The 144,179-nt window shown below is 48.0% G+C and overlaps 3 protein-coding genes across 3 annotated transcripts in view; 1 reads left to right on the plus strand and 2 right to left on the minus strand.

Moving 5' to 3' along the window:
- Window positions 1–13,565: 13,565 nt before the first annotated feature.
- LOC119406705 (uncharacterized) lies at window positions 13,566–15,029 on the minus strand. Its single transcript, XM_037673436.1, has one exon. The coding sequence runs from the start codon at window positions 15,027–15,029 to the stop codon at window positions 13,566–13,568; it is 1,464 nt and encodes a 487-aa protein (XP_037529364.1).
- Window positions 15,030–22,391: 7,362 nt separating this feature from the next.
- Window positions 22,392–66,804, minus strand: LOC125760304 (uncharacterized). The gene is made up of 3 exons (XM_049420185.1): window positions 65,603–66,804; window positions 26,543–26,666; window positions 22,392–22,472 (listed from the first exon to the last, which is right to left on the minus strand). Exons 1-3 carry the CDS (start codon window positions 66,802–66,804, stop codon window positions 22,392–22,394), a joined length of 1,407 nt encoding a protein of 468 aa, XP_049276142.1.
- Window positions 66,805–131,751: 64,947 nt separating this feature from the next.
- The window catches only part of LOC119406709 (atlastin-2), a 210,661-nt gene continuing 198,233 nt past the window's right edge, over window positions 131,752–144,179 (plus strand). The window contains exon 1 of the mRNA XM_037673439.2: window positions 131,752–132,040. The gene's annotated coding sequence lies outside the window, so the exon portion shown is untranslated. The remainder of the gene's footprint in view (window positions 132,041–144,179) is intronic.

Here is a 144,179-nt window from a genome sequence, read left to right on the forward strand (position 1 = left end):
TGCCTGAACGCGTGGTCCACCACCACTCACCCTGCTGCTCACCTAGCCGCGCCGCTACGTCTCGTCTATCTGCTGAGACGGTCGACCGTCGGCCTGCTGTGCTGCAGACGTTTACCCGGGACGTGAGCAGGACGTCAACGAATGTGAGCGCATCACTCTAGGACATTCCACGCGTATTGACATTTGCGTTTGAAGTGTATTTGGGGGATATCTGTTATGCGTGTATTGTCTTCGAAGCTTGTTGCTGCTTGATAATATATGTTGCTTACCAGCCTTATCGTGCACGGCTCCTTCTTTCATTGCACCGTACATGAATCAAAGTGACGGTCCACACCTCACTCTTTACAATAACACACACACACACACACACACACATATATATATATATATATATATATATATATATATATATACCCCACCAATTGGTACGGCACTGGTCGTTGGTTATCAGCAAGGTTGCGAGCAAGAAATCGGCGTTGTTCGTGGGCGAGAAATTGTGATTGATGCAAATAAGCGAAACAATTATTGGGGATCCCACGCATAGTGGGAATCGATTTCATGCGAAGTCGGAGAGTTGCCGCCTATGCCCAATTTTTGCCTTTGAGTCAAGCGTTACCAGATGGACCGACGTCTTTTGGTAAACTTAGTAGTGCGCAGATCATGGGCTTGCCAGACACAGCGATTGCACTTGCTTGTTAAGGGTAGATGATGGCCCGCCGCAACGTGAGCACTCAACTTAAAGCGACGTTAATTTCATCTGAACGAAGTGCGTGCTACGGTGCGATGATGTGCATATCACAACTAGCGGTCGTCGGCGGATTCGAGCAACGCTTGACTATATGTTGCGGAGTGAATGTTTATTACATTGTATAAAAGCGGATAGCTAAAATTGCAACCACAATTGGCCTTGCCCTGACATGACACTTGCATAGGGTGTTTTTCCTAAGCAATTTGAAGCGCTGGCATAGCTCTTTGTTAAAATACTTGACTGCAATGCAGAATGCCTGGATTGGATTCTGGCTCGAGCCATGATTTTTGTACTTTGCTTTCATCCGGATTTTTCACTCATGGACAACGCCGTCGACACCGGCCCCGGACTTCATGCAACGTGGGCTCCTGAACGCTATCGCTCAGGATAGCGTTAACTATTTCTGTCCCGATAGCTATTCTTTTCCCTGGGTTGATATAGACCAGCGGTCCGCAGTGACCGCTGGTCTATATCTAGGCAGCGGCCCGCAGTGACGCAATTTAGTCCCGCAAGGGCCGGGGCAGTAAAAAATGTAGCAGCAGGGGAGGTAGTTTGCAAATATTTGGCAGTTGAAGTATGCAAGGAGGCCCTGGAATGTGACTCCACTCTTGCCGAGAGAACGCCTATTGACTTGTCAGATCTGGTGAGACTTCTCCACTTCTGTCTGTCCAACACTTACTTTGTTTTTAAGGGCGAATTTTACAAACAACTACATGGCACAGCCATGGGGGCTTCAATCTCGGTCATTGCCGACAATTTGACAGTGGAGTCTGCGGAACGCCGAGCGCTCTCATCGTTCACTCCAGCCCCGAAGATTTTCCTTCGCTACGTCAATGACTGCTTTTGTGTTATCAGGAAAGAAGATTTGGATCCGTTTGTGCACCGCGTGAATTTCATTGAAAAGTCCCTTCAGCTTACCATTCAAGAAGAAAATAATGGAGAATTGCCTTTTCTCGATGTTCTGGTGAAACGCGACGGTATTGGGCTCTCTTTCGCTGTCTTTAGAAAGAGCACGCACACCAACCGTTATTTACATTTTAATTAGGTACACCCTGCAGCGCACAAGAGGTCCGTCGTGTCATCTTTAGTGCAGCGTGCCCACAAGATTTGCAGCAAGTCTGTTGATCTATCCTCTGACATAGAACGTGTGCGCCGTGACCTATCGGGAAGTGGTTATCCGGATTCCTTCGTGTTTTCCGTCGAACGCAAGTTGGAGCGTCCTTCCACAGCCCCGTCACATTGCTCGAAACGGTGCAGTATTGCACATTGCTCGAAACGGCGCATAAAAGTAAAATAAAAAGTATACCCTATGTGTCTGGCGTGAGTGAGACTTTGGCCCGTGTTCTGCGCAAGTACGACGTACACGTAGCTCATGTACCCACGCGCAAGCTGAAACACACTCTAGTGAACGTGAAAGACAAATTACGGAAAACGTGCTTTCCTGGTGTTGTGTAAGAAGTCCCGTGCGCGAACTGCGATAGTGTGTACATAGGTGAATCCGGGAACTTCGAGCGACGGCTGAAACAGCACAGCAATGATGTGAAAAACGAGATGGTGTCATCAAACGACCTCGCCGAGCATGCGCAAGCCTCAAATCATGAGATAGACTGGAGCAAAGCACGTGTCGTCGCTACCGAGAAGGACTTGACTTCTAGATTGTATCTAGAATCTTTGACGATACAAACGAGAAACAACACGCTCAACCGCACGGACGGTAATCGGCCCCCCGCATACGCAAGATGTTTAGGTCACGTGCTGTAGAATATTTAAACGCTTAGCTTCCGCCTTTCGCTCCCATTGTGAACAAGGCTCCCGTTCTGGGTGCCGAAACGTCATTACATTTTTATTCTCTTGTGGTCGGCGTCTTCGTCTTTTTTATTCAATGATTCTTCCCGACCAGACGGGCGTCCGTCGAAGCCTTGATTTCATGTACTTACTCTGGACTGTCGGCATCGTTTTCTTGTTCTTGGCGTTTATTGAAGGCCTTGAAAAGCGCGCCAGCTCTTCTTCTTCTTCTTGTTCTGAACTCGTTTTATGCCGTGCCGTTTGGGATCGCATCTTCTTCATCAAGAATAGATCGGTGCCCAATATCTTAATTTCATATATCTTTTATTTCATATATACCGTATTGGAGCGAAAGAAGGACATCATACTGTGGCGCTAAACTCGAAAAGAAACACTAAGAGGCAAAAAGAAGTAGGAAAGTCGGCCTTTTACTGTTTATATTTGAGTTTTCCCTTAGATCATCATGTCCTTCAGTAAGTGCCAACGCGCCCTAAAAAATAATTGTGGAACACGATAGCAAAACAATGAGGACACAAATGGAACAGATTGGATGAGACCACGTTGTTTGTTTTGGTCACGATTGTTGACGCAGCGCTGGTTTAATGAATGTGGCTCAGTTTGATTGAAAGAGATGCAGCATTTGGCTCATTTTTTATTAGAAACTGCCTTTGTGAGTTCACGTTAAAATAAGGAATAGCCCCATTTTCATTCGAACTGTTTTAGAAGTTAAAGATACTTAGGCGCGCTTTACGCTCCCGTGAAATTCAGCAAAGTTTCGGTTTCTGCATTTGGCTCTTTTAAAAAAAAACGCCACAAATGCACAATGAATATCCTTCTTGAAAACATTGAGCCAGCCATGCGCTGGCGCATTCGTTGCCTAGCCTAACGATTTCGTGAGACTCTGTGATCTCACATGCTTTCTCCATCTAATTACACTACTGGATTGGACTGGAATTTGGTAAGCTATCTTCTTTAGAGTAGAATGCTCGGAAGCCCAGACACTCTTGAAGCACATTCCTTGTATGCTCCTTCCATTTAGGCATCTTCCCGTTTTTTCTTGTAGGCATCTTCCTACAAGACAGGGGGAATGTCACGCCGTCGGTGCACAAAAATAATTCTGTTTTAGCGGCGGAGCTGTTCTACGGCTCGGCATGACGAAAGATGAGTGTCCGCGCCGGATGTCACGCTCCGGTTCACAGATACACCCACGAATGACGTAACTTCCTTGGTCGTGGAAGAAGCGGTAGCCGCTCACTGAAACGGGCAAGCGTCGCTCGAGCGTGAATAGGACCTAAGGGTCATCACGCAAAAACAGGTACCCATATACGCCCATAGATGGCGTAAATGCCCAGGTCGCAGACGAAGCGGCAATCAGAACGGAAACACATCAGAACCCAATCTCCTCTGTTTCTACATATTTCACACCAGATGGAACTGTGATAAGCTTTTATGCTTAGCATAGCATTCTGCTTCTTTCACAAGGCGACATTTTGTATTTGACAGGCATGGCACGTTTTCACACTAAAACCGCGACCTTACTACCTTCTTTGTCACGGGGTTTCCGCATTTCCGCTAGAATATAGGGCATGACGGTGACTTTTCTTCTTTTTGCCATCTTCTGTCCATGGTTCAGCTCTGCTTTCTCGGCTTCAGTTTTTTACAAGTTCTCTAAATGTAAATTAGGATGGACATTTTCGTGCTCTGCAAAGCTCTCCAGCAACGCGCATCGAATTCGGCTGTCACAAATCGAGTACTCTGAACGCATTCGACTGTTTCTTTCAGAGCACCACACTTCAGTCAATAGCGCAGGTTTCTCTGCTGAGATATGCGGGCGAGATCGAGACCTGCTCATATTGATCTTGGAGCTTTTCGTTTCGGCATGGCTGCGCGCATGGTGTTTCCTGGGCGCCTGAGCGCCTTGTCTGTGCGCAACACAAGACGCGGCGGAGTGCTTCCCCTTCCGGCCTCCGATGGTTCTAGATAGGACCTTCACGTACAGCTCGGCCATAGTTGTTAAGCCGAAGTGCATATGTGCCTTGCGAGTGAAAAAATTGACGAGCCCTTCTGCTATAGGGAAAATGAGGGCAGGCAAAGTTTGACGAGCGCGTGCCGGACTTAGTACTTTTCATTCCTTCTGTCTTTTTTTGTTTCTTTTTTCTTCTTTTTAATAAATTGCGCAATGCTTCCTCTAAACTATTTTCTTTCTTCATGCCAGGAATTGGACCATCATGCACGTTCTTAGTAGCAGAACACTTCAGTTGCTACAGGCCACAACGACGGCCATGCGTTCATATCCAGGGGAACAATGAAATGCGGTAACGTGAAATGACAAATCACCTCGACAAAAGATCAGACTACCATATCAGAAACAGCTGATCGCCCACAAGACCGCGATCGAGAGGGCATCAATTAATGGAAAACAGCGCATACAAATATGTATGCGACTAGCTCACCTTGGAAGTAAAGTAGCCAATTGGGCTAGTTTGAATATACTCGTGCAGGTCAGCGCAAACAAGACAATAAACATAAGTACCTGTGTCGTCCACTATCTAGTGTCTCTTGTCTTGCTTGCAATGGCCCTCATAAGCCCCTTCGAAGGCTCTGTACGCTTGCGGGCCCCGAGTTCTTCGCGCACGTGCCGCCACTAGCTTCGCTTAAAAAAAGGAAGCAATTTAGAGTAGCGCTTACTTTAATGTGGTTGAGCTGTTCGCAGCCGTTTAAGCTGCACAGGAGATAGATTACAGAAACGTGCATTTTTAACCAGTTTCTCTGTTTAGAAAAAAACCATTACCGTCGTTGAACGTGGTCAAACTAAGTTTGTTGAGTGATAGGTTGTGAGCCGCAAGGGTCGACGGACTCGCTCGTCCTTTTAACAGCGAGGCTGTTACAGCTGGCCACAGTTTTTCCGGTGTTCAAATGATGATGATGATGATGATGTCCTATTCTTGATGGCGCTCACCCACAAAGGGGGATGGGCCAAGAACCGGGCGGCAGGATGCTTAAGGTAATCACCAATTATACAAAACAAACCTTTAAATTTAGGTTAAAAATGTAATTGTTGAAGGAGCAAGCGGACAGACTATCGTTTCGGTAGTGTCTAAGATAAATAACAGATTTCGAATCAAAATTATGGACAGAGATAAATAGACTAACACGGTAATCTTTTTGTTTCATTGATGTAATCGAACACAGCAGAGCAGACATCCCTGTGGCGTTACCCTAACAAAGTGCCGCCAAATGATAAAATTTCTGGAACATTCATTGCTAATCCTAACTTCTTAAATGACACTACAAGGTATCTTTTTCTCTGATTAGAGTAGCGGCGACAAAATAAAAAGAAATGATCTGTTGTTTGAATTTGATTGCAAAACATGCATAACGAGGACGCCTTGAGGCCAGCTTTATGTAGGTAATAATTCAATTGCGGAATCCTACATCGTAATCTGGTGTATGAAACTTCTAATTGGCGAGATAAACACCATTGTTCATTCCAGCCATATCTTAGATGTGCGAAGTCTAAACTGTCCTCATGATACCGGCGCGCGCTCTCTTTGTCTTCTTCTTCATCTCCCCCGACACATGCGCCCGGCGCGCGCTCTCCCGCTGCGGCGATTTCTCCTGCGTGGTATGCAATAACTCGGATGGCCCAGACAACGTGCACAGAGAGATAGAGAGACGGAAGTAAAGAGATAAAAAGAGAGAGAAAGGCAGGCATAGAAATTTGGAAGAAAGGAAAGATATCAAGAGATAGAAGGTCAAAAAAAAGAGAGAGAGAAAGAGATAAACAGATAGAAAAAAACAGGAAGCGAGAAGTACAGAGAGACAGAAAGAGAGAGATGAAAATAAAGGGATAGAAAGAAACAGAAAGACAGCCCTATCGAAAAAGAACAGCGTTTCCAGTGATTCCCAGTGCGTTTCGGTGCACTGGGCGTCACTGGAGACGCTGTACAGTGCGTCCCAATATCTCACAGCGTCACGGGAGTAGTGTGTGCTGGTACACAGTGTACAGCGTGACCAGTGCCGTCCGCTGCGCTGAAAGTCACTGCGAGTACTGTACAGTGTAGCCCGGTGTCTTGCAGCGCACTGGGAGAAATTGTGGACACTGTACAGTGTCTGCCCTCGCACTGGGAACACTGGCGGCGACATCCACCTCCGGGTTATCGAGTTTTTTTTTCTTTCGAGCCTTTTAAAGAAAGTGATCTCTCTTTTGCTTGGTTTTGAACTGCACAACGACATTGCTTTTTTCGGGATTTCTTGACGGAACATGGTGGAATGTGTATATTTCTTGTGGTAATATCCTATGAACTACAGCGTTACCTTTTTTAACGAAAAGATCGGTCACGCCTTCATTCTCTCTTTGCACCAGACCCTACCCTGCTAGTTTACACCAGCGCGAATACTGCTCCATTCGAACGGTTCTCTTTTTATGTTGGTGAATGAAAATTTCGTTGCTTTTTCATGTTTCGCGAATACTTGCGTTTTCTTTAATTAAAGGAGCACCGACATCAAATTTACGCATGTCAGGATTTTTGCATCCGCGAGTAGTTATCGACCGACCCCCTAGTAGTGATTCGCGACCCAAAATGCAACTGAGGGACAAATAACTATCTGTTTTATTGATTTATATCACCGGTATCTAGCACGATTCAAGACGGCCGGCAAGCCCACCATGTTATAGCGTTTTAGCGCTGGCAGCGCTTCCTCGCGGTCACCTCCAGACCGCTCCCCAGCTGACCGCATGCCTACATAAAGGAGTGACGTGAGGCGTTGCGCTCAGCTAACATTTCGTCTGCTAGGCGGGCACGTTCAGTCGCCGTCAAACGTGTCGATTAGTGTTGAAGACGACATTCTGGAACTTGGAATCGCCAAGATACGCGACGTGGCGAATGATTTTCACTTCAACCCTTTGCAATACAGCGATTCAAAAATGGACGCCGTTCCCAGCAGCAACGAGGAGGTGCCCGGGGACGCTTGCTTGGGCATGCTCGCTGGTGTGTCTCAATTAGCTATATCAGAGCATTTTAGCATGCACGGCGTTCCGCTATACTCAAGAGGGTCTATGGAATATCGGTATAGCGACTGCACACCAGCGGCGAAATATTCTTCTTTGCGCCGCCAGATGGCCCTACCTATCCGGCCTCTCACGGTTACGGCTGCAGTAACCCGGTATTACGCTAGCGCAAAAAAGTCTACGGACAAACTAAAAGTCACTATTAACGCTACCTGCGTGTTACTTCTTAGCGATTATATTTATATCTATACGCTACTCCACTTTGATAATGTGTGGTCGTGTTGGCGTGTACCGTACGTGTAATAAAACGACACACTCATGCCGCTTTTTCCGCGCTTCCAACAAAACAATTTTAACTGCAGCTCACAACGGTTTCCCGACATGCTGACTGACCAACACACGTCGAATAATGCTCTTTCCTTTCGCCTGTCTTGGTGGTTTGCTTCGTGTAATTTCATGAAATCATTCAAAGTGGCGCGACGAAGATCAGGCATGAAGAGTGAGTGTTTCCAGGCGTCGGCGCCACGATAAAAACACTCGGATCGTTGATGTCATCGCTACTAGCGCATCGTCACTCGGGATGGTATGCACCACACCGAACACGTCACAGTAGTGTCGATGTCGCAGGATGCTGACAGCCCCTTGGAGCTTTCGCACGCTCTTTGCCCTCAAAATAAAATAACTTCCAGGTCTCTCTGTCTGTAGATGCGGCAACAAATTTCTCCCTAATCTCCTCAAATTCTGAGTTTATGAACTGCATACTTTCTTTTTGATCTTCAATACAGTTGCGAAGCTCGCGAATCTCATTACAGAAATCCCTTTTTGGCGACGTTTGTCACGTGGTCGTGACGTCGACGAAGGCAGCAGTCGGCGTTTGCAGGATGAAACTGTTTATTTGGCCGAACTTGTGGCCGGAAAATGAGAACTAGAACTACAACAATACACGCTGTACAAAGATAGCGGCGAACAGGGCGTCGTCTGTCGATCAACTGACAAGTGGTGAAGCGCGTCGGCTTTTATACAGGCGCTATCGAACTTTCCAGCGATATCGCTGCTTGTTGCGCATGTTCTAGAATAAGTTCGGGAGTTCGCGTCTTGCGCGCAATCTTAACAAAACGATCTACTAATCTCGCGAAGCTTCTCGAACACTGAGGCGCGGTTCGCGCTGAGCGTTGCTGGCAGTCTTTGTGGGCGAAAACGGAATACAACAAAAGTGATAATAAGGAACGCACGTGGCAATGCCCCCCTCTGAAGAAGCATCGTCCCGATGCTTAAAACAGAACATGGGGGGGGGGGATGGTCAATGCATGCAAAAATAACTATAAAAAAAGAAAGTACAATAAACAATAATCGCAAGCAAGAAAGTACAATAAAGGAAAAGTACAGCCTTCAGATCACTAACGCGCGTAATAGGGCTTGAGGCGCACGACATGGACGACGTCAGGTCGTGCACGGCGCCGCTGAGAGTTCGTAATGCCGTCAGGGACAACCTCGTAGTCGAGTGCGCCGAGGCGTCGAAGTACCCTGTACGGTCCGAAGTATCGTCGAAGAAGCTTCTCACTAAGTCCCCGTCGGCGTATTGGCGTCCATACCCACACACGGTCACCGGGTTGGTATTCCATGTGGCGTCGTCGAAGGTTGTAGCGGCGGCTGTCAGTCGTCTGCTGGTTCTTAATCCGCAGGCGGGCGAGCTGTCGTGCTTCTTCGGCGCGCTGTAGGTAGGTGGTCACGTCGATGTTTTCCTCGTCGGTCACGTTTGGTAACATGGCGTCGAGCGTCGTTGCCCGGCTCCGTCCGTAAACCAACTTGTATGGCGTCATCTGCGTCGTTTCCTGTACGGCCGTGTTGTACGCGAAGGTCACGTACGGAAGGATGGCATCCCACGTCTTGTGTTCGACGTCGACGTACATGGCCAGCATGTCGGCGATGGTCTTATTTAGACGCTCGGTGAGGCCGTTGGTCTGTGGGTGGTACGCGGTGGTCCGGCGGTGGCTTGTGTTGCTGTATTCCAAGATCGCCTGAGTTAGGTCAGCCGTAAACGCCGTACCTCTGTCGGTGATGAGAACCTCTGGGGCGCCGTGTCGAAGGACGATGCTCTCAACGAAGAACTTGGCTACCTCAGCGGCATTGCCTTTGGGCAGGGCTTTTGTTTCGGCGTAGCGGGTGAGGTAGTCGGTGGCCACGACGATCCATTTATTTCGGCAAGTCGACGTTGGGAACGGCCCCAAGAGGTCCATCCCGATCTGCTGGAATGGTCGCTGAGGAGGCTCGATCGGCTGAAGGAAGCCTGCTGGTCTTGTGGGCGGTGTCTTTCGTCGCTGACAGTCTCGGCACGTCCTTACGTAGCGAGTGACGTCGGCGGCAAGGCGCGGCCAGTAGTACTTTTCCTGTACTCGTGCGAGCGTGCGGGAAAGTCCGAGGTGTCCAGCCGTCGGGTCGTCGTGCAGGGCATGCAGAATTTCTGGTCGCAGTCCTGAAGGTACAACGACAAGGTAGCTGGCTCGGGCAGGAGAGAAGTTCTTCTTTACGAGGACGTTGTTTTTCAAGGAAAATGATGCCAACCCTCGCCTGAATACTTTTGGGACAACGATGGTCCTGCCCTCCAGGTATTCAACTAGACTCTTCAGCTCCGGGTCGGCTCGCTGTTGTTCGGCGAAGACGTCGGTACTTATGGCTCCCAAGAAGCTGTCATCATCGTGGTCGTCGGGCGGTGGTGGGTCGACGGGAGCACGAGACAAGCAGTCGGCGTCGGAGTGTTTCTTTCCGGACTTGTAAACGACGGTAATGTCGAATTCTTGAAGTCGTAGGCTCCACCGTGCGAGCCGACCTGAAGGGTCCTTCAAGTTAGCTAGCCAACACAATGCGTGGTGGTCGCTCACAACTTTGAAGGGCCTGCCGTAGAGGTAGGGGCGAAACTTGGATGTAGCCCAGATGATCGCTAGGCACTCCTTTTCCGTTGTGGAATAGTTCGTTTCTGCCTTTGATAGCGACCGGCTAGCATAACTGTTATGTTGGGGGTTCGGAGCCCCGCAGCACAGGAACCACACGAGACAGCGGCTAGCAGGAGACTGTTTTACTGCTTTCTTTTAGAAGCGGATGAGAGGAGGCAGAGGAAGTTACAGCGCGGGCAGAAGACGTAACACGATATGCAGGAGCTGGGGACGAGAGTCTGAGGAAGGCGCCGTGCGCGTGAGCGCGTCGGGCAGCACGGGCAAGCGAGGCACAACCTCTGGAGTGACCGTGTGTCGGTTGATGTGCGCGTACACGACATCCCTTACCCCTTAGATGGGGCCACCGTATCGGTCAGGTGGACGCCGATCACGTTGGGGCCTAGGCGCACTTTGGTGCAGCGCGGACCCGCTGGGTTGGTCATCGCGAGCTTGCGTCGCACAAGTGTCCAGCCCGGCCTCAGCTTCGCTATGCTCGGAGTCGGGCGTTGTGGGCAGATCATGCGGCGGCGGCGCTTCCGCTGGGAGCGAGATCACGTACGGAGCCGGCACTGTGTCTTGTTGATCACTTGCTACTGGTCCGTTCGTTTGATCGTTCCGCGGCGAATCTTCTGTCGGGTAGGCCTCTGCACCTGGCTTTATGTGATCAAGGTGCCGACGAACCGTTCCGCTTCTTGACTTGATTAGCCAAGATCGATGTCCGAGTCTCTTTAACACGGTTCCGCCAACCCAAGCAGGACTTCCTGCAAAGTTGCGGAAAAAGACTGGTTGCCCGATTTCTATCTTTCTTGGCAACTCAGCAACGCTGTGGTCAGTGGTCACCCTCTCAGCTGGTCGCGGCTGAATGCGTGTCAGTGCCGTTGAGAGCTCGCGGCCGAACATGAGTGCAGCTGGCGTTTTGCCCGTCGTTACTGAAACGGTGGTGTGCTGTTTCAGCTGAAAACGAGCCAGCCTGCACGCAAATGTACCTGACTGATCCTTTGCAAGTGCCTGTTTCGTTTCATACACCATTCTTTCGGCTTGCCCATTCGTGGCCGGATGATAGGGCGCACTTGTGATGTGCGTCACCCGATTCTTCTTCAGAAATTCTTCCATTTCCGCAGAAACAAAGGACGGGCCGTTATCCGTGACCACCCTTTCGGGAATGCCGAAAGTTGCGAACAGGTTTCGCAGTTCCTCGATCAGTGTCGGCGACTGTATGTTCCGCATGGTGCGCACTTCGAGCCACTTGCTGTATGCGTCGACTACAATTAGGAGCATCCTTCCCTCCACAGGCCCAGCGAAGTCAGCGTGGATTGTGTGCCATGGTGTTGTCGCACGTTTCCACTCGGGAGCTGGTGCTTTAGTTGGCGTTTTCTGGTACTGGCAGCAAGTTGCACAACTTTTGACCACCCGCTCTATGTCGTTGTCGACACCGGGCCACCAAAAATAGCCTCGAGCGCACGCCTTCATAGCTACCACGCCCCTGTGACCTGCATGTGCTAAGTCGAGCACGTCTTTCCTTGCTTTCTCTGGAACGACCAGTCTGGCACCACGGATAACGCAGCCTTCCTGTAGCGAAAGCTCGTGTCCAAGCTTTGTGAACGCCGAAAATTCCTGCTTGGGCAACCGGCGTAGCTCTCCGTTTGATGTTAAGGCAGGTAGCGCAAAGAGACACGGACACAAGCGAAGAATAAGTGCACAGGACAAGCGCCAACTTCAAACTGGCCTTAACATGAGTTCCCACAAACTAGCCCAGTTATCCGTTCTTGTAAGCTCCGTTTGAGACGGCTGTCATCACGCGGGATAACAGTGGGTCATTCCGGGTCAGCTCAGCCAGTTGACGCGGTGACAGCTCGAAACGTGGCGCGGATGCAAGCATAAGCACATCTCCCGGGGAGCATGGCTCATCTACCTGCGCGGGCAGTGGCAGCCTGCTGAGTGCGTCAGCATTTTGGTGCAGGCGTCCAGGCCTGTACACCAAGTCGTAGTCGTATGTGGCCAATTTCAGACACCATCGAGTCATCCTCGGTGACAATATCTGAGGGATTTGCTTCTTTTCCCCCATGATGCCTAGGAGCGGTTGGTGATCCGTTAATACGGTCACGCGCCGGCCAGCGACATACTGGTGAAAGTGGCTGACGCCATAAACCACCGCAAGGCCCTCTTTATCGAGCTGCGAGTAGTTTTTCTCAGCGGTTCCCAAAGTTCGTGACGCGAATGCAATGGGAGCCTCTCGGCCGAACGCATCCTTTTGAGCGAGAATTGCGCCGATGCCGTATGGCGACGCATCCACGGACAGAATGAGAGGCCTTTTTTCGTCATAATGCGCAAGGACTGTCGAAGACCGAATCATCTTCTTAAGCATCTCGAACGCATCCTGGTGTTTTTTCTCCCACTTCCAGGGCGTGTTCTTCTCGAGAAGCCCATACAACTCTGCAGCTACCGTCGCTCTGTTCTCCAAAAAACGATCGTAAAAGGCGAGAAGCCCTAAGAAAGCCTGCAGAGATGTCTTGTCAGTCGGTTTTGGCGCCTCGAGGATCGCCTTTACCTTTTCTTCGGTCGTATGGACACCCTGAGCATCGATTTTATGACCGAGAAATTGGACTGAGCTGATGCCGAAGCGGCATTTCTCTTGCTTGAGTCGCAGACCTTTGTCGCTTAGCCTCGTTAGGACTTCCTCTAGACGTTGCGCATGCTCTTTAACGTCCTTCCCGCTGACAATAATGTCGTCAAGGTGGACACTCACCCCCTGAATTCCGGCCAGTGTAGTCTCCATCATCCGCTGGAAGATGGCTGGCGCAGCGGATACTCCAAAAGGGAGACGATTCACCTTGAACAGTCCTTTGGTGGTGTTGACGGTGAGCAATGCGGCTGTCTCGTCGTCCACTCTTAGCTGCTGATAGGCTTGGTACAGGTCTAGCGTCGAAAATGTCGTCCCACCGCGCAACTTTGCGAACACCTCCGCAGTTGTCGGCAGTGGGTACGCCGTCTTCTTGACCACCGCGTTAACTGTGCTCCTGTAATCTCCACAAACGCGAAATGTTCCATCCTTTTTGCGCACCCACACCAAGGGTGTGGCCATTTCGGCGTGTTACGTCGGCTCCAGGATGCCTTGTTTTTGCAGGCGGTCGAGCTCTTCCTCCATAGGCTCTTGGTAAGCTAGGGGTACTGGACGTGCTTTGGAAAACTTGGGTGTGGCACCTTCTTCCAAGTCCAAGTGAACCAATGGACCCACGTAGCCGTCGATACCTTCCTTAAATACATCAGGATGGCGTGCGAGAACCTCCTGGATCTCTTGGCTTGGTTCGGCGACCTGGTTTATTCCGTGCACACGGATGTTCAGTGCTGAGAACCAGTCACGTCCGAGCAGGTTGCACCCAGTCCCTTTCATTACCAGCAGGGGCAGCACGTAGTCCTTTGATTTGAAACGCACACGAACTTGTGCCGAACCGACGGTGTCCAGTTCTTCCCCTGACCAGGTGCGTAAGTCTAGGGGTTCTCTCGAAAGCTTTGGGGCGTTCGATGGCCACGTTTGGTGGTAGGTAGCCTCACTGATGAGAGAACATGCGGCGCCCGTGTCCACTTCGAATTTCAGGGGCCTTCCCTCGACTTTCACGTCAACGAAGAACTTAGGGCAGGGTTGTCGCCCACTCACGGCATGTAGGTCGTAGCATCTATCGGTGTCTTCGAGGTCGTAGCACACAGGTTGGGCGTTAACCATGTGAGTTCCTTGCCGGGCGTTGAGGTTGCCTTCTTTGTTTTTCTTCTTTTTGGAGATGCAGGCGCTCTCGATGTGACCCTTTTTGGAACAAAAACGGCATTGCGCTGTCCTGAACTTGCAGGTGTCAGCCTCGTGCCAGCCGTCGCATCGATAGCAGCGCCGTTGCTGAGCCGAATGTTTGCTTTCTTTTTTAGACTGCGAAGTCTTGTGCACCTCCGCGGAGCTCGTCGCTCCCTTAAGCCCTCGTTGCTGCTTCGACGCACTTTCGGACGACAGTGCCAAGTCCAACGCGCGTTGAAAAGTCAAGTCTTTCTCCGCGAACAGTCGCTGCTGCAGATACTCGTCGCGGATGCCGCACACGAACCTGTCGCGAAGCATCACATCTTGGGGCAGCATGGTGGGGTTCGCCAGAACGGCTGCGTGGCCTTCTGCCGGTGGCGTCGATGTAGCAGACGTTCTCGCAGGCACTCCGAAGTTACAGTCAGCTGACAAGCTTCTGAGGGCTGCAACGTAGTTGCTGATCGACTCTTCCGGCCGCTGGTCGCGTCGCTGGAACACGTACCGGCTGTACAACTCAGACGGTCGTGGATCGAAGTGTTTCTGCAGAAGGGCAACTATGTCGGTATAGCCCACCTCTCCAGGCGTCTTCGGTGCGACCAGAGCGCAGGCAGTCTCAAAGGTGTCGGCTCCGCATAGCGTCAGGAGGAGCGCGCGCTTCTTTTGCTCGTCGCAGACGTCATTCGCCACGAAGTAGAAGGTCAGGCGCTGGATCCAGGATGACCAGTTCTTGCCGCTAAAAAGCTCGATGGCGGCCTGCATTCCTCCAGTAGCCATGGGCGTAACCTAGAGAGCTGCGCACTTATAAAATTTCACTTCTCGTCGCCAGTGTTATGTTGGGGGTTCGGAGCCCCGCAGCACAGGAACCACACGAGACAGCGGCTAGCAGGAGACTGTTTTATTGCTTTCTTTTAGAAGCGGATGAGAGGAGGCAGAGGAAGTTACAGCGCGGGCAGAAGACGTAACACGATATGCAGGAGCTGGGGACGAGAGTCTGAGGAAGGCGCCATGCGCGTGAGCGCGTCGGGCAGCACCGGCAAGCGAGGCACAACCTCTGGAGTGGCCGTGTGTCGATTGATGTGCGCGTACACGACAATAACTGATGACCCTTTCCTGCCCGGCAGTCTTCTGCACAAGGACGGCGCCGAATCCTACGCTGCTTGCGTCGGTGTGGATTTCCGTGTCGGCGTATTCATCGAAATGCGCTAGTATCGGAGGCATCTGAAGGCGTCGTTTCAGTTCTTCAAATGCTTCGATTTGCGCCGTTTCCCACTTGAATGGCACGTCGGTCTTCGTGAGGTGAGTTAGCGGCTCGGCGATTCCTGAAAATCCCTTGACGAAGCGCCTGTAGTAGGCGCACAAGCCGAGAAAACGGCGCACGGATTTGGTGTCGCTGGGTGGCGGGAAGGCAGCGATGGCAGCTGTTTTCCGCGGGTCTGGGTGAACACCATCCCTGCTGATAACGTGACCCAAAAACAAGAGCTCCTCGTACGCGAAGCGGCACTTTTGAGGCTTCAAAGTGAGGCCGGAGGTCTTGATTGTTTCAAGTACAGCTTCAAGGCGCCGGAGGTGTTCGTCGAAGCTTGAGGCAAACACAACGACGTCGTCCAAGTACACGAGGCACGTCTGCCACTTCAAGCCAGCCAGCACTGTGTCCATAACACGTTGGAATGTCGCAGGTGCCGAACAAAGACCGAAGGGCATGACCTTGAACTCGAAGAGGCCGTCTGGTGTTATAAAGGCCGTCTTTTCTCGGTCTATCTCGTCGACTTCGATTTCCCAGTAGCCGGTCTTGAGGTCCATCGACGAAAAGTACTTCGCGTTGTGGAGTCGATCCAGGGCGTCGTCTATCCGTGGAAGAGGGTACACGTCCTTCTTTGTGATTTTGTTCAGGCGACGATAATCGACGCAGAAACGTAGGGTTCCATCCTTCTTCCTCACTAACACTACGGGAGACGCCCACGGACTCTTGGACGGCTGGATGATGTCGTCGCGTAGCATTTCGTCGACTTGCTTCTTAACGGCGTCCCTTTCTCGCGTCGAAACCCGATGGGGACTCTGACGGAGTGGTCGAGCATTTTCTTCCGTTATGATACGGTGTTTAGCAAGGGGCGTTTGCCGGACCCGTGATGACGACGAGAAACAGTCCTTGTATTTCTTCAGAAGGCATCGGAGCTGTTGGTGTTGGCGGGCAGGAAGGCTTGGGTTTACGTCGAAAGATGGCTCAGGCATTGCGGTTGTCGTTGTAGCTTCGTCAGAATCTGAAAAGGCAAACGCATCGCTGACAGCCAAGATTTCTTCGATGTATGCAATCGTCGTGCCCCTGCTCAGGTGTCTGTATTCTTGGCTGAAATTCGTTAGGATCACGCTTCCTTTCCCTTCATACAGCCGAGCAATGCCACTTGCGACGCAAATGTCACGGTCTAGCAGCAAACCCTGATCGCTCTCGATGACACCTTCGATGCATTCAGCCGTTTCGGTGCCGACGGGAATTATGATGCTGGATCTAGGAGGAATGGTGACTTGATCCTCGAGCACGTTCAGGGCATGTTGACATGCGTTCGTATCCGGCGGTGTCGCTTTCTCCGACGATAGGGTTATCGACTTGGTTCTTAAGTCGATGACGGCGCCGTGGTCACTTAGGAAGTCCATTCCAAGTATCACATCCCTGGAGCAGTTTTGTAGGATTACAAAGCTCGCAGGATAAGTCCGGTTGTTGATAGTGACTCTCGCCGTGCAGACACCAATCGGTGTTATTAGATGGCCTCCAGCGGTCCGGATCTCGGGGCCTTCCCAAGCAGTCCTAATTTTCCTCAACTTTGCTGCGAACGGCCCACTGATGACGGAATAGTCGGCTCCAGTATCGACGAGAGCGGTGACGTTGTGGCCGTCGATCAGAACGTCGAGGTCGCTAGTCCGCCGTCTTGCGTTGCAGTTACGTCGCGGCGTCGGGTCACGGCTACGTCGGTTTGCACCGCTGCTTCCGCGTTGCGTCGTCAGGTCTGCTTCCGGTCGCAAAGTTTCGTCTTCAGGACGTCGACGTCGTTCGGCGTGCGGCGGGGGCTCGGAACTTCGTCGCGGTGTCGTCGTCGACGGCGGAGGATCTTCAGCATTTCGTCGTTCAGCAACCGCACCTCCACCGGTTGCTGCCCTTAGTTTTCCGGATATGGGCTAGGCGTCCGGCCCCGGTTTGGGCCAGTGTACTGCCGGCGGTGCGGTGACATGTAGCGGCCGGGCGACGGTGAGCGGGAAGGTCGTCGTTCTTGCCACTGTGTGCCTGTGAGGTAGTCGTCGATGTCGCGAGGCCGTTCGCCTGGCTGCGGGCGCGGCGCGTTGACGGGGAATCCGCGTAGCCCCATCTGACGGTACTGGCAGCGGCGGTACGTGTGGCCGGCCTCCCCGCAGTGGTAGCAGAGCGGGCGGTTGTCAGGGGAGCGCCAAACGTCGGTCTTCCTTGGCGCGTAGCGCGGGGCATAGCGCTGGGCGACAGGAGGACTGTAGGGTGTCGGTGGTGGTGGCGGCGGCGGCGTCTGGCGGCAACGTGGCGTCTTGACGTGGACGAGGAGCGGGGGCGTTGCGTCGGGCTGCGGCAGCGTAGCTCATTGCTTGTGGCTCAGGCTGCGCTGGTTCAGGTGCTCCCAGAAATTGCTGGATTTCCTGGCGTACGACGTCGGCGATCGGGTCCACTTGAGGCTGGGAGGAGGGCAACAATTTACGCAGCTCCTCCCGCACGATAGTTCTGATGGTGTCACGCAGGTCATCAGATTGTAGCGCGTGAACCTCTCCGAAGGTCGTCGTAGGAATGCGGCGGTTGTACTGTCTCGTACGCATTTCCAGCGTCTTCTCGATCGCCGTTGCTTCCGTGAGGAATTCTTGGACGGTCTTGGGTGGGTTACGCATCAGTCCAGCGAAGAGTTCTTGCTTGACCCCTCGCATGAGGAAGCGGACTTTCTTTTCCTCGAGCATGTCGGGGTCAGCGTGGCGGAAAAGTCGGTTCATTTCTTCCGTGAAGATGGTCACGTTTTCGTTCGGATGTTGCGCCCGTGTCTCCAACAAGGCCGCGGCCCTTTCTTTTCGGACGACGCTCGTAAACGTCGCCAAAAAATTGCGACAACCGGCACAACACAACAAGTGCAGCACACTGAACATTTGTCAACACGATAAAAAGAAATAGTTGTTAAAGTCTGCAACAGCGACAGCTGTTGGAATTAATGGCAAGTTGGTGAACTAAAGCATGTTTTACAAACCTCCAGAAAAAATTGGAGAGTAGGCATGCCAAGATGACGTCCAACGTCCAACGTTGTTTCCGACGATGCTGCGATTTCCGTGCCTCCAGTGCAAGTGCACATGTCCGCTCTCCGCGCTCGCTGCATGTCCGTTAATCTTGAGGGCTGCAGAACAAAATGACGGCGATTAGCCATGCCCACTGGCTGTCGCTGCTGCCGAGTGGTCGACTTTACTTGTCCCTCTGCTTATATTGGCTCCGGCAATAAGACGTCCAACGTCCAACGTTGTTTCCGGTGATGCTGCGATTTCCGTGCCTCCAGTGCAAGTGCACATGTCCGCTCTCCGCGCTCGCTGCATGTCCGTTAATCTTGAGGGCTGCAGGACAAAATGACGGCGATTAGCCATGCCGACTGGCTGTCGCTGCTGCCGAGTGGTCAACTTTACTTGTCCCTCTGCTTATATTGGCTCCGCCAATATGACGTCCAACGTCCAACGTTGTTTCCGGTGATGCTGCGATTTCCGTGCCTCCAGTGCAAGTGCACATGTCCGCTCTCCGCGCTCGCTGCATGTCCGTTTATCTTGAGGGCTGCAGAACAAAATGACGGCGATTAGCCATGCCGACTAGCTGTCACTGCTGCCAAGTGGTCGACTTTGCTTGCCCCTCTGCTTATATTGGCTCCGCCAATATGACGTCCAACGTCCAACGTTGTTTCCGACGATGCTGCGATTTCCGCGCCTCTGGTGCAAGCGCACATGTCTGCTCTCCACGCTTGCTGCATGTCCGACAAACTTGAGGGCTGCAGAACAAAATGACGGCGATTAGCCATGCCGACTGGCTGTCGCTGCTGCCGAGTGGTCGACTACTTGTCCCCCTGCTTATATTGGCTCCGCCAATATGACGTCCAACTTGTTTCCGGTGATGCTGTGATTTCCGTGCCTCTGGTGCAAGCGCACATGCCTGCTCTCCACGCTTGCTGCATGTCCGACAATATAGACGTCTGCAGAACAAAATGACGGCGATTAGTCATGCCGGCTATCTGTCGCTGCTGCCGAGCGGTCGGCTTTGCTTGTGTGCTCATTTTAGTTAAGGCTTTCACAGAAGTTAACATTCTCTACAAGGCCTCGTTAATTTTTTGAAAGTGGAATAAGAAGCCTCTGAAGATCAACGTGCAAAGCTGACGAGCGGGACGGAGCACGTCAGGAAAATTCGAATTTTGCTAAATTCTGATTCCACGCAGGCGTTTCAGGGGTGCCCACCCGTTTCACAGGCGTGTCACCTACGATAAAACGCCACGCTTACTCATCAATTTTAAACAATTTCGCAGCTCCTAAACAAGAATCTGCGTGGATCTTTTTTTTTCTGTGGCTTGGACCAAGAGTGAGTCCTGCACTGTTTTTGTTATCCGATGTCTGGATAGCAGATGCGCTAAGCAGAACGTACTTTTAGAAGGTATTCATACATGGCTGTGATTTCGTGGTTCAAGCACCTACCACTCTTTAGGCGAGTTGCTTGTGCCACGAAACTGCGTGGCATGATGAGATGCTCGCGAGGCCTTCTGTCTAGGATTCGCTGTCTAGGCTTCGTTTTAAACTCCCCTTGAATGCATGCCAACTGCAAGGGCAGTTGCGAAGTGCTCCCTACACCAAAATTAATCATGTCGGGCATCAGAGCAGTATCATCTATGAGTCCGTAAGCCAATACACACAGCTGCACGTTTTGTTCATGCTGTTGCTGATAATGGTGATTAATTATAATGCCGGGGCGCCCTTTGATTGGTGGACCTTTAAGCGACCCACGTATATGCGCGATTCACATGGTGCCACGCTTGGTGCAATTATACCCTCCTGACACGCTATATTACGCCTGTTAACGGGACTCCTCCCGCTACCTCACACCTATAAAGGATTTTTTTTTGTCGAAGCGGTGTTTGTCCCTGGCATGGCTCTGTAGTAAAACACCTGACTGCCATGCTTAAGGCCTTGGTTCAAATCCCGCTCGAGCCGATGTTTTCTATTTTCATTTTGTTTGCACCTATTTCTATTTCTTGCTCAAGGAAAACGTCCATTTTTTTTACACCGACAACGGAATATCTGCGTAACGAGCTCTTTAAGACTATTGCATTAATGAGATGACATTGATACCTGTTCTGTCATCTAACCTTATTTGTCATCTCATTTTGTCATGGCACTAAAGATGGACCAATATCAATTCGCATACTCGAAAGAGAAAGCGCTTAACAGCTCGAGCCCCAGGAGCCGCGAGGGCTGATTTCGCAACACGCTGAATGGCGCGAGGCAATGGGACCGTATGATGATCAGTTATCCTGTTATAAACGGCTGCTTGTTTCTCTGGCGCACTTTCTATTCTCGAGCAATTGTGGCCGGAGGGGTATTCGTGAATAACTTGAGCCAATACGCCACCTCGCAGAGAGAGCGCGAAACAGGCTATTGAGGGCCATGTGGCAGACTACATTCACTTTCGCACGTGCAGTAACGGTTCTGGTGGATGGATCCCTCGTCAGGAAAGCAAAAAAAAAAGAACACTACATTCCAAATAAGTTTTTGTGCGTTTTACTGTGCACGTGGCGAGTATAAGTGAATAGTATCTCTTCACAAATTTCCTTTTTCTGGCTGGAGGGCGAATAACGGCGTAAATAACCGACCTCCGCTTCGGCAAAGTTACTCCGACGACGTTTGGTTGTTCTCGGCACTTCAGGAACAATACGCCGCTGTGCGGAAAATGTGTGGCACTCTTCGAATGAAATCAACGAATCCTAAGGATAACACAGGTGGAATGAATCAGGATCAATTTATGGGAACGTCACGAAACGATACAAGCTGGAGACGCCGTAATGGAGGGCTCCGGATTATCTCGACCAGCTGGGATTCTGGAATTGCACATTACGCGTGCATCTAGCATTTCACCCCCATCGAACTGAATCCGCCGCAACTGGGATCGACCCCGCGTCTTTCGGGTCAGCATCCAAGCACCTCAGCCACTGTGCCACAGCGGCAGGCAAAAACGAAGTTTTCGTAGTGATGATGTAAGCGTGCTTGCTGCGTGGCATGAAGCAGGCCTGAGATGCGTGTTATACAGGGTGTTCAAAGTTAAGCTTTATGGTTTCCTTAAAATACAGGACTGGGAGGTACGTGAAAAGCATCTTTGCAGATAAGTTCTTTATACAGGGGTACACAAAGTGAGATAATAATTATCGCTGGCAGCCGTCCAATAAACTAATATTGAATAATGAACATTTTATTGAGTGTAGCAGGCTGGCATGTGTGCATTGAAAAATGGAGGCAGCCGTATTTCTACGCAGTTTCATTTGGAAGAATTCTTGCACGTCTGTGCCCCGAGATATCCTTTAGCAAAGTTTAAATGCGGTTTGCATGATTTCGCATGCAAGACAGTGAGCACTGGCGCAAAGGTCCTCACTGATATGCCGCGGCAGTTACGTGCACATTACGTGCACATTACGTGCGGCGTTTAATATGACAACGGGTCGAAGGCATAGGCAAAGATGATAACGATTACCCTTTTGCTATCGGCTGGCGATAGCAAGCAATGACTGCTCGTCGCATCGGGTAGGGGTTTTGCGCAAATGCTCCCTGTCTTGCATGCGGAATCACGCAAACTGCAATTAAACTTTTTCAGCCGGATATCTCGGAGCACAGGAATGCTAGAAGAGTTCTTCCAAGTGGAACAGTGTAGAAACGCGACTGCCTCCAACTTTTCAATACAAACTTGTCCGCTTGCTGCGCTCATAAAAATTTCATTGTTCAATCTTAGTTTATTGGACAGCTGACAGCGATAATTATTATATCACTTTGCGTACCCCTGTATAAAAAACTTACCTGCAAAGATGCTTTTCACGTACCTCCCAGTGCTGTATTTTAAGAAAACCATAAACCTCAACTTTGAACACCCAGTGTTGTGACGTACAGTAGCTTTGAGCCTTTCTGCTTAGGTGTTGCGCGCTCGAGTTCCTTGATCTGTGGGCACGCGTAAGAGTTATAGGCCAACATAATTTAGTAACGTTGATTTAGCAAGCCTGATTTCTCATCACAGGGTTCATGTAGTTAGGAAAGGGCCAATTCATACCTGCCTATAACGGTACATTGCTGTAGCAGCAGGTGAGCGGAAGAATTTGCGGGAACCACAATTCCGCTCACGTATGTGGATCAGCTGACACACACACGCACAGACAAATGAAAAAGGCTCCGCGCATTGCAAAAAACGTTTCCAGCGATCATGTACGCAGCAGTTAGTAGACTTTTTTTTCTCTCCTCCTCTTTTACATGAAACCTTATTTCGCTTGGTGTACCATCCCCGCCTCATCGTTTGGGTTTGAACACCTATTTATACAAGAACGCGATGAAGTAACCAGCCGACAAAGTCGCTGCAAAATACTGACGTGTCGCCGTGATGCTCTAGGCAATCAGGATCTGGTAAACGATAATCGCCGGCAACTACCGAGTGCGTTAGCCCACTTACTTTCCAAACACTGCCTAACAGTCTGCCTGCCTTGCCGATCAACACGGCCCGCGACAGCGCAGCAGCACTTAACTAGCAGTAGATGAGAACGGCTGATATGCGTTTTCACTTCGCTAATAAGCCAGCAGTGCAAGAGGATTGGCCATCGGGGATCACAGGCTGAACAAAAACACTTCGCAGCCGCACTTTGATTTCTTGTGCGTCAAAATTCATGCCATACGTTTACACGAACAGTGCAAAAACGTTTATTTTATCGTCGATCTTGCCCTTTGCGGCAACCAAAATTAGGTACTCGGCAGCAGATGCACTCTCACCTTCAACAAAACACCGCGTTTTCACATCGCAATCTAGGAAGCACAGCAATATTTCCAGCAGGAACAATTCGCACATGGACCTCCTGACCATCGCCATCTTTGCCAGTGTTGCCTAACTTCGCAGCACCCCATGGATTTCATTTTAGGTGCGAATACTACTTAATGGACCGATCTCACCAGATGACCTGCGCATGCGCGAGTTTCCGATAGCAGCACTGCCACCATCTTAGTTGGAGTACTCTGAGCGCTGCTGGTTCGGCTGCTTGCTGCGTGCTGCAGGTATATTGTCGTTTGGCATGAATCCTCACCACAGAAGACAATTGAACGCTGTGTTAAACTGTGCCCGGACCTCTCATGTATGTTATTTTACTTCAGGTTACACTGCATATCCTAGCTTTAAGAGAAAAAAAGAACTGTAGAAAAAGTTTACATGTGACCAGGCCGCGGTCTCGTCGTGTTGATGGGCGCGCGTCGCTACGCTGAATAAGTATTAGTTAAAAAAAATTAAGACGAGAAATCATGTTCCTGTCGTCATGAGAGCAAAAATCTTTAGTGAATGTCAGCACGCGAGCGATACAAGTTACAGTGTACGGAAAATAACTTGCCCAAACGTAGAGCTCCCCGCGACTACGAAGGCGGAAAAAAAAAAACAAACCGATGGGACGAAAAAAAAAGAAGACAGCTTTTCGCGCTTCTTTTTTGTCCAAGCAGTACTTTCAATGTACGTAAACTGTGTTGTCAGCGCAGGACTTCGAGCAGAGTGATGCGTTAAACGTGAATGAATATGAGACGGTCGCCGTGAAGCAGGTTAGAAGCGCGCCCGCGGGGCGACGACTGGCTGCATGCCGTTTGCAAAAGTTTAACGTCACGGAAATCTTGTGAACGGCAAAATATTTCCTGCTTCACAAGGGATGGATGAGTCAGTAAGTGGTTTTGGTGACACAGACAATGTGGCGGATGAGCAGTAGCCCGCTTAGGCCGGCGGCGGCAGCCTCACCTGATTGCTCGGAGCCGATATCGTCGCTAGGCCTATACTGCTTCGAAGATGCAGTGTATACGTACGTACGTATGTATACGTACGTTAAGAGCCGCCTACGCTTATATAAGAAGCTAAGCTCTGCTACCGCTGTTGCTGCTTTACGCTGCGTTCGCGATATTATCACATTTTGAAAAGAATAGGAAAATCCCGGCGGTGAAGTTGGCTGCGATGCCGGCACGATCGAATTTTCGCCGTGCACTCCGTGGCGCGAGCTGTACACATAAATTTGCCTTCTATCACAGGTATCGTTCACGCTAGACACTTCACAGTCGTGATCGCTTTTGATGAGAGGTCGGTTTAGGTGTCGCTATATATTTAAGCGATCTCTGTTTTGCCCGGAAAACACGTTGTATCCAACCTGTCGCCGCTGGCGGCGATCGCCCCGACGAGGGGATCGAGCGCACCTCAAGGAATTATACCCAGCCGAAAACAGACGAACACAGGAAACGGTGAAGGAGACAGGAAAGCGGCTAGACTACGAACTCTTTGCACACGTTGTATGAAGTTTTGCAGTCGCTGATCGGCACATTAGTAGCGCAGAAAGCTTGTTATGACGCAACAGATTGTTGCTAAATTACCATGCATTAATAATAATAATATCTGGGGTTTAACGTCCCAAAACCACCATATGATTATGAGAGACGCCGTAGTGGAGGGCTCCGGAAATTTCGACCACCAGGGGTTCTTTAACGTGCACCTAAATCTAAGTACACGGGCCTCAAACATTTTCGCCTCCATCGAAAATGCAGCCGCCGCGGCCGGGATTCGATCCCGCGATCTGCGGGTCAGCAGTCGAGCGCCATAACCACTAGACCACCGTGGCGGGGCAGCTCGTGCAGAGGGAATGGAGGAAGACAAGTTTCAGCGCAGTCGCATTTTCAGCCCAGCTTAAAAAACTAGGGTCTTTAGAATTACGTATGTATGCATTTTCTATTAAATGAACACACCACCTAATACTTACGTAGTGATGTTGCGCCTCAGATATGCGTGATATTTACTTTTTGATCGACAAGGTTCACAAGTATGAACAGCCGTACCAGTTCAAGTTGGCTGGCCCTTGGGCAAATGGTTCAACTTTGGCCGAGTGGCTGAATCGAGTGACGTGCCGACAAACAGAAAGACAGACAGACCAAAATTTCTCCGTTTAAGTATCCCAAGAAACACTATCGTCTTTAATAAGGCTCATAAAGCTCGATAATGCAGCTCGCCGATGCACCAGCTATGTGCAGCTGAACGTACCGAGTACTCTAAGTACCGGCATGCACTGCGGAAGCGGTGGCGTAGAGCAACTCACGGTGAGATCGGTCTATTGGATTTATGACATGCACTGATTCCAGTAAAGTTATGGCATAATGTGGTATTATGCGCTTTCGTTGTTCTAACTGACACAACAATTATATTTTTATTGTTGAGTGCGTTCTGTCGAATCTTACAGTGAACCCTACTATCACTTTTTTCCGGGGTGCAAGGGTGGAAAGAACTGCTCTAGTATGCACCAAAGAAATCCAATGCGTGCGTGAAACAGTAGATCGCCAATGATTTCCTTTAAGCGTTGAAACAATGACGGTGGAGGTTGCCCCTCCATCTGGTGCACATCTTGATCTGCAAAGGAAGCCTCCGCGAGACCTCCTTGATTGTCTTGTCGCTCGATGCCATCACGATCCTCGCTACCGCAGGTCTCTTTCTGAGGCTCTCCGTCGGTCTTTAGTATAGCGCTTGACGAACCATCCCTGTTTCCAGTGGAAGAAAGGCCTTTCGGATAATTCAACAGGTTGGTCACCGCATTATCCGGCACTTCGCACTCGCGCTTCTTTTTTCCTATTGTGCTCTCCTCGTTTGTGGTTGCTTCTTGTTCTGCTGCTATTCTGAACATGATAGTCTGGACGCTGTTTGGCCTAACAGAGCGGACCGTTTTTTCGGCTGTAGACATTGATGATGTCTTTATCCCTCCCCTGAAAAGTTCTTGGCCACTGCGCTCCGTCGCCGAGGAAGTTGTGCATAAGCAAGGACATATAGCCGCTCGCTGCTGACTGTCTGCCACGTTGATGACAGCCGCACTTTGGGGCGGAAGATCGCTAGCTGTGTCCTTGTTACGTCCTTCACCAATTTTTATAGCTTTCAGCGGTTTTACACAGTTGTGCCTCAAAGCTTTGGTTCTTCTTTTATGCAAGGCATTGCTGTCATGGCTTGACGTGTCGCTGCTAGACTTGTTTACCTTCTTGGTCTTGCGCTTGGGCGTAGACTCGCTGGACGTGCTCTTCCTGCGGCGTCGTTTCTTGGACTTGTTTTTGCCACTGCTGGTCGAGGAATAAGTATCACTTCCTCGGTCATGCTTCTTTCTAATAGAACAGAAAACAAAACAAATTAAACAAGTGTTGGAGTGGCGTAGGACAATTAAGGAATGCATCTGCCTTCTTTTACTATTACAAGAGTTGGTTATTGAAAAGACCGGACTAGAGGTTAGTAGAGGGATCGACTTAGCAAGAGATTCACGAAACGCAATGCATATGGCTCTGCTGTATACTAACGCAAGGGGTAGATTTATTCATCACCGTAATTATTTGTTTGTTGCTTAAAGGCACCGACAACTGATTTTTGTCGACCCATTTTTTTGCGGCGCAACAGAGAGGAAATTGACTCAAGTGGCGATGCGGGCTTGTTGGTTCGTCATACTTGAAAGAGATAGCGCACATAAGAACACGGGCAAAAGAAAGAAACGTACACACACAGCGCCTGTGTGTGTACGTTTCTTTCTTTTGTCCGTGTTCTTATGTGCGCTATTTCTTTCAAGTGACAGAAAGCTCAGCCTTCGCAGTGTTTGTAGCTGCAGTAGTTAATCCCAAAAGCGCGTAGTTATTTTACAAGCAGTATCTTTCGATCTGAAAAGCTCTAAACGCGGACGTACCTTTCCTCCAGGAACGCCGATAATTGATAGCGATACCGCCAGCCCTTCTGGTGATTTGTGAAAGCTATCGTTGTTTTGCTTTCGCAGGAGTTCCTGCAATTATGCTTAACGACCCTTATTTAGAGGTTTTCAACTATTTTTGAAAATAACAAGCTGTTACAATGAGATGATGTGTCATTATACACTTTCCCTGAATTTGTACCGCGTTGTGTTCGCATGCGTCCAAGGTTGCCTGCGCCTGTGTCATGGGCGGCTTCTCCCGGCGTCATTACTCTCTCAATGCACAAGCCAAGCCAAGTCATCGAAAACGTCACTACGCATATGCGCGGCCGCGCCGAGTAGTAGCAGCGCGCGTCATTTTTGAGACGAAGTGTAGGTAGCAGTACTATGTCGCTCCGACATCTTAGTGACCAGGAGACTGCGTGCATGGTTGCATGAGCACGCTGAAAAGTTGCTCATGACGCACTGACAAGCATGGGATGATTACGTCATGCGAAGGCAGCGCCACTTCAAAGGCCTATATGTACATATTTATGGAGTAAAATCTTTCATATAAAGAAACGAACAATATTTCAATACTAACAAAAAAAAAGTCACAGTTTCGCCGCAAGGGCGAAGCAATGAATGCGATAGCAAGAAAAGCGGCCCGTGATGGACGCGCTGCGACTACCGTGCGTCCATCACTACCCGGCAGCTACTAGACAGTTTTAATTTCACGTACGTAGGGACTTCTCATACGCAAACGTGAAAAGTACACGTACGTTACGTGCACGACATCTGAAACGCTTTTAGCTACACGCACGCGACGCGCGGTGAGAGCTACCACGTAGCTCGATCTGCTGAGAATCATGAACACTGCGGTAGTTTGTTCGAGCGCCCGCGCGAGCAGACAGCGGAAGGGCAAGGTTCTCGCTGAAGAAGCGAGAGAGCTGGCCGACGCCTTTAAGTGCGCCCGTGCGCTCCTAGCGCCATCTCGCTGGTAATGAAGAAACGCTTATAAGCGCCTCCGTCTCGGAGGACTGCAAACGGTAAAGGGTGTGTATATAACGCTCGCCGTTAGCTGCCAGAGGGATGTGCGCTTTGTGGAGTAGTGCTTAGCGCACCGCGCTGCGAATTCAGAGGTCGCTAGTTCGATTCCGCGCTTCGGAAGCATTTTTCTGGTTTATTTTTCTTTGGGATATTGATGTATATATACATACTTATACATATACGCAGCATGACGGCGGCGACGGCGACGGCAAAAATCAGCCGAGACTGTCCATAAAATTGCTATCGCAATAAAAATCGTCGACCGCGTACAGCAGTCAACGGTCACGCGGCACCGGATCGTTCATGTTTTTCCCGCCAGAGGCGCCACAGGTCATTTTCGTGGCTGTCTTCGTGGGTTCTGCTAGAGGACGGACGTGTTTTTCGTGGGCTCCGGAATGACAGCGTCAGATAAGTTGTTTTTTTTTTGCATGATTCGAGCTTGTTTTTTTAGTTTTATGAGTACATAATCCACTAGATTGAAGCTTAATAGGGCTTGCAACTTCGTACTCTTTCCTGTGTGACAGTTGCCTGGGTTGTTTTTTTTTATTATTATTATTTGTTTGTTCGGACACCACGTGGCTGAAAGGTACACATGTGCTTTGCAGTGTAGCATACTTGCGGAGTTTAGTGATATCATTTGGCTTTAAGTGTATCTAATCCGCCGTGTGAACGATCTAGCCATGGTCAAAAAGACCGTAAAGTGTTCAGGGTGCGGAATGGGATGGAAAATAGAGGTTTGTACGGATGAGAAGACAGAGGGAGCGGACGCCAAGTGTAAGCAATGCGAGTTAGAGGCGAAAATGGAAATAATGATGGCTGCCCAGAATGAGCTCATGGTAAGAATCGCCGAGCTGGAGAATGCGTTGGCGACAGAGCGGGAAAAAACGATGGCTATGGGGGAAAGGCTTAAGTCAGCCGAGGAGGGGTTAGCAAAGGTAGTCATGGCAAACAAGGAAGCAAGCGACAGCGGGAACAGAGGGGCATAGACCCCCACAGTGGTAGACGCGAAGGGGGAAACAGGTTTGGAAAAGACAGTTGCAAGGGTCACAGGACCCAGCTTCCGCGAAGTCGTTTTGGGAAGGGGAGGGGACAATACAGCAGCAGTGGCACGCGCTAGTAACCGAGGCAGTGGGCAGGTGCGAGACAGTCCAGAAGAAAAGTCGGAGCACGTAATAATCGCCGGGGACTCGAATTTAGTTAGATGCGCAGAAGCAGTCAAGGAAAGGGTGAGAGGCGACAAACGAGTTTTAATAGGGAAGTTCCCGGGACATGGGCTGGGATCAGTGATGAGACAAGCTAGCGCAAAACTCGCAACTAAGGTGATAATCGCGGGAGGTCTAAACGACGTCTTGAATGAAGAATCAACCGAACTAGCGACCACATTAGCAAAAGGGGTAGATGACATGCGCGCCATTTCCCCTCAGGTGCAGATAGGGGTATGCACAATACCGGAGGTACCGGTGCGTGACGGCAACCTTGAAAGAGCGGTTGTCAACGCAAACAAAGAGATATGGCAGATGAGTCGAGAGAAAGGCATCGAGGTACTGGAAATGAACAGAGAGGTGCACAGGAGGGGTGGTTTTCGAAGGGACGGAATACACTTCGATAGGAGGCTTGGTCATGAGGTGGGTTGGCGACTTGCGGGACGCGCAGTAGCTTTTTTGGGGGCCACGCGGGCCCTTCGGTGCCCAGGGTAGCTTGTAATGAGGAAAACAACCAGGGGGACTCTTTGACAGGCAGTATAGCGAAAAACCAGAGAAAAGGTAAAAGAAGGGAGAAGGCGCGTGTTGCAATTAGTTACATTAACATGCAGGGTGGCAGAAAAAAGGCAAAATGGTTAGAGATTGAGGGACAGTTAAACAAGGAACAGATGGGTGTTTATGCGCTTACAGAAACACACCTTAGAGACTTGGAAGAGCCACCACATATTGACAATTATATTTGGGAAGGATGTAACAGGATCACATCAGAAAGGAGAGGTGGGGGTGTTGGAATGCTAATTCATAGCAGAACAAAATGGGATAGAGTGAAACAGACGTGTTCAGAACACCTCTGGGTTTCGGGCACAGTGGGTGGAAAGAAAACGTGGCTAGGTGTAGCTTACTTGTGGACGGGGAATAACTACAGAGAAAAGAATCTGGAGATAGTGAAATGCATAAGCACCGATATTAAAGAATTTGGTCATGATGCCGAAATAATCCTTCTAGGGGACATGAACGCTCACATTCATGACCTTGACGGATATTCAGACACCAATGGCAAGTTATTGCTAGATCTCTGCGAGCAACATAGTCTTGAGATAGTTAACGTTGGGCCTAAGTGTGAGAGGCAGATCACGTGGGAAGTCGGAAACAGGCAATCGAGCATTGATTATTGTCTTATGACAGAAGGAATATATGACAAACTTAGAGATGAGAATAGACGAGGAAGGCATTAACAGCTTGGGTAGTGATCATAAACGCATAATATTAAAAATGGGATATAAAACTGAAAATAAGAACATAGAATCAAAGTTTGGCAGCTTGTATCTAAATGACAAACAAATAACAAATATAGCCGCAAAAGTCGAGGAAAAAGTAGACGAACTACCAGGCAAAGACTGGAAGTATAGTGAGCTGCTACATGTAATCACGAAAGAAATGGAAAAAGAGAAGAAAACTATTTGTTGGAAAGGAAAGAGAAAGCCAAAAAGTTGGTGGAACAAAGAAATCCGGGAGGCGATCGAGAGGCGACGTGAGGCATCACGGGAGCACAGACAGGCAAAAAAGGAGAAGCGGCCACAGGACGAATTCAACCAAATATGGGAAATATATTTAGAGCAAAAAACCATTGTGCAGAAATTAGTCGAGGCAAAAATTAAAGGTGAAAGTGAACGCTGGATGACAGAGATTCGCGAAAAGAAGAAGTCCGCGCCTAGGATATTTTGGAGCCACCTAAAAGCGCTAGGTAGGAAGTCTGTCACAATGCAGCAACGTTTGGTAGATGAAGGAGGAAATCAATTGGCAGGACATGAAGCGCTAGGTTACATCCGAAAGATAACAGCCGATTCGTTTAAAAAGGTCACCCAGGGGATTCCCCCGGTGAGTAAAAGTACGCAAAGGAGTGCAACTGACGAAGATGTAGTACTAGAGAATTTCAAATGGAAGAAGGCCGAAGGAAAAATTCTTAAGCGCACTACTCCGGGCTTGGATGGGGTTCCCATCAGCCTCATTAACGAACTCGGACATAACACCAAAGAAGCACTGCTGAAAGCCGTAGAAAAGTGCTTACAGGAGAGGGAAATACCAGACAGTTGGCGAAAAAGTAGAATGAACTTAATCTATGAAGGCAGGGGAGAAAAGGATAACATTCGCTCGTATAGACCGCTAACCATTGCATCGGTGCTATACAGGTTGGCGATGCAGGCAGTAAAATTAAAAATAGAAGCATGGGTAGAACAAAATGATATTTTGGGAGAACTTCAGAATGGATTTCGAATCGACAGCCGGTTAGACGATAATCTGTTTGTTCTTACCCAGTGTATAGAAATATCGAAAATAGAAAACAGGCCCTTATACGTAGCTTATCTAGATATCACCGGGGCGTATGACAACGTTAATCAGGAAATTTTGTGGGATATATTGAAAGAAGTGGGCATAGGGGACGACTGTATACAGCTTTTGAGGGAAATATACCGAGAAAATACAGTTTGTATTGAATGGGAAGGAATAAGTAGCAAGGGGCTGAGACAGGGATGTCCTTTGTCCCCGCTGTTATTCATGCTGTACATGGTGAGGATGGAAAAAGCGCTAGAAGGTAGCAAAATTGGATTTAATTTGTCGCACATACAGGTCGGCACGATGGTTGAGCAGAAGCTTCCAGGTCTATTTTATGCTGATGATATTGTCTTATTTGCGGACAGTCAAGATGATATACAGCGACTGGCAGATATATGCGGAAGGGAATGTGAGGCTCTAGGACTAGGATTTAGTGCAACAAAATGTGGATTGATGGTATTCAATGATCACGAAGACCATGCGGTCTTCATACAGGGCCAAAAAATACCGAGGGTAAGCGACTACAAGTACCTCGGAGTATGGGTAAATGAGGGGGATAGATATATGGAGGTACAAGAGAAAGCATCGGTAGCAAAGGGAAAGAGGAATGCTGCAATTATGAAGCACAGAGCTTTATGGGGATACAATGGGTATGAGGTGCTTCGAGGGCTGTGGAATGGTGTGACGGCCCCGGGGCTTACATTTGGGAACTCATTGGTGTGCATGAAGTCAGAGGTACAATCAGGAATGGATGTAAATCAAAGGACGGTGGGCCGCCTCGCGTTGGGCGCTCACGGGAAGACGACAAATGAGGCTGTAAAGGGAGATATGGGATGGACAGGCTTTGAAGTGAGGGAAGCTCAGAGCAAAATGAGATTCGAAGAGAGGCTGAGGAAAATGAAGAAGAGTAGATGGGCAGAGAAGGTTTTCCGGTATTTGAATAGAAAAAGCGTTGACACGCAGTGGAGAAAAAGAACTAGGAGGCTCACCAGTAAATATGCGGCTAGCAGTGCGGGCGATATGGCAACAAGGAGCATTAAGCGGAAGGTCAGAGAGGCGGAGAGGAGTTATTGGATGACCGCGATGGAAAAGAAGCCGGCTCTGAGTAACTACCGAAAGGAAAAAGCGAAATAAGGAGGGAAAGGTTTTATGATAATTCAAGGGGAAGCGCTTTACTGTTTGAAGCAAGGTCGGGCTGCCTTAGAACGCGTAGTTATAAAGCGAGATTCAGTAACGAAGAAGAACAATGTACATGCTGCGGGGGAACTAAGGAAACGATGGAACATGTACTGATTGAATGTGGCAATATTCACCCAGGTATACGTGTGGGCACGAGTCTAGAGGAAGCCTTGGGTTTTAGGGACAAAAGTGGAAAGCTGAACACGTCCGCGATAGAAATAAGTAAGAGACGGTTAGAGTATTGGTGGCAGAAAGGTAGAGATAAAGTACAAAAATAAATAATGGGGAAAAATAAGGTCATTCTGCCTTAAGAGGCAGGGAGATGGACCGTGAATTTATATATTTTTTATAATAACATAGATTTAATCAATGTGCATAAATTAGGCCAACATAAAACAAGGAAGGTTTTTTTTTTCTTCGAGCCTGGTGGCAGACATGTCACCGCCCCGTTATAAAGGTGACGATCATAGCATCCATCCATCCATCCATCCCAACTTTCAACTAAGAAATAAAAATATAAATCCACCTTTCCCGAAAAAAAAAGACAGGGTTGGTTTGAGTTAATGCGACAGACAATCTTTCCAGCTGTGGGGTCATCTCATTTCATGTTCTGGGCAGTTGTCGGTCGCCTTAATCCTTAAAGGCTAATATTAGCGTGGTATCTGTCTTCTGTGGAGTACTAGAGAAGAGGACGCAGGGGAGATTCATACAAAGGTAAACATCACAAATGATGAAGGCAGAAGATATTCGCAAACGCATGACCAGTGCTGACCCTGAAAGTGCTGAAACATGACCAGTGCTGACCCCATCATTACTCATTACCTCCAATGAGTAATGATGGCAATAGCCAAACGTGAGGGCAATCATCAGGAATTAACCAAGGTTGCTCATCCAAAACCTTTCCTGAACAATTTCTATGGGGCAGTAGAACATTCCTCTGACAAAACATACTAAGAAGCATGAAACCAAGGATCGCTGGAATTTCAGATCAGTGGTGATTGGAGTATTGATAGCAAAATGGAAAAAAGGTATTCAGAGGAAGTGGTTGACACGGGCGATAATATGTTAAACTAGAAAAACTCGTCGGTCACGTGGATTAATCGTATGTACACTGACGTAGTACAGTCCCCAATAGGATATGCTGCAAAGCTGACGATAATATTACATTTTAGTTGCTGAGGGAAAATTGACATCCGTGTAGAAATCAGTCCTAGACAGCAATGTCAAAAGATTTAAGTGCGGTACAGTGGGTACAGTGTAGAGAGTCAATTGAGGCATCCATGTACTTTAACATATCATGCTCTAGACGTATTTTCATAGTGGCTAGGTTGGCATACCGAGGTTAGCAGAAGGTGGTATATACCTGCACTTTCCCTGACTTTGCCAGCTGTTGGCCGTATCCCTGCTAGAGGACAGACGTGTTCGTTTTGGCTTGCATCTCTTCGAGTCATGGTCACTGTCCGATGTGCTGCTGCTGCTGCTGCTGCTGCTGCTGCTGCTGCTGCTGCTGCTGCTGCTGCTGCTGCTGCTGCTGCTCATAGTGTGGCCTCGTCGCTTAGCCATGCCGCTGCGCCGCTTGCCCGTTCGACTTGTCCCTGGCGTCGGAGGATGCATGTCGAGGGAACCGCTACCGGCGAGGACGCTTTCTCATGGCCACTCCTCCACAGAAGCGATTGATTGCCTCTCGCCGACCTCCATCGTCCCCTTGTTCCGTCAGTTGTTGATGCTGGCTCAATTATTGGCCCATACCCACGGCGTGTATTGACCGCAATGTGCTTAATACTGGCCAGAAGCAGGGAAGTAAGGGACAGAAAACTAAGCAATAAAAAGGAAGGGTGAAAAGTGATGCTCATGAATCATATATGGCAAGTTCTCGTCCAGATAAGAAACGCATGGAATTTCATCGGCTTCACTAAAAGTTACCATCAACGACTGATAAAAAAAATTCAAGTTCTTCAGAAGTCGGTCATACGTTGAATGATCGTGACATAGTTTGGAAGCTACCAAAACACAAATAACGTTACCTGTTTTCTTGAGATTGGGTACAGCTCCCATCAGAGAAAAGAATGTATGAAAATATAACATGAAACTTTCTGAGCTCTATTAATGACTGGATTTATAAAATATCGGCTGGCGGGGCTACAAATCAGCGCGAGTGCACATTTGTGGCATATGGTTCTTTAATACGTGTCTTTAATCACTTTTGTTTTGCGAACTATGTTACGGAATGCGTCGAGTGTTGCATTTAAAGATGGTTGCCACAACGTGCGACATCTCTGCGAAATTTCAGCAAGAACAGAGCAGCTGTAAGGGCGAAGTCTGTTTTCTAAGAGTTTAAGCGGAATATGCTCTGCCGTGTAACTTCGAGTGCAGCGAACTTTCCTCCGATGCTTGATGACGCTGCGCGCATGGTTGAAGCTACATGGCTAGAAAATGTTATCTTTTGTGAGGCTACCATCACTGCATGAAAGAGCAGCATCCATATCGGAAAAACTACCCTGGTGAATGTTGGACATAGTGGAAATAATGGATATGCTGAAAATCATGATATGTATAGAGGGTAGTGGGTAGTGGTGGGTATGTGGTTGGTGGCGGTTAGAGTATCGTACTTGGTTTCTGCGGCAGCATACCCGCTTACCGCAAGCCACGTTCTAGGTTCCCCTGAACGCGTTTAGCACGCGGTACCTTCTAGCGCGAAGCTATAAAAGGGAGTCAAATAAAGAGATCAGCGTTAATCGTTGCCCAACCGCTCGATGTGTTGTTTGATTCAGACGCTCGTGCAGACGCTCGAGTAGACACTCATGTTACATGGTGTTAGAAGTGGTCGCAGCAGCCAGACATGGACAGCTTAAAGATATCTTCTCCGCTACATTTGTCGTGCAACGTCAGGAAGAACTGGGAGCTCATCAAGCAAAGACTGGATCTATTCCTAATAGCCATCTTGACAGATAATCCCCAAACAGGAGCGCTAAAGGCGGCCATCCTACTGAGCGCTGTCGGGTGGCGAAGGAAATAAGGTCTACAACAACTTCATATTCACCGAAGGTGAGCTCAAAGATGGCTCAACGAGTCTAGTTTAGAAGTTTGATGAATATTGCAGTAAGCAGGGCAACGAGGTTTACGAATGTCATGCGTACCATGTGGTAGTTTAAGATGAAAAGGGGCCATTCGAGCGTTGTCCTCGTGATCTGAGGACGCAAGCCAAACTTTGCGAATTCGGGACCCTTGAAGAATCCCTGATTAGGAACCAGAATGTCTTCGGGGCTAATAACAAATCTGACAGAGAAAAGATGCTACGGGAAAAAACCTTGGCCCTTCAAAGGGGTGAAAGCGTGTGCAAAGCAGCTGAAGGAGCGCCTCAATAAAATACGACCTGGGCCAACGAACGCACGGATGATGATGTCTCGAACGACCTGCCTTGGTGGTCTAGTGGTTATGGCACTTGACTGCTGACCCGAAGGTGGCGGGATCAAATCCCGGCCGCGGCGGCGGTTGCATTTTTGATGGAGGCGAATATGATTGAGGCCAGTACAGGTTAAAGAAACCCAGGCGGTCGAAATATCCGGAGCCCTCCACTACGGCGTCCCTCATAATCATATCGTGGTCTTGGAGCGTTAAACCGCAGATATTATTATTATTATTATGTCTCGAACCGGAATGAAGTCGGCGAGGAGAACAAAATCAGATGCAAGTACTTTAGTCACGTGCATGCACCGCGCCGATGGCTAGCCTATGGAAAAACGTGCTATGGGCATAACAAGAAGAACCACTTTTCATCATGTTGCATGTGCCCGCAAGTCGACGACATTCAAGAAAATTATGAAGCAAGCTTCCATGTCCTTCTCGTCAGCATCTATGGAGTAAGCAGAAATGCTCGTCAAGACTGGAAAGTGCGCGGTATCATCTGTGGTCGTCGCATAAATTTCAAAATCGATACGGGTTCTGAAGACAACTGCATTCTTTTCAGAATTTTTCAACGCATCTCGGCAACCGCGTTATGCAAGAGCGCGGCAGCACTGACTGCCTACAGCGGGTCCAAGATCAAGCACCTAGGTGCTAGAGATAAACGCTAGAGATAAACGCTAGAGATAAACGGCACAACGAGAGACGCTTCTTTCTTTATTGACAAGAAGGGACGCCAAGTGCTCATTGGCTTGAATGCATGCATCGACTTCGGCATCTTCTCCGTAAACATCGACTCAGTCAGACGAAGGGGAAACGCAGAACGCGAAGAGGAATTGGCGCACCTCTTTTGTGGAACAGGCTTTGTACAAAGGTAGTACAAGATGGTTCTCCGATCAGATGCTATTCCGTTTGTACAACCAGCTCGCAGGGTACCTTCGGCACCGAGCAAACCACTGCGCGACGAACTGGCAGGCATGGAGAAAGCGTCATAATCGCCAAAGAAGAAATCACCGAATGGGTAAGTCCCTGGGTCCTCGTACGAAAAAAAAATGGTGCTCTACGGCAGTGCATGAACCCTAAAATTGTAAACAAAAATATATTACGTGAGAACTATCTGATGCCTACCCGCGAAGACACACAAAGCGACAGAGTCAGGTGCTCGATATTTTTGCCGTGTGATACCAACTGCGGTTTTCATCAGATACCCCTTGACGAAGCTAAATCGCGGATCTGCACGTTTGCCACTTCCTTTGGACGATATCGATTTTTAAGACTGCCGATCGGTATATCTTCTGCTAGTGAGGACTTTCAAAATACACTGACGGCGATTTTTGAACGCATCTCAGACGTACGCGTTTACATTGACGACGTCCTCGTGTGGGGTGCAGACAAAGCACACCATCACGAACGTTTGCGTAGCGGGCTTAAAAAATATGGTTGATTCCTCCGTCATAGAAATCGGTATAACACAAATGTAAAACGTGTCCTTGCAGAAGTAGTTGAATGTTTACTGTACATTCATATGAGAAATGAGTGCTTTCTCAATGTCTATTGGTGTTTAGTAGCTGTAGCACCGTTTAACATGGATGCACCCAAGTTGGCGCTTGGTGGCACAACTCCATCCCGACGACTAACGTCCATGATCAACGATTAGACAAATTTTTGGGGTAGATGTTGTACTTCACGGTGAGAGCGTAATCAGAAAAAGTGGTGTGACAGCCAGAGGTGCATTTCGTTGCCACTCCGCGGCATGTGAAAGAACAAACAGAACACCACTGCCGGACTAGACGGAAACACAACGCGCGTCGGGTCTGCCTTCTAGCCCGGCAGCGATTTCTCTCGGGGCGAGCGTAAGCGGGGAACGCGGTGTTACAGCCAGGCTTGCCAGGCGAGGCAGGCGCGCGCCGCAGACCTATTTTTAGTATTGATGGATGCTATGAGCGAGGCCGAGGCTTGGGCTAAGTCGCCACCTCGTGGTGTGGTAAGGCATTGACAAAATTGCACATCTGACATTGGAAACGCACCGAATGGGACGGACGCGTAGGAACGACGCGTTGCAAGAGCTAATCTCGAAGGCCGCGGTCATGATGCTTTACTTCACTTTACTGCTACCGGATGGCGACACCACACCATTATGATATAAAGATTTGAGCGCGAAAGGCGACGCACGACGCAGAAGCCTATTTTCGCTCAAAGTTTCGTAATGCGATAAGAACGAGCCCACTTAACTATCCTGACACCACGCAGTCTACCAAGAGCACTGCGAGAGGAAAGTGCGGTATATAAAAGGAGCGTTTGTAAAGCCTCCGGTATGTATGACGGTGGCGCAGTGGACAGCATGTCGGGTATGTGTTGTCGGGAAACGAGAGGTCGTGGGTTCGACTCCCACTTATAGAACACTTTTCTTTTAAGTTTTTATTTGCCATCTGATCATATGCATTTTTTCGACGTCATCTCCGCGACGGAAATGCGTCACTGAAGTCTTGGTGGACGCCGCCATAAAACACTTTCGTGTTAAAAAGCGTAGGAGGCAGGACTCACATTTATTCCTGAAAAGTGTGTGTGTTTGGTGGGAAGGAGATACCATTTCTAGCTAACATAATCAGTGAAGGTGGCGTGCGCACAAACTCCGAATTGGCTGAAAGAGTCCGATCCATGCCCGCGCCGAAAGACCGAAATGCAGTGAGAGCAATGCTGGGTGTCGTTAACTATTTCCGAAAGTATGTACCTAGACTAGATGATAAAACGGTGCTGCTTCGAAACCTCATTAAGGAAAACACTGTTTTTGAGTGGACCGATGCCCATGGGAGGGAGTGTCAAGGCGTCTGGTCTGCGAGGCTTTGTCATCTCCTCCGCTGCTGGAGTTTTTTAAAGACGATAGTCTTTCTTGGGATACTTGAAAGCGGAAACTTTGGTCTGTCTGTCTGTCTGTCTGTCTGTCTGTCACACGATTCAGCCACCCGGCCAAAGTTTAAGCACTTGCTGAACGCCCAGCCGTCTTGAACTGGTAGCTGCGTTCATACTTGTGAACATTGTCGATCAAAAAGCAAATATTACGCGTATCTGAGGCGCAACATCAATAGGTAAGTATTAAGTGCTGTTTTCCCCTAGTAGAAAATACATAGATACGTAATCCTAAAGACCCTATTGTTTCTTAGGCTTCACTGAAAATGCGACACTATGCACGAAAAAGCACTCTGCCGACGATATGGTGCTGCCACCTGGCAGTGGCCCTGGGAACGGCATCACGGGTGGCCGCAGATGAGACCAGGACTCATGTAGTACGGCCGGCAGAAGACTATCGTCTTTCGACGGCATTTGCAGCGAAGCACGTAAATGCGCGGCCAATTTTTTCCTTTTGTTTCCTCAGTAAACGTTTTGATACTTATCTGACGAAAAGAAAGAAAGAAAAGGCGTTGGTCACCGGCGTAAGCGCATCGTTACTGCAAGAACACTAGAACGAATGGTGTCCAGTCATGAACGTATAGCGAACGCTCACTGACAGCGAAACGCGGTACTCTCAAAAGGAGAAAGAGACGAAAGATGTCACCAATTTACTTTTGGCCGCGAGATACATATAAAGACAACCACCGACGTTCGTTGGCCATCGCCAAAAGAAAAAAAACATGGTTGATCCCTCCGTCAAAGGAATCGGAATAACACGAAAGTAAAGCGTGCCCTTACAGAATTTACTGAATGTTTACCGTACATTGAAAGAAGAGAGTTTGCACAAAATATATTGATGTCTGGCAGCTATAGCACCGTATAACGTGGATATACCCACTTTGATAATTGGTGGTACATATCCATCCCGACGACTAACGTCCATGCTAAATGATTAAACAAACCCTTGTGGAAGCTGTAGTAGTTAATGGTGCAAGCATAATCAGAGAACGAGGTGTTATAGCCAGAAGAGCGTCGCATATTGGACGCAGCACTTGGTCTCCATCCCGCGGCATGTTAAAATGTGATTGAACACCACGGCCGGCCTAGATGGAAACGCAAAGCGCGTCGTGCCGCCACTGTAGCCCGGCCGCGATTTTTGTCGGGGCGAGCGCGTGAGCGGGGAACGCGGTGTTACAGCCAGGTGAGGCAGGCGCGCGTCGCAGAACTATTTTTGGTTCGTATTAGCGTGATGCAATGAGCGAGGCCGACGCTTTTACGACGCTTGCGCTAATGTCGCCTCCTCGCGGTGCGTTAAGGCATTCACAAGACTGAACTTCTATTGAAAACGCGCCGTATGGGACGGATGTGTAACGCGTTGCAGGTGCATCGCGCAGGCCACAGTAATGACGAACTACTTTACTTTACCGCTCCCACCTCGCCGACTAGGAGAGTGGTAGATATAAAAGGCGCCTTTGTAAAGCCTCTAGAGTCTGTGGTCGTGGCGCAGTGGATAGCGTGCCCGGCATCTGTTGTCGCGACCGAGTGGTCGTGGGTTCGATACCCGTTGTCGGAGCTTTTTCTTTGTCACCTGATCGTGTACATTTTTTTCGACGTCATTTCCGTGACGGAAATACGTCACTGAAGTCCTGGTGGACCCGGCATAAAACACTTTCGTGTTAAAACATGGTTGATCCCTCCACCATAGGAATCGGTATAACAGAACAGTAAAACCTGTCTTTACAGAAGTAGTTGAAGGTTTACTGCACCACGGCCGGACTTTAAAGGCGCGCGAGCGTTCCGTCTTACGGCCTTCGCAATCGAGTTCAACGCAATGGTAGCGTTTCTCCGCTGTTAGAGCCCCTGCTCAACGCGAAGGGCGCAGCGACCCTGCCGTAATTAGGGTGCCTCGATTCTCGGGCATCGGGGCACTGTAGCCGTAGGAATAGGCGTTTTCGATTGCTGCTTGGGGCCTCATGTTCTTCTTTTTCGCTTTTACGCGTCTACTTTTGCGTGGACCACAGTCGCAAACGCAACAGCTAGCGACGGCTAGCGACGGCAGGGTTGCAGCGACAACACGGTGGTGAGGCAGGAGGTGGAAGCAGACGCATTGCGAGGACCGTAAAGCCCCAACCACTGGCACGCGTATGCACGCGTATGCACGCGCCTAGGCGTCAAATGCGCCTCTCGGCGTCGGTCGCGGAGGGCTGTACGCGTCCATACGCCTCGAGGCGCGCGGGGTCAAGACGACTTTGATATTTTCGCCTACGTCACCACGCGTACGGCGCGCCAACCAATCAGAGGCCGGCTTAGGCCGGCGGCGCCAACCAATCAGAGGCCGCGATACTTCTGAGTGCTATGCCTAATGGCCGCCGCTTCGAAGGCACCTCCGAGTGCAGGGTAAGCACGGAAACTACGGTCGCAAACGCTCCTGAGTGACCGCGTCGTCATCCAGTACGTCGACGACACGGCGAACGACCGCGAGTGCTACCAGTGGGACGCTGTTTCGTGCCGAATTCGAGCGACACCGACAAATCCAGCGAATGCTTCCCGGCGTCCCTTGCCCCGGTTTTGAGTGCCATCGTCGACCGAGTGAAAACATCGTACCTACTACTGCGGCATGTCGCTGCTCCTGTGCTCTGATCTGTGTGTATCTGCGCTCGGAACGGGTGTAAACATGCTTCGGAGGGTTGAAGTCCTCAGCGTGAGCCCTCGCCTACCGCGAAGTCAATTCAGAGCGGTGTCGTCTGCATTCAGCGTAGGCCTCTACCGTCGAGTTCGTGTGAACCAGTTCATGTGAGGAAGTTTGGTTGAAGGAAATTGATGGTAGTTGTTTCCGTCGAAACATAAACGCTATATATGACGCTAGAGACTTCGCGTGGCGCTTACGCAGGAGTTTTTAACCGCAGTGTGTTTGTTTTCAACATCGCCATTCGCCTCATCATTGCCGAAAGCGAACATCGCACTTGCCAATGCATTTCGGTGATGTGACAACGTACATGAGGAGGATTTGCGGATTTTACGACGCTGAAACATTGGTTGACTTCGGCGCAAATCGTTTGCGTGTGTTGCCAAGCTAACAACAAGCGTGCGCTTGTTGGTAGCAGTGTGACGTGTTTTCGTGCCGGGTGCCAGCGACGCCGACACATTAAGCTGTCAGCGGTCTCATTTACATTCATGTATAAAATAGAAGCTCGAACGTGAGCGAGTGTGGTGATCGAAAAAGAAAGTTGCATGATTAAGTGCTGCTTGTGTTGCCTGCTATTTCACATCTTGACTCTTGGTCTGCTTCTCTGCCGTGCAACTACCCCTTAGCACATGCCCAGTTGCACATGCCTTGTTTTGCAGGTTGTCTATTCTGACACACATTCTCCCTAGTCTTTTCTGATACTCATAGACGGGAGAATGTGAACAGTGGCGCTTCTCCATCGTTTTACAGTTTACTTAAATATAACACATGTTTTGTTTACAGCTGGACAGCTAATTTGCTAAAAAGCTTGTAAGTGACAAGCACCTCCATTGAAATCTGAGGTGCACAATGACACGATAGTTAGAAGAGAAGAGCATGACATCACACGTATGTGCAGAAGGAATGAAAGTGCAATATTACTGTGCTGCTCTTTGTTTAGAAGGAATTCAAACGGTGCCTCACTGGAACCTCAGACACTTGTGAGACCATTCTAAACTGCGCACATATTTATCTCTTCCTCCAGACTGAATCCAGCTGAAATAATTATTTGATGGTTTCAAATGCCAAATCCTTGGATGTATTGCAAGGACTATTTCATTTCTGTTCAGTTCTTTGTAAATACACTAACTTAGACTATGCATGCACTTAAGCATAATTGAAATATGAAGACATTCATTCACTTTAGCTATGTTAGACAACTTGCCAAAGACTTTTATACAGTGCTCTGGTGCAATCCTATGAGCGAAATCTGTCGCATCGTGAAGTTTCAGGCATGATTTATTATATTAGAGGGTATTTTGACTACTGACGACGTCCAAAGGCCTTCTACACAGTGCTTGGTTCCAATCTTATTACCGATATCTGTCGCATCATGAAGTTTCAGGCACGGTTTATTATGTTAGAGGGTATTTTGACTACTGACGACGTCCAAAGGCCTTCTACACAGTGCTTGGTTCCAATCTTATGACCGATATCTGTCGCATCATGAAGTTTCAGGCACAATTTATTATATTAGAGGGTATTTCGACTACTGACGACGTCCAAAGGCCTTCTACACAGTGCTTGGTTCCAATCTTATGACCGATATCTGTCACATCATGAAGTACCAGGTGTGGTTTGTTGCGCTAGAGGATATTTCGACTACACACAACGTGCAAAAACCAGTGCTCGGTTCCAATCTTATGACCGATATTTGTCGCATCGTGAAGTTTCAGGCATGATTTATTATATTAGAGGGTATTTTGACTACTGACGACGTCCAAAGGCCTTCTACACAGTGCTTGGTTCCAATCTTATGACCAATATTTGTCGCATCATGAAGTACCAGGTGTGGTTTGTTGCGCTAGAGGATATTTCGACTACACACAACGTGCAAAAACCAGTGCTCAGTTCCAATCTTATGGCCGATATCTGTCGCATCGTGAAGTTTCAGGCATGATTTATTATATTAGAGGGTATTTTGACTACTGACGACGTCCAAAGGCCTTCTACACAGTGCTTGGTTCCAATCTTATTACCGATATCTGTCGCATCATGGAGTTTCAGGCACGATTTATTATGTTAGAGGGTATTTTGACTACTGACGACGTCCAAAGGCCTTCTACACAGTGCTTGGTTCCAATCTTATGGCCGATATCTGTCGCATCGTGAAGTTTCAGGCACGATTTATTATGTTAGAGGGTATTTTGACTACTGACGACGTCCAAAGGCCTTCTACATAGTGCTTGGTTCCAATCTTATGACCGATATTTGTCGCATCATGAAGTACCAGGTGTGGTTTGTTGTGCTAGAGGATATTTCGACTACACACAACGTGCAAAAACCAGTGCTCGGTTCCAATCTTATGGCCGATATCTGTCGCATCATGAAATGTCAGGTGTGGTTTGTTGCGATATTTAGACTACAGACAACGTCCAAAAGCCTTCGACACAGTGCACAGCTGCAATCACAATCTTGACATAACCCATTTTTTTGTGCACACTAACATGTTCAAATACAGTTTTTTCTGATATTTACGAACACTGGAATGATGTACCTGGTTCCGTTCGTGAAATGAATGTATCTGATTTTTGGAGGCACTTGTATGATATTAGTGTTCTATTTCTCTCATTTTTTACCCAGTTGCACTCAACAGGTGGCGATATCTGCTTTTGTTGAAGCAGTTATTGCGATATTACTGTATACATTCTTTCCTTTGTATTCATGTACACCACTCCTGCAGTAGCCCTGCATTGGCCTGCAATATTTGAAAATAAATAAATAGACTGTTTAATTATGAACTCGATGCGTATTTTGTGGTGAACAGTGCATATTCATTTATTAGAAAACAAGAAAGTCACTCCATACTTGCAGTGCTACAGTTTACCTGCATTTTGTTGCTAGACGGGACATAAGTAACTGTTAGTTTCCAGTAATGTTGGTTTCTTGTTTCCATGCTACTGAAAAAAATTTGAGTTAGTATGTATGCTTGCTCCAGGATTCGAACTTCTCAATGTTGGTCCATGTAATAAACTGTAACTCATATTAGGCAGCTAGAATATTAGTCACGGTGACACCCGTGGTACGCGGCAGGGGCGTAGCCAAGGGGGGGGGGGGGGGTTGGGTGGGTTCAACCCCCCCCCCCTCCGAAATTTTTGAATTTTGCTTGCGCATATATACACGCACACACACAAACGCACGCACGAACATACATAATGTATGGTTGAACCCCCCCCCCCCCCCCCCCGAAAAAAACTTCTGGCTACGCCCCTGGTACGCGGGAAAGCCGTCTTTTTGTTAATGTGAAAAGTATTAGTCGTTATGCGGCGAATTTTTAGGGCACCTCGTTTGGACTTTGCAGCAAACGTCTATTCCCTTTTTTTTTCGTAACTAAAGTACGTGCCAAGGAACGACGCCAAGCCCACCGATGGTGCGGGCGACGCCGCTCCCGTCCGCTTCTTGGAGCAGAACCATTTTCATGAACAGGATGATTATATTCTTGTTGGGCACTAATAGCATGGCCGTGAACAGGCGTCAACAAGGCGATCGCACAAGCGTTGGCAAGGCGATCGCACAAGCGTTGGCGATCTCGCAAACATCGTTGGCTGTGTCCCGTGATGCAGACGTGAACTTAGCAGCGCACGCGCCGATGTCGATTACTTGTGCATACCGTGGTTGTTACTTTGGTCATTGCGATGTTAATTACTTCTTAAATAGTCAAAACAGTGGTGGGTGAAGCACAATCAATATTTTAACGACAGTCTAATTCGCTTCGCACCGTTCTAGGCTGTACATGGACAGTTTTAAACAAAAAGATCAGGCAACACTGTGCCTCTGCCGAAAGCGAGCGTCGGCGCTAGAGTGACCTAGAATAGGGGGAGTGTCCAAAGCGCCGCGCGAATACATGGGAGGAGCGAGGGCCTTTTGCAGTGAACTTCCGCGCCGCGGCGCTGCCGTGCCGGACCCGTGGGCTTTTTCCGCGGCGGACGCCGCGTCAAAGCGGTGAGCGTCTGCTACGCGCGTGATATTTTGGCCGCTATTAGCTAAAATTGCGGAAATTTGGGCAACATTTAATACTGCGTCACTGCAACATAATACTGCAGCGACTCATCACACAGAGAACACGTTTGTGTGTTGTGAAACGGGGTTTTTGTATATATCCTTGCAGCTGGTTTGTCACCGCATTGGTCCACACTTCCGCGGCTGTTTGAGGAACGCATCCTGCGCGCACTTCATCGTGAGAAAAGGCGCTTAGCTTACTTTCGTGTGGAATGACGAACGTAAACTTGCTGCAGGAGAGAATAAACTGGAGATAACCAGGAGAACGTAGCACATATGCACGTAGTAACTAGCTCATGCATGCTATAACGCGTACGTTTGCACCCTTGATATCCTATCTTTTATTTCGTGCATTCGATTTGTTTTACAAGGCTGCCTCCGGCGCTCTGTTGTTTCAAGCCATTTCATGCGAAGCCGAATGTGTCAGTCGGCGTGGCCGCGGTACCAAAAGTAAAATATTACTCGCGTAACTCGCGTCTCGTTCACTTGGTATACACAAAAATTGGCGCGGAGGGGCACGAATGTACGTATGCCCAACACGACCGATAGGTCATGGTATCACTAACTTAACATGCTTGCCATTTGCGTAACGACTAACAATAATAATATGTTGTGTGGCGGGCAAACCCGCTTTCTGTAGCCAGAAATAATTCTGACGATGTGTGGTCTGACGATTTGTTTCCGTCAGGTTCTAAAAAACGTTGTGGTCACCAATATCGATGTCAACATGTTAGACTTACCCATACATTTCGAAGAACTGACCGCATAGGTAAAATGTATGCGAAAAAATTACACGAAAAAAAAAACATGGTCCCTTTTGCATTCGCCGGAGATGACTCGAAAACGAAAGCCATCTTTTTCGTCAGTCGATGCATTGATCCTCCCTCGCCCCTCTCCGAAAGCTTTCTGCACATAACGTGGTTTCGGACTGCCGACAGGATCGAAGGCATTGCAAGCTTTCTGCACCTCACCTGCTTTTACATTGCCTCCGTGATTGGCCCCCGATCACGGAGGCAATAGAAAGCGATCATGTCATATGATGGCGTCATCATTAGACGTCACGTTGAATGACGTCATAGTGACGTCACAAGTCCTGTCGACGTCATCGCGTGATGATTTTGTGCATCACTCGTGTTGGCTACGCGGGACGCCGACGGTCAATTTTCGTATTTGATGAGGCATCTAAGGCTTTAGCGTTAAAAAAAAGACAAACCAAAAAGAATGAAACGATAACAGTGCAACACTGTGTATGCCTCACTTCATGCTACAAGCGATCGCCCGAAAACAAACTTGATTCTCAGTTCAGAGCAGCTGATTGCACGCGTGTGCGGGACAAAGGAGGCTTGCTTTACCCGTCTGGTCATCTCTTTATATTTATTCAAGAGATGAGCAGACTCGCTATTTAAGTACTCCGGAGCTTCAGCACGAAATTATGGTGGACGCTATATTGAGGTCACCAGGAAAAAGCGGGAAATTGCGGTCGGGTGCCCTGTTGGTGCGCACTCAACTGCCGCAGGAACAATTGTATTTTATGTAACTAGTCGTCCACATCTTTTTGTAAAGTCTCTGAACCGGGCGAACGCTAACCTCCGAGAACCGTGAAAACATAAGTTAATTGAGAATGAGCTTTTTGACACTGTTTTCATTTCCTGTGGTGAAGGCTTGAAGCAATGCACGCATCTCGCGCGAACGTTGCATACTGACGTTCAGCGATCCAATGCAACATATGCGAATATATATATATATATATATATATATATATATATATATATATATATATATATATATATATATATATATATATATATATATATATATATATATATATATATATATATATATATATATAATCGCATGTTGCATTTTTTCAGGCTAGGTACATAAGCGATCTCTGCATTTTAAGAATTTTCTGAAGTGATTGATATATTACACTTATTCTATTTGTCCATTTCTTACCGTATTTTCGTTCAGGCAGCCTGTACAGCAAGAATGGGGGCATTTGTAACTTTGTTTCATGATATCTGGATATTTGTATAGCATTTTCTATATTACGCCTTTTATGCAAAAACTTGTCGAATAAGGTTAGTTTACCTGGCATTGCTTTTCTTTCAAATGTTTGCGCACGGTGAGCCTTGTTGTACGCTACCTCAGAAACAAAAATAAGCCAACAGCATCGCGGTGATATGGCCGTCTCTACTCTTTTTTTCTTTTTTTTTGTTTCCCTTGCGTCTTCCCGGTGTGCTCCGTACATAATAGAGAGCTTGTGGAAGCTAATGAATTGTCAAATAAAGCGGTGTGCATATGGAGCAAACCAGTGGCGACTATGAGTAAAAAGCTCGTGAAACGGTCACTGCGCGCAAGTATTTCAGCTGACTGCGAGTGCAACTTACTTTTTTTATTACTCTTAATTCGTGCATGCGTGATGCTATTGCCCGATTACTCGTGCGAACAGGGTTTTTGTTTTTCGTTATTTGCTTGTGCGTGTCCGTTTTACCCGTTTTTACACGCGCACCAACGTTCTCGAACTCTGTGACCGGAACTAGGCCACGCTGATGCCGCTTGACACGTGATTTTTTTGCATTCTGTTGTTGCCCCAGCACTAACACAACGCTTAAAGATGGATAAGCTCCATTCCGTGCCGAATTATAAAAGTTAAGTAGACTTCAAGTGCCCTGTATGGAAACGCGGCGCAAGAAACTACAGCGCGTAGCAGACGCCCCTCGCTTTCCGCGCGCTTCTTGAGCGCGGAAAGCCCACGGGTCCGGCGCAGCAGCGGTGCGGCGCGGGAGTTCACGGCAAAAGGCCCACGCGGGAGCCGGCGCTTTGGACACTCCCCCTATTCTAGGTCACTCTATCGGCGCGGTCGACGCTTGCCAGTGGTTGCGCGCCCTTTTCCTCCACGGGGCGCGCCGCGACGCATTTGACGCGTAGGCGCGTGGAACGCGTGCCGGCGCTTGCCAGTGGTTGGTACTTAAGGCGGAACGCGCGCGCGTCTTTCCAGTCCGGCCGTGACCGTACATTGATATAAGTGAGCTTGCACAATATCTATTGGTGTTTGGCAGCTATAGCATCGTTTAACCTGGATACACCCACGCTGACTCTTGGTGGCACATCTCCATCCCGAAGACTAACGTCTTTGATCAATGAATAAAAAAAAGCGTTGTGGTAGCTGTAGTAGTTAACAATGAGAGCCTAATCAGAGAGATTGATGTGACACCCAGAAGAGCGTCGCTGACTATACGCAGAACCTGGGCATGCGGCATCCTGCCGCATGGCAAAGAGTTATTGAACAGCACGGCGGCACTTGAGAGAAACGCAACGCGCGTCGTGTCTACCCCCTGGCCCGACCGCGATTTTTCTCGGGGCGAGCCAATGCCTCCTTGACTAGATGCCCGCCGCGTCGCTCGCTTTCCCATTGCGGCGGCGGTTCCCTTAGTTCCCCACAAAATCCGTGAGGCAGCGCTCGTAGCCTGACCGACTTCCGGGCGGCAGCGGAAATACGCTTACACCTTCGAGACTGTAACAGCGTGATGGCAATCTCGGAGGCAGCAGCATGTAATCTTCTCTAGTAAGTAAGTAAAAGTAAGTAAGTAAGTAAGGTGTTACTATTCACTTTTAACACACCACAGGCGTTTTAAGTGCCGCAGGAAGAAAAACTCGTTGCATCCGTTGCAGGTGTGCGCTATAGGGGGCGCTCGTGGCCTGACCGCGGAGAAAAAAAGAGGGAGAGGGTACGGAACCGGGTTACCGGACCACGCGGCGGGCATCTAGTCAAGGAGGCATTGGGCGAGCGTAAATGGGGAACGCACAGTTAGAGCCAGGCGGCGCAGGCGCGCGTCGCAGAGCTACATTTGGTATGGATGGATGCAATGAGCGAGGCCGAGGCTTTGGCTAATTTCGCCACCTGGCCGTCTGTTAAGGCGCTGACAAAATTCCATTTCTATTGGCAACGCGCCGAATGAGACGCACGTACGCGTGGCAGCGACGTGGTGCAGGAGCTAACCGCGTAAGCCAGGTTCATAATGCATTACATTACTTTACCGCTCCTAGACGAGGACACCACCCCGCCAACCAAGAGACAGGAAGGTGTGAGATATAAAAGCCGCGTTTGTGAAGCCTCCCCAGTGTGTGACCGTGGCGCAGTGCAATAAAGAAAAAAAATTGCAGGTCGATTAGCTTACTGTCTGTCTACACGCTATTTATAAAAATAATACATAATCGAATTAAGACCACCTTAGAATACCATCAACCAAAGTACCCGGCAGGCTGTCGTACAGGGCACTCTAATATAGAGAGTATTCCCAATATCAATCAGTATTAATGAGCACTAACAGACAATAATGCTAAGGAAAGTATAGGGGACGTAATTAGTAGTAAATGTAATGTATATGTGAAGAAAGAAAAGTGGACGAAAAGATAGCTTGCCGCGGGCAGGGACCGAACCTGCGACCTTCGAATAACGCGTCCGATGCTCTACCAACTGAGCTACCGCGGCGGCCATCCCCCCGTCCACTTTATGGGGTATATATGTGTATTTAAACGTGGGAGTGTCAGTCAGCGCCGCCAGTAGCCATGACGGCGAGTGTGGAACACTCTTTTTTTCCGCCTGTTGGCGTCACGTAGCACGTGAACTTATTACGAGCTGGCAGCTGACCAATAATCCCTCGCATACTACTTGGAAGCATCAAGTCTGCCAGAACGAGACCCTCGCTATGAATGAAGGAAAGTGGAAATTTTAAGGGCTCGTCTTTCTTTGTTATACACACTAATAATGAGCACTAACAGACAATAATGCTAAGGAAAGTACAGGGGACGTTATTAGTAGTAAATGTAATGTATATGTGAAGGAGCAAAAGTGGACGAAAAGTTAGCTTGCCGCGGGCAGGGACCGAACCCGCGACCTTCGAATAACGCGTCCGGTGCTCTACCAACTGAGCTACCGCGGCGGCCACCCCCCCGTCCACTTTATGGGGTATATATGTGGGGGATGGCCGCCGCGGTATCTCAGTTGGTAGAGCATCGGACGCATTATTCGAAGGTCGCAGGTTCGGTCCCTGTCCGCGGCAAGCTATCTTTTCGTCCACTTTTCTTTCTTCACATATACATTACATTTACTACTAATAACGTCCCCTATACTTTCCTTAGCATTATTGTCTATTAGTGGTCATTAATAGTGTGGATAACAAAGAAAAAGAAACGCCAGGCCTGCGCTGAAATCGCAGCACAGTCACAGCGAAAGCTGGAAGAGCGGCGTTTCTAGAACCCGTTGTAAGCTCTCTTGGGGCTACAATACAAATACACTAGAGACAGTGCTGGGCAGTATCGAAGATACATGTATCTTAGATACTATCTTAGATACTCTATGGGTATCTTGTATCTGTATCGCGATACGTCTCGAAAGACGAGTATCTGTATCTGTATTTCCGATACATTCGATAATGTATCGTGTATCTTAAGATACAAGATACTTCTATCGCAACACAACCGTGCGAAACCATAATCACTGGCCAAGCTCCGCTTCTCAAGCTGGTACTGGTGCCACTAAGCCATCTGAACAAGTCTAAGGGCTGTGACGCAATTTTATTTTTCCGCCAGAGTCCTCCAGCGAGGGCAGAAGATGAGGAAGACAAGCACGCGGACGTCTACACCCAGCCCACGTACCTTTCGTTTTGTCGATTTCTTTTCTTTTTAGTTGCGCCAGTGCCGCGACACTTGCTCTTAGCCACTGTCCTGCGCCGCGTACTCCACTGCGTGCAGCGTCTATCGCGCAAATGCTGATGTTGCTACAGTGTCGTTATTGAAGATTCTCTTGCCGAAATGTGATGCGTCCAGGAATGGGGTCGCTTTGTGTCTCGTGGATTTTACATATCAGCGATTTGAAGGATCTCGTGGATGACTTACATGCAATGAATTAACCTATATGTAAATAAGATATGCAAACAACTATAGCACCACTAGTACTGATGCTAGATCTAATAGATCAAGCGTTTACCTAACAGAAAATATCTTGGCGTACTGTATTTTTCACTTCCTGCTACATTTATTCAAAAAATTTATGAAATCATAACTTGATGATTAGCACAAGTGCTTTGTTGCTGTCATTTTGCATCCAATACGTTACCTAGGTCTCTGTGCTGTTTTTCTGGTCAGGTAACTGCAGTATGTCTTTTATAACGCATTCCCAAAATAAGATCTCTGCTTTATTCTTCTAACTGTCTGCTTTATATTTCTACTACTGTTTACCCATTTACAAGTTGCCAAGGCGATTTTGAAAACAAACATATAATTATGTAGGCGTCCCTTGAGCTACAGTACAAAGCATTCTGCTTATCGCTTAGGAAAATAGCGAAACTGAGTTTGCATTATAATAATGGAAATAATTAGGAGCCATCTTAAAGGTGTTAGGAAGGGGATTCGAGAAATGTTGTTTTACTGAATGCTCCGTTTTACTCATGAGCGTCCCAACGAGCCGTTTCAGGCAATTTTCCATAGGCACTGAATTTTCTATTGTCTTAATAGGTAAGTTGACGATACTTCATGCTCATTGCTATTAAGGGCGCCCTCTGTATTGTGTTTCTGTACTCATTCAATGTGAATGTTTGATACAAAACCACCTCCCTATTTTACTTATATTAGTTTTCCTGTTTTAGGCCTTCTTAAATATTTTTCGTATTACTAATCGCCACCTAATGGGATCTATAAGCGGCAATAGCGCGAATAACGGCGGTGTCCTCCGACGCTTTGTGCAACTATACAATACGTCTGAGACGTCTCTGTGTTGCACATGTTTTCTCGTTGAAGAAAAATTGCTAAAAGATTACACTTTAGTGAGGATATCAACAAAGAATCCTTTACGCCAGCAGATAAGTAGAATATGAAAGTTCATTGCTCCTTTACGTCATCTACGTATACACCAGGGGCCTCAAACTCAGCCTATAGCCAGCGGGCCACAGTCGCGAAATTTAGTTCGAAGCGCCGAGACAGTGATGATGGTGGGAGATAGTTTGAACAAAATGACGTTGCCATTCGAAAGGAAGCCTTTCCCATGTCTCGCATATAGGTCATTTCTGAAGGGAATTTGGAGTCAGGATTGGAGAAACATCGATACCGATGTGCACAACGAGTAAATTCTGGACGCGGATTCTGAAATAGAGTCTTTGTTCCATGGTTATGTTTCAGCACATGGTGACCACATGTTCGTGCATAGGCGTTCGCTGCTACATTATATGGATCTATAATAACAAATTAGAGAATGTATCGAAGTATCTTAAGATACAATTGCCAAGTATCGTATCGGATACAATTATTGCGGCAGTATCTTGTATCTGTATCTCCAATACTTCTTGCCTGAGTATCTTGTATCGTATCGCGATACAATTTCAAAGTATCTTTGCCCAGCCCTGACTAGAAAGGTACCCCCTACGCCATAAATCACAATTTTTGTGAAGTTAGGAAACACCTACTAAGCCATTATTCGTCATTCTGCGGAGAAGCGAGGTACCAGCTACAAGTCTGTAAGGCATTATGTGCACTTTGTTGACGCGACGACTGATGACGATGAAGAATTATGGCTCAGCCCTTTGTAAGGGGTTGGAAGCTTTGAACAGCCCACCAGTTATGAACTTTGCATTGGGTGACGCCCGGTCGCTATTTCCCTCTCCCGTCATGCTGTATAACATACGTTGACGTGGGAGAAAGACGAGGGGGGAGGGCGAAGAACTTTATTGAGACCCCGAGGAAATGGATCATGCGCTTATGCGCTTCCTTGGCAACCAATACAAGTGCGCTTGCGAGGAACCCACTACGCTATAAATCATTGTAATTTTACTGAGACCCCGGGAAAATGAATCATGCGTTTATGGGCTTCCTTGGCAACCAATACAAGTGCACTTGCGAGGAACCCAGTACGCTCTAAATCATTGTAATTTTACTGAGACCCCGAGGAAATGGATCATGCGCTTATGGGCTTCCTTGGCAACCAATACAAGTGCACTTGCGAGGAACCCACTTCGCTATAAATCATTGTAATTTTTGAGAAGTAGGGCAGCAGGCACTGTGCCATTTTTCGTCATTCTACGGAGAGCCGTGGTACATGCTAAACGCATGTAAGGTATTATGCGCACTTTGTTGATGCTGTGCCTGATGACGACGAAGAATTATGACAGAGCCTTTGTAATGGGTTGGAAGCATTCGACAACCTACTCGTTGCGAAATTAGCACTGTGTGACGCCTGGTTACAGAATTCGCGTTGTGCGACGCTTGGTGCTTATTTCACTCTTCTACCACGCTATATTGCGTATGCTAATGTGGTTCCTTCCCGACATGAAGCCTGTATAGGACCTTTCTGCAAAGCAGTTTCAAGCACTGGCATGGCTCAGAGGTTGAATACTGGGATCCCACGCAGAGGGCCCAAGTTCGAACCTCGTTCCATCCTGGAATTTTTTCTTATTTCGCTTTTTTTATTTCGAGCGATACTGGTTACGGACACCGGCGGCGGCGACGGACAACTACGGCGCCAAAAACGGCCGGTGAAATGATCTCATAACAGCTTTCGCTGTAAAACGAGCCCTTGAAATTTCCACTTCTTTCCTTCATTCATAGCGAGGGTCTCGTTCTGGCAGAGTTGATGCTTTCAGGTACTATGCGAGGGATTATTGGTCAGCTGCCAGCTCGTAATAAGTTCACGTGCTACGTGACGCCAACAGGCAGAAAAAAAGAGTGTTCCACACTCGCCGTCATGGCTACTGGTGGCGCTGACTGGCACTCCCACGTTTAAATACACATATATACCACATAAAGTGGACGGGGGGATGGCCGCCGTGGTATCTCAGTTGGTAGAGCATCGGACGCGTTATTCGAAGGTCGCAGGTTCGGTCCCTGCCCGCGGCAAGCTATCTTTTCGTCCACTTTTCTTTCTTCACATATACATTACATTTACCACTAATAACATCCCCTATACTTTACTTAGCATTATTGTCTGTTAGTACTCATTAATAGTGTGTATAACAAAGAAAAACGAGCCCTTAAAATTTCCACTTCTTTGCTTCAGTATCAATCAGGTCATAGAGAAATTCGCGAAATATAACCAATCACTATACGTACCCTTCACAGATTACGAAAAGGCATTTGATTCGGTCGAAATATCAGCAGTCGTGCAGGTACTGCGGCATCGACAAACCATATATAAAAATTCTGGAAGAAACCTACAACAGCTCTACAGCCACCATAGTCCTCTATAACAAAAGAGAGCAAATTCAAATAATGAAGGCATAAGGCAAGGAGACACGATCTCCCCAATACTATTCACCGCGTGCTAAGAGGAGGCTTTTAGTAACCTAGATTGGGAAGGGTTAAAATGGAGAGTACTTTAGTAACCTGCGATTTCGTTATGACATTGCATTGATGAGTAACACAGGGGACGGATTGCAACTTACGATTACTCAAATGGACAAGGAAAGCAGAACGGTAGGTCTGAAAATAATATGCAGAAAACTGAAGTAACATGCATGAGTCTCGGAAGTGAACGGCGCTTTGCGATACGCAGCGACGAACTGGAAATGTTACAGGAATACCTCTATTTAGAACAGCTCGTGAGCAGCTGCACCTTACCTGTACTTACCTACGTAGGAGAATCCTGGCGGCTTACAAAGAGAGTTCAACTGATTGCGGACGATACAGCGAGCAATGGAAAGCAAAATTAAAAAAAAATCAGCAGAACCCACGCCTTGTGGTAATCGCTTTCCTGCGAAGCAGTGAGCGAGTGTTTATATAGTCACATCGTCGTGACGGTGAAGATGACTCCAGAAGAACTCGGAAATGCGTAACCCTTTATTTGGCCGAAATTGTGGCCCGGAAATGGAAAACTCAAGCTACACCACTACACGCTGTATACTGAGAGCAGCGAACAGAGCGTCTGCCATCGATAGTCTGAACATCACTGGGATGCGCCGTCTTTTATACATGACGCATCGAACTTTCCAGCCTTATCATTGGTGGTCAGGCAAGCTCTGGAATAATCTTGACTATTCGCATCATCAGTGCAACCTTAACAACATGATCTACTACAATCTGGAATCTTGTGAGACATTCTGGTGCGCTTTGCGCAAGGCAGCAGCTATACATGCAATGGGCCGGTAACAGAAAACAGAAAAAAAGAGCGTGTGTGGCATTGCCCACTCTGAAAATGCATCGTCTCGATGCTTGTAACAGAACATGGAAGGGGAAGACAAATGCATACAGAAGGGAAGCACAATAATAAAGCAAGAAAGTACATCAAGCAATAAGTACAAGGAAAATTACAATAATAAAGCAAAAAGTACAGTCCTCAGGTTTACCAGCGCACATAAAACGGCTTAAGGCGCACGACATGAGCGACTTCAGGTCGTGCACGGCGCCGTTCAGAGTTCCTAATGCCGTCCGGGATAACCTCGTAATCAAGAGTGCCGAGACGTCGAAGCACCTTGTATAGTCCGAAGTATCGCCAAAAAGTTTTTCACTAAGTCCACGTCGGCTTATCGGTCTCCAGACCCAAACACGACTGCCGGGTTGGTATTCCGCGAAGCGTCGTCGAAGATTGTAACGGCGGCTGTTGGTCTCTGCTGATTCTTGTTGCGTAGGCGGGCGAGTTGTCGGGCTTCTTCGGCGCGCTGAAGGTAGACAGTCACGTCGAGGTTTTCTTCGTCGGTGACGTTAGGTAGCATGGCGTCGAGCGTCGTTGCCGGGTTCCTTCGTATACCAACTTGTATGGCGTCATCTGTGTCGTTTCTTGCACGGCCGTGTTGTATGCGAAGGTCACGTAGGGAAGGGTGGCGTGCCACGTCTTGTGTTCGACGTCGACGTACATGGCCAGCATGTCGGCGATGGTCTTATTTAGACGCTCGGTGTGGCCATTGGTCTGTGGGTAGTAGGCTGTGGTCTGGCGGTGGCTTGTTTCGCTGTATTTCAAGATCGCTTGAGTAACGTCAGCAGTAAAGGCCGTACCTCTGTCGCTGATGAGGACCTCTGGGGCATCATGACGCAGGACGATGTTCTCAGCGAAAAACTTGGCTACCTCGGCGGCCCTGCCTTTGGGCAGGGCCCTTGTTTGGGCGTAGTGGGTGAGGTAGACGGTAGCTACGACGATCCACTTATTTCCGACAGTCGACGTCAGGAGCGGCTCCAGTAAGTTCATACCTATTTGCTGGATAGGTCGGCGAGGTGCTTCGATGGGCTGCAGAAGTCCTGCTGGCCTTCTCGGCGGTGTCGTGCGTTCCTGACAGTCCCGGCATGTCCTCACGTAGCCAGCGACGTCGGCGGTAAGGCGTGGCCGTAGTACGTTTCTTGTATCCTCGCGAGCGTGCGGGAAAAACTGAATCAAAACGGCAAGTTGGGCGAGTTGGTAGTTGACCATCGTTGCTTTCCGCAAACCACCCTTATCTCAGTATGCGAACAGCTTGTAAAAAAAATTAAGAAAGTAGTAATTCATCAGCCACAGAATCAAACAGAAAATAAGTTTGCAGTAATCCCCTACGTTCATCAGGTCGCCCATGGGATAAAAAAGGCAGCAGGGCGATACGGCGTGCGGGTGGTCTTTTCCGCAAACAACTCGTTGAATAAGATGTGCAATCTAGTAAATAAACCTAGATCGGCGGGCAAAGATACATGCACTATGAAGCACAAAATGCAGTTCGTGCCATGCACGATGGGGGTGGTTTATGCAATCACACTGTCATGTGGAAAGAAGTATTTTGGGCAGACGGGACGGTGCATTAATGTTCGTCTCAGGGAGCACCAGACAGCCGTCAAAAATCACGCCAGCACGAACTTAGCTATACATTGTAGAACGTGCCATTGTGAGCCAATGCTTTATGAAACACGGGTAATATACAGAAATTTTAACCAAACCTTTCGCGAAATTGTGGAAGCATACCACATACATATAAACCAGAGCGCATGCGTCAGCCAAACTTCGGTTGCTCTGCATAATAAAGAAGTGCAGTTTTTGAAACATGTAATCAAATGAATCCCTATCACGACAGACACGCGCCACGTGATCATTTTTTTGTGTGTACTTTTTTACTGCATGTGTGATGAAATAAATCAGTTGTCAGTCAGCGCTTGTTTGTGTACGTGTCTCTCAGTCCTCAGTCCGGGTCGCGCTGCTCTCAGCAAACGATGGTGCGGGAAAAGCCGAGATGGCCAGCCGTCGGGTCGTCGTGCAGGGCCTGCAGAATTTCTGGTCGTAGTGCTGAAGGTACAACAATAACGTAGTTGCCCTGGGCCGGCCAGAAGTTCTTTACAAGGATGTCGTTTTTCAAGAAAAATGACACCAATCCTCATCGGAATACTTTCGGAACAACGGCGGTCCTGCCCTTGAGGTATTTCACAAGACCCCCGAGTTCCGGGTCGGCTTGCTGTCGTTCAGCGAAGTCGTCGGTACCTATGATTCCTAAGAAGCAGTTATCATCGTGGTCATCCTGCCGCTGTGCATCGACGGGGGCACGAGACAGGCAGTCGGCGTCAGAGCTTTTTCTTCCGGACTTGTAAACGACGGTAATGTCGAATTCTTGAAGCCTTAGGCTCCACCGTGCAAGGCGGCCTGAAGGATCCTTAAAGTTAGCTAGCCAACACAAGGCGTGATGGCCGCTCACAACTTTGAATGTCCTACCGTAGAAGTAAGGCCGACACTTAGATTTAGCCCAGATGATGGCAAGGAACTCCTTTTCTGTAGTAGAATAGTTCGCTTCCGCCTTAGATAGCGACCGGCTAGCATAACTGATAACCCTTTCCTGTCCGTCGGTCCTCCGCACATGGACGGCGCCGAGACGTACGCTGCTTGCGTCGGTGTGGATTTCCGTATCGGCGTATTCGTCGAAACGCTCAAGTATCGGAGCTGTCTGCCGACGTCGTTTCAGTTCTTGAAATGCTTCGACTTGCGCCGTTCCCCACTTGAACTCTACGTCGCTCTTCCTGAGGTGCGTTAGTGGCTCGGCGATCCGTGAAAATTCATTGACGAAGCGTCTGTAATAGGCGCACAAGCCGAGAAATTGGCATACGCCCTTCTTGTCGGCGGGCGGCGGGAAGGCAGCGATGGCAGCTGTTTTTCGCGGCTTGGAGCAAACTCCAGAGCTGTTAATGACGTGGCCCAAGAAAGGAGCCCGTAATACACGAAACGGCACTCTTCTGGCTTCAGGGTGAGTCCGGAGGTCTTGATTGCTTGAAGTACAGCTTCCAGCCGCCGGAGGTGTCCGTCGAACTTTGAAGCAAACACAACGAAGTCGTCCAAGTACGCAAGGCATGTCTGCTACTTCAAGCCAGCCAGCACTATATCCATAACGCGTTGGAAAGTCGCAGCTGCCGAGCAAAGAACAAAAGGCGTGACCTTGAACAAAAGACGTCAGGCCTGCGCAGAAAGCGCAGCAGAGTCACAGCGAAAGCTGGAAGAGCGGCATTTCTAGAGCCTGTTATAAACTCTCTTGTGTCAACTAATAGAAGTACATTAGCAACGTACTCACTACGCCACAAGTCATAATTTTTGGAAAGTTGGGAAGCACCCACCACCACATTATTCGTTATTCTGCGGAGAAGCGAGGCACCATCTGTGAGGCATTATGTGTACTTTGTTACTGCGGTAGTTGATGACGATGAAGAATTACGGCTGAGCCCTTTGTAATGGGTTGGAAGCTTTAAACGACTTACTAGTTACTTAATTCATATTTTGTGACGCCCGGTCGTTATTTAGCTGTCCCACCACGCTTTATAACATACGTTAACCGGAGAAACGGAGAGCGAGAGAGAGAAGGAATTAAATTTATTGAGAGCCTGACGAAATGGATCATGGGAGCCTTATGGGCTTCCTTGGCAACCAATAGAAGTGCACTTGCCAGGAACCCACTACGCTATAAATCATCATAATGTTTGTGAAGTAGGAAAGCAGCCACTATGCAATTTTTCGTCATTCTTCGGAGAACCGTGGTACTCTCTAAACACCTGTAAGGCATTATGTGCACTTTGTTGATGCTGTGGCTGATTACAATGAATTATGGCGGAGGCCTTTGTAATGGGTTGGAAGTCAACAACCCACTCGTTGCACAATTTGCTTGTGTGACGCCCGGTTACAGAATTCCCGTTTGTGTGACGCCTGGTTGTTATTTTACTCTTCTACCACACTAAATTACTTATGTTTATGTCGTTCCTTCCCGACATGAAGCCAGTATAGGGTCTTTTTGCAACGCAGTTTCAAGCATGCAAATTCAGCCGAGCGCAAAAACCTTTTTCTTTAAGTTACATTCGGGCACCCTGCCGGTTCGGACCTTTTTAGGAAATTGAGGTGTTTATATGCCGTCGGGTTCCGATTGTTATATCTGCAGAAAGCCAGAAACAATAGATCATGTATTTTTGCATTGTTGGGAAGGGGTTTATTTCTGGGGCGTTTTACAGAGAACGCTCAAAAAAGAACTTCCCTTGCACTCACTTGAAATAAGATTTTACCAATAGAAAATGAGGATGGACTGCCTTTCGATCTAATAATGGTTCTTGGCCTCCATTGTCTATGGCCGGCTAGAATGGCCGGTTTCCACTGCGACCCTGACAGGAGACCTGCACGCGTGCTTTTTCGCGAAAGCATTTGTCAATATCTTGATGTACTCAAACAACAAGACTTTGTTCCTCACTGGCGTTCCAGGGTTGAGCTCCTGGCTCACCCAAAGGAATGTTAGGAATGTAACTAATCATAGGTGTGCACTGCTTTGACATTGCTTCAGTTGTGTCTATTGTTGTATTGTCTGCTGCTATTCCTGTGCCGTGTTATGAGACCGGTAATAAAGAAAAAAAAAACCGGCATGGCCCTGAGGTAGAACAATGGGCTCCATGCAGAGGGCCCAGGTTCGAACCTCGTTCCATCCTGGAAATTTTTTCTTATTTCCTTTTTTTTCTTATTTCGTGCGATAGTGGTTACGGACACCGGCGGCGGCGGCGGCGGACAATTACGGCGCCAAAAATGGCCGTTGAAATGATCTCATAGCAGCTTTCGCTGTAAAAAAAAGGCCGTCCGCTGTTATAAAGGCAGTCTTCTTTCGGTCTCTCTCGTCGACTTCGATTTGCCAGTAGCCGGTTGAGGTCCATCGACGAAAAATACTTCGCGTTCTGCAGTCGATCCAAGGCGTCGTCTATCCGTGGGAGAAGGTACACGTCCTTCTTTCTGATTTTATTCAGGCGATGATAATCGACGCAGAAACGTAGAGACCCATCCGTCTTCTACACTAACACCACGGGAGACGCCCGCGGGCTCTTCGACGGCTGGATGATGTCGTCGCGTAGCATTTCGTCGACTTCTTTCTTAATGGCCTCCCGTTCCCGCGTCGAAACCAAGTAGGGACTCTGACGGAGAGGTCAAGCGTTTTCTTCTGTTATAATGCGGTGCTTAGCAAGGGGCGTTTGTTGGACCCGCGATGATGACGCGGAACAGTCCTTGTATTCCTGCAGAAGGCATCGAAGCTGTTGCAGTTGGCGAGCGGGAAGGATTGGGTTAACGTCGAAGGGCGGGTCAGGTATTGCGGTCGTCGTCGTAGCTTCGTCAGAATCTGAAAAGGAAAACGCATCGCTGACGCCCAAATTTCTTCGATGTACGTAATCGTCGTATCCCTGCTCACGTGTCTGTATTCTTGGCTGAAGTTCGCTAGAATCACGCTTCCTTTTTCTTCAGGCAACCGAGCAATGCCTCTTGCGACGCAAATACCACGCTATAGCAGCAAACGCTGATCGCTCTCGATGACAGCTTCGATGTCTTCAGCTTTTTCGGTGCTGACGGAAATTATGACGCTGGAGAATGGTAACTTTATCCTCGAGCACGTTCAGGGCATGTTGACAGGGATTCGTATCCGGTGGTGTCGTTTTGTTCGACTATAGGGTTATCGAATTGGTTCTTAAGTCGATGACGGCGCCGTGATGGTTTAAGAAGTCCATGCCAAGTATGACGTGCCTGGAGAAGTGCTGCAAGATTACGAAACCCGCTGGATACGTGCGATTATTGATTGTGATTCTTGTTTTCCAGACTCCAGACGGCCTTATTAGATGGCCTCCAGCGGTACGGATTTCGGGGCCTTCCCAAGCAGTCTTGACTTTCTTCACGTTCACGAAGAAGGGCCCACTGATGACGGAATAGTCGGCTCCAGTATCGACGAGAGCGGTGACGTTGTGACCGTCTATGAGAACGTCGATGTCGCTAGTTCGTCGCCTAGCGTTGCGGTTAGGCCACGGCGTCGGATCACGGCTACGTCGGTTCGTCCCGCTGCTTCGACATTGCGTCGTCAGGTCTTTTTCGGGCCGCGACATTTGGATATCAGGGCTCCGTGCGGCTTGCGGCGTGTTCTGAAGGTTTCGCCGCGGCGTCGTCGTCGTCGGCGGAGGATCTTCGGTAGTTCGTCGTACAGCAACCGCACCTCCATCGGTTGCTGCCCTTAGTTTTCCGGATATGGGCTCGCGGAACGGCCCCGGTTAGGGCCGCTGTACTGCTGTCGTCGTTGAGGGGACCGGTAGCGCCCAGGCGACGGCGAACGCGACGTACGTCGAGGTGCCCATTCAGTGGCGGCCAAGTAGTCGGCGATGTCGTGTGGCAGCTCACCACGCTGTGGAGGCGGTGAGTTGACGGCGAAGCCACGTAGTCCCATCTGGCGGTACTGGCAGCGGTGGTAGGTGTGGCCGGCTTCCCCGCAATGGTAGCAGAGTGGGTTGTGGTCCGGGGCGTGCCAAACGTTGGTCTTCCTCGGCGTGTATCGCTGGACGTTAGGCGGGTGGTATGACGTCGGTGGTGGCGTCGGTCGTGCCTGGCAGCGGAACTTCTGCGGTGGCGCGGCGTCTTGACGTGGGCGAGGAGGGGGGGGGAGGGGCGTTGCGTCGGGCTGCACCAGCATAGCTCATGGCTTCCGGCTGAGCCTGTGGTGGTTCGGCAATTCCAAGCGATTGCCGGACTTCCTCGCGGACAGCGTCGGCGATTGAATCCACTTGAACCTGCGGTGAAGGTAACAGTTTGCGCAGCTCCTCCCGCACAATAGATCTGATGGTTTCGAGCAAGTCGTCAGTGGCCAGCGAGTGCACTTCGGAATAGGCTGCAGACAGCGGATTGTAGCGTCTTTTCGAATGTTGTAGCCTTGGTGAGCAATTCGGCGACCGCTCTGGGCGTGTGGCGGAGAAGTCCCGCGAACAGTTCTTGTTTAAATCCCTGCATATGGAGGCGAACGTTTTTGTCTTCGGGCATCGCAGCGTCGGCCTGGCCGAAAAGTCGAGTCATCTCTTCCGTGAAGATGGTGACGTTTTCATTTGGTAGCTGCACCAGTGTCTCCAGCAAAGAAGCGTTCCTTTCCTTGCGGACGACGCTTGTGAACGTCTGCAGGATTGCGCTGCGGAAAAGGTTCCAGGTTTGAAGTGAGGACTCCCGATTTTCAAACCAGGTTCTTGCCCAGTCCTCTAGGTAGAAGTAGACGTGACGCAACTTGTCTTCGGTGCTCCAATTGTTAAAGGCGGCAACACGGTCGTATGTTTCAATCCAGGTTTCCGGCTCCTTGAACGATGAACCGCGGGACGTCGGTGACTCCCTGAGTTGCCGGAGCAGAATTGGTGCAGGCGGCACAGTGGCTGTCATCGTCGCTGTGGTCGAGGTCAGGGTCTTGGTTTGCCGGATCTTTTCAGGTAGAGGCCCGTACTCTGGCGGTAGACCTTGTTACCAGCGACTTGGTCGCTGCTCGGTGTTGGCGTCGTTGTATTCTTTGCGACTTGGGCTGGGTTCACGGCTTGAAGGGGGCGTCCGGAACACGGACGAACAGCACATCCACCAGATTTCACGGGGCCGTGACGGTTAAGAAGATTCCGGTAGAACTGGACTGCGTAACTATTTATTTGGCCGAACTTGTGGCCCGGAAACGGAAAACTCAAGCTACAGCAATACATGCTGTATACTGATAGCGGCGAACAGAGCGTCGGCCGTCGATAATCTGAACATCGCTGGGATGCGCCGTCTTTGATACATCACGCATCGAACTTTGCAGCCTTATCACTGGTGGTCGCGCAAGCTCTGGAATAAACTTGACTATTCGCGCCATGTTCGCAATCTTAACAAAATGATATACTACAATCTGGAATTTCCTGAGACATTCTGGCGCGCTTTGCGCAAGGCAGCAGCTACACGTGCAATGGGCCGCTAACAGAAAACATGCAAAGAAAGGAGCGTGTGTGGCAATATGCTGCATTTCTTGGCTTTCAGCCAAGCGTTACGAGGTGGATGGACGTGTTTTTGTAAGCGCAATAGTTGTGTGCACATCACGGGCTTACCACTTAAGGTCTGACGTTACATCAGCACTCAGGTTAGAGCACATACTCCAGTATTATCGAAACGAAGTGCACTTTACGGTGCGATGACGTCAATATTGTACGCAACTTTTGTTAGCGTATTCCTCCGGGGTCGAGCAACGCTTGATTGTAGCTTGCTGAATCATAGTAAGAAAAACGTACGGTTTATTAGACTGCTATAAAAGCGGAGCTAACACTGAAACCCCAATTGATGTTAACCTGGCATGACGCCTATATCGTAGGAGTACATATGTAGTGTATCTTGCTTTGCTTTTATAAAATCAGATAGCCAGCACCACAAGCACTATCGACGTTGCACCGACATTACACCTGCATAGGATATCATTGAAAAAGTTACACCAACCAACGAATTATAAAAGTAAAAACTTCTTTTACTTTAAAAAACCCGACGTTTCGGATCCAACTCGGATCCTTCCTCAGGGGTGACTGTGGGGGCCAGAGAGCAACAGTTTAAAAAGGAAGGGAAGAGCCTTCCTCTCTTTAGGTCGGGGGGTCACGCTTGGTTTGAATGACGTGCCGTAGTCCATTGAAATACACACTCGGCAGCGCACCTGCAGACCGGTTCACGTTGCCGGGTGTTGCCTGAATGTGCCAGGATTCCACAAAAAGTCGTTTGAGATAATTTGCCTCGAAGTCGACGACGCGGGAGTTGTCAAAGGCTATGCGGTGGTCGTTCACCTCGCTATGCTCAGCTAGCGCAATCCTTTGTCTGTCGAAATTGCGGACGTCGTTTCTGTGTTGTCGCAGCCTTTCTGGGAAGTTCTTCGTTTCCCCCACGTATGAAGCGCCACAATCGGCACAAGGAATAGAATAAATCACTCTTTGCGCTTTTTCCTTGGGCTGTCTGTCTTTTGGGCGCGGGAAGAACCGGCCGAGTGTGGAAGTTGGCTTGTGCGCAACTTTTATGCCCTGCTCCGACAAAACGCGTGTGAGCGCTTCGCTGGTGCCCTTAACGTAGGGAATGCAGACGCGGACAGGCCTGGGAAGCGACGAGTCAGAGTCCTCTTGAAGGGGTCTGCGGGGGCGGGCGTGGCGGCGTGCAACCCTCTCAATGAAAACTTTGGAGTAGCCGTTCTTTAGAAGGTCGCATCTGATCTTCCGTTCTTCATCCGTCCGCTTATCATCCGACGAACAAACCCTCCGTGCACGTGTGAGTAGTGACGATACCACCACTGATTTATGGTGGAAAGGGTGGTTGGAGCCAGCGTCGAGGTAGCGACCGGTGTGGGTTGGCTTTCGGTATACCGAGAATTGCAGCAAACCACCCACCCTTTCCACGAGGACATCGAGGAATGGCAAGCAGTTGTTTTTTTCCGTTCCACGGTGAACTGGATGGCCGGCTCAATAGAGTTGAGATGGGCTGTGAAGGCGTCTACGGCAGAAGTTTTTAGGATACAGAAACAGTCGTCGACATACCGCAAAAATATTTTTGGGGTGATGCCGGCCGTCTGCAGTGCTCTTCCCTCCACTGCCTCCATCACGAGGTCTGCTGCCGTTACAGACACAGATGCCCCCATTGCAGTACCAGTTAGCTGTTTGTAGTATTCTCCGTTGACGGAGAAGTACGTGCTGCTGAGACAAAAGTTCAAAAGGCGGCTCAACTCGTCGACGCTCAGGCCTGTTCTTGCCTCGAGGTTTTCGTCACACTCCAGCACTTCACGCGCTGTGGTCACTGCTAATTGGACAGGTATGCTTGTGAAGAGGGAGACTACGTCGAATGACACGAGGCACTCATCTTCGCAAATCGGTATCGGGGAGAGAATCTCAACAAAATGGCTGCTATTTCTCACGTGCGTCGGCGTGTTTCCCACGAGAGGGGCCAGAATCCTGTGTAAGAAGCTCGACAGGGCTCGAAGTGGCGAAGATGTGAAATCCACAATCGGCCTCAAGGGAACACCGGGCTTGTGGGTCTTGGGAAGCCCGTAGAATCCGGGAGCACTACCGTTTCTGCACATCAAACGAAGGTGCAGAGCTCTGGTATCAGGGTGTTTCACGAATACGTCTCCTAGGAGCTTGAGGTCTCTCTGTACCTGCGCTGTAGGGTCCTTCTTAAGTTTGCTGTAAGTGCCACTAACAAGGTGGTCTTGGTCCTTGCGGTCGTAGTCTCGCCGGTCAAGGACGACAGTAGCGTTCCCTTTGTCCGCAGGCAAGATTACAATTGTGGGGTCCTCGCGCAGCTCTCGCAGGGCTCGGTTTTCCTCCGGGGACAGATTGGACGGCTGTTTCTTCATTAGGCCATGTGCCAGGATGCCAATCGCTTTCAGCCTCACTGATTCCCGGACGCTGGATTCAAGATGACGGATCCCGTCCTCCACGGCTGCCGCGATCCTCGCCAAGGGAGGTCGACCACCCGACATATTGAAGCTGTGGCCTTTAGCAAGGACGCTAACCCCAGGTGGCGACAACTTCCTGGACGAGAGGTTGGAAACAAACTCCGAGGCTTTGGAGCTCGGTGACCGCTTCGGCCGCATCAGAGCTGAGAGCTTCTTACTCTGGGAGATGCGCTGTTCCTGCGCTGCGCTTGAGGCGACCGAGCTCGCGAAGTTGCGCACAAGCCAACTTCCACACTCGGCCGCCTCTTCCCGCGCCCAAAAGACAGACAGCCCAAGAAAAAAGCGCAAGGAGTGATTTATTCTATTCCTTGTGCCGATTGTGGCGCTTCATACGTGGGGGAAACGAAGAACTTCCCAGAAAGGCTGCGACAACACAGAAACGACGTCCGCAATTTCGACAGACAAAGGAGTGCGCTAGCTGAGCATAGCGAGGTGAACGACCACCGCATAGCCTTTGACAACTCCCGCGTCGTCGACTTCGAGGCAAATTATCTCAAACGACTTTTTGTTGAATCCTGGCACATTCAGGCAACACCCGGCAACGTGAACCGGTCTGCAGGTGCGCTGTCGAGTGTGTATTTCAATGGACTACGGCACGTCATTCAAACCAAGCGTGACCCCCCGACCTAAAGAGAGGAAGGCTCTTCCCTTCCTTTTTAAACTGTTGCTCTCTGGCCCCCACAGTCACCCCTGAGGGAGGATCCGAGTTGGATCCGAAACGTCGGGTTTTTTAAAGTAAAAGAAGTTTTTACTTTTATATTTCGTTGGTAGGTGTAACTTTTTCAATGATATTTTCTTCCCAACCAGACAGAACGCTGTCAAATGTTCACCTTTAACCTGCATAGGATGCTTTTCCAAAGCAATTTTTAGACCTGGCATTGCTCTGTGTTAGAATACCTGACTGCCACGCAGAATGCTTGGGTTCGATTCCTGCTGGGATGCTAACTTTTATTATTTGCATTCATCGCGTCAACGCTGTCGATGTCGGTTTTTCTCAACGCTCTGGCTTTTGAATTGCCAATGTCTGTTCTCGCCGTTCCTGGGTAGATTTAAAGTGTCAGTCACCTCTAGCGCACACCCGTACTCCGAGGCCTGTAGTTAACGGGCATGTGCCACACGTGTCTGGAGAAAAGGGTTTGACGACGGACACGACATGATTTTCGCGTTATTCATGCTATGACCAGACAGTCATATTCGTCAAATACTCTTAGCCTCCCATGCCAATTTTGGTCTGAACCAAGTTAAGGAGGTGATCATGAGAGCAGCCAGATGTAGGCGGCTAGATAGATAGATAGATAGAAACGCTCAAAGTTGCAAAGGTTCGCTATGAAATGCTTCGCATTTTGAAAGTGACCGTCGCGCAGTAGATAGCGTGCCCGGTATCTGTTGTCGCGGACTGAGCGGTCGTAGGTTCGACTCCCGCTGATGGAACTTTTTTCTTTCCCATCTGACCGTGTGCATTTGTTCGACGACGTTTCCGTGACGGAAATACTTCCCTAAAGTCTTGGTGGAACCCGGAATAAAACAGTTTCGTGTTAAAAAAACGCTGGAGAAGTGCCACCGAGACTACAGCGTTTTTTTGTGGGTCTGCTAAGGAATGGTTATGACCTGCAGTTCATTCCTGGCAAAGATCTGCTCATGGTTGACATGCTCTCTCGTGCACCAGCATGTTTCCCCTACTCGGAAATCGAGGTTAATGCAGTTTGTGGCTTTTCGTGCATGATAACACCATCAATAAAACGCCAGGGAACCTGCCTCTTGAGTAGGCATTTTAGGTCCCTGCCGGCGGCAAGTTATCTTTTCGTCCACTTTACTTTGTTCCCACTTTATCCTATTTACAACGAATAACATACCCTGTGCTTTCTTTGGCATTATTGTCTGTTCGTTCTCATTAATATTGTGTCTAACTAAGAAACGAGCCCTTAAAAAGTCATCGTCTTTCCTTAATTCATAGCGACGGTCTCGTTCTGGCAGACTTGATGTCTTTAGGTAGTATACAAGGGATTATTGGTCAGCTGCCAGCTAGTAAAAAGATCACGTGCTATGTGACGCCAACAGGCAGAAAAAAGAGTGTTCCACACTCGCCACCATGGCTGCGACTGGCGCTGACTAACACTACTAGGTTTAAATGCACATATATACCCCATAAAATGGACCGGAGGATGACCGCCGCCGTAGCTCAGTGGTAGAGCATCGGGCGCGTTATTCGAAGGTCGCACGTTCGGTCTCTGCCGGCGGCAAGTTATCTTTTCGTGCACTTTACTTTCTTCACACTTTATCCTAACTACAACGAATAACATTTCCTATACTTTCTTTGGCATTATTGTCTGTTCTTTCTCATTAATATTGTGTATAACTAAGAAACGAGCCCCTAAAAAGTCATCGTCTTTCCAGTATCAATCAGGGCATAGAGAAACTCGCGAAATACATCTCTATTTAGTAGGGGTGTGCGAATATTCGAAAGTTTCGAATATTCGTCGAATATTACATTCGAGATATTCTTATTTGATTCGAAAATCGTGTATTAGTAAAATTCCGAATATTCGATAACTTCGAATATTCGAAAAATTCGAATATGCGATTCGATTATCATGCATAAAATAACTCGTCTTCCACATTTCTGCTGCGTTCGTATGGCTAAAAACGTTGCCGAGAGGAGCGATACACATCGTACGTACACGGAGGCACGATATCTGCCTACGACGAGCGCCCCAATACGTATGATTTATTGCTGGTGCATCTCCGACGTGCAGCGCTGTTGGCGATCATGTAACCGTACATTTTCAATATTATGCGGCCGTAACGTGCCGCACTACCACTCGTTCACTATGTGGGACCACTTCTGAAGAGACAGTGACCCATGTGACTGGTGGCGGACTGTAGGCACCTTCAGATACCCCAGTCTGGCAAAGCTTTGCCCCATGTACCTCCCTATACCAGCCACTTCTGTTCCAAGCGAGCGTGCCTTTTCAGTGACAGGGGGGGTGGGTTGTCTCTGTTAGAAGGGAGCGCCTGCTGCCTGATTATGTGGAGCAACTCATATTTCTTCATGATAACATCTAGTCATTACTTTCATTGTGCCGTGATATTTGCTTGTGTTGTGATGTGCATTGTGTTAGCCTGGACATTGTGTTCTGGAGATAGCATTGTATGTTACGTTGCCAGTCAGGCTGTTAATGTTTTTTTTTCAAATAGCTACATGTTAAATAAAATATTGTTACTGTGGAGGCAATTTTTCTTTGATATTCGATATTCGATTCGATATTCGAAGGTGGATATTCGTATTCGTTTCGTATTCGAAAAATTTGATATTCGCACACCCCTACTATTTAGCCTTCATAGATTACGAGAAGGCATTTGGTTCGGTCGAAATACCAGCAGTTAAGGAGGCACTGCGGCATCAGAGCATCGACGAAACACACACGCACACACACACACACACACACACACACACATATATATATATATATATATATATTGTAGAGAAGAATTGGAACGTTGTAATGGGCCGTCCTCTCCAGCGCCTTCTAGTGGGTCGCCCTCTTCGCCTCTTCTCGGAGAGCACGCCCCTATATATATATATATATATATATATATATATATATATATATATATATATATATATATATATATATATATTGTAGAGAAGAATTGGAACGTTGTAATGGGCCGTCCTCTCCAGCGCCTTCTCGTGCTCGTGCTCGTGCTCGTGAGAGTCTGCGAGACTGCGCTCTGTCGTTGTGCATCGTCGCCGTCAATCCCGCCGTCAATAAACGCCTTAACAAAGTGGTGGAGAGTGCTGTACCGTCACCGCAACTTCGGTCTCCATTCGATGCCCCTGGAGCTTCGATCCCGTACCGTGCCATCTACCATGCCGCAAGACGCCGCCTCCTGCTCCGACCGCTTGTCCCGGTGTCCCTCGCATCCGCGACCCCCCTGTCTCCACCGGCGCGGATGGCACTGACGTGGAGGACCGGCTCGCGATTTACGAACGGGTGAGTGTTCCCAATAAATGGGACGAAGCAGGCAAGCTGACAAACTTGGTTTTCTACCTCGCGGCTGTGGCAGGCATGTGGTACAACAACCATGCATCCGATTTCCCCACGTGGTCCGATTTCAAGACCGCCATCGTCAACGTGTTTGGCCGCCCTGCCTTTCGTAAGCTTCAAGCCGAACAGCGCTTACGTGAACGAGCTCAGCAGGCAGGGGAATCGTTCACGAGCTACATCGAAGACATCCTTGACCTGTGCAAGAAAGCCGACGCGAGCATGTCGGAGTCTGACAGAATCAGGAATGTTCTGAAAGGCATCGACGACGATGCCTTCACTATGCTGCTGGCCAAAAACCCTCGCACAGTGGCAGAGGTCATTACCCTGTGCCGAAGCTACGAAGAGCTGCGCCGGCAGCGCTTGATGACCCGTCGACCGCCATAACGCGATGCTGATCTCGCAGGCTTGTCGGCAATTCCTGACCACTCCACCTTGCTCGCCGAAATGAAGTCGTTCGTGCGTGAGGAAAGTGCTCGCCAGGTCTCTCTATTGGCTTTCACTCCACCGCAGCATGTTGACCAGCCACCAACTACACTTCTGCCTCCTCTCCGCCGAGCGATTCAGCAAGAAATCGCGGAGGTCATTCCCGAATACCACCAGCCGCCTCTAGTGCCTGCACCACTGAGCTACGCGCAAGCTGTAGCCAGGCCGCCCCCAGCGATTCCTGTGGCTGGCCCGCGGAGTTACGCCGAAGCCGTCGTCGGACCACAGGCCTTCGACGTGGCTGTGCCGCCTACATATGTCGACGTCGCCCCCACGCCCCGACAGCTGCCCACAATGCACTCATTTCAGCAGCCGCCTCGTCCATCCCGTTCTGCGACATGGATGGGACCCGCGAACCGCTGGCGCACTTCCGACAACCGCCCCATTTGCTTTGCGTGCGGTTGCGTCGGTCACGTCGCACGCTACTGCAATCGCGTGCAGCCGCCTCGGGTCGCATCAACCCTGACCAGCTCATCAAGCAGCCCTTATTATGACCAAGCGCCGCCAATGTCACCGACGTCCCGCCCCGCACCATCTACCCGCCGTTCACCGTCTCCACGACGTCGCTCACTGTCGCCGATGCGGCCACGTCCGGGCTCACGCGACCAGGAAAACTAGTCGTCGCAGTCCACGAGGCAAGGGCTGCGACGCTATCGAACTGCGAAAGCCCTCAGCGAAGCCCCTCGAACGTGATTGACGTGTTTGTGGACAGTGTTCGCGCATCCGCCCTTATCGACACTGGAGCCGCCGTATCCGTTATGGACGCCAAGTTTAGCCGACTACTGCGAAAAGTGACGACGCCGCTTTCGGGGCTCTCCCTCCGTACAGCCAGCGCCCAAAGTATCCACCCAACAGCGGTCTGCACAGCTCGCGTCATTATTCAGGATGCTCTGTACGCCGTCGAATTGATCATAATTCCTGCCTGCTCTCACGACGTCATCCTAGGATGGGATTTTCTCTCCCGCCACGACGCCGTCATTCATTGCGCACCAGCCGAAATAGAGCTCTCACCATTCTCTGAATTGGCGCCGGCAGACAGTCCATCGGCTGCGGGCAAGGTACTGGTCAAAGACGACACCAAGGTGCCTGCAAACTCGTCGACGGCGGTGTCAGTGTACTGCGCCAGTCTCTCCGACACCGTTGCACTTCACTCGCCATCTGACCGTGTTTGCACGAGGAAAGGCATGCTGGTGCCTTTCGCGACCGTGCAAGTCACTCAGGGCAGTACGTCAATTTTTGTTATCAACCCATCTCCGTACAGTGTTATGTTGGTCCGAGGGGAATGTCTCGGCAGCGTGGAACCCCTCGAAAACGCACAAGTTATGGACGAACCAGATGAAATGCACTGCCACAGTTCCAGTACGCTCAGCGCTGTTTCGACATCTGGTTCATCACCCGCTGATGTCTTTGGTTCCTCCATTGCTGACGACCTTACACCGGTCCAGTGTTCCCAGCTTCTGTGCCTGTTGGACGAATTTCGCTCTTCTTTCGATGTCGCTCAAACTTCTCTCGGCCGCACTTCCGCCGTTACGCATCGCATCGGCACTGGCGCCCAGCCCCCACTGCGGCAACGTCCATATCGCGTATCTCCCACAGAACGCCGTGTAATCAACGAGCAAGTCGACGACATGCTGCGACGCGATGTTATTCGACCATCTAACCGCCCCTGGGCGTCTCCTGTCGTACTTGTCGCGAAGAAGGACGGTTCTGTGCGGTTCTGTGTAGACTACCGACGACTCAACAAGATCACTCGTAAGGACGTGTATCCACTACCGCGAATAGACGACGCGATTGACAGCCTGCAAGGAGCAGAAATCTTTTGATCTCTCGATTTGCGCTCAGGGTACTGGCAAGTACCCATGGCTGATGACGCTCGACCGAAGACCGCCTTTGTCACGCCCGACGGCTTGTACGAATTCAACGTCATGCCGTTTGGGCTGTGTAATGCGCCCGCCACCTTTGAGCGCATGATGGATACCGTTCTGCGCAACCTGAAATGGCACACATGCTTGTGCTACCTCGACGACGTCGTTGTTTTCGCTCCGGACTTCTCCACACATCTTCAACGCCTGCGGCATGTTTTGACGCGTTTGAGCGACGCCGGTCTACAACTGAATCTAAAGAAGTGTCGATTTGCAGCACGGCAGCTGACAATACTCGGTGACGTCGTGTCCAAGGACGGTATTCTTCCCGATCCAGCCAAGCTTCGGGCCGTGACCGAGTTCCCCAAACCTACGTCCGTCAAAGAACTGCGCAGTTTCGTAGGACTGTGTTCCTACTTTCGGCGCTTCATTCGAAACTTCGCGACCGTCATATCGCCGCTGACGAAGCTCCTCGGAAGTAACGGGTCCCTCAATTCATGGTCGTCAGAGTGCGAGGACGCTTTCGCGAAGCTCCGTCGTCTGTTGACGTCGCCTCCCATACTACGCCACTACGACCCTATGGCCCCAACAGAGGTACACACAGACGACAGCGGTGTTGGCCTTGGCGCTGTCCTTGCGCAGCGCAAACCAGGGTTCCCTGAATATGTCATGGCGTATGCAAGTCGTACGCTCACCAAAGCCGAGAACAATTACACCGTCACCGAAAAGGAATGCCTAGCGATCATCTGGGCCCTTACGAAGTTCCGACCTTATTTGTATGGTCGCCCATTTGATGTCATCACCGACCACCATGCCCTCTGCTGGTTGTCATCATTGAAGGATCCATCAGGCCGCCTCGCCCGCAGGGCACTTCGCCTACAGGACTACGATATCCGCGTGCTGTACCGCAACGGACGCCAGCATGCTGACGCCGACGCACTCTCGCGCTCCCCCTTGCCTGACGACAACACCCACAGCTCAATGTCTCACAATGCCGTTTCTGCCATCGACGTTCACACTATCGCTACCGAACAGCGCAAGGATCAATGGATCGCTTCACTGCTAGACTTGCTCACTGATCCTTCGGCAACACCATCCACTCGCGCGTCGCGTCGTCAAGCCCACCATTTCGCCATTCGCGACGACCTCCTCCACCGACGCAATTACACCGCCGACGGCCACCAGTGGCTACTAGTAATACCCCGCAGTCTGCGTTCTGAAATATGCGAATCGTTCCACGCTGATCCGCAGTGTGCGCACTCTGGGGTATCGAAAACATACCACCGCATTCGCCAAAGGTACTTTTGGCGAGGCATGTACCGCTACGTGCAGAAGTTCGTTCGCTCCTGCATCGATTGTCAGCGCCGCAAAACTTCAACGCACCAGTCACCAGCAGGTCTGCAACCTTTACCTTGCCCTGATCGGCCGTTTGTGCGCGTTGGCATCGATTTGTATGGGCCACTCCCTCTGACTTCGGCTGGTAACCGTTGGGCCATCGTCGCTGTAGACCACCTTACGCGATACGCCGAAACTGCCGCCCTCCCAGCGGCTACAGCGCGCGATGTAGCCTCCTTTCTGCTCCGCCGGTTCATGCTGCGCCACGGTCCACCCCAGGAGCTGGTCAGCGATCGAGGCCGTGTCTTCCTGTCGGAAGTCGTCGAAGCCATCCTCAAAGAGTTCAACGTTGTTCACCGGAAAACTACTGCTTACCACCCGCAGACGAATGGACTCACGGAACGCTTTAACCGCACGCTCGGCGACATGCTCTCGATGTATGTCGCCGCCGATCACACAAATTGGGATTCCATTCTACCTTTCGTCACCTACGCCTACAATACCGCCCCTCAAAGCACCACTGGTTTCTCACCATTTTTCCTATTGTACGGCAGGCACCCGTCGCACACAATCGACACAATCCTTCCATACATGCCGGATCGATCTGAGTGTGCGCCTATTTCTGCCACAGCCAGACTTGCTGAGGAGTGTCGCGAGCTTGCGAAGACCTTTACTACGCAGGACCAAGAGCGGCAGAAAAGCATCCGCGGTGAGACCAACACTTCTGCACCCACGTTCCTACCCGGAGCACTCGTATGGCTCTCGATCCCTACCACTGCAATTGGCCTCTCTTCCAAACTGCTGCCCAAATACGAAGGCCCCTACCGTGTCGTCGAACGCACATCCCCGGTCAACTACCTGATTGAACCCATCGACCCATCTTCCGACATGCGCCGTCGAGGGCGCGACATTGTCAACGTGGAGCGCCTCAAGCCCTACCATGACCCGCTCGTAGTGACCAGCTGCTAGGTCGCCAGACGGCTCCCTTTTCGTACCCGGGGCAATTGTAGAGAAGAACTGGAACGTTGTAATGGGCCGTCCTCTCCAGCGCCTTCTAGTGGGTCGCCCTCTTCGCCTCTTCTCGGAGAGCACGCCCCTCGTGCTCGTGCTCGTGAGAGTCTGCGAGTCTGCGCTCTGTCGTTGTGCATCGTCGCCGTCAATCCCGCCGTCAATAAACGCCTTAACAATATATATATATATATATATATATATATATATATATATATATATATATATATATATATATATATATATATATATATATATATATATATATATATGTATGTATATACATATATATATATATATATTATAAAGACGTTTATTAGCGGGCACTCGGCGACGATAAACGACTGCGACAGTCAAGACGGGGTGCCGACTCTGAGCGCGAGGAGCGTGCTGTCCCAGAAGAGCGGAAGAGGACGACCCACTAGTAAGCGCTCGAGAGGGCGACCCATTAGAGGCTTCCAACGCTTCACTACAATTACCCCGGGTACGAAAAGGGAGCCGCCTGGCGACCTAACTGCTTGTCACTATGAGCGGGTCATGGTAGGGTTTCAGGCGCTCCACGTTGACAATGTCGCGCCTCGACGGCACATGTCCGAAGATGGTTCAAGGGGTTCGATCACGTAGTTGACCGGGGACGTGCGTTCGACGACACGGTAGGGGCCGTCGTATTTCGGCAGTAGTTTTGAAGAGAGGCCAGGTGCAGTGGTAGGGACCGAGAGCCATACGAGTGCTCCAGGGAGGAACGTGGGCGCAGAAGTGGTGGTGTCACCGCGAATGCTCTTCTGCCGCTCTTGGTCATTCGTAGTAAATGTCTTGGCAAGCTCCCGACACTCCTCAGCGAGTCTTGCTGTGGCAGAAATAGGCGCACACTCAGACGGGTCCGGCTTGTAGGGAAGGATTGTGTCGATCGTGTGCGACGGGTGCCTGCCGTACAATAAGAAAAAGGGCGAGAAACCAGTAGTGCTCTGCGGGGCGGTATTATAGGCGTAGGTGACAAAAGGCAGAATGGCATCCCAATTTGTGTGATCGGCAGCGACGTACATCGAGAGCATGTCGCCGAGCGTGCGGTTAAAGCGTTCGGTGAGGCCATTCGTCTGCGGGTGGTAAGCAGTAGTTTTCCGGTGAACAACGTTGCACTCTTTGAGAATGGCTTCGACGACTTCGGACAAGAAGACACGACCTCGATCGCTGAGCAGCTCCTGGGGTGGACCGTGGCGCAGCATGAATCGGTGCAGCAGGAAGGAGGCAACATCGCGCGCTGTAGCCGCTGGGAGGGCGGCAGTTTCGGCGTATCGCGTAAGGTGGTCAACAGCGACGATGGCCCAGCGGTTACCAGCCGACGTTAGAGGAAGTGGTCCATACAAATCGATGCCAACGCGCCCAAACGGCCGGTCAGGGCAAGGTAGAGGTTGCAGACCTGCCGGCGACAGGTGCGTTGAAGTTTTGCGGCGCTGACAATCGATGCAGGAGCGAACGAACTTCTGCACGTAGCGGTACATCCCTCGCCAAAAGTACCGTTGGCGAATGCGGTGGTAGGTTTTCGATACCCCAGAGTGTGCACACTGCGGGTCAGAGTGGAACGACTCGCATATGTCAGAACGCAGACTGCGGGGTATTACGAGTAGCCACTGGCGGCCGTCGCCGTAATTGCGTCGGTGGAGGAGGTTGTCGCGAACGGCGAAATGGTGCGCTTGACGACGCAATGCGCGAGTGGATGGTGTCGCCGATGGATCACTCAGTAAGGCTATCAGTGAGGCAATCCAGTGATCCTTGCGCTGTTCAGTGGCGATGGTTTGAATGTCGATAGACGAAACGGCATTGGGAGACACTGTGCTGGAAGTATTGTCGTCAGGCAAGGGGGAGCGCGAGAGTGCGTCGGCGTCAGCATGCTGGCGTCCGTTGCGGTACAGCACGCGGATATCGTAGTCCTGCAGGCGAAGTGCCCAGCGGGCGAGGCGGCCTGAGGGATCCTTCAATGACGACAACCAGCATAGTGCATGATGGTCGGTGATGACATCAAATGGGCGACCATACAAATAAGGTCGGAATTTCGTAAGGGCCCAGATGATCGCCAGGCATTCCTTTTCGGTGACGGTGTAATTGGTCTCGGCTTTAGTAAGCGTACGACTTGCATATGCCACGACATATTCAGGGAACCCTGGTTTGCGCTGCGCAAGGACAGCGCCAAGGCCAACACCGCTAGCGTCTGTGTGTACCTCTGTAGGGGCCGCAGGGTCGTAGTGGCGTAGTATGGGAGGCGACGTCAACAAACGACGGAGCTTTGCGAAAGCGTCGTCGCACTCCGACGACCACGAATGGAGGGGCCCGTTACTTCCGAGAAGCTTCGTCAGTGGCGATATGATAGTCGCGAAATTTCGAATGAAGCGCCGAAAGTAGGAACACAGTCCTACGAAACTGCGCAGTTCTTTGAAGGACGTAGGTTTGGGGAACTCAGTCACGGCCCGAAGCTTGGCGGGATCAGGAAGAATTCCGTCCTTGGACACGACGTAGCCGAGGATTGTCAGCTGCCGTGCTGCAAACCGGCACTTCTTTAGATTCAGTTGCAGACCGGCGTCGCTCAAACGCGTCAAAACATGCCGTAGGCGTTGAAGGTGCGTGGAGAAGTCCGGAGCAAACACGACGACGTCGTCGAGGTAGCACAAGCACGTGTGCCATTTCAGGTTGCGCAGAACGGTATCCATCATGCGCTCAAAGGTGGCGGGCGCATTACACAGCCCAAACGGCATGACGTTAAATTCGTACAGGCCGTCGGGCGTGACAAAGGCGGTCTTCGGTCGAGCGTCATCAGCCATAGGTACTTGCCAGTACCCTGAGCGCAAATCGAGAGATGAAAAGAATTCGGCGCCTTGCAAGCTGTCAATCGCGTCGTCTATTCGCGGCAGTGGATACACGTCCTTACGAGTGATCTTGTTGAGTCGTCTGTAGTCCACACAGAACCGCACAGAACCGTCCTTCTTCGCAACAAGAACGACAGGAGACGCCCAGGGGCTGTTAGAGGGTCGAATGACATCACGTCGAAGCATGTCGTCGACTTGCTCGGTGATTACACGGCGTTCGGCAGGAGATACGCGATATGGACGTTGCCGCAGTGGCAGGTGGTCGCCAGTGTCGATACCATGCGTAACGGCCGACGTGCGGCCGAGAGAAGTTTGAGCGACATCGAAAGAAGGGCGAAATTCTTCCAACAGGTCCAAAAGCTGGGAACGCTGGACCTGCGTAAGGTTGTCAGCTATGGAGGAACCAAATACGTCAGCGTGTGATGAACCAGACGTCGAAACAGCACTGAGCGTGCTCGAACTTCGGCCGTGCGAATCATCGGGCTCGTCCATAACTTGTGCGTCTTCGAGGGGTTCTACGCTGCCCAGACATTCCCCTCGCACCAACGTAACACTGTACGGGGAGGGGTTGATTACATAAATAGAGGTGCTGCCCTGGGTGACTTGAACGGTCGCGAAAGGCACCAGCAAGCCTTTCCTCGTGCAAACACGGTCATATGGCGAGAGGAGTGCAACGGTGTCAGATAGGCTGGCGCAGTAGACTGACACCGCCGTTGACGAGTTTGCAGGCACTTTTATGTCGTCTTTGACGAGTATCTTGCTCGCAGCCGATGGACTGTCTGCCGGCGTCAAATTAGAGAATGGTGAGAGCTCTATTTCGGCGGGTGCGCAATGAATTACGGCGTCGTGGCGGGAGAGAAAATCCCATCCGAGGATGACGTCGTGAGAGCATGCAGGAATTATGATCAATTCGACGGCGTACATAGCGTCCTTAATCATGACGCGGGCTGTGCATACCGCTGTAGGCTGAATGCTTTGGGCGCTGGCTGTACGCAGGGAGAGCCCGGAAAGTGGCGTCGTCACTTTTCGCAGTATTCGGCTGAGCTTTGCGTCCATAACGGATACGGCGGCTCCAGTGTCGATAAGGGCAGATGCACGAACACCGTCCACAAACACGTCTATCACGTTCGATGGGCTTCGCTGAGGGCTTTCGCAGTTCGACAGCATCGCAGCCCTTGCCTCGTGGACTGCGACGACTAGTTTTCCTGGTCTCGTGGGACCAGACGTGGCCGCATCGGTGACAGCGAGCGGCGTCGTGGTGACGGGGAACGGCGGGTAGATGGAGCGGGGCGAGACGTCGGCGACAGTGGCGTAGGTGGGTCGTAATATGGGCGGTTCGCCGGGCTGGTGGCAGGCGACGCGACTCTAGGCGGCTGCACGCGATTGCAATACCGCGCCACGTGGCCGGCGTAACCGCATGCGAAGCATATGGGGCGGTTGTCAGGTGTGCGCCATCGGTTCGCTGGGGCAGGGCCCGCCCATGGTGCAGGACGGGATTGACGGGGCGGCAACTGATAGGACTGGACGGTGGGCTGCAGTCGTCGCCTGTGCGTGACGTCGGCGCAGGTTACCGGCACATCCGCTTCGAAAGAATGAGGTCGAGCGGAGGCTTCGGCGTAAATGTGTGGGGCAGCCGTAGGGATTGCTGGGGGCGTTCTTGCGACCACTTGGGCGTAACTCAAGGGTGCAGGAGCCGTATGGTGCTGGTGGTACTCGGGCATGACCTCTGCGATTTCTTGCTCAATTGCTCGACGGAGCGGAGGCAGAAGGGTGGTCGACGGCTGTTGGACGTACTGCGGGCGAGCAAAGTCCAGCAGAGAGAATTGGCGCGCGATTTCCTCGCGCACGAATGTCTTCATCTCTGCGAGCAACGCGGAGTGGTCGGATATGGTCGACAAGCCAGCGAGCTCGGCGTCGCGTGATGGAGAGCGACGGGTCATCGATCGCTGCCGGCGCAGCTCCTCATAGCTTTGGCAGAGCGTTATGACCTCAGCCACTGTGCTGGGGTTCTTGGTGAGCAGCATGGTGAAGGCGTCGTCGTCGATGCCTTTCATGATGTGCCGGATCTTGTCTGATTCGGACATGGTGGCGTCGGCTTTCTTACAGAAATCGAGGACGTCTTCAATGTAACTGGTGAATGATTCACCGGCCTGCTGAGCGCGTTCACGTAAGCGCTGTTCGGCCTGCAGCTTACGAACGGCAGGGCGGCCAAACACATTGATAATGGCGGTCTTGAAGTCGGACCACGTTGTAAAATCTGATGCGTGGTTGTTGTACCACAAGCCCGCCACACCCGCGACGTAGAAAACGAGGTTAGTCAGCTTTCCTGCCTCGTCCCATTTATTGGGGACACTCACGCGCTCGTAAATCGCGAGCCAGTCCTCCACGTCGGTGCCATCTGCGCCAGTGAAGACCGGAGGGTCGCGGATACGAGGCACACCTGGGCAGGAGGTCGGTGTAGGCGGGGCCGTTTGCTGGGAGGCGTCTTGAGGCATCGTAGGCGGCAGGGTACGGGATCGAAGAGCCAGGGGCATCGAATGAGGGCCGAAGTTGTTGTGAAAGCCCAGCACCCTCCACCAAATTATAAAGACGTTTATTAGCGGGCACTCGGCGACGATAAACGACTGCGACAGTCAAGACGGGGTGCCGACTCTGAGCGCGAGGAGCGTGCTGTCCCAGAAGAGCGGAAGAGGACGACCCACTAGTAAGCGCTCGAGAGGGCGACCCATTAGAGGCTTCCAACGCTTCGCTACAATATATATATATATATATATATATATATATATATATATATATATATATATATATATATATATATATATATATATATATAGTATAAGAGTTAAGGGATAGTGCCTTAGTAACCTGCGATTGGCTGATGACATTGCATTGATGAATCTCTCAGGGGCCGCATTGCAACTCATGGTTGCTCAATTGGACAAGGAAAGCAGAACGATAGGCCAGAAAATTAATATGCAGAAAACTGAAGTATCGTGCATGAGTCTCAGAAGTGAACAGTGCTTTGCGATATGTAACGACGCACTGGAAATGTTACAGGAATAGCTCTATTTAGAACAGCTCGTGAACAGCTGCATCTTACCCGTACTTACCTACGTAGGAGGATCCTGGCGGCTTACAAGAGAGTTCAACTGATTGAGGACGATGTAGCGAGCAATGGAAAGGAAAATAATTGGAGTTACCATAAGCAGGGAAATCTGGGCTAGTTGGTTATAGTTCGTTTTCGATCAGCTTACAGCGCAAAAACGACGAGGACACAGACCAAGAATGCGGCGACACGAGCGCTGACTCTCAACTAAGGTTTATTGGAAGGAAGGGCACGAATAAATACATACAGAGGTCAACCGGCTATCAACCGTGCAAAAGTGCGTGTGCATCAGAGTCATCCCGGTGATAACCAAATTACTCAGGGCACGTGGAACACCTACGTGCGTCAAAAAATATACATAAACAAGACGCACTTACAAACAAATGTGTGACGTCATCTAATCCGGCGCCAGTGAAGACAAATTTCGATTAAGAAATTGCACTTCCTTTTCGCTGAGGGCAACCAACGGATGACTTACACACCTTTCACCTTCTCTGGCAATGAACAAAGCTTCCATAATCTCCCTCGTCTTCTGATTCTTATGGAGGAACAAACAATCTGTTTTCCCAGCCACCGGTTCGCAACCACATTCTCTTCAGTGTGAAGGCAGGTGCAAACCGCCTGCAGCCCTCAACGATGACAAGTGCTCTTTCAATCTGATATTCACACATCGTCCAGTTTGGCCAATATAAACACGCCCGCATGACAACGGTAAACAGTACACAACACCTGACTTGCATCTAAGGTATATATCTTTCAGCTTCTTGGAACATAAATTACAATCCTTACCCAACCCCCGATAGTTCCTTATGCAAACGTGAACAGATAGTCGCAAGCTTACTAGGGGCGGACAAAGCCACGCGCACGCCATATCTGTTTCCTACATTCTTCAGGCAGTGCGAAAACCTGTGTACATAAGGTACAACCACCAGCCTATTTTCCTTGCGCAGTTATTCTGTTGTCTTTTTAGCCTGATTGGCACCCTTAACCCACTTGACCAGATTATGGCAGGCTCTCACGATTTCCGTGTCCGGATAGCCGGCCATCTCCAATTTCTCTATCTGGCTCACGAAACTCTCCTTTAGAGAATGACTGCACGTTTTCTGGAGCACGGCGCGCATTGCTGCGCACACGATACCGGATTTCACCGTCTTCGAATGGCCAGACCAAAAGTTCAAGATCGCCTATAAAGAGCGTGGCTTATATAACCAGCACAAGTGGTCCTTCTCAAATCTAAGTCTAATGTCCAGGAATTGGAGTTCCGCGTGAGCGGGTAGCTCACAAGTAAATTTCAACACCATACCGCATGGCGTAAAAATTCTTAGAATACTATATACCCTGTTATGCTGACTGTCACATTCAGTGATGACCAAGAAATCGTCAACATATCGGAAGACCCGTACGGCCAAACTACCTAAGCTGTGGGCTATTACTTTGTCAACGCGGCTAAGGAAAATATGGCTTAGGATCGGGGCCACCCTCGACCCAATACAGATTCCTGACTTCTGAGCAAAGAAGTTCCCTCTCCATTCAACCAACATGAATCGCAAACAAAACGACAGCATTTCCAGAAAACTTTCCACAGAAGTACCACATTTGTCAATAAAGATAAGCTCGTCATTATCGTCAACAATACAAGACTTAACCCCCTGCATGATTTCACTGTGAGGTATCGAATAAAACATATCTTCAATATCTATGCTAAAAGCGGTGCAGGAACCAGGGTTATGATCCTTGAGAAATTCAAGGACACCTTCTGAACCCTTCACCGAAAATGGATCACGGACATTCAATGACTCAAGTTGTGTTTGTAGGAAACCCGACACTTCGTGCTGCCATGTTCCTCTTTCTGAAATAATAGCCCTGAACGGGGAGTCTTGTTTGTGGCTTTTCACTGAGAAAAAAATATGTAAATTTAAGCCTTTCGCCTTCTTAACTCGAGAGTACAGACGGGCAAGACTTTCTTGCAGCAAAGTGAGCGCCTGTTGTTTCACTTTTGCTGTCTTAACTTCAACGCGGTTAAAATTTTTCAAGACCGCCGCTTCCGACTTCCCAGTGAATACACCTTCCGGCATAACCACAACCATCTCCTCCTTGTCCGACACACACACTCTCAGTCCCTCTCGTTCCAAAAATCCTAGTGCAAAATTAACAGGCGAGGGCTTATTCCTGGTGGAAGACTGTGCACAAACATCGATACAATCTGACACACACCTTGTTTGCTCCCCCTCAGGGACGAACCGTGAGATCGACCTAGAATAGGCACTTTTTCCGCCGGCGATACATTGGGTTCAAAGGCGAACTTAGGTCCCAGGCACAGTACCTTTCGTACTTTCTCCGGCACCGAACAGTCCCCGAGGACGCGAATTTCACCTTGGGGCGGCCTTTTCTTCCTAGTTGGTAGAGTCGGCCGCACCACGTTCCACAGAAACTCGATGATCCTCGTAGTTGTCACTCTACATTCCTGTATACTTCGTTGCTGTCGGTACGTTGCCTCTGTGGTACAAGCCACCACCAAGCAATCGTGGAAAAAACGCACTTGACGCCACCACTCCGAGCGCATAATGCGGCCATATGCAGCTTTTCTGGACACCAGCGGCCTAGTTCGCGTGAACGACACCACGTGGCGTATCGACCTTAAAGAATTCAAAAGTCCCGCCATGACGTATGCAGTGACGCGGCACTAAATAAAAGAATCAAAAGAAACAGTACACACGCCCCGAGACTGTCGCTTCACCTATGTGCGCAGAAAAGAGAGCGCGGTGTGTCGGCGTTATCTCGACGGCGACGACTGGCAATGAATCGGCAGTTTTTCTAGACGTGCCGTGCCAAATGTCTGGCCGTTATAGACGCGCCCGCGATGCATCAAGAGAATCGTGCTTTTATTTGTTTGTTTAGTTTCTTGCGCTGCCGTACCGGTGGGATATTGGAGCTGGATGCTGCTTTCCGAGTTTCTTTTTTCAGCTATCGGGAACCATTATGTTTGGGTACGAACAGGATATTGTGGTTGCATAATAAAGTGAATTTCCTTTGGTGTACCACTTGGCCGATGCTTGTTTGCTCCTTGCGTTACCTCAAATTAAAACTGGATAAGTTTGAGAACGCTAGGAATGAGAGTAAAAAAAAAAGTCACAGTTTCGCCGCAAGGGCGAAGCAATAAATGCGATAGCAAGAAACTAAATGCTATATCAAGCGAGGCTCGCCAATGAATACTCTCAGTTTGAACAGCGCTCCTGTTGCAAAGGCGGCCGAAGCAGCGAAGGAAACTAGCGTGCTTCAAGTGTCGAGCTGTGACACTTGATAGTTCGCGCTCATCTTCTGCTTGTTCGTTTAGCGGCGTCCCTTGAGCTCGAGTGGCTTTCGTACGCTGCGTAACATGAGTGCGGACATCACGGTGAAAGCGTGAAACACTCCTCTTCCCCTCAGCACAAGAAAACCGCGCGAGCAGACAGCGGAAGGGCAAGGTTCTCCCTGCGCAAGTATAAGAAGAAGCGAGCGCGCAAGCTGACGACTTTTAAATGCGCCCGTCGTGCTCCTAACGCCATCTCGCTGGTAATGAAGAAACGCTTATAAGCGCAGCCGTCTCTGAGTCCGTCCAGCGCTAAAGGGTGTGTATATAACGCTCGCCGTTACCTACGTGGAGGATCTGCGTTTCGTGGCGTAGTGGCTAGCGCCACTCGCTGCGGAGGAAGAGGTCCCTGGTTCGATTCCGCGCCTCGGAAGCATTTTTCTGAATTATTTTTCTTTGGGGCTTTTATATATATATATATATATATACATACTTATACATATACGGTGCATGACGGCGACGGCAAAATTCAGCCGAGACTGTCCATAAAATTGCTATCGCAATAAAAGGAAGTTAAAGATAGTTTTTATTTGTTTTCATTTAGTTCTTATTGAAATGTGGCTGCCACCGCAAGCTTGGCGCCGTCAAAGCGGCTGTGCAAAAATGATACAGTCGTTGAAAGATGATCTTGTACACCGGAAAATGTGAACTTGGTTAGTTCTTTTTGTTAGGAATGAACGTATAGTAGAACATATACGAGTGACGTGCTGTGTAATAATCTCTAGATCAGCCGTCTATCCCGCTAAAAAAGGCACTTATGTATCATAATTGCTTTTCTTCTTTCTCTTTCTTTTTTTTCCCTTTTTTTCTCACGGTCGACTGACTCATATGCTCGAGGTGATTGTCTTGAATCCTGTTGGCGCAGATACACCAATAGGTTACTTTAATGTGCTGGAAGTTCTCCTGAAGCTCTCCTTTTATATTCTGTAGACGCAGTCTCTTTCAACTTTGCACTACAGCAAGCACAAAGTCGATCATGAATCACCTACTGGCCCAATCGTCCACTTTGATCAGCACCAAGAAATTCAGAAGAGCGAATTTTGGCGTTTTTGCGCTGACAAAAACAATTGTTAATGCAACATAATATAGTAACTATTCCTACAATCACTCAAAATCACTTCTTTATTCTGTATCACTCCTGATGTAGAATACAAAATGCATTTGATTTGCTCAACAACGGGTCACAAGACACATCAGAGAAAAGCGAACCCTTTAATTCCCCCTTCTTTCGTTCACCCAGCATATGAAAATTTCTTCAGTTGCGAGTGGAGCTCCTTCTGTTGCCACGAAGATGTGCAGGCGTTCCAAAGGAAATCTTAAGCCTTTCTTTCCAGGAGGTTCCCTTAAGAGAACAATGGTGTTTATGCGCACAGGAATTTTGATTAGTAGTTTTTCGCTCGTAGCAATGACTGAAAAATATCAGTCATCAGCCAGATAAAGCCTAGCGAACTCTGCTTTGTCCCTTAATATATACTGCTTTTCAAGCAGTTGTCTTCTTCCTCTGAAAGCCCAACGGAAAATGACCATGTCGAATAGAATGATTACAGCTCCGCTCGAGGGTCTTCAAAACCGGAGCTTTTTTTTGTACTTCATGATGCAAAATATCAGCCGCGTATTGAATCCTGAAATCTTCTGGCTTTATTGGAATGTCCAAGCTGCGAAGACATTCCTAGTTGGGATTCTTTTTTGGCTCAAACGTGTAGGCCCACCTTGAAAGTGCCTTCCACTGTATCGGGTAGTTTTGTCTCTATTGTAGATAAGGAAACCATAGTAAAATAGATAGCATGAAATATATAATTCAATATTAAATTTTGCTGCAACATAAAAGTTGCAATAGAAATACGCGCGAAAGCGTCTAAGAAAAATTAATGATATTTCAGAAGACACGATAACTGGAATGTAGCCTCGACTTTAATAATAGGGATATCTGCACACAGGTGTGAAGTCTGGTTAATGCGCATCAATAGCACAGTGCTATCATAGATGCATGCGTTTTAGAAAACACCCTCTAGACATGGTATTCCCTCTCAGCTTTGTCTGAGTGGAAATAGCTCAAAGAATTGAATTCCTGTCAATCTGATAACATGTTATTTTTTTTCTTAAATTAGGCCCTAAATCTGCCCTAAATGGTGGCTCAGCGCTGTACAGCGGACACGGTGCTGTACAGCGCAGAGCCACCATTTAGAGCAGATTTCGTAGTGACGCGGAAATTACATCCTTGATAGTGAGAAAGTTCAAATATGTATACACAATAACCTTCTCAATATTTACTTATAGACAAATATTTGGGATCGTGGAACATGAGGTGAGCATTAGTGAGGTCACGCCTTTTTAGAGTAAATACTTACTCACTATATCACTATATATATATCACTATATATATCACTATATCACTATATATATTCGCGATGTGCTTTCTTAAAGGGACTGACAACCGATCGAAATGTGTCACAAGATCCTGGCTTCGAACTACAGTGACATAAACGAGCTTTTTTTTCACCATATGATTAGGACTTGTATTGTTGAATTGCGCTTCGAAAGTCACAACGGCATGTCGCGTTGCCTGACGGGCAAGCCTTCATAGTGCACGAATGAGATGTGCAGAATGCTGTACGCAGTCCGCTGCTATTTACTAAAGAAAAAAATGCGTTTAAAATTAATCCGCACGTTATTAAGCATTCTCGATTTATTCTGTGCTTATAAAAGAGTAAAAGGAGTTGACGTTGAGAGGTGGCGTTGCCTTCGCGACTACTAGTGAACGCATGTCGAGCAACGGTGCATGCGCGCGGCGCTTTCTACATTGAATGAACTTCCATGTAGCACACATCGAAAACCGGAAAAAAGGCATTCCATACCGCTGGGCTGTGGCATGGGCTTCGCAAGACACTGACCTACGTAAGCGGTGTCACGGCTGAAACGTTAGTAAAGGCATCTTTTCTTTTTTCAGTGAGTACTACCCGCAAGGCATTCTCTACACACACACACACACACACACACATTATATATACGTTAGTCACAAACCTGAGGCGAACAAGCAAGACGAGCTTGATCTGTTCATTAGTTTGATGAACCGTAATTAGGTTTGGCTCGGGAACACAGTGCGGAGGGCAATCTAGTGAGCGTCGAATGCTTGGCTCATTGAATCGGTAAGCAGAACTGTAAAGCGAGAAGTGCTTGTTAGTTTTGAAGTCTTCTTCCTCGCTGTTTTCATTCACTCTGTTGTACATTGCTGCTAACATGGGTACCTGTTAAGGCAAAGTCATCAGTAAAGACAACATGCATGTGTCCATGCCTGGACTTCCCTCTTAGTTACTCCCTCTTATTACTCTTTCAACGGCGTGAAGTGGCGTTGCGGCAACAAAGGCCAGTGTGTAATCGGCTAATATTCCCTATGAAATTACCTATGCTTTTCAGGAAAGCAGCGCACACTAAAAAAACGTGTTGAAAGGGTGTCGTTTCGCCTCACAAAAACAGTCATGATATCGTGCATGCCTCTCGATTGCATTATCGCCGCGCGCCCGGCACTTCCAGGTCACAAATGGCATGCACGTTATGAGCGTGAGACAGCATTCTTCATAGGAAAGTGGCGAGTGCCGAGAATTCAAGAAAGGAAACGCAAGCCAGCAGCAAAGCAGCCGGTTGAAGATCTCTCCGTCGTTGCTATGGCAACGGCGCGCGCGGCCGGGCTCGCTTCCGAGTCTGCTTGCCTACCGTTTCGCCGACTGTTCTGTGCACACCGCTCCCCGCCGCCGGCCTGCGCCGGTCAGCGAGCGCGGGGGGGGGGGGGGGGGGGGTGAGAGAGGGGGCACTTGCTGAAGGCCTTGACAGAGAGAAACACCTATTCTCATTATTCTTGTCAGTAAAACACCGCCTCCGTCAAACTTTTGGGAGGGGAGGCGGGCCCTTAGGACATACCCCCTAGATACGGGCCTGGCCTGTGGATAGGGTTGCCACCTGCCCGGTTTTGGACCGGCCGGGCCGGTTTTTTAGACAAGGGGCCGGTCGCCGGTCCGCACCTAAGACCGGCCGTCATTGGCCGGTTTTTTTGCTCATCGTATCCCGAGTATTTTTTTTTTTTTACTCTTCTCCGTGTTGAACGCACGTATTGACTGAGGAATTCCACCTGCGCGGTCGGGGACTGACCGCGCAGGTGGAAAGAAAAGACGGGAGAAAAGACGGGGGAAACGTGACACCTGCGTCGCCGCAACGACACCGCGTGTCGATCCCCTACATCGCCGGTGCCAGAGAAGCAATAGCCCGTATACTGAGAAAGGCAGGGGTCGACGTCGCCCACAAGCCATCCACCACCATCGGCAGCTTCATCCCTCGGCCCAAAGATCGCGCACCTTCGGAAAAAGCTCAGGGTGTCGTGTACCGGATCGCGTGAGCCGACTGCCCCGCTTCCTACATTGGGGAAACCAATAACTTCTACGAAAGAATGCGGCAGCGCAAGAATGACCCGCAGTAGCAGAACACTGCGAGCGGTTTGACCAATATCCGTCCCGACGACGCGGTGATTCTGGCATAATAAAGGAACCCTCTCCGGCGACTCCTCCTCGAATCCTGGCACATTCAGCAGACAACAGGAAATACCAACCGCTCTACGGGGACATTGCCCTCCCTCTCCTGCCACCGATCGTTGGAACATAGCGAAAATCAGTATCAGCAGTAGTTAGTTACGTGCTTCCTTTGCTTGCTCTTGAGCACGGATTCTCCGCCTTTGAAAAAGCGAAAAATACGTCAATGCACGTTCCGGAAAGAGTTGAGATCTCAACCCGAGTACGAGAGCTGGCTCCTGCCCACTGTGTGCTGCTTTTGTTTGTGTATTGGGCTTATTTGGCTCAATGAAAGCAATGTTACATTAAATGTCACTGAATGCCGAAGAATTGACATAGCGTCTATTGTTCAACATTATTTTAATCTCCTGTTAACCCTCCCCCCACCCCCCCCCCCTGTCGAAGGGCCGGTTTTTTTTTCGGTAAAAGGTGGCAACCCTACCTGTGGACTCCTAGGTGGCCCCGGTCGGTTGAGTTTAACTAAAATATGGGTTCCTTTTCTTCGTTATTAAGTAATGGGTTGTGTGGTAATAAAAAATAAAGCATTACAAGTTTATTTGCTCCATTTCCAAAAGCGAAACCAAAACTGCAGCAAATATCTTGGTTGCAATGCTCCAGCGAAAAAAACAAGCAACTAAATCTTCAACAGCGTTGTACTAGTAATAATAATTGCTGGAGTTCTACGTGCCCAAACCATAATATGTTTATGAGGCATGCCGTAGAGGAGGGCTGCGGAAATTTCGACCACTTCAGGTTCGTAACGTGCATCTAAAACCAAGTACACGAGCCTCTAGCATTGTCGCCTTGTTCAAAAATGCTGGAGCCGCCGTCAAACCTGTGCCCTTTGGGTCAGCAGCCGAGCACCGTAACCGCTGTACCACCGCGGCAAACATAAGCAATTCTGAGAGAGACAAAAAAAGAAGTGAAAACCGCATTGCGATTCGAACCCAGACCCCAGCGATTGCGCGCAAAGAGCCAGCACGGATGATCAACCCATTCAGCCACAGTGCGCGGCGGCTAGCCCGTGATACGATAGCTAATATAAAGATACTATGGTCAAACTCTCCTTGCAAGGCTCCTTGCAACTGTCCCCACCTTCCAAAGAGCAGGAACGGAATGCAAAAGTGAAAACAGCTGCTTTCTGTTTGCAAAAATGCGCTGTAGACCATAATTCGATGTTTCACAGCGCAAGGAATGAGGTCGACATTGGAAAACACACACAACGCTGAACTTACAACTGACTATATTTTCAAACTTACAGCAATATAGTATATGTGCTCTTCACCAGGAAATAAAAAATATAGCAAATGAAGCATACAAAAAAATTCCTGAAAATATCGTAGAAGCCCAAACAATTTTGAAACGTGATAAAAAGTGCTCGAGTGGAGCTTCGCTTGCTCTTTCGAGCAACGAAAGTGAATTTCTCGTGATCGCAAAATACTATATGTGATATCGATGTTGGGTTGTTGTTTCCTGCGACTGCAATTTTTTGTACACCAGGCCTGCAATTCTCGCGTAACCAAAGTCACGTATCATCGCACATCTGCTTATGTGACTACAATCACGTAACAACTAGCCACGTGACTAGAGATCACGTGAAATCGCGTAATTAGTCTCGCCACTAAATTCCCGTAACGTAACTATTAACGTGACGTGTTGGCGCCAAAAACTTCGGAACAACCGGGTGGCGCGGGGCAACCTCAGCGTCTGCACTGGGCTCTAATAAAGATGTACTTTCTCTCTCACGTGACTAAAATCCCATCACGTAACTACTAGTGACGCGACATTTCCCCTTCAGAACCACGCAACAAGTGCGTAGTCTGGGGAACCGACCGAAACCTGAGAAGAATAGATTATCCAAGCCTAGCCATATCCTATAATAATATACTAGCAAAAACTTTGCACCTCTAGCAATAGCTTGGTATTACTAGCAAAACCTTAGAAGAAGCTAGGTCGAACGCTAGCTCCGCTTTCGGTTCCAGCCTTGCGCAACCAGTACATGCTGCGCACATTTTCATTTACAGATGTTTAAAATGGCATCTTATTGCGGTACGTTGAGGTGGGCTGTGAGTGCGTGCGTAAAGCTGCTGAATCACAGGATTTCCGTTTTGTAACTGGGAGCACCAGTCCCTGGACTTCCCGAAAGCTTTGATCCACACACGTCATATCACACGGACCTATCCGATGCAGCGCACAGTGCTATGTGATGTTCAAGGAGAAGGCATGCTGGTTTTTTTCTGTTCACGTAGGGCGATAGATATGACAAGAGATGAATAAAAATCCCAGTTTCACCGCAAGGAGGATACAATGAGTGCGATAGCAACAAATGAAGTAAAGCTGCAGGCAGCTAACTCAGATGCAGTCTCGCGTAACTCTACAAAATGGTGCTGTAAGAGAACACAGCCACTCCAGGTAGGAAAGGGGATTTCGCACAGTCCCTTCGAGTTCAGAGCGCAGCATATAGAAGGGTATATGAGCCGTCCGCTGATGCTTGTCGAGATAGCGATTTTGATTTCATTTAAGTTAGGGTGAAATCATTGCACTGCTGTTTGAAAAATAACAAATAACTTTTCCTATTCTTTGATTGGCTTAACTATCTGTTGGTTTCATTAGTAGTGTCTAACAAAAAAAAAGAACCCCTCGAAAAATTCCCCTTCGTTCGTTAAATTAGGACAAACACTTGCGTTAGCCCTAAAGTAAAAAGCAACTGCAAAAACGTCTAACTTTGTCATTTAATTACTATGCCTCGCTTGTCTAAGCTTAGTTCGCTTCTTTTACGTTGCTGTATTCTAGGTAACTGAGAAGGTCGTAACGACATCATTGAGAAGGGAGAAATAAGTTTCCACCACAACACGCGTACAAAAGTTCGAAAGAGGTTTGTTCACCATAACTTGATCGGGCGTTCTATTCCTTATGACGTTTATGAAAGAGTAAAGTAAGAATTACAAATGTAGATCTGAACGATGTGATACGCGTGGAGTGTTTAAACATACACTAAAAAAGTCATATAATAAAGAGAAAAAGTAACGGCAGCTCAAGATTACAGTCAAGAATCGAAACCGAAACGAAAGCTCTTTTTTGTTTCGGCGGCGACATCCTGTGCGAAGCTGTGGAACTAATTCACGGGCTGAAAAAAAAAATGCTGATCCGTCGCCAGGAATCGAACCGGTGACGGCGCGGTGAAGCCGCGCTCTGAACTTGCAGCGATTAGCTCGCTCGGCCACGGTGGACGCCTTGCCGCCTGTGGTAAGCAAGTGTTTATCAATTTACCACAAACATTTGAACGACCGCGCTTCAAAAAACGCGTTAGGGAACAATGTTACGCCAACTACGGCAAGTTGAGAATGGCTTCAAACGAAAGCTGATTGTCAGGACTATATGTGATTTCCTGACCATAACTTGCTTAGTTTTACGACAGTGACCGTTTTTGTCTCGAAAAACAGGCCACATTTTTCGCCGTTTCCATAGACTCCCATTGTACAATCTTTAACTGCTCTGGGAACAAAATTGAAGCTTACTGTAACATGATCGCTGCAGTCTTCTCGTCCGTTTAGGTTCCCAGAAGCGCTCTCTGGTCTGCGTTTTTCAACATTCACCCTCTACACTTAATTATTCGGGAAAAACTCGCCAGTTCCATTGAAAACGCGCTAGCTTCGCGCCGGGGCCGCCAGGGGCGCTGGCTGTGATGTGTCCACAAAAGCTGGATATGAAATTCTTCTGGCGTGTCCCACCGAAGGCTTCAGAAAACCGCATATCCCCTCCAAGTACGGTGGGCACAGGCCTTGTTTCACGTACCAGGAACACACTCTAGCTCTGCACACACACACCGCTATGGTAGAAGCCAAGGCGGCCGGGTAATTTTGAAGGAAGGAAGGATACAAAGAAGAGCCCGATGCACTAGAAATACACTGAACAAGAACGGAAATCTGGGCTAGTTGGTTATAGTTCATTTTCGATCAGCTTACAGCGCAAAAACGACGAGGACACAGACCAAGAATGCGACGACACGAGTGCTGACTCTCAACTAAGGTTTATTGGACGGAAGGGCACGAATAAATACATACAGAGGTCAACCGGCTATCAACCGTGGAAATGTGCGTGTGCATCAGAGTCATCAGGGCGTGTTTATATTGGCCAAACTGGACGATGTGTGAATATCAGATTGAAAGAGAATTTGTCATCGTTGAGGGCTGCAGGCGGTTTGCACCTGCCTTCACACTGCAGAGAATGTGGTTGCGAACCGGTGGCGGGGGAAACAGACTGTTTGTTCCGCCATAAGAATCAGAACACAAGGGAGATTATGGAAGCTTTGTTCATTGCCAGAGAAGGTGAAAGGCGTGTAAGTCATCCCTCGGTTGCCCTCAGCGTAAAGGAAGTGCAATTTCTTAATCGAAATTTGTCTTCACTGGCGCCGGATTAGATGACGTCACACATTTGTTTGTAAGTGCGTCTTGTTTATGTATATTTTTTGACGCACGTAGGTGTTCCACGTGCCCTGAGTAATTTGGTTATCACCGGGATGACTCTGATGCACACGCACTTTTGCACGGTTGATAGCTGGTTGACCTCTGTATGTATTTATTCGTGCCCTTCCTTCCAATAAACCTCAGCTGAGAGTCAGCGCTCGTGTCGCCGCATTCTTGGTCTGTGTCCTCGTCGTTTTTGCGCTGTAAGCTGATCGAAAACGAACTATAACCAACTAGCCCAGATTTCCCTTCTTGTTCAGTTTATTTCTAGTGCATCGGGCTCTTCTTTGTATCCTTCCTTCCTTCAAAATGACCCGGCCGCCTTGGCTTCTACCATAGCGGTGTGTGTGTGCAGAGCTAGAGTGTGTTCCTGGTACGTGAAACAAGGCCTGTGCCCACCGGACTTGGAGGGGATATGCGGTTTTCTGAAGCCTTCGGTGGGACACGCCAGAAGAATTTGCCGCATTATGCGCTCGGAGTGGTGGCGTCAAGTGCGTTTTTTTCACGATTGCTTGGTGGTGGCTTGTACCACAGAGGCAACGTACCGACAGCAACGAAGTATACAGGAATGGAGAGTGACAACTACGAGGATCGTCGAGTTTCTGTGGAACGTGGTGCGGCCGACTCTAACAACTAGGAAGAAAAGGCCGCCCCAAGGTGAAATTCGCGTCCTCGGGGACTGTTCGGTGCCGGAGAAAGTACGAAAGGTACTGTGCCTGGGACCTAAGTTCGCCTTTGAACCCAATGTATCGCCGGCGGAAAAAGTGCCTATTCTAGGTCCATCTCACGGTTCGTCCCTGAGGGGGAGCAAACAAGGTGTGTGTCAGATTGTATCGATGTTTGTGCACAGTCTTCCACCAGGAATAAGCCCTCGCCTGTTAATTTTGCACTAGGATTTTTGGAACGAGAGGGACTGAGAGTGTGTGTGTCGGACAAGGAGGAGATGGTTGTGGTTATGCCGGAAGGTGTATTCACTGGGAAGTCGGAAGCGGCGGTCTTGAAAAATTTTAACCGCGTTGAAGTTAAGACAGCAAAAGTGAAACAACAGGCGCTCACTTTGCTGCAAGAAAGTAATCATGCCCGTCTGTACTCTCGAATTAAGAAGGCGAATAGCTTAAATTTACATATTTTTTTCTCAGTGAAAACCCACAAACAAGACTCCCTGTTCAGGGCTATTATTTCAGAAAGAGGAACACAGCAGCACGAAGTGTCGGGTTTCCTACAAACACAACTTGAGTCATTGAATGTCCGTGATCCATTTTCGGTGAAGAGTTCAGAAGGTGTCGTTGAATTTCTCAAGGATCATAACCCTGGCTCCTGCACCGCTTTTAGCATAGATATTGAAGATATGTTTTATTCGATACCTCACAGTGAAATCATGCAGGGGGTTAAGTCTTGTATTGTTGACGATAATGACGAGCTTATCTTTATTGACAAATGTGGTACTTCTGTGGAAAGTTTTCTGGAAATGCTGTCGTTTTATTTGCGATCCATGTTGGTTGAATGGAGAGAGAACTTCTTTGCTCAGAAGTCAGGAATCTGTATTGGGTCGAGCGTGGCCCCGATCCTAAGCCATATTTTCCTTAGCCGCGTTGACAAAGTAATAGCCCACAGCTTAGGTAGTTTGGCCGTACGGGTCTTCCGATATGTTGACGATTTCTTGGTCATCACTGAATGTGACAGTCAGCATAACAGGGTAGATAGTATTCTAAGAATTTTTACGGCATGCGGTATGGGGTTGAAATTTACTTGTGAGCTACCCGCTGACGCGGAACTCCAATTCCTGGAATTAGACTTAGATTTGAGAAGGACCACTTGTGCTGGTTATATAAGCCACGCTCTTTAAAGGCGATCTTGAACTTTTCGTCTGGCCATTCGAAGACGGTGAAATCCGGTATCGTGTACGCAGCAATGCGCGCCGTGCTCCAGAAAACGTGCAGTCATTCTCTAAAGGAGAGTTTCGTGAGCCATAGAGAAATTGTAGATGGCCGGCTATCCGGACACGGAAATCGTGAGAGCCTGCCATAATCTGGTCAAGTGGGTTAAGGGTGCCAATAAGGCTAAAAAGACAACAGAACAACTGCGCAAGGAAAATAGGCTGGTGGTTGTACCTTATGTACATAGGTTTTCGCACTGCCTGAAGAATGTAGGAAACAGATATGGCGTGCGCGTGGCTTTGTCCGCCCCTCGTAAGCTTGCGACTATCTGTTCACGTTTGCATAAGAAACTATCGGGGGTTGGTAAGGATTGTAATTCATGTTCCAAGAAGCTGAAAGATAGATACATTAGATGCAAGTCAGGTGTTGTGTACTGTTTACCGTTGTCATGCGGGCGTGTTTATATTGGCCAAACTGGACGATGTGTGAATATCAGATTGAAAGAGCACTTGTCATCGTTGAGGGCTGCAGGCGGTTTGCACCTGCCTTCACATTGCAGTGAATGTGGTTGCGAACCGGTGGCGGGGAAAAGAGATTGTTTGTTCCGCCATAAGAATCAGAACACGAGGGAGATTATGGAGGCTTTGTTCATTGCCAGAGAAGGTGAAAGGTGTGTAAGTCATCCGTCGGTTTCCCTCAGCGGAAAGGAAGTGCAATTTCTTAATCGAAATTTGTCTTCACTGGCGCCGGATTAGATGACGTCACACATTTGTTTGTAAGTGCTTCTTGTTTATGTATATTTTTTGACGCACGTAGGTGTTCCACGTGCCCTGAGTAATTTGGTTATCACCGGGATGACTCTGATGCACACGCACTTTTGCACGGTTGATAGCCGGTTGACCTCTGTATGTATTTATTCGTGCCCTTCCTTCCAATAAACCTTAGTTGAGAGTCAGCGCTCGTGTCGCCGCATTCTTGGTCTGTGTCCTCGTCGTTTTTGCGCTGTAAGCTGATCGAAAATGTTACCATAAGCGACAAGAAGAGAGCAGACTGGGTCGGGAACAAACACGTGTTTAGTCAAAATTAAGAAAAAGAAATGGGCATGGGCAAGGCAAAAAGGAAATGGTCATGGGCAAGGCATGTAGCGAGTAGGCAAGATACCCGCTGGTCATTAAGAGCAAGACACTGAATTGCAAGAGAAGGGAAACGCACTAGAGGGCGATAGGAAAGGTGGGCAGATGAGATTAAGAATTTCATACTTGGAAGGGTCATGAATGCCCAACTCGCCCCAGAAACAGCACTCCTGAGATTGAGAAGCTTGGGTATAAGGTGGCCGCAGCAAGCACAGGACCGGGTTGCTTGGTAGAACAAGGGAGAGGTCTTCGCCCTGCAGTGGACACCTTCAGGCAGATGATCATGATGACAATGAACATTAAAGCGTAATCGAGCAATGTTGAGTGCACCATGTCGGGCTAGTTGGTTTAAATTCATAATGACGACTAAAACTGCGCTAAAGTCACAAAGACATTGACACAAAGACAAAGTCCTGTTTTCCTGTCTTTGTCTTTTTGTTTTTAGCGCAGTTTTAGTCGTCATTATGACTGTTAAGTGAAACAGACAGGATGCAATTTGTGCTGTAGTTACCGTAATGAGCTCTCTCTGTGTAAATAACTTTTGGGCTTCCCGAGACGACGTACTGCACCACAACCATCGCGGTAAAATTGCAGCTCCGTCACTTTTCTGGTAAGGATCAAGTAAGCACCATATACGCTACAGATGTAAAAGTTGAGCGAAATGCGTGACAGAACCACTCCACTTCGTCTGAACAGCTTGACAATGTGCTCATCCATATTGGCATAACGAATCAATGTGCGGCTTTAGCCGAGGAGCTTCTTCCCAGCTCTCTCCTCCTCTCTCCATAAATTTTTAGAGTGAGGGGTGTCCGCAGCCTACTCCAAGTTGTCTATGCTGCGGAAGCACAGTGTATTCTGGGAGCACTCTGCTTTGCCTCAATGTACTATCAGCGTCAAATGAAAGCCGAACAGCGGAGCGCGTGCCACCAGCACTGTTAACAATGTAGTGCGCGCCGTCCTGTCATCCCCACTGACAGGCGAGCACATCCGGTGTGGTAGCACTGCACGATCCCCCTATAGTGCGCTATCTTCTGTTCCAGTTTTCGTATGGTAATAGCGGTGGCCGGCGTGAGCGTGCCAAGCGCGTTTCGTCGTATCGCTCGCAGTTCTTCGCTTTTACTCCAGCGCTGCATTGCAATCAGCGTCGGGGCCCGATAAAAAGAAAAGATAAATCTAATCGCTTTGTGGTTGATTTCAAGCTATCGTTTTTTTCTTGTTCAGCAGCACTGCTTTTCCTTTAACTGCACCATTTCTCTTGTTTTTGGAGATCAAGCAGGAAACGATTAATTTACCCTGAAAATGCCGAGTGTTTCCTTCGAAGAGAGAACACGCATTGTTTCTCTTTACCGGCACGACGTGAACCAGCGTCAAATTGCCGCCATTATGAATCGTCCTTTGTGTGCTGTTATTAGAATTTTCCAGGCATTCCGGGAAGAAGGACGCCTCTGCAACCTTCCCCGTGGACACAGGCAGCGCGTGCCGGACAGTGCGAAGGACGTGCTTATGAAACAAGCAGCAAAATAGGCACCGTTCATCGCGGCTCGAGAGATCAAAGACAACTGAAACCTGTCCGCCAGCACGTCAACGATCAGACGTCGACTGCACGAGAATGGCCTTCGAAGCCGTGTGGCACTCCAGAAGCCTGCCCTTTCGGAAGCCCATAAACGCGCAAGACTTGTGTTTGCTCAAGAACACGCAACGTGGGCTGTGGAAGACTGGCGCTGTGTCATGTTCACCGACGAGTCAACGTTTTGCACTCGCTGAGACCAGCGTCAGAGAATTTGGAGAACTCACAACGCCAGGTATTATGTTCACACAATTTAGCATGTGGACTCTTGCTTTTTGCATGATTGCTTTAATGCAATGCAGATTAATATTTTGCTATTGCAACTGGAAATGAGCCCGCACTTTGGTATAATAAATACAACGTGATATATTTTAAAGGGCACCGTTATTAATCAACCGTTTCCGCCATCTTTGATGGTGACAAAAGTTACCACAAGGCTTGAAATAATGGTTTACATTCCTTTTTCAGATTTGAGCCCAGGAACGTACAGCACGTGGCAAACAGCGGCCGTTGCTCCTTCCGCGTTTGGGGCGCGCCGTCTAAGGAGGGCCTTGGACCACTCGTTCGCTTGAGAGGGAAGTTCAACGCAGAGGCGTATTACGATTTAATCGAAAGCGTCGTTGTGCCTTATGCTCTCCACGCGCCGTTCCCTAACGGCCTATATTTCTTCCAGCAGGACCGCAGCCCTATCCATATGGAAAAATCAACAACGCTCGTGCTGGAAGAGCTGGGAATGATGCTCTTAGATTGGCCTCCACAAGGCGCCGACATGAACATTATCGAAAATGTGTGGGCGCCATAAAGAAGGCATTCTCGCGGCGGCCAATTGCGTGCGCCTCTCAAGACGCGCTGTGGGCTGCAGTAAAAGAGGAACGGCAATGCCTGTGAGCGAGCGATTTTGTGTATCGACTCTTAACAGTCTTCCGCGAAGAACGAGAGCCGTCTGGGCAGCTGAAGGTGGTTTCACCAAGTATTAGATTTCAGTTAGCAGTTATATTCTCGCGAAAACCATCGCGCCTTCACTCCGTCAAAGTCTCGCTGAACACCGATACTTATTTTCAAGAAAGGCTTCAATAAAGGCCTCGTGCTGTTTGTTCAGCACTCTTTCATTCGTTTGTTTACAGTGATTTGAGCCTTTCTATTTAAAGGAGCATTGACACAAAATTTCTAAGGCGAGATATTCAGTGGAATAGATTTGTGAGGACAAACATGCATCATCTAAGGAATATCAGCAGATAATATAGCCTAGAACATATATAAAATCAATTTTTAAAGTGCGTACGTGTAACGCTATTGCATGCTTTCCACATCCTCGGTTTCCATGTAAACAATCCCGCCACAAGCGTCACGTCTTTGTGTTGGCTGTCGCTATCCTTCCTAGCAGAGACCTTTTCAACGGAAAGAGGCGGAAGGCATGCACGGGAGTACAAGGACAGACGTCCTTGTCTCGGCAGATGCTCACGTAGCCAGCTATGTTTACACAGAAACCACAGGCTCTCTCAAACAGAAACTGCGACTGGGCACTACAAAACCACCTCCAAAAAATCAGCCGTCGCGCGCTCGAGCAAACTAACTTTGCAGTCATGGTGAGTGGGTAGGTAACTACTTATTTCAATAAAAAAAAACAAGATGCAATTTTTTTGTGTCAGTGCTTCTTTAAGTGGAGCTTTGTTTCGAAGTGTAGTTATAGTGTGCACGACCTCCGTGTCACGACTTCACGCAGCATTTAATTTTAATGTCGAGATCTTCACCAGACATATCGATTCTTTTTGTCGTGTCGTGCCCAGACGCCGACAGCACGACAATGCTGAAGCGCAGCGCCGCAACTAAACCAACCACAAGCGATCGGCGCACGCCCATGCCGGCAACCGTAGCAGCTGCGAGCGATATACCGCGATGCGCAGGTTTGCTCATCGAATGCATGAATGTTACAGAATTTTCGCTTCTCTTTTCTCTTCTTTTTCCTTTCAAAAATCCTAGTGGGAACACAGGCAAAAAAAAAAAAAAATTCGCGCTTCCATGGGGTGGCGCTGTGCTACCAAACCAGATGTGTGGGCCTGTCTGCGCTGCTGACTGGACGGCGCGCACAATGCTGTTTCTAATGCTTGTGGCACGCGCTCCGCTGTTCAGCTTTCATTTGACGCCGGTGGTACATTATGCCGAACATCTCGCAGCATTTGTGCGAAGACTAGGATTGATGCAGTGTTATGCATAACAACGCATGAAGCTTCCGAAAGCATGTGAATTTGAAATTTTCGCAGTGTTTAAAAAGATGCTGAGTGGAACCGGCTTTATTCAGGCAAATGAATCCTAGCAGAGACAGTTCGGCGAGTTGGTGTAGATGGGGACGCGCTACTAGCAAGTGAAGTTTAATCGAAACCACAGGAACATAGGCAGAGAATATACGAAAACATTACAAGATGAAAGAATCATGCAGCCGGAGAAAGAGTTCGGACATGAGTCACATGACTAAAGCAGCCAAAGACTCGTTAAAATTCAGTTGCTAGTAAAACGTCGTCCTATCCCTTTTGTTTCTGTGTGTACTGTTTCTTGTTTTCGCGCTTTCTTTAACTATGAGCTTAAGTTCTGACTGTTTTACAGCCTCTATACATGCGTGGTCAATTTTTATTCAACCTCATGGCACATCAAGTTCCAGGATCCAATGTGCCAAGCTACCAGTCACTAATTATAAGAAATCTTTATTTTAAAAGCATGCGATTTCCCAATTCTAAGTGTACATTGAAGCCATGGAATTTGGATAAATTTTTAATGCGGCACTAATGCATAAACCATACAGTGAGGAATCAAATAATAACTTTTCGAGTTGCAGATGGCCTAGCTGAGATGGAAATAGTGTAAACATAGCTGTACTAATTATCCATTATAGGTGTGATAATGCCGACAAGTTCTCAAACATAATTCCAGAAGTTTACGTTAGTTTTCAGATATCTGTGAGCAAGTATGTACAGCGGTATATGAAGGCAACCTTGGCATTTTTTAGGTCTTGCTGAAAGTTGTACGAATTTTGGTAAATGGATCAACGTTGAACACCACATGTCTATTTTAAAGCTTATTTCAGAAACTTGAACTGCACAATCACATGTGGCATGTTTTGATGCGATTGGGCAAACTAATGCAATACAAAAACTGTGCGACATGCCTAACGGCATGGTTGCTTATTTCTCAAAAGTGGTGCTCGCCTTATTGTACTCAACTAACCCGCCATTTGCTGTAGCATTGTGCGCCTACCATACCTCGTGTTAACCGATGCTACATTTGTTTGTTCTCTTTATTTTGTTTGATTTGTTACCAATTACTTTTATTTTATTGTTCCGAAACCTGTGTATGGCCCCTTATGTAATGCCTTCGGGCCTTTAAGGTGCAATAAATGAAATGGAATGAAATTAGTTGCTTTCATAAGTTGCCTTGGGTGACATAAAGCTCCTTAGGAATCCCATTTTTACAGCGAAGCTCCATACGTCTCGTTGGTCGCAAGATGTCGAGGTGTAAGCATAAAACATCTATAGCGCGTATGTGCCACTGAAATTGGGCAAATCCCACTACTCACCACATTGGTCCACTAAAGACTAACAAGGCAACACATGCACGGCGAACACCCACAAGGGGCCGCACGTTGCAGCTTCTGTTGTTAACCCAGTGTTTGGGCGGTGATTGAGGGCGTGCCGGTTCATGATGATGGTCATTTTACCTCTCGTTGTTCGGAAACTTTCAAGGCGTAAACATCAAACTCCAGGTTAAAGGGCCCCTGAACCACGAGTCGCTCAAGTGCTCCTCTACTAGCACAGTTAAAAACAGCGCGAAGAGGACGCGGACAAGAAAGAACACAGGACTAGCGCACAGAACACAGAACTCTACTAGCAGATGCGCGCGCGCCTTGCGTTTTCCATTCGGATGCTGAAGAAGGGCATTCGGAGAGGTGGACAGATGAGCCGACGAACGCAGCGTAGCGAAGGAAAGAACGAAACGAGCAAGCGCATGTAAATCCGTTAGCATTTAATGTGCGCTGTAAGAAATATGTGTAAAAGCACAGACATCTTTACAGAAGAAGTCTGTGGTCACACAGAAAATTACTCCTATTCGTCGTTAACAGAAATATGTACCTGAAAAAAAAAAAAAAAACAGAGAATTTCGAATTTCTGCCTTTAAGGTAGGCGCTTTACAGACGATTGATCACGTGTCTCTTAGTAATTGAAAAAAAATCACAGCATATCGACGGAGTGAATGATGATGAGTGGGCGAAGCTGCGGAGGTTCATCGGTAAACCGTGAATCTTCCGTGAATTCTGCCCAGTACATCATCACCGACGTGAGATCGGGCGCGTTTATACTAAAGGTTCGATGAGTTATGACGACTTGCAGCTCACTTTAATTTTACAGGTACGCTCTGAATTTTCATTGTTTAGAAAACCATTGCTTTAGAAAACATCTGGCGTCTTTCGTTAAGCAGCTGGCGTCTTTTCGTTTTGCTTTAGAAACATATGGCGTTCTTTCGTTTTGCTTCTAGAAAACATCTGACGTCTTTCGTTGGTTTATTTCATCAATCAACGGCGTTTTGAACAAAATTTTTATCGTTTAATCACGCACAGGAAAAATCTCACCAGGCACTACCTTGGAGGTAAACAATGGCTGCTAATGGGAATGAGAGACAGAAGAAGTCGGCTTTTAGCTAACACTTACACTTCTACTTCTACTAACGTTTCCTACTGGAACATGCCAATGGCTGCTAATGGGAATGAGAGACAGAAGAAGTCGGCTTTTAGCTAACACTTACACTTCTACTTCTACTAACGTTTCCTACTGGAACATGCCAATGGCTGCTAATGGGGAATGAGAGACAGAAGAATTCGGCTTTTAGTTAACGCGCACGCTGCGAATTTTTTATTGTTCAACAACGCACAGGAAAAATCTCCCACCGGCACCACCTTGGAGGTCAAGATCTGGTACTAGCGTTACGACTGGTTACGCACTACTACGACTACGAGGGACGAACGGGTGCCGCCTTAAGGAGCTTCGCCCCAGAAGAACTATAAAAAATACACTCCTCCAAGTAATAAATTGCTTATATTTTTGGAAGCAAGCCAACGGTAGCAATTAATTTTGTTTCAAGTAATACGCGTATTTGTATATGTTGCGGTTCTTGCTTTGGGCGCGCTTCAATGCACAGACTCAAATTTCATGCTGCATCGGCCTAGTTTCTTCTTTGTGGACTGGACCGACTGACGCTCCTCGTTGTTTGCTCGTCGACGGTCTGCTGCCATTGAACCACTGCTCTTTGTCACAGTTCGTTCATCAGGTGAGTGAGAGTTCCCTTGCTGCTTTATGTGATTACTGAACTCTATTCTGTATTACTGAAGTGCTATTACGTGATTATGCTGTTGCTATAGCACTCCATGACAGCGGCTCGTGTAGCCATACACAGTTCAACGTTTTTTGAACGAATGGTTCTAGAAACGGTTGCTAGTGCACGTCGTATTTAGCTGTGCTGCTGTGCTTAGCCGTACGGCAGGTGGCCTAAATATTGGCAGGAGGTGTAAGCAGAGCAGTACTGCATTTGAAATGTGCCAAGCGGCTGCCGCGGTCTGCGCAGTGTGCTTCGTTGTTACCGCGCAGAGCGTACAATCGTGCACGCCCAGTTCAGGCATTGAGTGCGCGAGATTGCGCCACACTGCAATGTGTTCGACCGTTGTCGTTTCTGTGAGGAGCTAGTTTAGGCGCACCGAAGCAGCTGCTCCGCTAATGTTGCGATCAAAGAATGTGTTCGTGTCATGTGTGATGTTGGCGGAATGAGTCCCATTTATGCGTATCGCGTGCGTCCTTAGCTTGCTATGATGCGTGATTTCTTGTTCTGTTTTGCCAGCGTAATCGCCTCGTTATGAAGGGCCCTTTATAGTCTAGCGTAGCGTTCGCGTCAACCAGCGTCAGCAGAAGTTCGCAACGCCAGGTTCGTTGGTTCGTCACGTTACGTTGACGCGAAAACCGAGCACTCATACTCCCACTTGCGCGCCTCGCCTGCCGCGCTGCGTCGACCTGACGCATGCGCAGTTGAGCACGCCCGGCGTCCCTTCGTCACGAAGAACGAAAAAAACGCAGACACCGTGAAGTCAGGGTCTTTGGGTACACTGTTCCTTGGGTAACGTCGCCGGCGCGGAATGCAGCCTGTCGCATCTCGTGCCGCTGCAGCAAGGGCGCGGCGCGCCCACGGACGCCGGGCGCGCCGGCCTTTGTGCTGTACACGTTTGAATAGCGTAGCGTCGCTGTGCCGAGCGTGCGCACGCATCGACGTTACGTCGAACTACAGATGTTCTTTGACACCGGAGGGCTAATGTCTGCCTTAGTGAATTGTATCGTGCGAGATTCTGTTCGATAATATACTATATATAATATAAATAATATATAATATAATATAGTATAATCTAATATAATATAATATAAAAAAGTGACGCGACGCAGTTACCCTTTCAAGCAACGCCTCAACCCGTTTCATATACCGCAACGATTTTGTGCCCTCTACATGAACAGCACTTATCGAAAAAATGAAGTCGAAGACGCATACATCGAACCACACGAATTGTTGTGCATGTCAAACAGTTGTAAAATTTAACGCAAGTATGTTGGGCTAGTGCACGCAAATATAGTGCTCTTCTTCACTGCAAATTCGATATATCGAACGCGACGCCTCGCCCAAGGCCTCAAAGTGCACTGCACCACACGTGGAGGAAGTCCGCGCACGCGTAGTGTAGTGAGTGTAGCGCCTGTCTTATGTTCCTCTCCTTTTTTCTGTTTCCTTCTTTTTAACTTTGCGTTACTACAAGATATGTATGCGTGGCGACAGATAAGTCACTTTCGGTACCACCGTCTGATAAAGTGTCTTTACTCACTTCTGGCTCCCTGGCTTCTTCGTTGACTGGCCGACCCACACGCTTCTGGCCGCTCGTTGGTTCGCGTCTGGTTTCGGGAGAGTTGGACATGACTCATCTGTTCATAGTACAGCAGCGGCTCGGTAAAGATGTTGAGCCAGTTCGGCGTCGTCGGCAGACGCGCCGGTGAAAGCAGTGTTGTTTGAGACGGCGTCAGGCCTTAGGTTCTTTGTTCGAAGTCCGCTGGCTGTTCTTGTACCCGTTTCTCCGGCGTGGGGGAAGGGGGGTGCTTTGAAGGAGTGGCGGCCTTTGATGAATGCGCGCTCCGTCGAAGGTATCGGCGCCGTGATTTGACGCTGCATTTCGAATTTGGTGTACGCACTTACTTGTTCGAAACACGCTGGCTGTTCTTGCACCCGTTTCTCCGGCGTGGGGGAAGGGGGGTGCTTTGAAGGAGTGGCGGCCTTTGATGAATGCGCGCTCCGTCGAAGGTATCGGCGCCGTGATTTGACGCTGCATTTCGAATTTGGTGTACGCACTTACTTGTTCGAAACACGCTGGCTGTTCTTGCACCCGTTTCTCCGGCGTGGGGGAAGGGGGGTGCTTTGAAGGAGTGGCGGCCTTTGATGAATGCGTGCTCCGTCGAAGGTATCGGCGCCGTGATTTGACGCTGCATTTCGAATTTGGTGTACGCACTTACTTGTTCGAAACACGCTGGCTGTTCTTGTACCCGTTTCTCCGGCGTGGGGGGAGGGGGGTGCTTTGAAGAAGTGGCGGCCTTTGATGAATGCGCGCTCCGTCGAAGGTATCGGCGCCGTGATTTGACGCTGCATTTCGAATTTGGTGTACGCACTTACTTGTTCGAAACACGCTGGCTGCTCTTGTACCCCTTTCTCCAGCGTGGGGAAGGGGGGTGCTTTGAAGGAGTGGCGGCCTTTGAAGAATGCGCGCTCCGTCGAAGGTATCGGCGCCGTGATTTGACGCTGCATTTCGAATTTCGTGTACGCACTTACTTGTGCGAAACACGCTGGCTGTTCTTGCACGCGTTTCTCTGGCGTGGGGGGAGGGGGGTGCTTTGAAGAAGTGGCGGCCTTTGATGAATGCGCGCTCCGTCGAAGGTATCGGCACCGTGATTTGACGCTGCATTTTTATTTTCTAGTTACAGATTAGAAACGTCCTCCGGCGCTAAAAGCTGCCGTGAGCAGCTTGACTGGACCCAGGAGGCGTTGTACATGACAGCGCGATAACAGTAAACGTTTCGGTACAAACCTAAAACGAAAATTTGACACTTAGGTACATGCTTTACGACAGGATGTTTAACATTCAACAAGAGACATTGTTGTGCAAATAAAGAGGCAATAAAACAAAACATGGTCATTTAATATGCATCATTATACAATAATATATATGCTTACATGTTAACAAAATACATCTTCAATTCTTTGCGAGATAGATTAGTAGCGTTCACATGATTATTTAGAATTTTCGGCAAATTGTGTTTAATGGATTGCAACTTATATTCGGTGCGAAAGCGTGGTACATACCAAAGTTCAGGGTTTCTGAGGTGCACAGGTATCTCATGGTGTTGCACGCTCACTATGGATGTAAGAAAATCGCTATATTGTTTATTTGCAAAATAAAATACTTGTAAAACACGGTATTCGTAGTATCGATCTACCCGAATTTGGTGTACGCACTTACTTGATCGAAACACGCTGGCTGTTCTTGCACGCGTTTCTCTAGCGTGGGGGAAGGGGGGTGCTTTGAAGGAGTGGCGGCCTTTGATGAATGCGCGCTCCGTCGAAGGTATCGGCACCGTGATGTGACGCTGCATTTTTATTTTCTAGTTACAGACTAGAAACATCCTCCGGCGCTAAAAGCTGCCGTGAGCAGCTTGACTGGAGCCAGGAGGCGTTGTACATGACAGCGCGATAACAGTAAACGTTTCGGTACAAACCTAAAACGAAAATTTGACACTTAGGTACATGCTTTACGACAGGATGTTTAACATTCAACAAGAGACATTGTTGTGCAAATAAAGAGGCAATAAAACAAAACATGGTCATTTAATATGCATCATTATACAATAATATATATGCTTACATGTTAACAAAATACATCTTCAATTCTTTGCGAGATAGATTAGTAGCGCTCACATGATTATTTAGAATTTTCGGCAAATTGTGTTTAATGGATTGCAACTTATATTCGGTGCGAAAGCGTGGTACATACAAAAGTTGAGGGTTTCTGAGGTCGCCACTTGGTGTTGCAAGCTCGCTATGGATGTAAGAAAATCGCTATATTGTTTATTTGCAAAATAAAATACTTGTAAAACACGGTATTCGTAGTATCGATCTACCCGAATTCGGTGTACGCACTTACTTGTTCGAAACATGCTGGCTGTTCTTGCACGCGTTTCTCTGGCGTGGGGGGAGGGGGGTGCTTTGAAGAAGTGGCGGCCTTTGATGAATGCGCGCTCCGTCGAAGGTATCGGCGCCGTGATTTGACGCTGCATTTCGAATTTGGTGTACGCACTTGTCGAAACACGCTGGCTGTTCTTGCACGCGTTTCTCCGGCGTGGGGGAAGGATGGTGCTTTGAAGGAGTGGCGGCCTTTGATTAATGCGCGCTCCGTCGAAGGTATCGGCGCCGTGATTTGACGCTGCATTTCGAATTTGGTGTACGCACTTACTTGTTCGAAACACGCTGGCTGTTCTTGCACCCGTTTCTCCGGCGTGGGGGAAGGGGGGTGCTTTGAAGGAGTGGCGGCCTTTGATGAATGCGCGCTCCGTCGAAGGTATCGGCGCCGTGATTTGACGCTGCATTTCGAATTTGGCGTACGCACTTACTTGTTCGAAACACGCTGGCTGTTCTTGTACCCGTTTCTCCGGCGTGGAGGAAGGGTGGTGCTTTGAAGGAGTGGCGGCCTTTGATGAATGCGCGCTCCGTCGAAGGTATCGGCGCCGTGATTTGACGCTGCATTTCGAATTTGGTGTACGAACTTACTTGTTCGAAACACGCTGGCTGTTCTTGTACCCGTTTCTCTGGCGTGGGGGGAGGGGGGTGCTTTGAAGGAGTGGCGGCCTTTGATGAATGCGCGCTCCGTCGAAGGTATTGGCGCCGTCATTTGACGCTGCATTTCGAATTTGGTGTACGCACTTACTTGTTCGAAACACGCTGGCTGTTCTTGTACACGTTTCTCTGGCCTGGGGGGAGGGGGGTGCTTTGAAGGAGTGGCGGCCTTTGATGAATGTGCGCTCCGTCGAAGGTATCGGTGCCGTGATTTGACGCTGCATTTCGAATTTGGTGTACGCACTTACTTGTTCGAAACACGCTGGCTGTTCTTGTACCCGTTTCTCCGGCGTGGGGGAAGGGGGGTGCTTTGAAGGAGTGGCGGCCTTTGATGAATGCGCGCTCCGTCGAAGGTATCGGCGCCGTGATTTGACGCTGCATTTCGAATTTGGTGTACGCGCTTACTTGTTCGAAACACGCTGGCTGTTCTTGTACCCGTTTTTCCGGCGTGGGGGAAGGGGGGAGCTTTGAAGGAGTGGCGGCCTTTGATGAATGCGCGCTCCGTCGAAGGTATCGGCGCCGTGATTTGACGCTGCATTTCGAATTTGGTGTACGCACTTACTTGTTCGAAACACGCTGGCTGTTCTTGTACCCGTTTCTCCGGCGTGGCGGAAGGGGGGTGCTTTGAAGGAGTGGTGGCCTTTGATGAGTGCGCGCTCCGTCGAAGGTATCGGCGCCGTGATTTGACGCTGCATTTCGAATTTGGTGTACGCACTTGTTCGAAACACGCTGGCTGTTCTTGCACGCGTTTCTCTAGCGTGGGGGAAGGGGGGTGCTTTGAAGGAGTGGCGGCCTTTGATGAATGCGCGCTCCGTCGAAGGTATCGGCACCGTGATGTGACGCTGCATTTTTATTTTCTAGTTACAGACTAGAAACATCCTCCGGCGCTAAAAGCTGCCGTGAGCAGCTTGACTGGAGCCAGGAGGCGTTGTACATGACAGCGCGATAACAGTAAACGTTTCGGTACAAACCTAAAACGAAAATTTGACACTTAGGTACATGCTTTACGACAGGATGTTTAACATTCAACAAGAGACATTGTTGTGCAAATAAAGAGGCAATAAAACAAAACATGGTCATTTAATATGCATCATTATACAATAATATATATGCTTACATGTTAACAAAATACATCTTCAATTCTTTGCGAGATAGATTAGTAGCGCTCACATGATTATTTAGAATTTTCGGCAAATTGTGTTTAATGGATTGCAACTTATATTCGGTGCGAAAGCGTGGTACATACAAAAGTTCAGGGTTTCTGAGGTCGCCACTTGGTGTTGCAAGCTCGCTATGGATGTAAGAAAATCGCTATATTGTTTATTTGCAAAATAAAATACTTGTAAAACACGGTATTCGTAGTATCGATCTACCCGAATTCGGTGTACGCACTTACTTGTTCGAAACATGCTGGCTGTTCTTGCACGCGTTTCTCTGGCGTGGGGGGAGGGGGGTGCTTTGAAGAAGTGGCGGCCTTTGATGAATGCGCGCTCCGTCGAAGGTATCGGCGCCGTGATTTGACGCTGCATTTCGAATTTGGTGTACGCACTTGTCGAAACACGCTGGCTGTTCTTGCACGCGTTTCTCCGGCGTGGGGGAAGGATGGTGCTTTGAAGGAGTGGCGGCCTTTGATTAATGCGCGCTCCGTCGAAGGTATCGGCGCCGTGATTTGACGCTGCATTTCGAATTTGGTGTACGCACTTACTTGTTCGAAACACGCTGGCTGTTCTTGCACCCGTTTCTCCGGCGTGGGGGAAGTGGGGTGCTTTGAAGGAGTGGCGGCCTTTGATGAATGCGCGCTCCGTCGAAGGTATCGGCGCCGTGATTTGACGCTGCATTTCGAATTTGGCGTACGCACTTACTTGTTCGAAACACGCTGGCTGTTCTTGTACCCGTTTCTCCGGCGTGGAGGAAGGGTGGTGCTTTGAAGGAGTGGCGGCCTTTGATGAATGCGCGCTCCGTCGAAGGTATCGGCGCCGTGATTTGACGCTGCATTTCGAATTTGGTGTACGCACTTACTTGTTCGAAACACGCTGGCTGTTCTTGTACCCGTTTCTCTGGCGTGGGGGGAGGGGGGTGCTTTGAAGGAGTGGCGGCCTTTGATGAATGCGCGCTCCGTCGAAGGTATTGGCGCCGTGATTTGACGCTGCATTTCGAATTTGGTGTACGCACTTACTTGTTCGAAACACGCTGGCTGTTCTTGTACACGTTTCTCTGGCCTGGGGGGAGGGGGGTGCTTTGAAGGAGTGGCGGCCTTTGATGAATGTGCGCTCCGTCGAAGGTATCGGTGCCGTGATTTGACGCTGCATTTCGAATTTGGTGTACGCACTTACTTGTTCGAAACACGCTGGCTGTTCTTGTACCCGTTTCTCCGGCGTGGGGGAAGGGGGGTGCTTTGAAGGAGTGGCGGCCTTTGATGAATGCGCGCTCCGTCGAAGGTATCGGCGCCGTGATTTGACGCTGCATTTCGAATTTGGTGTACGCACTTACTTGTTCGAAACACGCTGGCTGTTCTTGTACCCGTTTTTCCGGCGTGGGGGAAGGGGGGAGCTTTGAAGGAGTGGCGGCCTTGATGAATGCGCGCTCCGTCGAAGGTATCGGCGCCGTGATTTGACGCTGCATTTCGAATTTGGTGTACGCACTTACTTGTTCGAAACACGCTGGCTGTTCTTGTACCCGTTTCTCCGGCGTGGGGGAAGGGGGGTGCTTTGAAGGAGTGGTGGCCTTTGATGAATGCGCGCTCCGTCGAAGGTATCGGCGCCGTGATTTGACGCTGCATTTCGAATTTGGTGTACGCACTTGTTCGAAACACGCTGGCTGTTCTTGCACCCGTTTCTCCGGCGTGGGGGAAGGGGGGTGCTTTGAAGGAGTGGCGGCCTTTGATGAATGCGCGCTCCGTCGAAGGTATCGGCACCGTGATGTGACGCTGCATTTTTATTTTCTAGTTACAGACTAGAAACATCCTCCGGCGCTAAAAGCTGCCGTGAGCAGCTTGACTGGAGCCAGGAGGCGTTGTACATGACAGCGCGATAACAGTAAACGTTTCGGTACAAACCTAAAACGAAAATTTGACACTTAGGTACATGCTTTACGACAGGATGTTTAACATTCAACAAGAGACATTGTTGTGCAAATAAAGAGGCAATAAAACAAAACATGGTCATTTAATATGCATTATTATACAATAATATATATGCTTACATGTTAACAAAATACATCTTCAATTCTTTGCGAGATAGATTAGTAGCGTTCACATGATTATTTAGAATTTTCGGCAAATTGTGTTTAATGGATTGCAACTTATATTCGGTGCGAAAGCGTGGTACATACCAAAGTTCAGGGTTTCTGAGGTCGCCACTTGGTGTTGCAAGCTCGCTATGGATGTAAGAAAATCGCTATATTGTTTATTTGCAAAATAAAATACTTGTAAAACACGGTATTCGTAGTATCGATCTACCCGAATTTGGTGTACGCACTTACTTGTTCGAAACATGCTGGCTGTTCTTGCACGCGTTTCTCTGGCGTGGGGGGAGGGGGGTGCTTTGAAGAAGTGGCAGCCTTTGATGAATGCGCGCTCCGTCGAAGGTATCGGCGCCGTGATTTGACGCTGCATTTCGAATTTGGTGTACACACTTGTCGAAACACGCTGGCTGTTCTTGCACGCGTTTCTCCGGCGTGGGGGAAGGAGGGTGCTTTGAAGGAGTGGCGGCCTTTGATTAATGCGCGCTCCGTCGAAGGTATCGCGCCGTGATTTGACGCTGCATTTCGAATTTGGTGTACGCACTTACTTGTTCGAAACACGCTGGCTGTTCTTGCACCCGTTTCTCCGGCGTGGGGGAAGGGGGGTGCTTTGAAGGAGTGGCGGCTTTTGATGAATGCGCGCTCCGTCGAAGGTATCGGCGCCGTGATTTGACGCTGCATTTCGAATTTGGCGTACGCACTTACTTGTTCGAAACACGCTGGCTGTTCTTGTACCCGTTTCTCCGGCGTGGGGGAAGGGTGGTGCTTTGAAGGAGTGGCGGCCTTTGATGAATGCGCGCTCCGTCGAAGGTATCGGCGCCGTGATTTGACGCTGCATTTCGAATTTGGTGTACGCACTTACTTGTTCGAAACACGCTGGCTGTTCTTGTACCCGTTTCTCTGGCGTGGGGGGAGGGGGGTGCTTTGAAGGAGTGGCGGCCTTTGATGAATGCGCGCTCCGTCGAAGGTATTGGCGCCGTGATTTGACGCTGCATTTCGAATTTGGTGTACGCACTTACTTGTTCGAAACACGCTGGCTGTTCTTGTACACGTTTCTCTGGCCTGGGGGGAGGGGGGTGCTTTGAAGGAGTGGCGGCCTTTGATGAATGTGCGCTCCGTCGAAGGTATCGGTGCCGTGATTTGACGCTGCATTTCGAATTTGGTGTACGCACTTACTTGTTCGAAACACGCTGGCTGTTCTTGTACCCGTTTCTCCGGCGTGGGGGAAGGGGGGTGCTTTGAAGGAGTGGCGGCCTTTGATGAATGCGCGCTCCGTCGAAGGTATCGGCGCCGTGATTTGACGCTGCATTTCGAATTTGGTGTACGCACTTACTTGTTCGAAACACGCTGGCTGTTCTTGTAGCCGTTTTTCCGGCGTGGGGGAAGGGGGGAGCTTTGAAGGAGTGGCGGCCTTTGATGAATGCGCGCTCCGTCGAAGGTATCGGCGCCGTGATTTGACGCTGCATTTCGAATTTGGTGTACGCACTTACTTGTTCGAAACACGCTGGCTGTTCTTGTACCCGTTTCTCCGGCGTGGGGGAAGGGGGGTGCTTTGAAGGAGTGGTGGCCTTTGATGAATGCGCGCTCCGTCGAAGGTATCGGCGCCGTGATTTGACGCTGCATTTCGAATTTGGTGTACGCACTTGTTCGAAACACGCTGGCTGTTCTTGCACCCGTTTCTCCGGCGTGGGGGAAGGGGGGTGCTTTGAAGGAGTGGCGGCCTTTGATGAATGCGCGGTCCGTCGAAGGTATCGGCGCCGTTATTTGACGCTGCATTTCGAATTTGGTGTACGCACTTACTTGTTCGAAACACGCTGGCTGTTCTTGTACCCGTTTAACCGGCGTGGGGGGAGGGGGGTGCTTTGAAGAAGTGGCGGCCTTTGATGAATGCGCGCTCCGTCGAAGGTATCGGCGCCGTGATTTGACGCTGCATTTCGAATTTGGTGTACGCACTTACTTGTTCGAAACACGCTGGCTGCTCTTGTACCCCTTTCTCCGGCGTGGGGAAGGGGGGTGCTTTGAAGGAGTGGCGGCCTTTGAAGAATGCGCGCTCCGTCGAAGGTATCGGCGCCATGATTTGACGCTGCATTTCGAATTTCGTGTACGCACTTACTTGTGCGAAACACGCTGGCTGTTCTTGCACGCGTTTCTCTGGCGTGGGGGGAGGGGGGTGCTTTGAAGAAGTGGCGGCCTTTGATGAATGCGCTCTCCGTCGAAGGTATCGGCGCCGTGATTTGACGCTGCATTTCGAATTTGGTGTACGCACTTACTTGTTCGAAACACGCTGGCTGTACTTGCACGCGTTTCTCTAGCGTGGGGGAAGGGGGGTGCTTTGAAGGAGTGGCGGCCTTTGATGAATGCGCGCTCCGTCGAAGGTATCGGCACCGTGATTTGACGCTGCATTTTTATTTTCTAGTTACAGATTAGAAACGTCCTCCGGCGCTAAAAGCTGCCGTGAGCAGCTTGACTAGACCCAGGAGGCGTTGTACATGACAGCGCGATAACAGTAAACGTTTCGGTACAAACCTAAAACGAAAATTTGACACTTAGGTACATGCTTTACGACAGGATGTTTAACATTCAACAAGAGACATTGTTGTGCAAATAAAGAGGCAATAAAACAAAACTTGGTCATTTAATATGCATCATTATACAATAATATATATGCTTACATGTTAACAAAATACATCTTCAATTCTTTGCGAGATAGATTAGTAGCGTTCACATGATTATTTAGAATTTTCGGCAAATTGTGTTTAATGGATTGCAACTTATATTCGGTGCGAAAGCGTGGTACATACCAAAGTTCAGGGTTTCTGAGGTGCACAGGTATCTCATGGTGTTGCAAGCTCGCTATGGATGTAAGAAAATCGCTATATTGTTTATTTGCAAAGTAAAATATTTGTAAAACACGGTATTCGTAGTATCGATCTACCCGAATTTGGTGTACGCACTTACTTGTTCGAAACATGCTGGCTGTTCTTGCACGCGTTTCTCTGGTGTGAGGGAAGGGGGGTGCTTTGAAGAAGTGGCGGCCTTTGATGAATGCGCGCTCCGTCAAAGGTATCGGCGCCGTGATTTGACGCTGCATTTCGAATTTGGTGTACGCACTTACTTGTTCGAAACACGCTGGCTGTTCTTGCACGCGTTTCTCTAGCGTGGGGGAAGGGGGGTGCTTTGAAGGAGTGGCGGCCTTTGATGAATGCGCGCTCCGTCGAAGGTATCGGCACCGTGATTTGACGCTGCATTTTTATTTTCTAGTTACAGACTAGAAACGTCCTCCGGCGCTAAAAGCTGCCGTGAGCAGCTTGACTGGACCCAGGAGGCGTTGCAAATGACAGCGCGATAACAGTAAACGTTTCGGTACAAACCTAAAACGAAAATTTGACACTTAGGTACATGCTTTACGACAGGATGTTTAACATTCAACAAGAGACATTGTTGTGCAAATAAAGAGGCAATAAAACAAAACATGGTCATTTAATATGCATAATTATACAATAATATATATGCTTACATGTTAACAAAATACATCTTCAATTCTTTGCGAGATAGATTAGTAGCGTTCACATGATTATTTAGAATTTTCGGCAAATTGTGTTTAATGGATTGCAACTTATATTCGGTGCGAAAGCGTGGTACATACCAAAGTTCCGGGTTTCTGAGGTGCACAGGTATCTCATGGTGTTGCAAGCTCGCTATGGATGTAAGAAAATCGCTATATTGTTTATTTGCAAAATAAAATACTTGTAAAACACGGTATTCGTAGTATCGATCTACCCGAATTTGGTGTACGCACTTACTTGTTCGAAACATGCTGGCTGTTCTTGCACGCGTTTCTCTGGCGTGGGGGGAGGGGGGTGCTTTGAAGAAGTGGCGGCCTTTGATGAATGCGCGCTCCGTCGAAGGTATCGGCGCCGTGATTTGACGCTGCATTTCGAATTTGGTGTACGCACTTACTTGTTCGAAACACGCTGGCTGTTCTTGCACGCGTTTCTCCGGCGTGGGGGGAGGGGGGTGCTTTGAAGGAGTGGCGGCCTTTGATGAATGCGCGCTCCGTCGAAGGTATCGGCGCCGTGATTTGACGCTGCATTTCGAATTTGGTGTACGCACTTGTTCGAAACACGCTGGCTGTTCTTGCACCCGTTTCTCCGGCGTGGGGGAAGGGGGGTGCTTTGAAGAAGTGGCGGCCTTTGATGAATGCGCGCTCCGTCGAAGGTATCGGCGCCGTGATTTGACGCTGCATTTCGAATTTGGTGTACGCACTTACTTGTTCGAAACACGCTGGCTGTTCTTGCACGCGTTTCTCTGGCGTGGGGGAAGGGGTGTGCTTTGAAGGAGTGGCGGCCTTTGATGAATGCGCGCTCCGTCGAAGGTATCGGCGCCGTGATTTGACGCTGCATTTCGAATTTGGTGTACGCACTTACTTGTTCGAAACACGCTGGCTGTTCTTATACCCGTTTCTCTGGCGTGGGGGGAGGGGGGTGCTTTGAAGGAGTGGCGGCTTTTGATGAATTTGCGCTCCGTCAAAGGTATCGGCGCCGTGATTTGACGCTGCATTTCGAATTTGGTGTACGCACTTACTTGTTCGAAACACGCTGGCTGTTCTTGCACCCGTTTCTCCGGCGTGGGGGAAGGGGGGTGCTTTGAAGAAGTGGCGGCCTTTGATGAATGCGCGCTCCGTCGAAGGTATCGGCGCCGTGATTTGACGCTGCATTTCGAATTTGGTGTACGCACTTACTTGTTCGAAACACGCTGGCTGTTCTTATACCCGTTTCTCTGGCGTGGGGGAAGGGGGGTGCTTTGAAGGAGTGGCGGCCTTTGATGAATGCGCGCTCCGTCGAAGGTATCGGCGCCGTGATTTGACGCTGCATTTCGAATTTGGTGTACGCACTTACTTGTTCGAAACACGCTGGCTGTTCTTGCACGCGTTTCTCTGGCGTGGGGGGAGGGGGGTGCTTTGAAGGAGTGGCGGCTTTTGATGAATTTGCGCTCCGTCAAAGGTATCGGCGCCGTGATTGGGCTCTAGATCTTGAATGTGGTGTAAGCGCTTACTTGTTCGAAACACGCTGGCTGTTCTTGCACGAGTTTCGCTGGTGTTGGGGGAGGGTGGGTGGTTTGAAGAAGTAGCGCCTTTTGATGAATTTGCGCTCCGTCGGAGGTATCGGTGCCGTGATTGGGCTCTGGATCTTGTGGTGTAAACGTAAGCAGTAAGCGGAATGTGGTGTAAGCGCTTACATTTTCTAAACCCGCTAGCTGTTCTTGCACGCGTTTCTCTCGCGTGGGGGGAGGATGGGTGCTTTGAAGAAGTGGCTGCTTTTGATGAATTTGCGCTCTGTCGGAGGTATCGGCGGCCTGATTTGACACTAAATTTTGAATGTGGTGTAAGCGCTTACTTGTCCGAAATAGGCTGGCTGTTCTTGCACGCGGTTCTCTGGCGTGGGGTAAGGGTGTGTGCGTTGAAGAACGGGCGGCTTTTGATGAATTTGCGCTCCGTCGGAGGCATCGGCGCCGTGATTTGGCGCTGGATATTTATTTATTTATATATTTACAACACAATGTTGTGGGAGACCAGAGGAAAAAAGCTGATACAATCAGCTTGAGGGTGGCCTGGCCACCCTACACGTGCTACAGCGTAAAAGGTGGTAACGAACGAAAAAAAAGAAAAAAAAGAACAGGAAAATGAAATGTACACATAATATGTTGTATATGAATATCCTTCATGTAAAAAAAAAATATGTACACATAATATATTGTACAAGACTATCCTTCATGCAAAAAAAAAAGAAGTAACGTGCTTTTATAGACGTAATAAAGAAAACATAATAAAAATGAATTTCTTCTTTTCAGAAATAGCGAAATACGAAAAAGAAAAAGACGGCGTTATTTATGAGGCATATTCATGATAAGCATATTGTGGTGAAAATTCTCCGTAGTTCTTTAAATGATGTTTCCCGAATGGTAAAACGCTGCTCTTTACTGATTCTATTTAATGAAGCTGGGAGCGTGAACCGAAGCATTTGTTGACCATAGCTTGTGCGACATTTCTTAATTTGCCATTCTTCAGGTTTGCGTATATTATACTTTAGTAGGGTAGCCTGTAATCCTGCTAGCGTTTGTAGTGTACTAGTTTTTTTCATTAAGCTAGATTTATGCTGCCGACATAGATTATAGTTAAACATTTACTTTACCGGGACAATGTTGTGTTTTATAAAGAGGTCACTGGTGTGTGAGAGGTATGAAACCTTGCATGCTGATCGAATCACGCGTTTTTGTAAAACTGCGAGCTTGTCAATGTTTTCTTTTGTTGTAGTACCCCAAACTAGCAATCCATAATTAAGTATTGGTACGAACAGAGCATTATATAAGAACATGTTGATGCTTATAGGGCATTCAAAAGAGACACGGCGCATCACACCTATTGTACTAGATAGTTTGCTAATTAGGTAATTTATGTGGTCATCCCATGTCATGTGCTCGTTGAAATAGACGCCTAAAGTTTTTATTGATGGTACGAACTCAATTTTTGCATTATTTAACGTTAATGGTGCTAGTTGAACATTCTTGCTCCGCGGTCGAAACAATATTGCCTTAGTTTTGCTAATGTTAATTTTTAAGTGGTTTTGAGTCGTCCAGTAACTTATTTTTGATAGCGCTTCATTACCTTTATTAATTAGGTGTGTTTCTGAGTTCCCTGAAAAAAATAGACTGGTGTCATCTGCGTATATAATGAATTTGGCTGTATTATCGATCGTAGCAATTTCGTTAATATAAAGTAAAAATAAGAATGGTCCTAGGAAACTTCCCTGGGGAACACCACATCTGACCGGTTTTTCATCCGATCTTTCTCCCGCAACAATTACTGATTGACTTCTATGTTTCAGATATGATGAAATTAATGAATGGGCTATGCCTCTAATGCCAAAAGTTTCCAACTTTCTCAACAAAATGCTATGGTTAACAAGGTCGAATGCCTTTGAAAAATCTAAGAACATACCCAGCACCATTTCCTCACATTCAAATTTCTCTAATATAAATTCTTTCTGTTCAAGGAGGGCAAGCTCGGTGGACTTCTTCTTACGGAAACCAAATTGCGCTGGATGCATAAGATTATGGCAGTCTACGAAAGATGACAAGCGCTCTAAAATTATTTTTTCGAAACCTTTTGAGAACAATGGTAATATGGATATTGGCCTGTAGTTGCTCATTTCATTTTTATCCCCCTTTTTGAATATCGCGTCACTTTAGCAATTTGCATGTCACGTGGAAATATTCCTAATGACAAACTTTGGTTAAATATGTGTGTTAGAAATGGTGCTAGAATATCTATTACATATTTCACTGGTTGTACTTGAATGCCCGACACATCGGTGGCTTTACTGTTGCTTAATGCCATAAAAGACGAGATAACTTCATTGTCAGACACCGGCGTAAGAAATATTGTATGTTCTGTGTGAGAATTTGTATAAGTAATATTTGAATTATTATCTAAATAATGGCCAAGGGTAAGAAAGAAGTCGTTGAAACTGTTTGCCAAATCACGACCCATTAATTCTACGCCGTTCTGTAATATTTTAATTGTTTGTTCCTGTGATTTCCCGAGCATTGTATTTAGAGTCTTCCAAGTGTTAGCAGAGCGTCCCGCTGTCATATTAAACTGGTGTAGTAGGTATTCATTTTTAACCCTCCGGAACTGCTTTGTAACAGAGTTCCTAAACTCCTTAAACGCCTTAAGAGCCTCGGGGTTTCTAGTTTTGATGAAAACCTGATATAATCGATCTCGTTTCTTGATTTGGCTGAGTAATTCCTTTGTCATCCAAGGTTTCCTGCATTTTTTTGAGCGTCGGGATTTTTTTAAGGGAAATGAAGAATGGTAGGCTTTTAGAATTATACTCAAAAATAGCTTATATGCGATGTCTGGATTACATTCTTCTAGCACAACATGCAAGTTTGTTTGCAGTAGCTTTTCTCTAAAGAGAGACAATGTTTCAGCATTGATAGATCTGTAAGAAAGTACTTGTTTGGGGGGGCACGAAGATAGGTTCGTGGTATGATTAGTAGAAACAAATATGGGCAAATGATCGCTGATGGCCCGAATAATAGTGCCAGAGCGTATAAACCGTTGTTCTAAATTAGTTATAAACAGATCTATGAGAGTCATCGATGTGTTTGTCAATCTTGTAGGTGTCATTATAACATTGTCAAATGAATAGATATTCAAAAGAGACATGAATTGTCGTGTTGTGCTATTTACATCTAACATATTTATGTTGAAATCTCCCCCTAAAATCAAATGGTATCGGTTCACGATAACAAACTCAAAGAACGATTCTAAATATGAAAAAAACTGAGAGCAATCGCTAGCGGGAGGGCGATAGCATACACAGAATACTTGTGCACGGGACTTCACTGTGAGAACTTCATAATTGGGATTTACAATATGAATGTGGTGTAAGCGCTTACTTGTTCGAAACACGCTGGCTGTTTTGGCGCGCGTTTCTCTGGCGTGGGGGGAGGGCGGGTGCTTTGAAGAAGTGGCCGCCTTTGATGAATTCGTGCTACGTCGAAGGTATCGGCGCCGTGTTTTTCACGCTGGATCTTGAATGTGGTGTAAGCGCCTACTTGTGACTACAGGGCACGTCTTTCTCGGCACCAAACTGGCCTTTTTTTATTCAGCACTTCTTTTGCGCATTTCGCGTGTGCTGCCAGTTGAGCCCCGTCGACCTGTTCGGCTTTTCGCTCATAAAATAAATGGTTTATCACCATCGTGTGCCTGTGGACGTTGCTGCTTTTGGATGCGCCAATCGGTAATCTTCAGTTTTTTGGCAAGTTTAGACATTTGCGAGAGATGAGCTATGTTTTTATTACGAGCACAATTTCGAATATCGAATTATTTATATATCAAATTTTTCACAATCTCCATCGAGTACAATATATCGGGGCTCGATTGTGCACCTAAAATAGAGCGAACCATCGCAGGTGCAGACCAGCATTTTCAAAATTCGCCATTTCACTTGCACTTAGGGCAAGAGATTCAGTGATAATACAGCCTGAAAATCGCTTAGTGATTTTTTTCTTCTTTCTTGTATTCTGCCTTTTGTTAAGCATCATTGTGGCACTGAAAGTTTTTAAGAGTACGCAGTGTTAAAATATGTACAAACATCCAGCTTTAACAATTTGTTTAAAAGGGTATGAGCTTGAGCTTGTTGGCTTGGCTTTATAACAGGAAGCAGCGCGGGCAAACGGGACAAAAAGTCCTGTCAGCCTTTCGTGTCCCGTTTGCCCGCGCTGTTTCCTTTTACTAGCAAATTCTATTTTGCCTCGTATATACTTATTCGATCAATGCTCGTTTCCTTATTCAAGGATACCACCTGTGAGGATGACCTCGAGGAAATGCCAAGTTGGCCTTTCATATGTGCTAAAGGTATATTATTCTCCCCTTCTAAATATGAGTGTATTTTGAACCCAAATATTCAACTTGCAGGTGGTAGTCTCCTGACAGAGAAATCCTTCACAGTTTGCATTGACAACATCCCTCTCAGTCAACGTTTCTGCCCAAAAGAGACAAGTCTTACCCCGGAGTTCACTCATAGTTAAGATTGAAGCTAAATCTTGGACACAATACTTTGGCCAATAACTTTAGCTTTCCGATAACATCTAAAAAATGTATGGTATATTGCTGACATAAAATACCTTTATTATTCAGATGACTTCATTTAGTTAAAAGAAAAGAAAGCGTTTTAGAACAAATTTACTAAAACTGAACCATAATACCCTAAATGAGAAGTTATCTGTTTTATGGTACACTGCCTGCGAGTATCCACAAAGATACTGGCTGTCAGTACTTAGACATTACAAGGTTCAAATTCTAATTTTAATGTTAGAAAGGTTAGGAGTTTCATTTTAGACTTATGTGGCAATATTGCATTTAAAGTGAAGGTAATTTAAGTAGAGATGGATGCATGCAGAAAAGCCTATCCTTAATGAAGAACAAGTGGGTACCTTTGTAGTTACACTGTATCTAAGGATATTGAGGTACTTCTGCACTGCTAAACAGAATTGCCTCTTCTTTGTAGGTCAATTGCCACTGTCAGACCCGGAAAGGACACAAAGAAACAGCACCACCTGAACCCGACAGTGTCGTCATTGATTAGCTCCCTGAAGGACTTGACTTTTAAGCATACGTGCCTGCCAACTCGAACAATATCCCCGGGAGATTCCTGAATCTGGACCCGTTGTGATACTGGGGGCATAGTGAAGGAAAGGGAATTGTAGGCTTGTTTTTCTTTGTTAGGCACAAAATTAATTACAACCAACAGACAAGAAAACCAAGGCAAGTACAGGGGATGTTATTTGTAGCAAATACGAAGAGAGCAAAGTGGATGAAAAGATAACATGCCGCTGGAAGGGACCGAACCTGCGACCTTCGAATAACGCATAGTGACCGCTTGTGATAGTGTGGGCATCTTTCCTATTTCAAGATACACATGTTGGCAACTGCCTGAACTCCTATGTTCCATGTCAATAAATTTGTTGGCATTTCACTCTATGGTGTGCTGAATTAACAAATTTGTTAGAGAGGACGCGTGCTATAAAGGGGACAATGCAGATGCAAAAAATTACGGTGCTTTCTGTTTGTTAGATTTTTTGTACTTGCACCTCATACATTTTAATTTTGCATAACCTATGAAATTGCAGAATAATGTCAAGGGACGTTGCTGCCATGAGAAAGAAATACAATTTCAAAATTTCTTGTTACTTAAAGCAGAAAGCGCATTTTAAGTATAGAGACTTCCCGTACTGAACAAATGGAAAAAAAAAACTTGTCCAATCACAGAAGATTTCTGTACTAGCCTACTATCTAGCCTTCTAGCCTTGTATCTAGCCTACTATGATCGTATATTGTGTGAACGTTTAGAAGGGTTGAATGTGAAACGCATATTTCGGTATGTCGATGACTACCTTGTTGTTTTGGAATCTGACGCCGAGGATTTTATGACGTCTGTCTCGAGTGTGCTGGCCCTAGTTAGCGACTGTCTCGAGCCACTGCAGTTGACGCACGAACTTCCGGTGGAAAATTCCCTGAAGTTTCTTGACCTCAGGTTGAATTTTACAGCAGGACATATTTGCTGGTGTTATGAGCCAAGGGCTAGTAAACCATTGCTACCCTTTGCCTCCAACCATACAAAGCTTGTCAAAAGGTGCATTATCGCGTCGTGTCTAAGGAATTCGTTCCGGAAGTCTTGTTTGCATTCAACAGAGAGTAGCTTCTTTGCTCAAACCACTCGCCTGGTCTCGGCCGGGTACCCGCGCCATATACTTGACTCGGTGGCTCGCGTCCTGCTAAGGGAGATGAAGCGTGGTGATCAGCAAGGCCAGACGATAAAGAAAAAGAAAGATAAGTTAGTAGTAGTGCCGTACATGCATAAGGTCGGGCACAATCTCAAAAAGATAGGCATGCGTGCTGGTGTCGGTGTAGTCTTCTCCGCCCCTAACAAGCTTTCAAAACTATGTACGCTTGTTAACGCTGATGGCAACAAAAAAGAAGGATGCGCCAAAAGACATGGGGATCGCTTTGTTGACTGTGAAGAAGGTATAGTCTACTCGCTGCCCTTGAGCTGCGGGAAAAGATATACTGGACAATCCGGTAGATGTCTCAACGATAGGCTCAGGGAGCATAAGAATTTGGTAGGAAAGACAGCCATATCAGGCCACTTGTCAATGCACTGCAGGACTTGTGCATGTGAACCACTTTTCGGGCAGTGCTCGGTAATCGGAAAGGAAAAGGATAAGCTGGCACGTGAAGTGATTGAAGCGTACGAAATTGATCGCCAAAAAGACAGTTGTGTGAGTGCTCCCTCTGTGACCCTCTCCACTAAGGAGATAGAATTTTTGAACGGAAACATGTCTTAGGCCGTGTGCAAAATAATGAGTGTTAGGTTTGTTGTAACTTTATCTCGTGTTGGTGCTGTGCCTAACATTGCTTTCATTGGCTCGATGTGCGCATATAAGGTTCCTCCTTCAGAGAAAGTATCAGTTGCAGTTCGGCGCTTCGTCCTGTGTTTTCTTCTGTTGTCCCCGTCTTTGTGCGCTGTAGCCTTTAAGATGCAATACCAACTAGCCCACCAAGCCATACTTGACTCAATCGCGTCTGTTATGACGGCGAACATATTTTTCTTAGAGAACTTGAGTATCAAAGAAGACAGAAGTTCTGGGTAAGATGGAGGCTTGAAGCGATGAGAAATCGTTGAAAAGGGAGTGCCGCTGGAGGCAATGTTTCGACAAGTTGACTTGCCTTCTTCAGCGCAGCAGCTAGCATTGCCTTGACGAAGAAAAGACCACTTGTCAAAACGTTGGCTCCAGCGGCATTCCCTGTTAAACGATTTCTCAAAGCGTCAGTGAGTCCATTAGATGTATTTCAGTGACAGTATTACAAGTAAAGGCCCGCAAAGTTTCAAGCTGGCTACATGATTTCCGTGAACAGGAAGTAGCGTATAATTGCCTCACATCATTTGAACTACATGGCAAGAATAAAAGAGGAGCAAACTGTATCGCCGAACCAACACGCATTCAAGCCTTTCATTAAACGTATTTTGCCGGCAACAGGTAGGCTGTCGTCATGACGAATTAATCCAGCGACACTGCGCTTATGTTAGTCCAGTCAGGCTTGCGGGGCACTGGATTTATGCATGTACTCTTGCAAAATAAATACCCGCCCAAATAATGGACCCAAATACTTGCCCCACCCGTTATCAGGAGGAAGCCTGAAACACATTCGTGGAACTGTAAATCCTTGGGTTAACACACCACAGAGCCGCACAAAACATCTGATGCCCCGATTTAGCCATCTTCGTCAAATACTCAGTTGGCCTCCTCGACGTGGCTCCCTGCGGCTTCCGTTGGCTGCACGCCTCATCAAATGTCTTATCTTTCCCGCATTCATACTTGGTACGTCAACCGAGTGAGATAACCGCGCTTCGCCCGATTTAAAATTCACAAAACAAGAGATAAGAAAGTCAAATAAACAAAAGGAAAGTTCTTTACAGTTCAATCGAGTTTTTTTATTTGTGAAAACCTGTGGAAGACAATAAATGCGAACATCCACACCAACCTGAGTTCGTTCAACCAGATCTTAGGATGGCCGGCAACCGCTACGAGCGCGCATGTTCCTTGAAACCGAAACTGACGCTCAGTTTCCGGGGCCTGACTCGGCTGTTTTTCGCTACACCAGATACCGTAATCCAGCTTAAGACCTGCCAGCTTCGCTATACTTACTTGAGCCATCGTCACATAAACAGCGCTCTCGCAGTTCGAATGAGTGACCGGCGGGAACCTTCCGTGGGAGTGCAGCATGGCCCCGCCAAAGGAACAGAGGTGTACGTAGGTTTCCACACCCACACTTTCGGCGCACTCGCGTGGGCGGAGCAAGACGAACTTTTCTTTCGTGTATTTTAAAGCGCCTGGTGCAACAACCGCGGAAAAAATGACGACATCGACAATAATGTCGCTCCTGACTAATCACGCAGTTTTGTCGAATTCCAAAACCTCTTCAGCTTCCTTTAACATATCAGGGTAGACAGCATATCTTTTTTTGCAATCAGGCACACAGCACAGGGCTCAGTATTCGCTTCTCAAGAGAAAACTGCAAAAACAAGCATCAAAACCGGATGACGAATGATAAGGCGCCTGTGAAAATGAGAACACCCCCCCCCCCCCCATGCGTTCCCGGTAGTGATTTAGTTTCAGCTGCCTTGCACTTCATCAGAGGACTTGTAATGACAGCAAACGGCCCTACCTTCTCCCCGCGTGTGCTTCCCGCTTTCATATATAAAGGGGAGACCCATCTAGTGACTCATTCAGTTCACTGTAAGGCTGCCATGGGCATACCACGGAAATTAAAGGCACGAGAAGAACAGCGTGAATACAATGCTGTACGACAGATACAAATCGTTGCGCTGAAAGTGGTCGCGGAACCCAAAACGGTGCATCCCAGCGACCGCAAAGCGATTACCACTGCCATTACTCTAAAGTAATAATACCCCCCCCCCTCCCCCAATAAACATTTGTGTTATCTGATACAGCTTCGCTGGACATTCACATTAGCAGGGCGGAATGGCGGCCAATTTTTGTTGCACTCTATTTATAAACTGGCATTGTGAAGTGCACATGTCAGTGTGCATTATGATGACATTTCACACACTACTTCAATGTTGCTTTACTGCTGTGAACTATATATATTGCTCAGGTGTACTACCTATGTTGTTCCACGTGTTCAGTATTAGGCGTAGGTTTTCTGCACGAAGATGGGAACATATATATCCTTACATTGACATGAAAACTGCTACGGTTTTGATTCCAATAAAATATTGCAATTACTGTTTCCTGTGTCACGTGAGGTGTGTCTATTTGTCCTGCGTGCAAATGGATGAAAGTAACTTGTGGATGAAAACAAACTGCTGAAAGACTGCCCGCTCAATTTAACTGCGTGTGTTTCATTACCGAAGAAGTTCAACAGATGATTTACTCATTATAGCAGGTTGTAGACGCGAAATACGTGAGAGGCAGTTAAGCAGAAAGTGATTTCAAGAGGAGCAATGACGTGCGCTACAGATATTGCATGGTATTACTGGCATAACTTGTTGATCCCCTTGCACATCTGTCCTCCTGTGGCAGTATTAGTATATTCCAAGAAGATAACACCATGAGACCACCCAGACATAGGCGCATAGATAGATAGATAGATAGATAGATAGATAGATAGATAGATAGATAGATAGATAGATAGATAGATAGATAGATAGATAGATAGATAGATAGATAGATAGATAGATAGATAGATAGATAGATAGATAGATAGATAGATAGATAGATAGATAGATAGATAGATAGATAGATAGATAGATAGATAGATAGATAGATAGATAGATAGATAGATAGAAACGACCTAAGCTCCTTTGGTTCACTAAGAAATGCTTCGCATTTCAAAACACTTTTGCATTTGTAGAACTATTTGGCAAAGATTAATCCGGAGCACACACTGTATACCTCTTCAAAATTGGCTAGCGCGAAAATCGACAAGGACTAAGAAGGAACACTGATGTACAGGACAGGCGCTACTCGCAACTAAGCTTTATTCAGAAACGTCTTCCTACATATATACACAGCCGAGTGGCGCGCGCAGGCGCAATGCACATGACAGTCGACAATGCTAATCAGGATCGGGATACCAAAACAAATTCGCATTATAACGAAGTATCTAAGAACAGTCTTTCTTTACTGCGCAGAACAACAGAAGTGTCACTGATGCATTCACGGTCTTTCTTTTTAATGTGATAAGCCTCCATTAGTTCTCTCGCCAGTGCATTCCCACTTCTGCCCAGAATTCGAATGCTAGACAGCACTGGCTCACAGGCACAGGTCCTACAATGCGGAGGCAGATGAAAAGTGAAATTATTCTTAACAGAGCGCTCGTGTTCCCGTGCTCGATCGTTGACGCAACGCCCAGTTTGTCCGATATAAACCTTGCCACAAGTGAGTGGGATTTCGTACACGACGCGTACGGCGCATGTGACGTTGGGTTGGACGTGCTTTTTTGCGCACGGCCGTTTTTTAAGTGGTCCCGAAATGCGAGGGCATAGCCCAGCCAGTTTATGCGGCGCTGAAAAAAACCGACGTGCGGAAAAAAGCACGTCCGACCCTACGTCACATGCGCCGTAGGCGTCGTGTACGAAATCCCACTCACTTGTGGCAAGGTTTATATCGGACAAACTGGTCGTTGCGTCAACGATAGAGCACGGGAACACGAGCGCTCTGTTAAGAATAATTTGACTTTTCATCTGCCTACGCATTGTAGGACCTGTGCCTGAGAGCCAGTGCTGTCTAGCATTCGAATTCTGGGCAGAAGTGGGAATGCACTGGCGAGAGAACTAATGGAGGCTTATCACATTAAAAAGAAAGACCGTGAATGTATCAGTGACACTTCTGTTGTTCTGCGCAATAAGGAAAGACTGTTCTTAGATACTTGGTTATAATGCGAATTTGTTTTGGTATCCCGATCCTGATTAGCATTGTCGACTGTCATGTGCATTGCGCCTGCACGCGCCACTCGGCTGTGTATATATGTAGGAAGACGTTTCTGAATAAAGCTTAGTTTCGAGTAGCGCCTGTCCTGTACATCAGTGTTCCTTCTTAGTCCTTGTCGATTTTCGCGCTAGCCAATTTTGAAGATTATGAACCAACTAGCCCAACAACGTATACTCTTAAACTGTATACCTCATATGTACATCGTGGTGTCGGCCAAAGAGAAGCCAGATTATTTATTCTGACTTCCGAGTGCGCTCTTCAGTTCGCTTTATATATATATATATATATATATATATATATATATATATATATATATATATATATACTGCCACGCCCGCTTCTTGTTTTATTTTAAATGCGGAGCAGTTCTCAGCGAACCTCAGGCACTTTGGCCGTTTCTATCTACGTATCTATCTATCTATCTAACCGCCTACGTGTGGGCGCCCTCCAAGTCGTCTCCATAACTTGTAATATACCAAAATTAGCGTAGTAGGGGATCAGTGTGTATGACGAACACGATCCACTGGCCGTGACATGAATAACGCAAAATACCGGTTGCGTACGTCATGAAACCCTTTGTCCAAGTCAAGTGTGGCACATACCCGCATACCAAAGTGAGGGTATGTGCCACCGGCGATACAGAGTCTCAACAAACACAGTAACCGCGAGCACACATTGACACACAAGGAATGTGATAATAATAATTGTTGGTGTTTTATGTTCCAAAACTACGATATGGTTATGAGAGATGCCGTAGCGAAGGGCTCCGGAAATTTTGACCATCTGGTATTCTTTAACGTGTACCGAGATCGCACAGTACACGGGCATCTAGCATTCTGTCTCCATCGAAATTCGACCGCCGCGGCCGGGATCGAACCCGCGACTTTCGGGTCAGCAGCTGAGCACCGTAACCGCTACACCACCGCGGCGGACGCAAGGAAAGTGAGGAAGCTGAAGACAGAACAGCCCTGGAAGACGCTCAACTACCATCCACTCGTCCACGTGGTCCGCAACGTGGACCATACGCAGACCAGACCAGATGCAGACGAATGGTCCGGCATCAGTGCTTCATACAATAAATCTGCCGAGAGAACCAGGCCACTCATCATTACCGGTTACTGCAACATTGATTTATCAAGACCCAAGAACGCCTGGTCCTTATCCTGCGTGAAAGATGGCTTGAATGTGGAGAGGGCATCAAACTACCTCGCTGCCACGTCCAGGACAGGAGGCATCATAGATCATTTCATCGTAAGAGGTATCCTGGATTTGCACCAGCTGTACTATACCTCTCACTTCATCGCACTTTACCCGTCGTAGCCGCGATCACGAACGGATCCTAATAACAAGTCCGGTCCAGCTGCTGGGGCTCACTGATCACGGTGATGATGACCTTGTTCAAGAAGTGTCAAGAACCCCTTCCACACATCCACAAGCACTCGTGCTTGCGTGCGTGCGTGCGTTCTCCGTCATAACGTACAAGTATAAGCATAACAACGGTAACAACTGCAACTGTGACTGCAACACACGCGTAGCGCGCCTGTGCGTGCCACTCGGCTGTGTATATAAATCCAGGGAAACATTTCTGAATGAAGCTTAGTTCCGAGTAACGCCTGTTCTGCGCATCCGTGTTGCTTTTTTGTCGTGTTCGGATTCGCGCTATCCAGTATTGAAGAATACAAGCACTACATATCAGCTTACCGCGTCTGGTGTTGGTAACACCCATATTGCTGTTGGCATCGTTACGCAACTGTAAACAACTGGTTATATAATACATATGCAACTCTTCAACATATTAGCGTGCGTATACCACTTCCGCTTTTCTCTATCGTCATTCCGTAACTATTCGCTCAATGTGAACAATTAGGCCACAGTCACCACCCCATGCATGCTTCGCATAAGATCGATTCCCACGGTGTGGGATCTGCCGAATTTTTTTGATGTATTCGGGTTTGACCAGCGAGGACGGTTAGCAACGCTCGACGCTGACCGCGCCACAGTGTTCGAGAAGCTTCGCGATTGTAGTAGATCACTTTGTTAAAATTGCGCGCAGGGCCCGAATAGTCTAGATTATTCCAGAGCTTGCGCGACCACCAGTGATAAGACTGGAAAGTTCGATGCGTTATGTATAAAAGACGGCGCGTCCCAGCCATGAGCACTTTATCGACAGCCGGCGCTCTGTTCACCGCTTCAGTGTACAGTGTGTATTGCTGTAGTTTGGCTTTCCGTTTCCCGGCCACAAGTTCGGCCAAATAAACAGTTTCATCTTGGACACGCCGATTGCTGCCTTCGTCGACATCACGACCACGTGACAATATCAAGGCGGAACTATATGGCCTTTGCGTAAGAAAGCGGAAACGGAGCCACACATATCTGCCTTGGCGAACACAGCCGGCGGATGTGGCCGACGGGATGGCAGCGCTTGCATTCGCGAGGAACGCTTGTGGCATGTGTTTCTGCGCTGTTTTTGAACGCCATTGCATCATCGAATGCAAGAGGAGGAGTGGAAGGGATTTTCTTCCCCTTCTCACAGTTTTCGGGCCGCTAACGCGCTCAATGTAAGAGCAGTGTGACGATACACGCGATTATGTCTGATGCAGAGCGTCGGAAAACTGTCGAACTGAAAAACTTGAGACGTTGACAGTATTGCGCGAGCGAGATATAGCAACAGTGCCATTTCTGGGAGGAAGCGCCTGATGCTTTCACCGTGAGTGAGAACCTCCCTGAAGGCACGCCTGACGAGGCGCACTTTTGGAGTGCTATTGACCTACCATCATGCGAGCTTTTTGACTAGGCTGCCTGCACTTGAAAACCTTCGAAGTTTCCGTGGCAAGTGAACTTCGGCAAGTACAATTACAAGTTTGACATATTCCGGTGAGTCGTCTTGCCTCTCAAATATCACGTTGTCCTGATCTTCTGGCCCTGACAGTAAAAGTTTTCTCATATGAGAGCTTTTTCCTCTAACATAGGCACGTCTAACCCAATCGAAGCCCGCAGCACTTTATGAAGGCTGCACAGAGCGGCAACAGTCCGCCGTTTTAAGTTTTCTTTTGGTATGTAGACCCGGTGAACAACACTTTTAATAGCGATCGATCTGATGTCCAGATTGTCGTTGAGGCGATGACCTATTATGCATGGGTGGGGCACCATGGCGATATGGTGTGCAGGAGGGAGGAGGACAGATCATCCCCTGCCTCCGCTGCCATTATTGTTACTTCCTTTTTTGTAATGCTCATCAGATGTAGTGTTTCGCTGTCCAGAAAATATGGAATATCAAGTAAGACTCGTCGCATGCACATACAGAAAGTAGAGCAACACACTTCCAATCAAACGAACAAACAAAAATGTAGCAGCGAAATGCCTATCCTCATTTAAATGTATGGTTTGACTAGCGCTTTCAAACATTTATTCATTCCAATTGATATTGATGAATGCAAAGGATATTCCCAATTCGAATATCAAGAAACATAAACCTTTCTGTCACCAGAAAAGATTGTTGAAGCACTGTTAACGCCAGCCGCACACTGAAAATTGATATTCATTTCACACGCCATACTTATTCCTTGGTGATACATCTGTGAGATTTAAATGGTTGTGTTCTTTGTATAACGATGCAATATTCGTAATCTAGGAACTATTTCCTTCAGTCCTTACGACATGTTTTATAATTCATATTTATAAGACAACCGCTAGTTGCCAACGTTCACTACTAATTAATGTTTGGCTCCCACCCACAGTTCTTTTCTATGTAACGGTCATCTAAGGGTATCTAAGGCAGGCATATAAATTCTAAAGGTACAAATGATGTTATTTTATTAGTATCTGACCAGCTCAATATGGCGCGAGGTTTCTATGCCACGGAAGACGATAACAACAAAGCTGTTGCGATATGACCGCCGATTAAGGTGCTCTTCAAGCTGAATCTACGTGCGCGTTAGAGCCATAGCACGCTGACGGTGAAGGCGCTAGGGCTATTTATGTTCAATTCTTTTTTACCAGAGGCCTGACTGTGTTCTAGATTTCGAATGCCAATGAAAAAGAAACGGCACCAGAACCAATACATGACCTTGGGGTCGACAAAAACGCAGCGTTTTCGCATCTCCGTGTTACACATGATGCTGAGTTGAGGTCAAAGCAGTGGTGGTTGCGGATGCGAACACTCGTCTAATTCCTTTTCCTGCCTTCTACAGATGTACTTCCTAGACAGGCCAGGCTCCCGATAGTGACTGCTGCAGCACCTGTCGTTGCATCATCCACGTGTCAACGTGGAAAGTTGTATTCCGGATAATCTGGCCACATCATATCTACCGTTGCCAGCATTCCTGTCGTCGACCTGCGCCTGCGCGTATCTCCAGTCTAGGCATCAAAAGCAGTGCCAGGAGGCACGCCCACGTCAAAGCAGTGGTGGTTGCGGATGGTAACACTTGTCTAATTGCTGCTCCTGCCTTCTACAGGTCAGTTGGTTTTACTCAAACCCTTGGTATTGAGCTCTGTCTTATACCGCAACCACTGCTGCTGCTGCTCTTTGTATTATTCGCACGCTCGTGTATTCACTTGTGTTTTTCAACAAGTTTCCTGCTTGTGGCATCACGATGCCTACGAATGCAGAACTAGCTGAGAAAATTGAAGACCTTGAGGCAAAACTTGACAGCCGATTGACAAAGCTCGTGGACAGAGTTGTGGTTGACGTCACAATGAGGCTTCGAGAATCGGGCTTTCCTCTCAGCGCTGTAAATTCAGAGGTCAAGGGCATGGATGCTGGCCTGAAAACACTTAATGCCATTGTAGAGGCAGTCCGTGTTCAACAACAAGAGCTTTGTTCTACTAACGAAGCTTTGAAAAATGAGAACGAGACTCTAAAGTAGAAGGTGGCTGACGTGGAGCAGTACACTCGCCTGAACAACGTCGAGATTTAGGGAGTGCCCTCTTCCCAAGGGGCGGACTGTGTTGCGATAGTGCAGTCAATTGGTAACAAAATCGATTGTCCTGTATCAGGCACCGATCTGTAGCGGCCACCTCGGTATCCATTGTAGGGATTGTGGCTGCGCACCGAAGTTTCGCGGGACAACTGTCATCGCCAGACATAAAGAAAGAAGACCTAGAGAAATAATTGAAGCAGCTGAAATCGTAGGCCTTAAAGAAAAATGTGTTAGTATGGCATCTGTAACCCTCTCTCAAAAAGAAATTGACTTTTTATCAGTCAGATGATTCACGCTTGTTTGTGACACAGAGTGGTGATGCGGTGATGTTGATGTCAGAGTGATGATAGCACATTAATGGCAGTCACGTGTGTGTTCACTGACATGGTATAAATGTGCCTACTTCACAGAAATAAAGATCAGTTGTAAGTCAGGGCCTGTCGTCCTCTGTCGCCCTTTTGTGCTCGTCCAGAAATTCGCGCTGTTTTCCCTTCAATGTCCAATATGAAAAGTAAGAAGCAATTTTTCTCCTTCTTTCTTCATTTTAGTGTTTCTTCCAGAGTCTTGCGCTGCAGTACAATGTCCTTCTTTCGCTTCGAGACGGTATATTTGAAATAGAACACAACTGCAATGAAGGTAATGGGCACCGATCTATTCCTTGAAATAGAAAAAGTGATCTGAAACGGTGCAGCATAAAATGACCTAAGAAGAATACCTGGAGTATTTAACCATTGTTGCAAAATATTGGCGTATCGTTCATTAGCTGCAATTTAGGCTTCCTTTACGAGTTAATTCAAGCCCAAAGAAAATGTTCTAATCTGTAAGGGTAAATTCCAAATTGTTCTCCTGAACACCAACGATAGTGGGCTATGTAGATTTTAGACGCAGTATAGATTTGACGTAGTTTGGTGACATGAGCACACTGGCAAAAAATTGTCCGAGCAGGCGCGACCATATTCTCTGTAGCAAAAAACTGCGTTTTTGTCTGTTTCAGTTAAAGTGTACTTGGCTCTTATTGAAAAAAAAAACGTCACATTTTAAACAGCGAAGCGTTTCTAGCTAGGCGTAAAGTGTGTGGCTGTACCCGAAAACTACCATCACCATGAACGGGGATGTTCCAGAAAATTTGTGCAGATCCCACTGCTCACCGCTAGGCTTGGCCTGTAATAACCCTGAGAACGAGTACAAAGAGAGATGGAGAGATAGAGAAATAAAGAAGAGGTAGAGAAATAAAGAACGAGAGAAACAAGCAGAGACATGGAAAGAAATATATAAAGAATGAGAGAGAGAAAATTTCTTGCCGAAATAAAATCTTCAAGATGAGAGATTTCAACCCGCGTACTCTCTATCCGAAGGCGAACATCCTAACCACTCGGCTGTCCAGGCATTTTTTTTCTTGGTCGTGGTATTTAATAGAATGCGTGTTAAAAAATAGCACACACATTATCACACAGAGTTACAGTGTTGAAAAAATCCGTAAACAGGGGGTGGGTGCTCGAGCCGACGTTTGGACAAGTGGACTTGTCTTCCTAGTAGTAGTAGTGTCTTTATTTCTTGTAATACAAGAAAAAGGAACAGAGGCAAAAGGCATTTCATACGCCTGACAAGGGCCTCTGTACCTGAAGTTCGCAACGCATGCACAAGGCTGGAACTGACTTCCTTAGCTATCGTGTGTATATGCTTCGTGCCCTCTCCACCACAAGGGAGAAGGGGAGGGCAACTGCCAGAGTGGAGGGTGGGGGAGGGGGGAGAGACAACCATGACGAACTGGATATGTCATAAGGAAGGTGAAAAAAAGAAACAAAATGCGGGGGGAAGGGAAAGGGGAGGGTATACGTTTCGCTGAATGATTGTCAGTGGAAGGACGTGGCATTTTGGCAATAGTAGAGTCGAAATTCATGGATGAAGGGATTAGTTTTCATTGATTTTTCGTTGTGTTTGTACCATACCGAATAGATTCAAGAGCCCCCTTAGAAACGTTAATACCTGCAGGCTGGAGTGTATTGAACTTGTGAATAAGGTATGACTCTGTATATTTTCTGTCTCTTGGTAACCGGAAGTTTGACTGAAGTATGTAAAGTTTGAGATCGGTCGAAGTTGTGACCTCCTACATTAAAATGCTGTGCCACTGCTTTGGGTAACTTCTTCGCCATGTCCGCGCGATGCCCGTTTAATCTAACATTAACAGGTTGGCCCGCTTCGCCAATGTACCGTTTTTGACAATATGAACATTTGATCATGTAGATAACGTTTGAATTAGTGCAGGTGAAACTAGATTTTATATGATTGACGTAATCACTTCCGGTGCTTGTAACTATAACGCCATCTTGAAGGTGTTTACAAGTCTTACATCTTGGACGAGAACAAGGTGTTGTGTGGGCAGTAGAATGAGGGTTTACTTTTGCATGCACTAACATGTCCTTAAAATTCCTATTGCGGCGATACACTATCTTTGGTACCCCGGGAAACGCTTTTCTGAGGCGCTCATTGCTTGCCAGTATTAGGTAATACCATACTGAGGATATGTATGTTTGGTAGCGCATTTGAGTACTTGGTTATAAATGCTGGTGTCTGGTTGGGCTGTGCTACGGGGGCCCTTTGAGCTAGTGATGATTTCCTATCTAGTTGACATGCCTCGTTGTAGACCTCGTTTAGAGCATCTCGCGGGTAATTTCTTCTAACTAATGTTTCCTTTAGGTTGCTTAAGTGGTGAACGTAGTCAGTGTCGTCGCTACAGGTCCTTCTTCTACGCCTTGCCTGTCCTACAAATATCCCTTGTTTGCAGTGTCGCGGCTGATGACTGGTGGCTGGCTGTCTGTTGGTTTTCTGTAAGGCGTCGTCTTTAATTTTCCTGCTTCAATTGATTCCTGCCGTGTTTTTGAGTCACAGTTCGGCAGCCACATAGCGACGATAAGCGTACAAGCACTGGTGACTCGAAGGCTAACTTGAAGTCCTCTATTCCAGGGAGAGTTCTTCATAATGTGCTGCACAGGAAAGGTGGCGAGGCTAAGCACCTCGCCAAGTTAACATCCGTTAGGTCAACAACCATTCGGATGAAATGTGTACGTGAATAGGTTGTCGGCTCTGCGTGACGGTCTTGCATGCGCATCTTTCATAAACTATACATACCAATAAGGAAAAACATATCATAGGGTACCTCATGAAGAGATGTTGACATAAGATAAAGAATAGTGTACGAATTAATTGCCAAAATTTTCTTCAGAGTTATTTGTAGGACATCCCACAATAAAATGGCGTCTTTGCGTCCGTTAACTGCCGTCTCTGTGACATACCTGACACAATAGGGTATTGTTTCTCTATTGTGTCAGGTATGTCACAGAGACGGCAGTTAGCGGACGAAACAAAAATACATTTTCTTCGTAATCATCTTTTTACGGGTAGTCTTTCAGATTGCAGTTTATCGAAGAATGTTTTTGAATTGGGGCATATATACATTTTGCGCACTCGTTTCAGCACATCATAGCCTGGTAGCCTCGTGGAAGAGCATATAAAGTAAATCTTTATGTAGTGTTTTGCGTGATATTGCATACAAGTATTATAATAAAAAGCGGACGTCAAGGAGCCGAACCGCAATGCAACCTTCCTGCAAGAATGCCCAGACACATGGTCGCGCGGAGGAGTTTGAAGAAACAGCCAGGTCATGTAAGGAATTACCAAATGTAACCTGCAAGAACGAATGAATGATGGGATTGGAACTGGCACGGTAAAAGAAGAAGCGGGAAAATTCTTGACATAGATACAAATGTCTTAAACCCAACCCTCCGTCACTAAATTGCTTGAATGTGTTGTCACGACGCATGGGCTCAAAAGTCGAAGATCATACGAAAGTTGCAAAGATACGATGGACACGTTGCACATCGCCGCACCAAAAACGCCGCACCAAAATTTTTGTGTCAGAACCTTCTTAACTAGTATTAATCATGTTCAGCTAAAATTGGCCAGGCATCACTAATCTTGAGTTTGACTACCTAGCCTGTCCAAACCCAGGCCGAGATTTTGCGAGTTGTGACCTGCCATATTTTAATGTGGCAGGTGATAACTTCGAAAATATCAAACTTTACATACTTCAGTCAAACTTACGGTCCCCTAGAGACGGAAAATATAGACTAATACCTTATTCACAAGTTTAATACACATCAGCCAAGCGGTAGAAATGTATCAAAGGCGGTTCTTGAATCCATTCGATATGGTACATACACAACGAAATTCAATGAAAATTGTGTCCTTGTAGGAATTTCTAATCATGCTTATTCCCGTGAAATTCTCGTTGTCATGAGTAGAGGCCTGATGTTGAGGCATTAAAAAAGCCTGTTTTAGGCGCCAAAAATAGGCAGGCAAAACACGTTTTAGGCCTTTAACGTAGTAACTGCAGGCGTTTATACATAACTGCAAATAATTTCAAAACAAAGACGTTCGCGACCTGTATCTACAACAGGAAAGCAATAAATGGTATTGTTTATGATGGCACAAAGGCGCCAACAGCTGAACATAGCCGTGCAATTGTCCTTTTTCTTGCACGGTCCGCAGAATACGGTCTCTGCTTTCATTCTGTAGCATGGTGAGTCGAATCAACACACTTCGTCGAATCAACACACTGTCGAATCAAGACACTTCTGGGCGTTTTTCTTTTCTGCATGGCTGAGAAGGGCAGCACGGGAGCATATAGCCAGACCGCTAAATGACCAGAAGGGAAGGATGCCTTGTATCGGCCGGGTCTAATCGCGTATAGGGTCAATTTCTCCCCTGTCGGTGAACACCTAAAGAAGTGAATACAGACAAAACAAAAGCCGCGTGCACATCACGCTTTAATGCGAAGGTGCTTAAGATGTCGGTAACGTGTGCTCCTTCGTAAAAAAAAAGCCGGCAGATCCCACGCATTGTGGGAATCGATGTAATGCGAAGCAGCCAGCAAAAAGCTGCATACATCGTCCTGTATGTCACTAAGGAAAATGCGTGTCATGGTTTTCATGTTAACTCCTATTATTTATGTTCGTCACACAGTAACGTCGCGCAATACCAACTTCCGGGTAGATCAAGCTAGCGAAACGGCCGCCAGCGCACCATGAGCGTGGTACGTAAGTCATGCTGTACATGACATGCGTGTCATGATTTTCATGTTAGCTCTTGTTATTTATGTTCGTCACACAGTCACGTCGCAAGATACCAATTTTGGTGTATATCAAGCTAGCGAAACGGCCGCCAGCGCATCATGAGCGTGGCATGTAAATCACGCTGTACATGACATACGTGTCATGATTTTCATGTTATGACTTGTCATTTATGTTCGCCATACAGTCATGTTACGCCATACCAATTTTGGTGTACATTCGATTAACCAAGCGACCAGGAGAGCACAAAGTCGTAGGCGGCTAGATAGATAGATAGATAGATAGATAGATAGATAGATAGATAGATAGATAGATAGATAGATAGATAGATAGATAGATAGATAGATAGATAGATAGATAGATAGATAGATAGATAGATAGATAGATAGATACGCTCAAAGTCGCAGAAGTTCGCTAAGAAATGCTTCGCATTTAAAACAAGAATTTTATTTTTTTATTTTATTTACAGATACTGCAATCCCCGTAGGGAATTTTAGCAGGGTGGAAATACAGCATATTATGGAAAAATGTAGGCAACAAAACAAAACAGAGTATAATACATTGCTTCAAAAATACAAATACATCGTATGCGAACGAATACATTGTTTTAGGCTATTGCGCATACAAATACAGCCCTAATACAAAACAACAACTAAAAAACAAAACTCGGCAAAAAGAAATACATATTATGAAGGAGGTCATATTGGAAGGTAATTAACAGATGTTTGCAGTAAATAAAGACAGTGAAGGTTGAGTAACTTGGGTATTAGTCAGGTTATTCCATTCAGTCACAGTCCTTGGAAAAAAGGAATATTTGAAACAATTGTTTTTTACGTTGAATGGGGTAATTGTTAGGTGATGCCTCTGTCTTGTGGCATACCCAGAAGAAAAAGTAATTATATCAGATATGTTAATATTGTAATGTTTATTGATAAGTTGAAATAAGAATTTTTAGTCGGGAAACACGATTGCGTTCCGTAAGTGCAGGCAAGTTGGCTTGTTTTAAGAGTTCTGTTGCGAGGTACGGGTGTAGTTATTGTAAATGAAGCGAACTGCCTTCCGCTGCACCCGCTCGAGTTTTTTAATGTTAGTTTGCGTATAGGGGTCCCAAATTATGGCGGCATAGTCAAGGACTGGAAGTATAATTGTTTTATATGCTAACGAGCGTACGGGAAATGTAGATTGTTTTAATGCCCTCCTAAGAAAAAACAATTTGCGGCAGGCGTTGCCGGTTACTTTACGGTTACTTTATCGATGTGTAGGTTCCATTTTAGGTTGTTAGTAATCATCAACCAGCATCAACCAGCACGCGCTCTCTTCAGTCTCTTTACAGTGAAGCTGTTTAAGCTATTGGTAACTTGTGCTCCTTCGTCCAAATCGCCTCACGTGATTATGCGCCATAGGAATTGTGCAAGCCCCACTACCGTGTACAGGAGGAGCAAGTTTCAAACGAACACCTGAAGAAGTGCGAGAGAGAGAAAGAAAGAGATAGAAAATAGAGAGAGAAAGAAAGAGCAGAGAAAGGAGCCGTTACACAGAAAGGGGAAGAGAAAAATAGAAACAAAGGAATAAAGACTTAAAAAGAAAAGAAAAAGACAGAACAAATAAAGAGAAAGAAAGAGAAAGAGACAGAACAAAAAAAGAGAAAGAAACAAACGGACAGCGATAGAAAGAAAAAGGAAGTGACAAATAGAGAGGGAGAGACAGGAAAGAACGGGAAGAAAGTGAAAGAAATATAGATAGAGCGAGAACGAGAAATAGCTAGATAGAATAGAGATAGAGATAGACAGATAGAGATAGACAGAGATAGACTGCCAATCCTGAAGCTGCCGTATTTTTTAACACGAAAGTGTTTTATGCCGGGGTCCACCAAGACTTCAGTGACGTATTTCCGTCACGGAAATGACGTTGAAAAAATATGCACAATCAGATGGCAAAGAAAAAAAAGGTACCGCCAACGGGCATCGAACCCACGACCGCTCGGTCCGCAACAACAGATGCCGCCCTACTGAAAAAACCTATATGGTTTCATACAGGATCCGTATGGTTTTATACAGGACTTACAGGACTAAATATAGGAATTGTATAGGACCGTGTGGGGGTATATAGGATCCAAACAGGATCCAAATGGGACCTAAACAGGACCCATATGGCGGTATATAGCACGCAAGTAGGACCTACAGAGGACCCATATGACGGTATATAGGACTCAAATAGGACCTCCAGAGGACCCATATGGCGGTTATAGGATACAAATAGGGCCGCCCAGGACCTATATGGCGGCATATAGGATCAACACAGGAGTTGTTTTCTTTCATCCGCTCTCATTCAAACCTCTCACAATCTCTTCCTGATCAATAGTTCGCCTTTTTCTCTTTATAAGTGGCAGGACAGCACTTAATTCTCAATGTTATTTTTCAAATTCCCTTTCATCTCAATCTAGCTCTCGAACCAGCTGGCGTTTTTTTTTATCTTGACAAGTGGCAGTGCAGCACATAATCATCCGCTTTCATCTACACCTCTTACAACATCTTTTGCACGCGCACCCCTTACAAAAATGCACTTTGCGTGTCAATTGACCCCGAACCGAGGCCTTTTTGACTCAATAGCTGGTCAATTAAACGGCAGCTTCTAATGAGTGCCCTCAATAAAACATTGAATTGACATTAGGTTTGAAATATTCAGTTGACTCTCACTCATTTTATTTTTAATTGACATACATTAAGAAAGTTTTAATTGACCCACGGTCACTACACATTTAATTGACCTACTGAGCGCTCTCAATGAGGGATGTTGACACCTACATTAGCTTCTGGGGTAGAATTCACAAAAGTTGTGTGTGTGTGTGTGTGTGTGTGTGGTGTGTGTGTGTGTGTGCGTGCGTGCGTGCGTGTGTCATATGGCCAGCACCACTATTGGATGCAGTTTTCTCTTACGCATATTTTTCCATTTTTCTGTAAGACACGTTCGTTAATAAGGGTCCTGAATTAGGCATAAACCAAACTTGAGGATACAGTTACAGCACTCAGTGGAGCAGCATTGTATTACATAAAACTGCATGCAAGCATATGCTTTCAGGCACTGACTGTGCGGCGCACGTGTTTCTGAACTGTGTAGACGGATCGTGTCGCGGTCAAGTGCGATACGTGCATCTGCTTCAATGATGCGCTAAAATGCTGCCTTCCAAAATTAGCAAAAATACCCTTCATTCAATGTTTATCGGAATGTGTATTCAATGCTTTGACAGGCAGTGTCTTTATTATTATTATTTTATTACTATTTATTCATGAGAAGTACGATAAAAATGGGGATAAAACACGTCGTGGTAGCCGGTTTACGCGGAAAGAATGCGGATTCGACGAACGCGTCTTTCAACGGTCGTGCATTTTTAAGCTGCTCTCCCCCGTGGGGGGAAAAGGCGCGCCCTATTGTTCCGAAACTCGCCTGTCGGGTAAGTCGCGGGCGGTAGTCTTTGCACGTGGCGAAACCATGAGGGGGGAAGAATTCTGAGAACGCATGTCGCAAACTTTCGCTGCAGGGTGCAAGGAGGCCCGTCTACTGCTGCGACCAAGAAAATAACGCGAGAAAAGATCAATTTGTATTTTATAGGGTGCTAATAATGGGCCATGAAAATTTGATAGTTCACAAATAAGCATTCGCAGAATTTATTGGCAGTTACACCAGTGTAAATTTCTGACGGTCACTTAGTTCTTGTTGTGTATCCCTCCGCGCCGCACTTTCTTCTTCAGAATTGCTCACCAGCGTCACGAGTGCGGATCGTGTTCGTCACTTGCGATCTCTCTTGCTCTGATTTCGTGGACATCGAGTACCGCGATGTGCCCAGGCTATCAGCGAAAGAGTGAAGAACATACTTCGCTCATGTGCTGCAATTGTGGCCGTACATGGAAGTTTGTTTCGGCGGAACGATTGTTCACACAGACCCAGCATCGCAACTTCCTGCGGAAAAATGGACACCTCAGCCTACATGCAAGACTCCATCGCAGCTTCCTTCTGCAAAGCTGCAGAGACAGATACCGTCACCATGATGTGCCATCAAGATTTTCTGTATTTGCTGGATCTCCAAACAACGCGCCTCTGTTGATTATCTTTGAAGGTAAGTTTATCATTTTCACTGCCTTCGTACGTTCTACTCGAAAGTCATGAAAACTGAAAAAAAGGTATTGTGCGTTGGATGTTGTATCAGTATGCAACTACGTAACTATTGTGGTTTACATTATTAAACCGTCCTCTTCTAGCTATTTTACCTTTTGTACAAGATTTTCTCTCTTTTTTTGTATTTCTTACAGGCAGGCCTTGCCCTGGTTATTCGGAAACAGGCGCTACGCCAACTAAATGATGGCATTCGTCCCTATTGGAGTTTTCGTAAAAATAAATATAGATGTTAACAGATCTGTGTTTTCCATTTGACTGGAACACTTTACAGAACACCGAAGGTCCGCTGCAGCTTACACAATGAAGAAATCACAGCATCTGCATCACTGTGCATGTGCGTGTATGGTGCCGTTTTATTGCGGAGATGCTTAAAGATTTAAATAAATAATCAGTTACCAAATATTCTTGCCTGATCGTTTTTCTTCAAGAATATATGTAAGTGCAACAGTGAATTCTTACATTCTTATAATTAGACTGCTGCGAGATATCATTACAGCTTGAATTGCTGCATATATTTGCTTTTATTACACGCTTCATAAACTGGCATGTCTTTATCAATATGTTTCCTTTGCTGCACGTCATTTGTGACCCAAATCGCTGATTCGGCCCATGTTACCCATATCACCTGTAACACCCATATAATCAACCTAACCTGTATCACCTATACGACCTATATCACCTATACAACCTATATCACCTATAAACCTGTATCACCTATAAGCCGTATCCCCTATACGACCTGTATCCAATAACATCATATGTATGGGTCCTGTATATATAGGCACGCTATCCACTGCGCCATGGTCACAGACTCTAGAGCCTTTACGAACGCGCCTTTTATATCTACCACTCTCCCGGTCGGCAGGGTGGTGTTGACCTCTGGGAGTGGTAAGGTAAAGTAATTCGTCATTGCCGTGTCCTCCGCGACTAGCACCTGCAACGCGTTACGTGTCCGTCCCATTCGGCGCGTTTTCAATATAAGGTCGAATTTTGTCAATGCCTTAACACACCGCGAGGTGGCGACCTTTGCCCAGCGTCGTAAAAGCGTCGGCCTCGCTCAGCACCACGCTAACACAAACAAAAAATAGCTCCGCGAACGCGCGCCTGCCTCACCTGGCTGTAACACCGCGTTCCATGCTCACGCACGTCGCCCCGAGAAAAATCGCGGCCAGGGCCAAGCCGGGCTACCGCGCGGCACGACGCGCTTTGCGTTTCCCTCTATCCGTGCCGGGTATTCATCACATTTTAAACATGCCGTGGTATGTCGACCAAGTTCTGCGTCCAATATCCACTCTCTTCTGCATCACAACCTCGTTCTCTGATAAAGCTTTCACCGTTAACAACCACAAGCTACCTCAAGGGTTTGTTTAATCATTTAACATGACGTTAGTCATCGGGATGGAGATGTACCACCAATAATCAAAGTGGGTGCATACACGTTAAACGGCGTCAATATAGCGGCCAGACATCAATATACATTGTGCAAACTCTCTTATATCAATGTACAGTAAGCATTCAGTTACTTCTGTAAGGGCACGCTTTACTTTCGTGTTATTCCGATTCCTATGACGGAGGGATCAACCGTTTTCTTTCTTCTTTTGTTCATCACTCTCCTTTCCCCTGACGGCTCTCCATGGTTTCGCATTCGCTAACCGCTCCCGCCATGTCAGCAGGGCGGCGTACGGTGGCCGGCGCGTACCATTCACAGGTGCTAGCGGTTGTTTTCCGTGAGAATTGGTTGAACTAGACGACTAGGTTGAACACCATAAAAGAGCCACGTAGCCCGGTAACATTAGCAACGGTGTCAAACTGCACTAGAAAACGAAATTTGAGGTTAAGTTGTGTTCATAAGGGCTTCGATTTCGAGATATGCATTTATAGGAAGATATAGGCATTTAGGCACAAAGGCCGAAAATAGGCCTTAATAGGCACAATGAAAATACTATGAAAGCCCTTCTTAATCTCAATTCATGCTCATATATCAAAATGGAACGATAGGAATGCAAGGAACAAAATAGCCCTTTGCCTAAAATCTGGTCTGTAGTCACTAGGTGTTTCCTTCTGACCACCATGATTCAGCGAACCGTCTACCTCCCTTCTACCTTTCGACGCGAATACCACCCCGGACTACTCGTTCGAATACCGCCTTTTCCCCGGACTACTCGTTCTTTTTCCCGGACTACTGCTTTTCACTCAATCAATTCGACACGCCGGCTCTCCTTTTCTACCCACCCCTACCCACGTTTTCTCTGTTGCCTTCTCTTTGTTTGGTTTGGTGGAGAGGGTACGAAGCATATACACGCAAGCGCTCAGGAAAGCAGTCGCAGCCTTGAAGACAAGTCCGCTTGTCGAAACGTCGGCTCCAGCGACAC

This window comes from Rhipicephalus sanguineus, chromosome 10, assembly GCF_013339695.2.
Source record: "Rhipicephalus sanguineus isolate Rsan-2018 chromosome 10, BIME_Rsan_1.4, whole genome shotgun sequence".
Lineage (NCBI taxonomy): Eukaryota > Metazoa > Arthropoda > Arachnida > Ixodida > Ixodidae > Rhipicephalus > Rhipicephalus sanguineus.

What these genes read in the sequence shown, in the direction of transcription:
- LOC119406705 (XM_037673436.1), bottom strand. Translation starts at nt 15,029, where the DNA reads ATGGCTACTGGAGGAATGCAGGCCGCCATCGAGCTTTTTAGCGGCAAG.
- LOC125760304 (XM_049420185.1), bottom strand. Translation starts at nt 66,804, where the DNA reads ATGCGGCCGAAGCGGTCACCGAGCTCCAAAGCCTCGGAGTTTGTTTCC. An exon ending in TCGATGTCCTCGTGGAAAGG is followed by an intron (nt 26,667 to 65,602) that starts GTGGGTGGTTTG and finishes CTGTTCTATTAG; the next exon opens with AAAGAAGCATGACCGAGGAA. An exon ending in CCAAGCGCAAGACCAAGAAG is followed by an intron (nt 22,473 to 26,542) that starts GTAAACAAGTCT and finishes GCGTGCCCACAG; the next exon opens with ATCAAGGAACTCGAGCGCGC.